Source organism: Manis javanica, chromosome 16 (genome assembly GCF_040802235.1).
Source record: "Manis javanica isolate MJ-LG chromosome 16, MJ_LKY, whole genome shotgun sequence".
In the NCBI taxonomy this organism is placed as follows: domain Eukaryota; kingdom Metazoa; phylum Chordata; class Mammalia; order Pholidota; family Manidae; genus Manis; species Manis javanica.
Genome location: NC_133171.1, coordinates 56,537,244 through 56,652,785, shown reverse-complemented (window position 1 = coordinate 56,652,785; position 115,542 = coordinate 56,537,244). Strand labels below are relative to the sequence as shown.

Genomic DNA, 115,542 nt, shown 5'->3' with positions numbered 1-115,542 from the left:
TCCTCTTTCAAACAGCCCTTCTCCTGTCTGTCTCCCGCACTGGGCTGGGAGTCCACAGAGATGGGCTCTGCGTGGCATCCTTGGACTCCAGTGCAGTGCCTGGCAAACAGCTGTGCATGGCATCAAAGGCTGGCTGGCCAGATGGATGGAATGAATTTGTTGGGGCTGGGGGTGCCAGTCAGGAAGTGGCGCTGAGGTAGGTCTGGAATATCCCTGGGGAGGGCAGAAGGTACAGGGAGTGTGGAGGGCTCAGTGCCCTCCTCCTGGTTTCTATGTGAGACCTGATTGCCCTGGACAACAATGGCCACAGGCGTGTGGGAAGGAGGGTCAGGGGAGGGTGATGGAAAATAGGATTTGCTTCCTGGTCTGGGGTTTCCAGCCGTTCTCACCCCACCCTGGGGCTGCAGTCAGAGACACCCTTTGCCTGAAGTGACTCAGGCTCTGCCAAGGGGGGAGGGCTGCAGGAGAAGCTGGTAAGAGACCACCTGTGTCGGGCCCCTGTGTGGGGACTTGAGCTCTTACCTCCCTGGGCTGTGACCTCTGTGTCACCAGCTCCACGAGGGGCTGAGACATTGCTTGCCCTGTGTTCAGATTCTCAGATAGCTTCAGAGAGCTTCAGAGAGAATAAGGGGGCTGTGTGAGGTCACATGTCAGGGCTTGACTCTTGACCTCTGCTGTCTTTATTTCAGGCACAGCCTGCCCAGCTCTGTCAAGCCACTCAAGGGGCTCCTAGAAAGGTCCTCCCTCCTAAGGGAGGGGGCAAGCCAGGCCTGCCTTTTAGGGCCCCACCTTGGTCACAGATGAGCAGGGTCCTGGCCCAGCTGCACATCCCTGGGAAACCAGTGGGAACAGCACAGAGGGCTGGTGGTAAGGGCTCCGTTCCAACCCTGTGGCTGCCTCCCCGCCTCCTTCACCACTAAGGCTGCTCCTCTCCTTTGGCTGCCTTACCGGAGGTGGGGAGAGAAAACAGAGGCTGGAGAGGGGTCCTGTCCTCAGGTACATGGGCACTGTAAGCCTGGAGGCTTATAAACTATGAATGAGCATGCCTTCTCTCTCCAGAACTAGGAATCTCAGAGCTGGAAGGAGCCTCCAGCTGAATTAGTTGAATGATTCATTTTACAGGGATGCAGTGGAGGCCCAGAGAGGAAAGAGACTTGTGTGGTCACACAGCACTACAAGTGTTGAGTTTATGGAGTTTATGGAGTTTATGGAGTGTTTTCTCTGATACAAGGCGCTCTTCCATGTGTTTTACACAATTAATTCCTGAATCCTTCCAGCAGCCTTATGAGGCAGGTGCACTATTATAATCCCAATCTTACAGATGGAGAAACTGAGGTAGAGAGGATTAGAAGTTCCTGAGGTCATATAGTTTGTGAGTGGCAGAGCTGATCTGTGAGTCCAAGCACCTGGCTCCAGGGCCTCTTGCTACAATTACCAAGTAGAAGTCTTGATCTCCTTGGCTTCTGCCTGCTGTGTAACTTCAGTTCAGTTTCTCATGGTCTCTGTGCCTTTATACTAAAAAATATAATAATATTATTATTATTTGCATTTATTGAACCCCTTCTATGGCATAGGCATTGTGAACAAATGCCTTTCTACATAATGTCATTTAGTTCTCATAATAACTCTATGATGTAGGTATCATAACTTCCCTTTGCAGATGAGGAAATTGAGCCCCAGAGAGGTTAATTAACTTGCCCAAGGACACACAGCTAGTAAGAAACAGCCAGGATACAATGCCAGGCAAGCCCAAGCTCTGATCACAACTCTGTCCTGCCTGTACATGGGCTGGGCTGGACAAGGGGCCAGGGTCAGTCAGTCCCAGGAAGGTCATTTGGTCTCGCCCTCCCCTCCAGCTTTGAAGATCTTTTGCTTCCACTGGACCCAGCAGGCTGGTGGCCCCCAGAGGCTGCCCTTCCTTCTGCTGATGACCCTTGCCCCCTTCTGCCACCTGATGCTGCTCCTGTGTCACATCAGGGAAGCGAGGATCTCCACGCCCAACCTGGGACGCAGTTGGCAGTGACTGCAGGAAGCAGGTCTGCCAAGTGTCCCAGGTGTCACTCAGAAACCTTCATCTTGCTGTCCTCGCTTGGGCACCCCATCACACAGTCATTCACCACTTCTTCCTTCAGCCCACTTGTGTGCCCAGCCAGTGTCCTGCCCGACGGGAGCTTGTGGTCCGGCTGAGGAGCTGAGACCAGCTGCCTGACGTGACCAGGACAGGGGTGCACAGGAAGGCCTCCAGGAGCAGGAAGAGGGGGATCTTCAGAGTCTGACAGGCTGGGATGGCATCATGGCCGAGGCAGCTGGAAGCCAGGCCGTGAGGGGCCAGCTGGGACTTGCAAAGGGGAAAGGAAGGGGAGGCAAGGGACAAGTGTGGAGCTTCCTGAGGTGACACTATGCTTGGGACTTCTCACATGTGAGGCACATGCATGAGAGCGGGGAGGGAGCAGACAGCTCACATGACCTTGGATGGGTCTCTTCACCTTCCTGGGCCCCGACGTGGACCTCTGGGGTTGGGGTGAGGGTTAACCTTGCTGACACAGTAAAGGGAGAACATGGGTCAAGTGCTGAAAGCAGAGCCCTGGGTCACCTGCTGGGTCCTCACGACAATCTTGTGGGGGGGTTCTATTCTTATCCCCATTTCAGAGGTAAACAAGCTGAGGCAGGACAGGGGTGAGGTGACTGCCTGTAGCTGGCAGAGTGAGGGCCTACCCAGGCATCCCAGAGAATTTGGGGCAGGAGTGGGTGGGAAGTCTGGAGCCGGGGAGGGGAGCGAGTTGGAGACTCTTTCTTCATAGCTCTCACGGTGGGTAGGCCAAGGGCTTGGACAAGGGGCCTCAAGACGCAGCTCCAGTCCCAGAACTGCCTCTGACCAGCTGGGCAACCTCCACAAATTCCTTTCCCTCTCTGGGCCTCAGCCTGGTTTTCTGAAAGGTGAGAGGTTGGATTAGACAGCCTGTTAGGAGGTTTCCTGTGTGCCCCCCCCAAGTACATGCCCACAGGCCCTCTCATTGTGGGGAGGGACCTCCATCTACTCAGCACTCTCCATCACCACCCCAATAGCACCATCACATTGGCTGGGCATGCTCTTTACATATGTTTCCTCACTTCATCTCCACACACCCTTGCGAGGAAGCTCTCATTCCAGTTTACAGATAAAGAAACTGGGACCCAGGCAGCATAAGGGGACAGCCAGGGCCCCACTAGTGTAGGTGGGTGGGAAGAACGAGAAGCCTTAATCCATGTTCCTGCCTCTCCTCCCAGTGTAGATGGTCACATGGCACAGTAGAGACCACAACTGACTTGTCCTGTAGCTTAATAGACTCGAGGGAAGGAAGTTTCAGGACAGGATGCCTCTCGTCATGGCCTGCCTGGTGGCCACACATCACCCAGGGGCTCAGGCTGCAGCCAGGATCCCGGGGGCTGCTCCAGCACCATCTTCCCATGGTCCAGCCTTTGCACGTGCAGGGGCTTGTGCTCCTCTGCAGCGCGCCATCAGCAAGCTTCCCTGGTGACCCAGGCAGCATGAGCTGTGTGCTTTGAGAGGTCCCGTTTGCACTAGGTAGATGAGAAGAGTAACCCTAAGACCCTGCAGAGACCCTCATGATTCTCAGCACTTGAGAGATTTTTAACTGTTTAAGCAGCACATCGGCCCTATGAAGTAGGCACTACTATTATCTATTTTACAGATGAGGACACTGAAGTAAAGGAGAGGTTACATTACCTCCCAGGTAACACAAGTGCGGAATGAGGACCTAAATCCTGGCAGCTTGGCCTGAGAGCCAGCGCGGGGCTCTACTCCCTCCCAACATACATAAAACAAAGGGAAACAATAGCAGACAGGCAATCTGTAAATAAGAATTGAACTGTACAGGACAGACTCTCCATGCTCGGGGAAGCTAAGCAGGGAGGGAGATCAAAGTTTCAGACAAGAAAGCCTGAGTGAGTCCTGGCAACCGAGGTATTGGAAGAAGTGGGTGGGGGCTGAAGCACAGATCTCCTGGTAAAGGGGTTAGATCCATTTGAGAAACTGGGCCCCACCCCATGGGTGCCAGGCACTTTACCCAGCTCACCTCCCTACCCCCACACCACCCTGCCACTCTGATTGCACAGCTGGGAAAACTAGGGCTCCAGCTGCGTCCTGCAGGCAAGAAGGGTGGGGGGTATTGAGCTGAAGGGATGAGTTTTGTGGGGGATGGGGGGACCAGGAAGGGCAGATGTGGGCCCTGCCTCCTTGGCCTGGGACCTCATCCTCAGCTCTCCAGGCTTCCTGTCCCTGTCCACCCAGAGAAGGACGGCCCCTCTCCTCCTTTCCCTTCTCCCCACCTCACTGCCAACAGCAGGCTGCCTTTCACCTGACGCTCTCCAAAGCATCCTTCAGCCCTCACAGCCAGCCCACGAAGGGGGGCCATTTCACAGAGGGAGAAACTAGAGCTCAGTCTTGGTGACTTGCCTGAGGTCAAACAGCTGATTGGCAGTGCCAGTTTGCCTCTCTCAAGTAGCGGAAGGGCAGAGAACAGAGAAGGGAGAAGAAGGGGCTGAGGGAGGGGCAGCTGAGGGGGTGTCCTGAGCCTAGTTCTCACAGCTCCCTTTCCTGGCTGGCTTCTCCTCCTGCTTCCCTGAAGGAACAGACCCCAGCTCTGGCCCCGACCTGTGGCCCCTCACACCTGGCCCCAGGCACAAGGCTCCCTGCAAGGGGAAAGTGCTGGTGAGGGCTCCAGTGGGGTGTGGCCTCCTGGGAGGGGCAGGGGAAGGGCTTTATGATGCCATCTGGAAGATGTGCCATGGGTGGGCCTAGCTGGCCCAGGGAGGGGAAGGGGGCACTGGGGCACAGTGAGGAGCTGCCCCCCAGCTGTTGCCTGGCCTCAAGAGGAGGGTGGGGCCTCAGGTGAACATGAGCCCAGTGCAGTCTGACAAAGATTCTGTGAATATGGAACTAGCCCCACTTCACAGGTGGGGACACTGAGGCCCAGTGGATCAGTGAACTGCCCAAGGTCACTAGCCAGGTAGGAGTGACATTGGAGCTCATGTCTACTGCCTGCCCGCTTCTTACCACTGCTACACGGGTGCTGGACACCAAAGGCAGGCCTAGAACCAGAGGACCTGGTCCAGATGCCCCAAAACCTTGGGCAAGCATCTCCACTTCCTTAGGGCCACTCACCTCAGTTTCCTGTCCTGTAAAACGGGGATGATATACACCCTCTGGGTCAGTTGATAGGAGAAATAGCTGAGATAGTATTTGTGAACACTGTCAGAAGTAAGCGGGCAGGGGTCCCGTGGATGGATGTGGGTGTGCATTTCTATATGTGATTTAGAGCTGATGACCCCACAGAGCTCACGGCCACTACAGGATGAAGTCCTAGCCTGGCACCCAAGACTGTTGACTGCAGGGTCCAGTCACCCCAGCCACTGTCCCTTCCCTTGCGGGAGCTTGAGCACATTTACCTCCTTTCTGAGCCTTGGTCTTCCCATGTGTCAGGTTGAGGGACAGACAGTGCTCTCTACAGAGGGTCCATGGAGGCTCCAGGGAGCCCCGAATGAGAAAATGCATCACCCAAACATGTGAGGTGTCGTTATTGGGTGACAGCGGACCGCATGGACACCTTGGTGGCAGCTCATTTTCAGCGCCTCAGGGGGAGGGAGTTGATTTGATCTTCCTGTGGGCCTCAGGCATTATGGTGAGAGACAAGGACTGGGGCTGCAGGACTTGCAGAGAGGGACAATGTGGGGAGCCAGCCCATTTTCCCCTTTCCTCAGCACCTTGAGGCCACTCCCTCCATGAAGAAGGGTGCTCAGGACTTGGCGTCTCTGCTCCCGGTGGTGAAAGTCATTTTTCACATGGCTGGTTTTGTGGTGGGGCTGACTCTCCTCTAAGCCCTGTGAGCTGCCAGTAGGGTCTCTGTGGGGGTGTGAGGGCCTGGGGGAGGGGAGGCCTGTCTTCTTCATCAGGCCTGCATCCACCATTCACTTGTACACCTGGGACCCAACCCTCTAGGGAGGACCACTCAGGGGACCCGCCAGGACCATGGTCTTGGACCTCCAGCCTTTGCTAGGTGTCTGGACCCAGAAGCTCTGCTGAACAGTCTCAGTACTGGCACAGGTCTCCCTATACATCCCCCTGTGATTTTTTTGTCCATTCTCTAGGCTTGGGTCAGCCCTAGCTGGGGGCCCCTGCACCTGACACCTGCCCTGGGGCCTTGCATCTGGAGCTGGGTTCTACCACCTGTCCCTCAAGTGTCCACAGTCTTTGGATTCTGGGCCACTTTCCTGAGTGCCACATGTATTGTGTCCAACTTTGTCCTGGTGTTCTCTCATCATCTGGTTAATCTCTATCTACTACCTTTCCCTGATTTATCTTTTTGGCACAGAGAGGAGCCTGAAATGATCTGTGTGGTATTGTTCTGTGCGACGGCTGTCTCTCCCTATTAGAATGTCAGCTCCTTGGAGGCAGGGACTGGACCTGGCTTTTCCACTGCTGTGTCTCCATCTCTGGTGCCTGCTGAGCAGGGGAGGGAGGAGGCCTTGCCCCTCCCCTCTGATGGACACCAATGACTGCTGTCCTATGTTCTTACATTTAACTCCACTATCCCTCTTTCACTTGAGCAACTCTAGGAGGTTTCTGTTGCTGGCAACACCAACAGGTTTAGAAAAGTGTGCTGTGGGCTCCTTACCAGAGACTAGATGGGTGGGGATTAAGGCAGAGGACCTCACTGCTGGGGGGTCTGCATGACTTTTTTAAGGCACAGAGATGGAAGAGCACAGGACATCTACAGGGAAGAAACCTAGTGCTGGTTGCCTCCCCAATATCCATTCTCTCCTTCTTTCTTACTAATGGAATCCCAGTTTTCTTGGAGGAAATGCCAGCATTCCTTTGTGATAGAAGGAATAGTTAACAAAGTTCTGGCCAGTGGGATATACACGAAGTTGTTGGGTAGAGATTCCAAGACAGTTCCTTAAAAAGGGGAGTAGTTCAGTCATTCCTTTCTGCCTGGAACTGGGATGTGATGGCTGGAGCTGTGGTGGCTACACTGTGGCTATATGAGGCAGCCTTGTGGCTGGAGGCCAGCCCTGTAATTACCCTTAGATTTTACATTTAATGCGAGAAAAATAAATCCCTATCTTCTTAAAGCCACTGTCTTTTAGGGCTATGTTACTTGTAGCTGAATGAAATTCCTACATGACTCAAGAGGGTTTGTCAGTATTTCCTTTTTTCGACATTACCTTCTTTGTCTATATGGCTTTGGGTAGCCATTTCCCATAAGAAGGACATTAAAAAGCAAAGGGAATGAAGGCGAAGGGAATAGGGTCCCAACCCTGGGAAGAGGTCAGGGGTGTTCAGGAGAGAGGTCCTCAGAGACGAGCCAGGCCTGGGAGTGCCCAGGGAAGGTGGGTCTCAGGAGGCTTGGACTCAGCTTTCACCCACTGTTTCCCTCAACAATAAATGTGCAGGTGAACGTATGAAATCCAAGCCACATACAAATTTCCAGTAATACCACCCATTCTTCCAAATACACATTGCTATATTTGAAAATGCTCTAGTATCCAGGAACTATGCCAGGGGCTCCCCTCCTGCCACCCCTGGCCACTGCATCTAGAGCAGTTAGGGCCCTGGACTGAGGCTGTGGCCACCCCGGGAGTGAGGGCAGCTGGGCCAGAGGCATTGCTGTGGAACTCACTCTGACAGGCCTGGGGGTGACCACAGATGCTCCTCTGCTGGTTAAGGCAGGCTCTTGAGGACATGGAGAGTGCTTGAGTGGACAGGGCATCCCACTATCTAAGCCTCACATCATGTGGGTTAAAACAGAGCCCAGAGAGGGGGAGTGGCTTTGCCAAAGTCACACAGCATTTAGGGTGGGGCAGATGCCAGAACCTGCATTTGGCAAAATTCACAAGGGACATCAAAATACAACAGGCACCCATCTTTTGACTTTGTTTTGGCTGTTCTCCTTGCCTGGAATGCTCTTCTGCCAGATACCCACGATGATCACTCCCTTGGCTGCTTCACTTCTTTCCTCAAACATCACCTTCTCAGTGGGCACCTCCCTGACCTCCTATTTGGAGCTGCACTTCCTCTTCACTTCCCGATGCTCTCCTATTTCTCCATATCCCTTTGCATCACATGATACACCATGTATCTCACCATACGAGTTCCGCAATGCACAGACATTTGTGGTCTGTTTCATGCCTGCTTGCTCAAGACCTAGGACAGGGCCGGGCACACGGCAGCTATGTGCTTGGTGCAGCTTTACATATTTATTAACAGAATGAATACATGAATGAATATCAAGCTTGGCCCACAGCACCTGTGCAGGTGGAGAGGATGATGAAAGTGTTTGAATGGGTTCTTCTGGTGCAGAAGTGTCCTTGAACGCATCCCCGGCCCCTGCTGGAACTGCTTTACGCCCCAGGGTGGGAGCTGCAGCCACCGCCTGAAGCCATAGAGCCAAGATGTGCCCTTTTAAGGGTAGGTGGAAGATAAAGCTTAAATTGTCTCTGCTGCTTTTCTCATGGAAAAAACAAAATAAGCCCTTCCATCCCTTTGGTGATGATGGCTTTCTGTTAATGGGAGAGGGTGCCTGTGTACATTACGGATATTTATGTAGTGCATGAGTCTGAAGTCGGAGCTTCTAGTCTGGCCACTCCTTAGTATGTGACTGTGGGACTGAGCCTCATTTCTGTCACCCCATTAAATGGGAAGATTAATGGCACTTGACAAAATATTGACTCCTCTAGCGTGGGCTGTTGATTGGGAAGGCACATGGGGAGCCTAGGTGAGCTCAGGGCCTGGCCTAGATCTTGACCTGGGTGATGGTTATGCATAGGAAAGTTTGTATTCCTTATGCTGAATGCATAAGTTTGTGTTCTTTACTGTGTAAGAAGTATACATCCATAACAAAGAAAAAAATAGCACTTACTTCAGAAGGTTGTTGTGAGGCTGGAACAGAATTTCAAATATGCCTCCTTTGTAGATGCAACGAGTAAAAAACATAAACTATTATTAAGTATGAACATGTGCATATGGGTCAGAACTTCCTTGTGGGCACACACTGGTGTGAGATTACGTGACCTTAAGGTAGTGGTGACGTGTCTGTTTGTGAATTAGGGTCATGAGTGGGCACCTGTGTCAGTATATGGATGCGTGTGTATTGCGTGGCAATGTTCTTGCATGTGAATGGTGCACAGAACTGCACGTGTACGCTGAGGAAATGGCACTGGGACTCAGCTGTGCTCCTCACACTGGGTGGGGGGCGTTGGCAGGCACAGGGCCCACTGCCGCCCGCACCCACCCTTTCCAGGAAGAGGCAAGACACTGAAGGCCTGGCCATGACTCCCAGGGCTCTGTCCCTTCCCACAGCTGTTAACTTCTCAAAGATGCAAATTCCTCTCTGCTCCATGTAAACGAGTACTGAGAGCCAAGGCTGTTGCCCCTTGGGCCCAACCACCACCCTTATGATCGATGATGGGACAAACCCTGCCCCTGAGGCTGCTGTTCTTGGGGATCCGAGCCAGCTAGTCAGTTCCTGGTTACCAACCACTGATTCTCTTTGCTGGGGGACCTCTCCCTGGCTGCTCGGGTGTCCTGGAGAGCCTGGGCTGGGAGGGGCCCACAGTGGCTGTGAGACTTTGGGGAAGGCAGTGCCCTCTCTGGCTAGGCTCTAAGGCCATTTCTGGTCTCATGTTTGGGGGTGCTCTGAATGCTCAGTTTCCAACCTATGGCACTGGAAAAAGGCCTGGCTCTCCCAGACCCTCCTGCACGGCGTATTTACTGCAGGCCCCACTTAGGCCCTCAGTCCCCCAATTCCCACCAGTGCTTGCTTTCTCTGTCTCCTGGGTCCTGTCTCCTCATCAGAGACGTGTGTCTTCATCAGCCCTGGATGACTCACATCAGGGAGTCAGGCAGGGGCTTAACTGCCCTCCTGTCTCAGTAGCAACTACCTCAAAACTCCTGATGTAGGCATCCCAACACAAAGACCAAGACCTCACCTCCATGCCTCCTGGTTATACGTGCGCTCAGCTACCAGGAAGCCAGGGTGGGTGGGAGCAGAGAGGTAAGTGAAGAAAACAGCATGAAAGCCAGAGCGGGATATACTCAGAGGATTTGGGTGTTGTTTGACACCAGGAAATGCATGATGGGGAGCAGATGCCACCTTGGTGCCCACCTGTGGCCTAGCCTCCCTCCCTGTCCCTGGTACTGATATGGGTCTTTGTGGACACCTGGAACCAAATGTGTCAACCCCAGTGCTCCACCCTCGGAAGTGGTAAACCACAGCGGCCAAACCAGTTCCAGGGCATAGGTTTCTGGCTGTCATTCTCAGCCTCAGGCACACCCATGATCCCTGACTCTACCAGGAGTCCCCGCACACTGGGGGCTGAGCTGGCCTGGGCAGTGTCTGCCTCCAGAAATCAGAAATTTGTTCATTTCTTCACTCAGCAAATGTGTATTGAGAGTCTACGGCATGCAGCTGCAGAGTACAACCTCCTCCCCTCAGAGCCTCTTCTTAGAGGAAATTAGGATCTCCTAGACTCTTCCAGATGGTCCTTTCCTGCATTCCTACTCCCACTCCAGACCAAGAAATACCCAGAAGGCAAGGATTTGATGAGGATATGGGCTCTGGTCCAGGGAGAGACTCCCAAGCAGGTTACAGATCTTTGGGACACTGCCTCCCAAATGCCCAGTGTCCTAGTCCCTTCTCAGGAGCCCAGACCTCCCACATCTGACAGGTCACAAAATATAACAATGGTCACCATATACCAGACACTCACCATGTGCCAGGTTTATGATGCTAAACTTTCATGATGGGTTTTAATTCTCATGATGCCTCTGGAGAAAGGACTGTCCTCATTTGCAGATAAGGAAGGACACTGAAGTTCTGAATACTTAGATAAACTGACCAGTCACACAGTAGACAAGCAGCAGAGCTCAGATTCAAACCCAAGCTCACCTACCTGGAGTGGAGAGCAGAGGCAACACCTGCCCTGAAGAAGTGGGGATTTGGAAAACCTACTTGAACGGGGAGTCAGGCCAGGGCAGTGTCCATCCTTTCCAGATGAGGCCTGGACCACGTGGCGCCCTCTGCTGTCTTGGGCCCACCCTACACTAGCTCCCAGGTAGCCACATTACCCAGCACCCCCAAGGCACCACCCCTGCTTTCCACACATTCTCCATCCTGTGGCTCAGGGCAGCCATACTGCGAAAAGGCATTTCTCCCAGCCCAGCGCAGTCCCTCCATGGCCCTTGCTATCCCACTACCCTCTAATTCTGTGGGGGTCTCGGCTGCTCAGAGGCCCTGAGCAGTGACAATCCAGCCTTTTAACGATCTTGGGTGTCTTGGTTGCTGACCTCGGCTGGAGGCTGGGTGCAGGCAAGCATGACCCCCACAGGGTCTCCTGGGGCCCTGGCTTCACTCTTCCATATCCTTGCCAATTGGCCCCTAGGTGGGGGCCTCTCCTGGCTTTACACTGGCTCTCCCTGCTTCTACCTTGTTCCCCTATAGTTTATTCTCAACATGGCAGAGGGACCTTGTAAAGGATGTCAGATGTGTCCCTGTGCTCACAGCCCTTCAATGGCTCCTGTCTCACCCAGAGTGAAAGCCGAACTCATTTCAGTAACCTCGAGGCCTCACCCTCCCCTGGCCCTTAGGTCCTACTAATCTTCTCGCTTGTGCGGGAACAGCCATGCTTCCACCTCAGGGCCTTTGTATTTGCTGTTCTCACTGCCTGGAATGTTCATAATCCACTATTTGTGCATATTAGTGAAGGCTTCTCTGGCTGTCGTACTAAAATAGCATTCCTGTCTCCCTCACCAGCATTCTCTGCCCGTCTTTATTTCTCTCCAGAGCACCTGTCACCTCTGACATATTACATCTCTGTTAATTGTCCATCCTGACTAGAATATCTCCAGCACCTGGGATAGTGCCTGGCACAGAAGTAACGTTCAACAAGTGGACGAGGAAATGAACTGCAAAGGGGCAAGGGCAGCAGAGCTCTCCCAAGCTGCAACTGGGCTCGGGCAGTTGACTGAGAAGCCTATATTCTCACACCTCTTCCCCCTCCACACAGATAGAAACAGGGCCATCTGGAATATTCCCCATAGTGGCACTGATTTCCTTTCAGTGTTTCAAGTACACCTCCCTCTCCCATCTTTCCTCAGACTGTTCCCTCTATTACCTTTCCATCTCCCCATCCTTCAGGTTTCAGCTGAGATGTTGCTTCCTCAGAGGCCCCCCAGATAGTCCTGGGAGTGAAGGATGATTACTCCACACTCCCTAGCACTGACTTCCATGTTCACAGGAGTTGTGACGCTTAGGAGTTTCCTGTTCAAAAACTGAGCACCAGGCTGGCCTAACCTTGGGCCTCGTCTGGATGGTTGTGAGGAGTAAATGAGGGAAATTCATTGTTGTTTGTGACAGAAAAGCAGCACACTGGAAATAATGTTTAATCCAGAAATCACAGCCTCAGACAAACCCTGGGAAATGCCGGGCAACTATGGCTCATATTTTGAATGTCACCTTTCTAGATGTTTTCAGATACCTGAGACTCTAGTGGGGGTGGCCGACAACCCTGGCTCAGCTTCACAGACCAGCAGGTGGTGTTGGGGGGTCCTGCAGCCCTTCAGGCCATCCCCTACAATCCTCACACCATGTGCGGTCCCAGGACCAACAGTGTCCACTACCTGGGAGTTTGTAGAAATGCAGAATATTGCCCTCTTCTCCATGATCTACTAAATCAGGATTTGCATTTTAACACATTTAAGTTTGAAATGCACAGCCCCAGATCACAGCATTTCAGAACTAAGGGTTAAAAAGGGTATATATTACATATATACGTATATAAATAAAATCCACTGAGTTCTATCCAAGTCCTGGTTTCTAAGCCAGTACGTCCCCGTTTTACAGAAGAACCTATGAGCCATTAGTCAGAAACGCTAGCCTGTCAGAATCCATTCTCTGGACATCCTGAACCCTTAACTCACACATATTGCCCCATCTCAAAGCAGTCTTGTCTGCTCCCTGTTCCATTCCCATTTTTGAAATGAAGGGCTACCATGAGCGCCCTCGGTGATTGCTCTCTTGGCTGCCAGACAGGGCTGGACACCAGGTGGTGCCTGGGAAAGTGGCTGGATCCCAGCAAGCATGTGAGGGAGGTGCCTTCTCAAGAACAGTGTGGGAGGCCCTCAGGTACAACCTGAGCTGGGGCAGGGAGGTGGCTTGAGAGGACCTGTTCGCTCTGCCAGGAGGGCTGGGCCTGGACCACTGCAACTGCCTCTCCCACCCACTAGACAAAAGATCAGCTAAGAGTCCCATCCCTGTTACCTAGCCCCCGTGGGAATAGCTCACGCCAGGAACTACCATCAAACCAGCTCCCTTCTCCCAGGGCCTGGTGACTTCTTGACAGGTTACAGCCCCAAAGACAAACAGATTCTGCCAAGCAAATAACTGTCCAGCAGTGGGGGTGTTGGGAAAGTCCTGGGAGTGGGTCTGAGCTGCCAGAAGACCCAGGTCACAGGGTGGGGGCCCCTCTCCTGCAGAGAACAAACAGCCGTGGGCACCTGGAAGGAAGCAGGATGCAGGTGTGCTGTCCTGGCACTAAGGGCAGGGGCAAGGGTGTTCACCCCAGGGGTCTGTGGGCCCATGCTCTCTTGCCCTGGGCTCAGACTCATGAGTTTTGCATTCAGGCCCTTGGAGCAGGGACCAGTTCCCTCGTGGTGCCTCCATTCCTCTCATGCAATCTGTGGCCACTGATTTCCTCACTGGGCTGCCCCCAGGGAGGTGGCCAGGGAATACCCTCCCCATCAACTCCTGCACCCTAGGTCTTGGGGCTCACATCCAGGGCCATCATCATTTAGAACACACACACCTTTGCCAGCGAGGGTGAAGGCCTAACCTGGGGGTCTGCAACTGAGTGAAAGTAATGCCAGTGCCTGGGAGCCAAGACAAAGGGGTCTGAACCTCTAAGACAATCAACTCCCTTCCCTTTCTGATCTCACCTTCTCTTCAACACAGAGGGGTGATGATGTGACTTACAAAGCCGAGTTTTGAGTTCTCTGGAGTGCTTACAGACAAAAGGATGGTTCCAGGCAACCCATGATTTGCCATCGTATCTGCCAATTAAGTTTCTTTCATGCTGACCACAATTAACTTGCCTCCCCATCTCCTGGCCAAGGTCATAGGCCTGTCTCACCTAAGTAACAGACTGCAAGTTTGTTTGCCAATTGCCTGGAGTGGGGTCCCTACCTGATTATCAGACTTCCAGGCTAGTCCACAAAAGCTTACCCAACCAATGTATACGCAAGGAGTGCCTAGAGCACTCATGAACTAATGTCCAACCGCCATGGGAAGCATGCAAGGAAGATTCATTCCATCTTCTAAATCTAGGATGCCCGGTGCCCAGCTGAGACTGAGGAGGAGACTCTCCAACTCAGCCTTGTCTGCTTTCCCAGTAGGAAAGGTGCCTGTGACAGTCTGCAGTCTTCCTGTACTACCCTGGTTTCTGTGCAATGTGTTTGACACACAGGAAATCTGCCCCAACAGTGCTTGCTAGCTCATCAACACTAACTTGGTGGTACTTATGTGCTGGAGAAGTGCTCAATAGATTCACGGTACTCTGGGGGCCTAAAGGCCACTGGAAGCAGTTTTCTTATGTTTCTAGTCACTGGGAGGTAGGAGGGCAGCAGATTTAATCATAACCCCAGGACTGATTTCCCAGACATATAATGAACCTCAGGGTCTCAGTTTTCCCATTTGAAAAAGGTAGACCCATAGAGCAAAAAGTATACATCACAGAGCCACTATTGGGCCAACCAGGGACACAGGGGACTTGAGCGCACAATAAAACTCACTGACACATACAAAAATAGTTTTGTGTGTTAATTTAATCATACAAATATTCATTTATACAGTAAGGAAAAACCTCCTCATCTTCATCTCCTCCCAGGCACCATGACGCCCCAGCACAAACACCCACTCAGTGTGCTTGCTACACACCCCTGTCCAGGTGGAAGGGCAGCCACTGCTGTTCCAGCACTCACCCAAGGAGACTAAGGAAAGGTAAGGCCGGGTGCACTGAGGACCCAGCTTGCAGCTCTGAGCCCTGGCAGCCCCGCCATCCTCTCCTGCTGGGGATCAGACTGAATTTGGGGAGGTGTTAATTCTCATGCCCATTTCCCACCTGACCACTCTCAGGCTACACCAGCTGTCTTGGTGTGGTTCTCTCCAGGCTAGAAGTGCCTCTGATGGGCTTAATGTGACAGACAGTCTTTACTAGGGAAGAGAAGGCTGCCTTTTATAGAAAAATGCCCCAAATTCAACTGTCCCCATGACAAAAAGAAAAAAAGGCATGCACGCGTGCACACGTCCACACATACCTCACTCCATGCACACAGATTCTTCCCAAGCCTCAGCCCCTCTGCCTCCCCTGCGGAGCTCAGGCCCCCCAAGGACAGTGCCTGCTTCACCTGACTGCTGCCAGACACTGGTGGTCCTGTCCAGAGGTAGCCTGCCATGTGGTGACAAGACCAAGAGCAAGGGAGACTACTGGGGATGAGAGGTTAGCATCTACCACCCTACTGGGCAGGGGAGTAGAGGGGCTCTGGGCGTTGCTCAAAGCCAAAACAGCGAGAGGAGGCAGAATGGTATTGATGCCCTCCTGGTCCTGGAGGAGCCATGGACTTCCTCCACCCCTAAACCACGGCTTGTGCTTACTCTGGGCCTCTGCAAGAAGTTCAGCTCTCCAAAGATGTGTACAGAAATGGTTTATTCTTAGGAGGGAAGCCAACATGCTTAGTCACCTTATAGGTGAGGTTACCTACAGGGAAGAGGAGGAGCAGGGTGCCTCTGGCAGGGCCAGACCTACTGGTGGTGGCCTATGAAGCCCCTGCTGAATAATGGCAGGTAGCCCCTCTGAGAAACAGGAAAGGGACACCTGTGTCGGGGAGATGAGGAAGCCAGGATACCAGGGGATGTAGTTTCCCATAATCCTGCCAGGAGAAGCTGGAGATGCACTGCTGTGAAGGTGAGCAAGCCAGGAGAATGGCTGGACTATGTGTGGGTTCCTGGCGGTATCCCAGGAGGTTGGCACCAACAGTAGCCGCAGGCTGGGCCTGATAGGGCCCTCAGACAAAAAGCCACTGTGAGCCCCTGGCTTGGGCCACTGGTGGCCTGGGCACCGGCAGGGACTCCCCTCTGTTCTGTTCCGGAATGGGGCATTTTTCATGTGCATAGAGAGTGGGTGCTCCAGTGTGAGCCCTAGTCCAACCCCAGCGCCAGCTGTACCGCCCTTCTCAGCAGCATGGCTCCACCCTCCCCCCGGGGCTTCTCCAGCGGACCAAAGTTTATTCCCCCTTTTACTTGTTGGGAAGTGGGGAGGTGAAGGAATTTTATACAAGCTTTTCTCCCACAATCAAGCTTTAAAAAACAACTGTGTCAGAAGAGGATGAGGAGGAACAAATATCACGCATTTGTGGAACTCAGACACACAGAGACAGGCAGGCAGACCCTCACCCATACCCAGGCTATAATGACCCCTTGCAGCCGTTCATCACCTGGTCTCTCTGCTCGTCTCACACCTCTGGGGCATGACAGGCAGGTGACCCTGCATCCACACCCTAGATCCATATCCCTGGCTATCAAACCAACCAAGACTCGAGGGAAGGAGGGGGTTGGAAGAGAAGAGGGACTTTGCATATTCTTGTATCTTTGGCAGATAGCTGTTCTCGCCTGGTTCAAGCTTCCCATGGAGATACCCACGTCTCAACCTGCTCAGATCCACAGGATGCCAGTGGGACCACCTACCCAAGTGGGCAGCCAGCCAGTCAGCCTTTGTTCCTTGCCCACCACCTCCCAAAAACCAAGCATCCTACTCAGGGTGGGGGTCCTCTGGTTTCCATTAAAATGTGGTCTCCAAGATCATGTTGTCAGTAACTATGGCCTTTCCCCACGGCAAATTCCCCATTTGGGGTTGTATTTTCATACCTTAACAGCTCAGCCTCCACTAATGGGCTGTGAAAACATCACAGTGGGACAACCGGACAGAAACACAGGGAAGGGAGTTGTGAGCCAAAAGAGAAGCATGGGACACCTTCACACTCACTGATGAGCTGCATCAACACCCATGTGTGTGTGCCTGTGGCACATCCATATACGTAGCATGGAGGAACTATTCCCAGAGCAAATGGAAAAACCCCGTGGACAAAGAATCCAAAAGAGCAGTAAGCATAATGGCATCTCTCTCCACCAAGAGAAACATGGAAGAAGAGCAATTTGAATTGTTACAAGTGTGTGCAGGACACCTCTCTGCCTCAGAAACTCCCACACCACCCGAGATCTGTCCTCAAGGCTTCCTCTGCTGGCCACACAGGGAAGTTTGGTCTTCAGAGAGTTTCAGATGGTAACAAGCCACAGGGTTGACAAATACAAATGTCAAAGGTGTAAATCAACAGAAGATTAAAGAGAAAAGAAGAGGAAAAGGGCGATAATTGATTGGTTGATGCCATTAAAAACAGATGGAGTCAGAGACTTCTGGAGTCATGTGGCATGGCAGATGTCTTCCTGTAAGACTGACCCAGAGAGTCCCCAAACATGCCACACCAGCTTTTAACCTGAATCGCTTCCAGAGCAAGCAGCTATTCTATAGAGTATGTTATCCCTTATCCAAAAAAATAAAAGTGGGGAAAGAGGGAAAAAATTAACATGTGCTCAAAACTACAACCTGTCCGTAGGCAAAATAATTTTTGTTGAAAAAGATGGCTTTTTCCCCCCATTTAAACTTTTTTTCCCTTCCCGAGTGACCTAATGATTTGTTAGACTGATGCCTACTAAACAAAACCAAGGCGGCTGCACGGATTTCTTCTTGGTAGCTCAACACCACTCCTGCAATTCAGCATTCACACATGCATACTGAGTTTACTCAAAACTAGTCTGTTCTGCTTCTTCCTCTTCTTCCAGGATTGGGGGTCAGAGCCAGAGGTCCATGTGACGCGGTCTGCCATCCAGAGGGAACCCCTTGCCCGCCCCCCAAAAAAGTCAAGCCTTCGGTCTTATTTTTCTTCTTGCTGACACCCGTTTAAGACTGGCCGAAGGGGTAAGGCCCGTGGAGCCCCTGGAAGAGAGTGAAGACAGTCAGTGGTGGCAGACACAGCACATACACTTTAACAACCAAACCCAGTAAAATAATCTGTGGTTCCCAGTGAGCCAGAAGGAAGCCCCAAGGCACGACAAGGCCTGAGGGTTGTCCTTGCTATGCAAAGCCCAGAATGCCAAGTATCAGCATTTCAAGGTGCTAAGTGCTCTCACTCAGTCACACCATCATCAAAAGGGAAGCTGGAGGAAAGACTCTTCTCATCTTTCAACTTCTAGCTCTAGATTGGTGCCAACTTTCCTCCACCTAGGCCACAAGGCCTTCCTTCCTTCCTTGACAACGGTGTCTCAATCTTTCTGCTAAAGATCCTTGTACACCACTTTCTGCACCTTTACTTCAGATGTAGGCTACTGTGGCTATCAACACTGCAGCAGAGACAGCAACTTTCTACAGGCACCTAATACCAGGCATACTACTAGGAACACTGTGTACATTGTCTTTACTCCTCATTCCAAAAGCCAGTTAAGTATTATTACATGCATATGACTGATGCCCACCAGACTGCAGAAACTAAGAGACTTGTTAAAAGTCACTTGGTACTAAAAGGCAGAGCTAAGATTCAAACCCAAGTCTGATCTGTTCTTCCCACATTGCCTCTCCTTTGCCACGTGATGGTACGCTTACCTCCAAATTCGCAAAGGCATTTTCTATGCTGCCTGGCTGGGTGGAAAAGTATTCACAGTCTCACTTTTCTCTTACGTTAAGAATGAGACACCAAGATGTACCAAAAGCAGCTGCATGAACTCACTGGAGGATGACCTGTGTCTCTCCCACCCCCTTCCCAGCCTCCTCCTAGAGTGTGCTCATTGACGCCAAGACCCAGAAGGGCAAAGGTCTAACTGGTGACCAACCTAGTCACTAGGATCATATACCCCAAAATGCCGAGAAGCAGCAGGGCCTCTGGACCAAAGGGGCACGGAGTACAGAGAGCAGGTCCCTCAGCCATAACCATGACAGATGACCAGAGGGAGTTTCCCAATGCTTGACAACTATATTAAGAATACTGAATCTAGGCACAATTCAGGGTGGTGAGGGGTTCACCTGAATGACTGAGATGACATTTTTAATTAGCTTGATGGGATGCGGGCAGTCAGAATTTGACTACCTTGAAAAAACATGACACATTAAAAAAACAAATAAATAAAACTGCTTGGTGGTAGAGTTGCCAGTTATTAGAATCCCTTTTCAGGGATGACACTTGTTTGCTACCACCTTCCCAGCACCTAGCATAGCACCTGGCCCTTGGCAGGTACCTAGTATTTATTGAGTAACTGGAAGACGACAGGTATTTCTCATACTACTACCTGGAGCATCAGACCCCTCTATATCACAGGAATATTAGCCCTTCCAAAATCAAGTTTTAAACAGTTGCTTAGGCCTGGCAACACAAGTGTCAGGGTCATGCCAACCATCTTGGTCAAAGCCCCCCAAGGCCCAGGAGGGGTAGGGCTCTGGAGATGGTGAGCTGGAGAATCACAGCCCTCAATAGGATGTAGGTTGTGTGGCACTGGGAGAAGGAGATCTGGGTTGTGCTCCTGGCTTTGTACCAGCTCACCAAGTGACCTTGGGTAAGGTCCCTCCCCTCACAGGATCTCAGGTTTCTCCTTCAGTCTTGCCAGATTTAAGGTTCTAGGGGTTGACATAAAGTGCCTGGCTCAGGAGGCTGAAAAACTTAGTATTCTAAGAAAAAATGCCCTCTGGTCAGGCTTAGGCCAGAGGTCAAAGCTGCCAAGACTAGCATAGTTTTGCAGTGGAAAGCACTGAAACTGTTTTTTGCTTTTTCCTCTCAATATAAAGCCTCAAAAGACCAGTATTATGTCTCTAGCTGCTTGCTGGTCTCACTGAACCAAACAACCCTGGAGGTGGATCAGGTGAATCCAGGTGAATGTGCAGGTGCTGCTGCAAGCACTTCAGCATGTTCTCTTTAATTCTCACAAAGATCCACTCAGACAATAGTCTCCAAGCTCAGAGAGGCGAGGTAACCTGATCACAGGCACGAAGCTAAGTGGAGCAGTGGTGTTTAAAATGCCAAAATGCCACGTGTCACACCCCAAGCCAACTATGCCTCCAGCAGGCAGGCTAAGGCTATAACGCACATGGTAGCCGTGACACCTGCCCCCTCAATCAAGTGTGGATGGGGCAGCAAAAGCAACTGGCTCCCAGACTCCAGATTGCGGGGCCTGGTCAGAGGGACACACACACCAGAGGTGGGAAGTGAAGAAGCTTAAAACAAGCTATTCTCAGTACTTCTCAACAATATTCACACACCTGGAATAACCCAAGGAAAGCAGTAAAGGCTTAGATTCCAGTAAGATTTAGAATCAACAATGTTCAAAGATCTCTGGGCAGGAAAAAAAACAGAGAGAAGAAAACCTGAAAAACAAACAGCATTCGTTTTCTATAAATATTTCCCCCTCTACCCTAAATTTAATTGCTTTCCACACCAAAGTTCCACACACTTAACATGGGCCTTTATGCAAGTACTAGTCTTGTGACTTCTCTGGAATGCTTGGGGAAGTAAGTTCATTGACTTTGCCAAGAACTGTTGGTCATGCACTCCCATTTTACAGATAAATAAAATGGGTCCAATGAAATTAGCAGAGGAATAAAGCATGGCATTTTCAGATTTCCACTTGAGTGCCCCAGCTCTTAGACCATTCAGTGTGGTATAACTAGCTTAGATTATGGTATTACTATTGATCCTCTGTTTACTGACTGAGATTTTGTGCCTTTTGGAAAGAAAAATGCTACTTAATTCCCTTTTACCCAGAGACTGGCATTTTAGAGTTGCTGATGTTTAACTGGTACAGAAAGGTGATTTGAGCTCCATTCTCCCCCTCCCCACCAATTAATTACCATCACTTCAAGGAAGGGAGAAGGAGCCAATTCTATTTCAAAATCACTTTATCATCTAGACTCCCCACATGCAGGATTATAGGTGTCACAAGTGGATCACAGAACACAGGCAATGCAAAACCAGTAGCAGAAGCAAAGCCTGGCAGAGATTCTAAGAACAGCTTGTCCAGGGTGTCCAATGGCAGAGGGCCAAGCAGGAAATGCCTGTCTTAATAGTGGGATGGAGGTATATTCGAAACGGGAGGCCCATCTATATTTCAGGTTCCATTGGAGTTCCAAGACCTGGTGTAACAGGTTCTGGTAGCTAATGTCTCCAACCCCAGCCTAAAAGTAGGGTTTGGTAACATAGATGATGTTCATTCTCTTCTGGGGCCTAGCAACCCTTTAACTTTTATCTGTAGGAAAAGCAAATGCCAAATATTTGAATTAAGCTGGTATCACTGACATCTCTTCCTTAACAATTGTGACACTACCTATAAATAAAACAGATCAAGGAATATATGCATCAGATGGTACTAGAGCCCTGAATTAAACTCTGACTCAAGGAAAATTTGAGACATCAGTAGGATTATCAAACTCACTGAGTTTGATACAGAAGGCCACCCTCCTTTCTCACCCTATATGGACTAGCAGCAAGGCTGGATTTATCCATGCTCACAGAGGGTATGAATAATCAAACCTAGAAAATAATTCCTGTATCTGACTCCAGCTCCAAAGGTCAGTTCCCTAGGGCCTACTCACCTTGCAAAGAAGTGGGTTTCCGAAGGCTCCATTTCTCAGAGCATCCCCACATGTACTTGGGGACAAGAAAGTGTCCTGGCAAAGGGAGACAGCCTTTAGGTATATTGCCTGTTCAACTTCCCCCTTACTCACCAGCTAATGAGACAGAGGTACTGCTCTCTTCTGCTGGTGTCTCGGGAAGAGACCTCAGGCCAGCTGAACGATTATCGTAGTTAGGCCAAGTCCTGAACTGCACTCCCATGACAGAGTTAACTGCTGTGAGCCATAATTTGGCTGATTTTCTAAAATATTTTTAAAAGAGAACATTTATAGACATACAGCAGAAGCTCAGTCTCCTTCATCATAATCCCCTTAATGGACAATTTAAGATCCAGTACTTGTGATCTTGTTCTCAAAGCAACCTAAAAATAACAACTCTCTGATTTGTTTTTCACAATAGCTTATAGCTGAGTCACTCCCAGCCAGTGATTTTGGTTGTCATTGATCTTATGTGTGTGCACCTGCAATATCTTAAAGTTCTTCCTAATATTACACAAATAACATTTCCAAAAAGGAATACTCAAAGTTGTCACTGAGCGGAAACATTAACTGTATGCTAAAGTAGTAAAAAACAGGAAACTAGTTTTGTTTCAGCTAGAATATTTTTTAAAAGATTACCTATCAACTTTCAGCACTAGGAGAGCAACTGCTCTTTTAAGAAGGTGGGGCCTGTTTCTGCCAATTATTTGTGCCTTGCACATAGTAAGACTCAATTATCAGTAAAATGAGTGAACTCCGAAATACTCTGCAATGGTAAAAGCCATCTCTTTGTTTTTTAACCTTTCAGGAAAAAAAAGAAGGCTCAAATTCCTAATGAAATGAGGATGTCTCACAAGAGTTTTTTTGGGTACACTTTTTCTATATTAAAGTTAGTTGTTCAGATAAAACACTACAACATGGAAACTTTCATACACCTGTCTTTGTTTTGATCTTATTTACGATTTGACTTAAATAAATAGAAGGTTCACACAGGTTAATAAAAGACAGAAGCGTCTGTTGCAAGGCTGTGAAGTAACACGCTCTCTCCTGGTGTACACTGACGGCAGCGTAAGATACCACCACGAGGGCTTTCCTACTCTGCGTTAGCCGGGCTAGTCCTGGTCAGAGCTTCACCCGTCTTGTGCTCCTTTTGTATCACTTCGGTACACTGAATGCACACACAGAATACAGGGTTTAATACCAGTTTTGCCCCGATCCTGTACTGCAAACATGGTGTGGTGAGACCCTGCTCACCAGGTTGGTTTGGCTGGCAAGGGCTGGAGACCAACCAAGCCCCCAATCAACCTGTTAGGCTCTCAATCCTTCAGAAATGAAATAGTCTGTATTGGACTAACAGGCAGAGCAAGGAAGACTTTCTCAGGCATACTCAAACTCTTCTCTTGATGGCTGCGGACTGCTCAAGGAGGCTTGCTTCTGGTGCAGCAGGGCCAGATCAGCATGACGGGGACCTCTGTAGATGTTTTCACTCTGGTGTTCAAGCCACTTTTATGTGACAGTCCTCAAAATTTCAAAGACATATTTGATATACTGGCTGAGAACGAGTGTGAGAACTAGCCAAAGAAAAGAAAATAAACCTACTTTAATGCACAAAGGCTCCGTTCAAAGACTTCTGGCTGTGCCAAATCTGTGCTTAAAAGCTTGACTCAGTTATAAGCATGCTGAATTGATTTTTTAAAGCCCTGTAAAACCATTTATACTTATACCTCTGTAGCAGTTTTTCTGTTGCTTTTAATGAACTTCTACTGTCCTGTTGGAGACCTTCTTATCTATCCATCCAATCTTCCATCATGAATCCCTTATTCTTCCTCCCTCCATCACCCACCCTCCTATCACCTCTCCACTCTTCCTGTCCATTCATCCTCCCATCCATCCAAGGCTCCCCATAGCCAAAGGCGACTCCCACAGCCTTCACCTTCCCCTGACAAATCAAGAAAATCACCATGAAGAATAAAACTCCAACATAATTGTGAAAGAAAACATTATTTAAAGTTCTACAAGGAGATAAAAGCTGAGTTCAACTTCTCCTTCTGTAAAGACTCTGGAAAAAGTGATTTGTTACTTGTAATTCTAGCCCCCCAGATCTCATGTAACAGCAGGCATGCTAGAATCCAGGTGGCATGCTAGCAGACAGAGCTCTCTCATAGCCCTCTCCTAGGGTAGAGAAGACTCCTGAAAAGGAAGAAAAAACTGTAAGAGTTTCACTGGGTTGGACACCCAAAAGGAGAGAAGCTCCCAGCCACAGTCGCCACTGCTGCTGCACTGTGGGAGGCCTGCAGATGCACAGGGGGAGGCTGCTGGTCCCATTTCCTCTCAGAATTTCTATTTTAGCTCCTGTAACTTTCTGTCCATTACCCTTATCTTCTATACCATCATCTCCCATCTCTCTTACAATTAGTTCACAGCATCATCTCGCAACAGCTGCCTGGCTGAGGGAGACGAACTCTCTCTCCTTGGTCCCATTAGGCCACACTTGGTTTCATCTTGCCACTCCCACTCAAAAGCACTGTTGTCACTGTGTTTCCTTTCACATTAAACAGGAACTCTCCTTTGCTCAGCTTTCAAAGATCTTCTTCCCAAATTTACCCCACCCTCCCTGAGCACACCTAACTCACCATAGTCAGGCTGGCCAGTGTCCCGTGAACATGCCTTGCCTGTAGTTGCCTCTTGCCCTTCCTGAATGTGGTTCATCTTCCCTTCAATTCAACTTGATCTCTCATCTACCAAGATATCACTTTCTTGGCTACTCCAAACCTCTACATTCTCCCTCCTCCAAACTCAAGCAAGCACTTGAGTGAACTAGAATTCAGTATAGTCTATTGTGGATAAAATGAGAGTTCCTGTGGCCAAGATTCTCACCTGGCCCTGGCTGACTAGCTCACTGCACACCTGTGGGCAATACATGGCTGTTGACTCTATAAAAAGAGCTCTACCCAGTGCTCTGGGCACGACATGGTGGCAGGACTGCAAGGCTGTAGGGCAGCAGAGCAGAGGCTGGAGTGGTGGCAGTGCCGAGGACAGAGGCCCAGAGGAACGGCTGTGCGGGACGACTGTGCAGAGACCCAGAGGATGGCTGTGCGGGATGACTGTGCAGAGAGACCCAGAGGACGGCTGTGCAGGATGGATGTGCAGAGAGGCCCAGAGGACAACTGTGCAGGATGGCTGTGTGGACAGAGGGGCCCAGAGGCAGAGACCGGCTTGCTGCATGCAGACTCGTTCTGAGTGAATGGGATTTTAGTGACTGATCTGCCACCTGGAAATAAAGTTGGGTATAACCCTTTCACCCCAAGAACGCTTTGCTGTCAATTTCTTTGGTCACACTGAATCCATAGAGAACTTGCTCGGGGCTGAAACCCATTGGCAAGACATCTTTCCTGGTTCTCATTCTTTCCTATGAGCCAGTCACATCTATGAAAATTCTTTGAAGAGAAGGATTAGTATAGGCTGAGCACCTAGGAGGCCCCACTTACTGACTAAATAGTATCAAAGTATCTCTGGTAAAGCAGTCTTAACTGGTCCTTGGGCAATGAAATCAGAGCAAAAAGCCCAAGCCCCTCAAGCCTTTGCAGGTGAATGTCCACAGCTTTGGAAAGGGTCTCACTTTCAGTTGAGCTCCCCCTGACATACAACAGCTCTTAATCTTACAGTTTGCACCTGGTCCTGCTAAAATATAATTACAGCAAACTTAGCTGAAAATGAGTCATTCAAAACCTGAACATCCATACACAGTTCTCACACTTTTGAATTACACTTATCTGTTTGAACCTATGTAATTTCACTGGTCCTACTTTAAGAACTTTCATCAGAAATTAAAATGCTGAATTCAGGGTACAGGGAAGAGAATACATCCTTATAACCAAAATAAAATATTCTGGCAATTTTGGGAACACTAGCTCTGTTTCAACTATAGGACTGTCCAGCATCAGATCAGTGTAAAACAATGCTCAGAGCCCCAAAGCAAATAAAATGGAGCTTAACAGCTTTGAAGCTGTTGAGGTACAAAAGGGGGAGTTCCTGGAGATACCTTTTATTCTCAGTCAGATAGTAATGTTACAAACAACAAAAGACACTTTCTAAGGCTCACAGTGTTTGCTTAATTAATTTTAAAAATGCACACATGACCCATGCCAATGAAAACACCAGCAAGGCTGGGACGACTTCACTGGCTTCCCTGGGTTTCAAACAGAGTCATCTTAATATCATTACACCAGAGCCTTCTGTCAAACCCCTTCTGGTACAGAATGTGCTAATCTGCCACTGAATGAGGGGGTGTGGGGGGGAAGCAGGTTCCTCGATGCTCTGCATTGCTTCCTCCCAGGCCAAATTCTTTTGTAGTTCCTCAAGATGAACAAGGAGGCCTCTACAACTTGACACTAAGTGTAAAAACCACCTCCAGAGAACAGCCAACAAACTTTGCTTCTGCCAGCAAATTTAATCACAGTGTGGCCTAGAAGAACATTAAGACTCAAACTGGGCAACTGGGTTCCAGCCCATGACCCTCACACCCCAATTTGCTGTTTGTGAACAAGTCTCAACTTCCTTATTATTTAGACAAATGAAGAGTATAACCACGAAAGTCACAAGACTGTTGCTGCTGTTCAATGAAGAATAAGAATAAAGTAAAGGTAATATGGATAACACGGGGTGGTCTCTTTACAGGTTAGAGAGTATTAAGCTCAGTCCTTGGCCATCTTTATTATCTATACCAGTGGTTTGCAAGTGGTTTGCAAGCCTACTACTTGCATCTAGTGGGTGAAGGGCAGGAATGCAGCGAACATCTTACAATTCATTACACTCCCACTCCCCTAAAAAGGACTTAGCTCGCCTAAAATGTCAACAGTCTTAGTCCATTGGCTGAGAGAAACCCTACTAGACACTCAGAACATGTGGATTGCAGCCAGTCTCACAGTGTTAGATACCATCCATATGCCACAATTCTCAAACTTGTATCTCCACCCAGACATCTCGCCTAGACGCTATATAACCTGGATTCACACAGCCCACATGGCATCTCTGTTTTGATGTTTATAGAAATTTCCAGTGTACCCAAAATAGAATTCTGATCTCTCCCCATGTCTACCACAGCTATTCCCTTTTCCACTGATTGCAATTTATCCTTTTAGTTGCTTAGGCCAAAAACCCTGGTGTTGTCCTTTACTTTATTCTTCCTTACACCTCCCTTCCAACCATTAGCAATGCTGTCAGCTTTAGCTACAAACTAGACCCAAACTCAGACAACTCCTACCTCCACTGGAACTGCTCTGGCCCAAGGCCCAAAGTACTCCAGTACTCCCTCTCTTCACGTCCACGACCACATTAACTCTCCACTGGCTCCCTGATTCCGTCGTCCTTGCCCTGTATTCTTCACACAAGAGCCAGAAATGATCCTTTCATAACATTAAGTCAGATCACATCACCCCTCTGCTCCAAACCCTTTAATGGGTCCCTCTGCCCTCAGACCAAAGACCAAAGCTTTATAAGGGCCTGCAAAGCCCTCCATGATTTGGTTTCTGTCTTTTGATTTCATCTCCCTCTACTGTCCGCCCTCCCTCACTCTGTTCCTTGTACAAACCAAGTAAACTTCCACCTCAGGGCTTGTACTGGCTGTCTCTTTGCCCAAAATATTCTTCTCCAGATACTCTTTGCAGGAAGAAAAAAATCTGACTTTAAAGGGAGGGAATAAGATAGTTTCTAAGTATGCCATAGTTCTAAAATACTAAGTATTTTCAAAGGGAGATTTTAAATTCACTCCAGAAAAGTTAAACTTCAGAGACTGTATCTTTTGGCCACAGTCAAGGAATCCTACAGGTTTTGAGAACTCAAGAGGTATAGGTGTTGCTCTCTCAAGAGTGAGTTAATGGAAATTTCAATGTCAACATAAATCTAAACCCAAGAAACTATGGAGGTTGTAGGGAATCTTTTCCCTTCCTGGAGGCTACAGAGAAAGGCTGATTTCTGTAGCTTCCATGGTAGCATAAGGGGAGAAGGGGTTTAATAGTAAAGTCATATAATAATTTGGTCAATAACTGGCTTGATCCTCATTTGAAATGTAGCAGTATATTATAGAAAGCATGTTCTCCCTAGCCTACAGCTATTAGTGCAGCTGACAAAAATGTGTACTTGAACACTATTTGTAATTGGAAAGCAATGTAGCATAGCACACTGTTAAGAAAGCAGGCTCAGGAGTCAAAAACAACTACTTTTGTTCACCTTCTGGTTTTACCACTTTCTAGCTGCATGACCTTGGGCAAGTCATGGAACCTGTGTACCCCAAGTCTCAGCAACTGAAAAGTAGGAATAACAACAGTACCTGTATCATGGTGCTGCTGTGCGGCCTAGGTGAAGTAATACATGTCAAACACTGAGCTTGCTGCTTCTCAGGAATCAATACAGGTAGATGGCAGGACTGGTATTTTTTTATAATAAGCTTTGCAGAACTACTTGGCCCCTTAAACTATGTACATTTATAATTTTAACAATAAAAATTAAATTTAAAAAGTCTTCATTCAGCACAGTGCCTGGCACATAGTAAGTGCTCCATGAATGGTAGTTTTACAGCTCTGATTGTTGCAGCCTGATGGGTCTCCCTGGGGAGAAGCAAGTTTTTGCTAGTGCCCCTTGCCAGAGGAGAGCACACACTGGATAAAGTGTCAAGCAGCCCAAGTTTTCCTTCCAGCTTCTCTCTGAGTCATCTTTAAACCTTTCATGGAAAGGGTCTGCATCTGAGAACAAAACTCAGGCTTCATGGCACGGGAAGGTTACACTGCTCTCTACTGCCTCACATAACCACTAGTCCTGCTAAGCACATCAAGTACCTGCCTTCTGGTCAAATTCAGTACGCTCTGAACTGGGTATATGTTGGGCCCAATTCCACTGCATCACCCCAAACCCTTTTCTTATTATTATGTTAAACTGATTGGCTACTTCAAAGTAGATAATAAGACCCACAAGCCATTACATCCTCAGGTCCAAATAGCCAAAGATTTGCCTTTTCCAAACCTCCCCCTGTAACCTCTATTACAATTTCTAAACCCTCACCTAAACTGAGGTAAGTAACTCTCCTATGCTTTTGTCAACACAGATAGCAGCAAGTTAGGAGAGAGTTGGTTTCCAATGTAATAAAAGCAGACTGACTCCATCTCTAGCTCTAGATCTGAAACATACTGAAGGGTGGTGGCTGTCAGAGAGAGAAAGGGGAAGCAGAGCAGGTGTGAATGTGGGCAGGCAGGGCAGCTGGCACGCGGCCGCGGCTGACGCTAGAGGAGTGCAGTGAACGTCCCCACAAAGATAACAAGTTTCTCCTTTTGAACTAGCACTTGGCAGAATAACAGTGGCTCAGACTATGATCCAGTTTAAAGGAGGAGTCAGGACATGTACCAGCTCCAAACATTTTTTTAAAGTAAGAACAAACACAAAATAAGAGCCACTGTCTAAGTAACAAAATTAATGAATCTGGGATTCTTTTCAGCTCCCCAAGTGTAAGGAAGTGAAGTATTTGGCTATCTTGAAGAACGGCCCCTTGGGTTTTGCCAGCCACACTCTTATTCCCAGCTGTCCTGAATCACCATTTGGTTGGTGTCTTATTCTCTGCAAGGCAAGGCCTTTTTTAGAAAAAATTTAGAGATTTAAAAAATTACTGGCAAATAAGAAAAAGTATCTAATTTTAATGAATGTATTTTCTCCTTCCACACCTCTATAAGCTATTCTTCACTGCTCTCACACTGCCCAAACAGTAGTTATCCTGGCCTCAGAGATGAGTTAGCTAGAATTCAGGGCAAGACTAGCCTTGGGTTAACAGGATAAGCACCTATCCTACCATGACTGTCCTCAGAGGCTCCTAAGCTAATCACATAAAAAGGGTTCATTAAAACAGCGTCTAACCTTTACCAGTACTCAATCTGACTATTCACCTGGGACAAGCTGGCCACAAATGAGTTGACAATGAGGTCAATCAATACCTAACAAAAGTGAGGAGTCAGATTTATGAATCTTTGGAGGTCAGCATCTAGTTGCTTTTCTGACTGACTATGACAACACTCACACAGAGAGGGGCCAGGCCCTGTGGGTTATGGGTTGGTGCTAGGGCAGGCGTTCCCACGCAGATCCCCCCTCGGAGAATGGAGCCCTGAATCCAGAGAACTTATGGTTATTCAAGGGCAGCTGGGGAAGGGCTCCAGGGGTGTCCAGTTCCTAGCACTGACAGATGTGCGATTATGTTGACACATTCACACAGTCTTCATAGAGCAGGTGCATGAAGCAATCTTTTAATTTCATCCTACCAACTTTAGCAAGTTAAACTGTAACTATGGAGGCAGCAGGAAACTATACCTGCCTACTAAAACTGTGGTCATGGGCTTCCAAGAGCATCATGTTCTTTCCAGGCCTTAATGGCAGGCATGGAATTCCTTAGAGTAAGTCAAATCTATTGTTAATGCAGTGATCCCTGACACCAGGGCACCAGCCAGCCTCCCACCCATCCAAATAAAGATGGCACTTGGGTGAAGTGAAAGCACTGGTCCCAAGTCGAGAGAGCCCCAGGAGCCTTTTCCATCCTTTCCACTCATTCACAAGTAAATAAGTAAAATTCTTAAGTAGTAAATAGAAGGGTGCTATTTATTATTAATACCACACTGTTTATACACCCCAGGAAAGAAGTCTCTACTCTTTAAGACCAAACAAATAGGGGATCTCATCAAAAAGATGTCACAGGCAATCCTCAGTTTACATTAGAGCCACTTGCCTTTTTCAGCTCTGCTTTTCTCATTTCTTGATTACACTGATCATTAGCTCAGTTAATGCTTTTGCTCAACACAGCCTCCAGACCAACAGAAAGATCTAAGGAAAGTCCAGTTCACCTACTAATATGTTTCAGTAATGTGGCATCTGGATTTGAATTCCAGCTGCCTCTTGCCAGCTGTTTGATACTGTATGTACAGTCACTTAGCCCCTCAGAGCTTTTCTTTTCTTATCAAAAGTGAGACGATATATGTAAAGTTCTTGGCAGCACAACTGGCACATAAGAAGTTAAAAAAAATCTGGAGGACATGTAATCTCATCACTTTGTCTAGTATAGCCTTTGGAACCTCAAGCACGCCTGCTTTAAAAATAAGTCTATATTCTTAAGACATAGTTCTTAAGAATTACATTAAAATGTTCAGAATTATGAATTAACTCTGCTTTAAGATATCCATTTACATATAGCCCCAGTTCTTTCCAAAGCCATCTGTAAGTACTTCATCCACTGCACCTCAAAGGAACACACTGCAACCAAATGAACCTATTTCCCATCGTCTGTCACCCACATCTCCTAACCACATGTCTCTTAGTCCTTCTGCCCTCAACACTTCAACTGTTCTCCACACCACTGGCCTTCCTGCCTTTCCAAATCTGTCCATCCTTTGGAAAGCCCTTTCCATCAGCTCCATCTCTACTTTATCTCTTCTTTCTCCAATCCCTCCCAGCCATACATACAGACTGTATGTGTTGACTGTGTTGTTCTATATTGACCAAGTCCATACTTCAACCAGACTGAATTGCTAACTGCTCTATGCATGTTTCATCTCCCCTACTGTGCTGTAGCTAACAGCTAGGATGGATAACTTATTTTTCCAGTCTCTTACTGAACAAAGCACACTGCTCCCAACAGTGCACAGGTGTGTTAAATACTTACTGATGACTGTCTACATCCTACCCCATTCCTACCCCATTCCTAAGGAGTCCTAAGAAGTGGAGGTGACTCAACTTTGGCCAGAAATGCTTTCAGAGAACTTGTTGGATACCTATGTAAGTGCTTTCTGAATAAGATCCTGCTTAAGAAAAAAGGGAAGCTCCAAGTTCTCTTTGGGATCTAAGTGCCACATTCTCAATGCATTAATAGCCAATTGTCTCCTTAGATATCATCTCCTTAGAATCTTTTCTCTGTGGTTCTTGCAAATGCTACTTCTAAATGATTCTCCAGAGTTCATGAAAAACTCAGGTAACATATCATGAAGTCATTAACCTCAAGAAGTATCTCATGGCTTCACGATACTCCAGCCTTCCCCACAAAAAAGCAGCATGGTAGGACCTCAAGGCTGGCAGGTGATCCATTTTGACACCCCCACCCCTGCCCTCAGCCAGGACAGCCATCACAGAATTGGTTAAAAGGCATCAGACTCCAAAGTCCTAAATGACTAACAGGTGGACTACACAAGAAGATGAGTGCAGTGTCCTGGCTAGGAACACCAACCCTCTTCTAAGGCCACAGCAATGGCTAAGCCAGGGAGCACAGTTGAGTGAAGAGGCTTCCATTATAGAAAGCATTGGAGCAACTGGCTTTTGCCCCCTCCAACTCTCATCTTCCCATTAAAATCAACTGCCTCAAGTTCCTGTTCTAAGAGGGCATGCTCACCTTAGGGCCTGACTCACTTAGCACCAGGAACAGTCATACTCTGGAAGGTTAAATTTAAAGAAGAAAAATCTAGAGAAATATGAGCTTAGATAATCTTTTATCACAGTGTTAAGAGTCTTCCTCAAATATAGGCAATTTACTGTCTTGTCAATTACTTTCTCTTATAGCCTTTACAACTAACATGAATCCACAGAATCCTTTATAATGACCATCCAATTGACCAATGAGTCAATCTTTTGTTACACTACTACTGATTGAAGTTCCTCTTACTAGACTGGAGAAAAAGGACTGATTCACATCACCAGGTTTCTTTTCCCAATTTGCCTCCTGACCTAGACCACAGATGAAGCATTGATCAGAAAAATCCCATTCTTAACAATAGAACAATTTATCCCTCAAAGAAACATCAATTTTATTTAAAAATTTTTGAGGGTAAATGCTAACACAAAGCAAGGGAAGACTTAACAGTTATATGATTTATATAGGTGGGATGCTGGGCCTAATACATAGCATTATTAATCAGAGAAGAATGCATAGGAATGCTCACAAACTCCACATGAACCGCCCACAACAGTGAGCTTTCAGCATCAGAGCTTTATTCAACCAACTAAAATCAACAACCAGGAACCATCGCCACCTTAGCAGAGTGTGGAAGATGCTGTTTCATCAGCTAGCATAGAGAGAAACAGACCAAGAAATCAAACACCTGGAATAGGGTCTCAGACCAATTAGAATATTTAAAACCATGGTTAACACAACAATTCTCTCACTTGTTTCCCACATGTAAAAAGTCAAAATATCACTTGGGCCAAATAAAATATCATTTGGGTTGTGGATGGGCCATAAGAGAATGAAAAGACATCAACAAGAAGATATGCTAACCAGGCAAAGAAAGTGAAGGCTCAACAATATTCAGGATGAAGAGCTGTGAAAAAAATGGAAAACCTCACCCAAAACAACAACAAAAACAAAATCAAAACAATAAAGAAAAAGTAGGAACAAATTCCAAAGATGTGGTTGTTGCTAAGTTTAGTATACATTAACACTGGAAGTACGGTAATATTTTGACTTCTTTTTTTAATACTAAAAAGTAAAAAAAAATTTGTTCTTTCAATACTCAAACCAGAGCAGAGAGACAGTAGTCAACTATAAATGTGGATGAGGTAACATCCACAGGACATGAGATGCGGGGAGGGGAGAAGGGGTAGGTTTCTGTGTCATTGCTGTTGGCAGGAGAGCTAAGCAGTCTTAAAGAACATTCTAGGCTTCTAATTTGCCAGGAAGGGGTGTCACAAATCCCAAGGCCCACCATCTACCCCTTCTCCTCTTCTCCAAGGGCACCTACCTTACTGTAAGTCACTACTGATAAGTTGTTTGCGTGACTGCTGGGGGACAGATTTACAGAGTTCTGAGAGAGTCTATTCTCATCTTGCTCGGTTTGGTCAGGAGCAGGTGCCCATGTGTTTTTGCTGATCGAGTCGAACCCGGAACCCCCAGGGTCTTTTAAGTTGTTTTCATCTGATTGTCGGTTCTTTTGGGGAGAGGCAAACGGGTTGAAGTTTCCTTCTACCTTGCGATGTGGTTGTGTGTTGAACTCCGTTTCAAAAGATGACAGCTGCTGCGTTACTCCTAACAGTCCACCCACCTCCACACTGAGAATCACCCAGATGACATCTGAAACAAAAAGGCAACTCATGTCAATGCCAGGTATATCCTCAAGGCCCAAGGCAGCCACCATAAGAACACAGAACAGCACCCAAACCATAGAAATACTTGTCTACATGCTAGTTTAAACAGCTTGCTGACAAAGTAGCTGAGTACATTTGAATTGAATTCATTTCTACTTTTTGGTAATGTCAAGTTCAAACTCTGGTACAAATTCAATAGAGGTCTGTGATGAGACCCATGAAACTACCTAGTTGATTCTGATGCACAGCATATGTAGAAATCATTATTCCAGAGAACAATGACCAATAGAAAGAAACCTAAAAGCTATGTTCCCAGAGCTGCAAGTTCTTTGTGATTTTTGCTTTATTTTGCATGTGTTTAACTCAGAAAACTCAGATCAGGCATAATTTGAGTACAAAAAATGCTTATAATTACTAGAGTTGCAATTTATAAGCCATCACCTCTCTCCCTTTGGGGGCAATTTTGAGCAACCATATATTGTTCAAACAAGGACAACAGAGAGTAAAAGAAGGAGCTAATTTACAGCAGGACACAAGCATAAACTAGCACCAAGACTGAAATATTAAGATGAATTTCACTCAAAGTTTTTTTACAATCTATGTGATCAAAACCAAAAATTTAGTATGCCTCAGACTTTCTAAAATAATCCGATTTAACACCAACTTTGTCTTTCTGTCTTGTAAGGAAACCCTATTATCTATACTGAAATCATAAGAGATGCTTTTTGCCTTTCTTGTTTTTTATATTTATTTTTTTATTAAGGTATCATTGATATACACTCTTATGAAGGTTTCACATGAAAAACATTGTGGTCACTACATTCATCCACCCATATTATCAAGTCCCCCGCCATACCCCACTGAAGTCACAGTCCATCAATGTAGTAAGATGCCACAAATCACTACTTCTTTGTGCTACACTGTCTTCCCTGTGACGCCCCCCCAACACCATGTGTACCAATCATAATACTCCTCAATCCCCTTCTCCCTTCCTCCCCACCTGCCCTCCCCTACCCCTCCCCTTTGGTAACCACTAGTCCCTTCTTGGAGTCTGTGAGTCTGCTGCTGTTTTGTTCCTTCAGTTTTGCTTGGTTGTTACACTCCACAAATGAGAAAAATCATTTGGTGCTTGCATAAGAGATGTTTTTAAAAGATGCATCACAGGACTTTTAGTCATAATTCAGTTCTTTATTTCCTCAATGCCCAAGCTAAGGGTTCATTCAAATGGAAGAATAAACAGAGTGGCAGTTTCCTTTGATGTTCAGCACCTCAATTCAGAGAACAGTGACATCAACTTTTCTGCTGGAAGGTTTTAAAAAATTGAGCTTCAGAAAGGCCAAGATGCTTCTTTAAGTGTGAACCTTGCTGAAAACAAGTATGCAAATTTGTCCAGGCTCCTAAATAAGTACTGAAAAGGTTGACAGGAAAAGGCAAATTCCATCAGTTAGCTACACAGAAATATAGATAATATTTAAGTCTAGAAAAAATATATGCAAAGGCCTAGTGAAGGAAATTGAAGAAAATCCTCTAGTGCAGTGTTTATTCTCAAATTCCAATTTGGATTCTGTATCTGAAGAAGGGGATAGTGTCAGACAGCCACAAATACTCAATTTACATTTAGTGGTTTGGTAGCTGTATTAAGTAAGAACTTGGTTGCATCCAAATAGCTGATCCAGAACTCTACTAAGTGGAGGTACAGTGACATCTGCTGTTCACTTATGGAATTACACTTCTTTTCATCTCGGGACGACAACATGAAAGCCCCTAGCAACACTAGCGTGACCCAAAGGATTGGGCACCCATCCATTCCAGACACACTTATTCTTAAAGCAAATGTAAATCCCATTTAACTAGTACCATAGAAGTTCAACCTGCTGATTTAATATTGTAAGCCAGGATATGCAGCAGCATGTCCCTTAACTTAAAACCTGAGACACAGTGCCGGGAATAGTGGGTCAGAGGACTTTCATTCAAGGCTGTAAGTCAATCTCATAAGCCAATATTGATGTTGGCCTTCAAGAGCAATTCAATGACAGGCAGCCTGAGGGGGATTCACTCCAAGGTCTCCTATCCTAACTTTCTAACCAAAGGTAACATTCACTCTACTGTTCATTCTTCCCCAGTGGATATGCCCTGTCTTGCAGTACATTAATCCCTATTTCTTGTCCTCCACCTATCTTGTTTTCCAAAGTCCTTTTGAAAGTCCATGATATGTTTGGCATATTCAGTTACAGGTCATATGTTTCATTCTCTTAGTTTAGGTGACTATGTTTATGAGAAAGGAGTCTTCTGAAGGCTGTTATCAATATATGAGACTAATGTCATTTCCTTCTGGCTTTGAGAACTAAAGCTTCTTTAATGTAACTCACTGGGCCTTATATTTAAGCCACTGCACTCTCTTCACCTTGGCTATTTTTAGGTACTCTTCACAGATTCTACATAGTGGCTGCAAAAGAAAGGTCATTTAAGAAACCACTAATTTATAAACACCAACAATAAACACTCCAGTTCTGATCCTCTTAAGTTATTACTATAATGAGTCATTATAAACATCAAAACATGCCTTCTACATAGTATAATCTGAGCTATCTAGGTACTACCTCTAGACCTCACATTCAGAATGTGCTCATCCCATGTATAGTGTATGTATGTCCTAAGCAAACAAAAAAGATACTAAAGATGGGTCCAATAAGCTTGTTTCAGGGAGGTGACCATTTCCAGCTCTTGCCAGAATGCTTTGATTACTGAGATAAGAACTGCCAGCCAGTTATTTCACTATCTGCGGTGACAAAATCATAAATGCAAGCAATCTTAGAGGTCATCTACTAGAACTAATTTTGCTTTCTAGATAAAGGATCTGAGGTCTAGATGTAGAATAGGCTCACATCAGACTTCAAGTAAGAAGTCAACTTACATGATGCCTAAGAAGTCACAGCTCTAAGTATAGCTTTTTAAACTTACACTTGTGTTTCTCTAACAGTAACTTGGGAACCCAAATACTTAGAGAACTAAAACAATAGTAAGTCAGTCCATTTCCCAGGATATAGTATCTTTTCCCACAGACATAGGATCTTCAGCACCAAAATCAAGAATAGGCCAATAGGATATCCTAGAAAAGGAGTCAAGAAAGTAGAACCAAGTGCCAAGCCTACACAGAGTTTATGTAATCGAATGGAGAAATTAACTTTAGAATGTCTTGCTTTCGGGTGATTTTTTTAAAAGCACCGGAGCTAGAACTTTGGAGGTAAAAGGTACTATAAATATTATTTCCTTCAACTTGTCCCTTCTACTTGTAATGCCTTTAATAATAAGTATAAACTTCTTTTTATAAAAAAGTATAATCAATTACTAAAGAGAGAATGTAACCTTTTTATTTCTTAAGTTTAGACTATCAGAAGTGTAGAGTAAAATGAAAATATTTTATTTGGAACATTAATGAACCATCCAGAAACACAAAGACATCTCAGATTATGTAAGAATGTTAAAACATTTGCATATATCTAAAAGCTAAGATCAAATCACACCATAATAAACATAAACTGCCAGCATCCACGATTTGTCCACTAAACCAGAATTGTTAAGAATCAGTATAATACTCGAACAAACTTTGTTCTTTCAGTACCAAACCAGGGGATATGGAATACAATACATATACAGCATGGGTACATACATACTGAGTTGAATAAGTAAATGGGTGGTGGGAACAAGGTTTCTCATTGCCAAAGAATAATATTACAAATAAGAAAGAATGGAAGACATTCTAAAATGAGTTCCTGTGGTAGTGCTTTAAAGTCAAAAGCATCAATATAAACTCATGTTTATCTTATATAAATACAGATGAAGCAACACAGAAGTAATTACAGATGTTTGTATGCAAAAGTTAGTAAGCATATACCTAGTTTTGTCTGCTTAAAGGGCCTAAAAGTAATGACACCCCAGTAATAATGAACATTCCCAGTGCTCAGTGGTTTCTAAATACCATTCTCTAGGCCATGGCAGGCTGTGCGGCAGGAAGGGCACCCAGGGGAGAGGAGGATGCAGGGCGCTGCAGCAGGGAAAAGTGACGAGCTGCCCTTTGTTGTCTGCCAGGAGTGCAGGCCACCTACCACTGGGTCCTCGATAAGGTGGAGCTGCCTGAGAAATTGAGGCCATTGTACAACCACTCGGCAGGTCTCAAAACAGATTTTTTCTGGGCTCCAATTATGAAATGGGGGTTTGGTGTGTGCTGGCTTGGTGGGTATGGCCAGACCTGTGGAAAAGTTCAGCATGGCTCAGTCCACTGTGTTAATGGCTACAGGGTTTATCTGGTCAAGATACTCGCTTGTATTATTCCCCCAAACTGGAGTCTGCTGTTAATTTCTTTGTTGGGGGAGCAGGAGCCTCTCAGCTCTTCCATATTTGGAGATACAACCAAGAGCTAAAGGCTAAAGCAAACATATAAAGAGTTCTGACCACTGAACAGACTAGATGTGGACACAGCCACTGTGACCTGGTTTGATTTATTATTTGATTCTGATAAGGTGATACTAACAGCTAATGCTTGGAAGGCATATGAAAACTCTAACTGTACCTAAGGAGCTGGTATTTGATTCAATAGAAAATAAAGCAAACTTTTAATAGTGTCTCTTTACATATGACGGAAGGAACTTATCTACAGACACTAGTCACATTTTTCTACTGCTTGCCCATAATAAATCACACTTGCTCATAAAAAAAAATACCATTCTCTAAAAGAACAAGGGGTCCTTAGAGAAATGGCTGATTCTAGGGCTACAGCATGGAAAACACCAGATGAGCCTGGAACATCTTGTAATACCAGAAGGTAAAGAAGTCATCAAAAAAAACAACAGGATAGGGTATGTCACAGGGATACAGAAGCCACCTGCAAGAGTAACCTCTGGCTGAAGCTGGAATAATAAATAAAATAACAAAATAAATTATGTGGTACTAGATTATAACTCAAAGTATAAAATAAATATATATGAGGCCTTTGTGATATAAATAAATGACTGAATAAATGGGGGAGAAGAGACAAACTTACTTAAAGAAGAATTACAAATAATATATGTAGATACTCCCCCTTCCAAGAGGTAGAGCTTAATTCTACTTATCTCCCAACCCACCTTGAGGGTGAGCTAAACTTAGTGATTTGCTTCCAAAGAACAGAGAGTAAGGAAAGAGAAAAACAGTAACTTTAGAGTGGAGAAAATGACAACCAAACTCATTAATCAAGCAATCAAGGTTAACATCACCAGTGATGTTACGTGAAGATCTGTTACCCCTGAATGGGCACTTCACCTCTGTAGTGTTCTTCCCCAAACCCGTAACTTCACTCTAATCATAAGGAAAACATCAGACAAGCTCAGATTGGGGGACATTATAAAGGATACTTGCTGGTATTCCTTCCTAAAAACTCTCAGGGGTCATGAAAAACATGGAAGACTGAAAAACTGTCACAGACCAGAGAAGACTGAAGACATGACAACTAAGTATAATGTGGAACCTTAAACTGGATTATGGAACAGAAAGAGATCATGAGTAGAAAAACTGACAAAATCTAAATAGTCTGGAGCTTAGTTATAGTAATTTACCTATGTTGATATCTTTGTTCTAACAAGTGAGCCATGGTTATATAAGTTGATGAAAATGGGGAAAATTGGGTATATGGGAACTCTACCATCTTTGAAACTTTACTGTAAATCTAAAATCATTCCAAAGTCTACTAAGAGAAATTCACATAGCATTAGAAAATTGTTTCAGACATTATGAAGTAAAGTTGCAACAGAGCCAATATAAACCATTCTCTCTGCAGTGAACTGATACAAAGGAGACTGCTTTGATCCAGGAGCCGGGAGCTTGGAACTACCAAGGCAAGGTAGGGAGGAGGGGCCCATCATATGATTAACTTCTTTACAGGCTTCAAAAAGACCACCTTATCAACTGGACACAGGAGTAACTCCTATATGCAGAGATCTATGTGTAAGAGGGATCTCTCTCTTGTCCAGTGCAACCCCTTCTCAGTAGAGCAGTAAAGGTCAGTTAATAGTCTTCAAATTGGGGGAAAGTAATGACTGCACAAATGGCCAATCATCTTGATGTGGATGTTGGGATGAGACTGCCTAACTAATTCCTGAGCCTGCCTTGGGCCTGCACAGGATGCAAACAGAAACCACTCAAAAGCAAGCAAAAACTGCCACAGCAATAGGTTCCATTTGGTCTGGAACTTGACAAGGGAAAAGGCCAGTGGGTTAGGGAAAGCACCACTTTAAAAAATTCAGTTTATAAGGATACCTCAAAGTGGTTCACACTGTGGCCAGGACTGAAATCTTGTAGGCTTCTGATCTTCACAGCCACACTGGGCTCATCCCCAAAAGTTGTTAAGACAGGAATGCCATAGCACCAGGAGACAGTCTGGCTTCAGTCAGCACATACATGGAAGACTGCCATGGAGGTCACTTCTAGGTTTTGAGGTTGTGGATTCAAATCCTTCCTGAACTCAATTCATCTTCAAAGCAAACAGGAACCTCAAATTTCCCCTGAGGATTAAGAAACAACTTGGGTCTAAAGAGGTAAACAGGCTACAAGCTCTGGTCTCACATTTCATCTCTGTGGAAAAGCTGGGTATGCACTGCCTAGGTTCAGTAAGAAAGGCTTGAAAGGACAGAGTTTGAGCATAGACAGTCTAGTGACTGAAACATGCCCTGACAGTAAGAGGTGCAAAGGTCAGTATTGAGCAGGTCCTGATGTACCTGTATCTATCTCTTGGAACTACCAAGGCAGCAGCATTTGTGTACCACTGTGGAAAGAAGGCACTTCAAATTGTCCTTGCACTAATCTGTCTAGACTCAACTTCCAGTCCATATTTCCACATTATATATTCAACACAGTAGCTTTGCTCCCATGATACATGCCTGGGCACTCAGATACTTCCACTATGTCTATCAACGTACCACCTACCTCAGCACCTAAGTGGGAACAAAGTAGAGCCAGACTCTAGTTCATCAGCTCCTCAGAGGACAACTCCTGATTTCTGGGGCCTGGGCCCTATCTACAGCAGCATGATTGCTGAAGCACTGCCTCTACTCAAACTCTACTTCCCTACCATTCTTACTCCTCAGCACATCTTGCCACAAATATGCATTAGAAACTTGTTCTTAGTTTCAGGATTATTCTCAGGTTATTTCCTTTGAAAATGCAAACGCATTCAAAGGACTGTATTATGCTACCTTAACCTCATTATCAAATCAACCAACAGGCACAAGTGCACATAGGGAGAAGAAAAAAACCTAAAAAAGAGCTCTGAAAGCCTGGGTGAGAAGAGACAGTGAAAGGTCCTCAGTGCCCAGAACAGGGAGAGGGGCTCAGAAAGAGAAGGTAAAATGACAACGCCAATGAGACTATTGCTACTTCACAATTTTCTCAAATCATGCCCTGTTTAAAAATTTGTGGCTTTTACCTTAAATTGGAAGAGAGAGAGATCGGTGGGGAAGTATAGTGACCATTTTTAAAATCACTTATTTTCCTTCAAGACTTAGGAAACAAGAATCCTTACTTCTGAAATACAGTAAATCAGTGTCACGGAACTTTTGAAAGAGTAAAACCTTGTCTGAGACAAAAGCTGGAAGTCACGTATGGAAAAAAAACTCTGCCATTAATTGGACTGGGAGGATAGACAGAGATTAAGGCAGGTGTAAAGTAAATAAGAAACATATTTCCCAAGGTCATGTAGCAGCTGTAAAATGCTCTCACAGACCCCAATATGCTTTGCTGTCGTCATCTATTACTAAGGACACCCAACTGCTAAACTAACCTTGCCTCACGACAGCACCCAAACATTAATAAACCCTCCATTCTAATCCTGCCTCAGAAACAGCAGCCAATCCAAAACTGAACCCACACACCTTACCGCCTCCTCAGAACCCTTCAGCAGGAACCCAAACCTAACAAAAGGTGCTTCCCTCCTCCCTCTTCTTGTGAGGCATTCCAGTTTCCCAGGAGTGCCTTTCCTCACTGTATTATGTCAATAAACCTTATTTTGTCAGACTCCAGGCTTGTTTTGGATGATCTCTGAAGCCGGGTGCCTTCCTCTCTTCTTCCTCTGAGCCTCAACTCCTAGGTGGAGATTCCACCCTTTCCTGCCAGTCTTCCCTTCCTGTACAGACTACCCTCCCTTGAAGGGGGCTCAGCTGGCCCAGCCATCAACTGACAATATAAGGAAAGAAGAATGCATTATTTGAACGATAAGGAGGTCAAGAGAAGGAGAAAAAGAGCATCCTCAAGAATAAAGGAAAACCAGACAATCGTTTCAAGGAAAACTGCCATCAGTTGGGTCCTGTGCAGCTAAGGCATGAGGTAAGTTGAGAACTGAGAGAAGAAAGCACTGGCTGTAGCATCATAAAGGTCACTGGTGTTTTAAAAAGAGCAGTTGCAGTGGAGTGGTAGGGACAAAGACCAGAAAGCCAAATTTTATACTACTAATTGATTTACCTAATTCAACTTAAGCACCTTGTTTAAAAAAAAAGCCATTCCTCTTGGAACACATGCTTCTGAAGTGAAGCTTAATTTAGAACTCTCATACCTTTCCACAGAGTTACCATGTATGTTTTGAATATTTAAAAGTATGACAGTAAGACATAAGCCCCATTTGTCTTTTTTTGCAAACTCAAACCTATCTTTGACATAATCATGGGCAAAAGGTATAAAATAGCATTACTGATGGTAGTTATCCTTGGTAAAAGCTTTCCCATTCTAGAGATCTCTGATAATACACTACATTAACTCTGTTCTCCCTTCCCCCTCCTCCTAAAAGAGGATGGGCTTTGTTTCTGGCTTCAGGAAGCCACTTCCAGTCAACATCACATTCCAGTTGGACCAATGCAAGAACTAGTGAAACAAAACAGTAACCCCTCCCCACAACATTCTCTCCACAGAGAATTACATTACAGACATCATAGTGACATGTCAGAGTCACAAAGAGCAGCAAAACAGAACTTCCTAAATGTTTCTTCATTCTCTCCCCACCCTCCCCCTCCCACTGCCCTTTTCACTTTCTTCTTAATTTCTTTAATCTTACAGACCTTTCCCAAGCACCTTTTCACCTTCATTTCCACTGAAGGCTCTTAACAGGCCAAAGTATTTTCCTGACTCAAATCTGGGCACAGAACTTTGGAGAAATGAATGATTATTCATCCCTAGACTAAAGTAAATGTAGCAACATACATACACAGGGAATTTTAGGGCTCACTCATGGCCATATGGACTTCTCAATCCTACAAAACGCAGTCAACCACTATACTCACATCTGAGGGACAGAGCATCTAGAGATGCCCTCCTGGGTCTCTCAGTCTGGGCCATGAGAGTCTGCTACCTATTACTCTTCCAGAGGATGAGTGGGTGCAGATATTCCTAAAAGTACTTTCAACTCCAATCCATCCTCCACTCTTTCTTACACAGAACCCTTATTCACGCCAAACTGCGTAAGTAAGACTCAACCAGAGTTCATGCTTATTTGCTGCAATCTGGAAATGCAGTACCATCTCCCTGTCATCAATCTGAATCTATATTTAGTTAAAATACTATATATTTAGGAAAGCCCTTCCAGGCCATTTGACACAGAAAGCTAATATTTCCTAATTTTTATTATTGAAGAGAAACATTTTAATAACCATTTTTAAGACTTCATTTTTAGAGCAGTTTTAGGTTCATAGCAAAACTGAGAAGATACATATACCCTCTGCCTCTATATATGACAACCTCCTCCACTATCAACATCCCACACCAAAGTGGTGTATTTGTTATAATCAATGAGCCTACACAGACACATCATTATGACCCACACTGCTAGTTTACATTAGGTTCACTCTTGGTGTTTATATTCTATGGGTTTTGATAAATGTATAATGACACATATCCACCACTATAGTATTATACAGAATGGTTTCACTGATCTAAAAATCCTCTGTGTGCAACCTATTCATCCTTCCCTCCCCTCAGCCTCTGGCAACCACTGATCTTTTCTGTCACAACAGTTTTGCCTTTTCCAGAAAGTTAGAGTTGGAATCATACAGTATGTAGCCTTTCAGATTGGCTTCTTTCACTTAGTAATATGCATTTAAGATTTATCCCTCTGTCTTTTCTTGGCTTGATGGCTCATTTCTTTTTAGTGCTGGATAGTATTCCATTGTCTGGATGTACCACAATTTATTTATCCATTGACCTACTATGGTCACAGACTATGCCTTTGGTGTTGCATGTAAACAGTCATTGTTATACCCAAGGTCATCTAGATTTTCTCCTATTGCATCTTACATTTAGGCTTATGATCCATTTTGAACTAATTTTTGTGAAGGATGTAAGGGCTACATATAGACTCCTTTTTCTGCATAGAGATGTCTAGCTACTTAAGCACCATGTGTTGAAAAGACTATCTTTTCTCCAGGGTATTGTCTTTTCTCTTTTGTCAAAGACAAGCTGACAATATTTGTGTCAAGTCTACTTCTGGGCTCTCTATCATTCCATTGATCTATTTGTTTATTCTTTCACAAGTACCAAACAGTCTGGGTTACTGCAGCTTTATATTAAGTCTTGAATTTGGGAAGTGCCAGTTCTCCTGATACTTTGTTCTCCTACACTAAGGTGGCTATTCTGGGTCTTTTGCCTCTCTACATAAAATTTAGAATCCATTTGTTGATATCCACATAAAGACTTGCTGGGATTCTGACCGGGATTGTGCTGAATCTATAAATGAAGCTGGGAAGAACTAGTATCTTGACAATATTGAGCCTTCCTATCCATGAATATGGAGTATCTCTTTACTTATTATATAGTTCTTTGATTTCTTTCATAGAGGTTGTTTTTCCTCATATAGATCTTTTTAATATTTTTATAATTTGTACTTACATATTTTTTAGGGGCATGCTAACATAAACAGTAATGTGTTTTTAATTTCAAATTCAACTTGTTCATTGCTGGTATATAGGAAGGTGATTGACTTCTGTATATTAACTTTGTATTCTGCAACCTTGTTATAATTGCTTATTAGTTCCAAGAGTTTTTGTCAATTTTTTCAGATTTTCTACATAGATAATCACTGCATCTGCAAAAAAGCAGTTTTATTTCTTCCTTCCCAATCTGTATACATTCTGTTTCCCTTAATTGTCTTAACTGCATTAGCCAATACAATGTTGAAAAGCAGTAGCCTTTTCCTTGCCTTATTTCTAATCTTAGCAGGAAAGTTTCTAATTTTTCACCATTAAGTATGATATTAGCAGAAGGGTTTTTGTAGATGTCCTTGATCATGTACAGAAAGTTCCCCTCTATTCCTAGTGTGCTGAGAATTTAATCATGAATGGATGCTGGATTTTGACAAATGGTTTTTCTGAATCCCTTGATTTATCTTCTTAGCCTGATGATATGTTAGATTACATCAACTGATTAAAGAATGTTAAATCAGCTGTGCATATCTGGTAAAAATTGTTCCTGGTGATGGTGTCTGCATTCTTTTTATATAGGATTTGATTTGCTAATAATTTGTTGAAGATTCTTGCATCTATATTCATGAGAGATAATGATCTACAGTCTTCTTTTCTTGCAATGTCTCTGTCTGGTTTATGTATTATGGTAATGCTGACCTCATAGAAGGAGTTATTAAGTATTCCCTCTGCTTCTACCTTCCAGAGGAGATTCTAAAGAAGTGGTATAATTTCTTCCTTAAATATTTAGTAGAATTCAGTGACCTCATCTGAGCCTGGTGCTTTCTGCTTTGTAAGGTTATTAACTATTGATTCAATTTCTTTAACAGGCAGCAGTCTACTTATATTGTCTATTTCTTTTTGTGCAATCACTGGCAAATTATATATTTCAAGGAACTGGTCCATTATATATAAGTTATCAAATTTGTGGGCACAGAGTTGGTCATAATGTTCCTTTATGATCTTTTTAATGTCCATGGAATCTGGAGTGGAGTCCCACTTACTTTTCTGATGTTAGTAATTTGTGTCTTCTCCCTTTTTCTTAGTCTGGCTAGAGGCTTACTGATTTAATTATCTTTTCAAAGAATCAGTTTTTGGTTTCCCCTACTGATTTTGGCTACAATTTCATTGATTCCTGCTCTAATTTTTACTATTCCTTTCCTATTGCTTACCTTGATTTAATTTACTCCTTTTTCTAGTTTCCTAAGGTAGAAGCTTAGATTACGGATTTTAGGTCTTTTATCTTTTCTAATATATGCATCCAATGCTCTAAATTTCCCTCTAAGCGCTGCTTTTGCTGCATTTCACAATTCTGAAACATGCTGTTTTCATTTAGTTTATTTAAAAATATCTCCTGAGATTTCCTCTTTGACCCATGTGTTAATTAGAAGTGTGTTATTTAATCTCCAAGTATTTGCAGAGTACTATCTTTCTGTTGTTGACTTCTAGTTTAATTCCACTGTGGTCTAAAAGGATGCATTGTATTAGTTCTACTCTTTCAAATTTGTTAAGGTGGTTTATGGCTCAGAATGTGGTCTACCCCAGTGAATGTTGCATCTGAGCTTGAGAAAAATGCAAATTCTGTAGTTTGTAGATGTCAGTTATATCTAGTAGATTAATATTGGTGTTGGGAGTTCAACTATATCCTTAATGGTTTTCTGCATGCTGAAGCAGTCCATTTCTGATGGAGGGGTGTTGAAGTCTCCAATTATAAGAGTAGATTCATCTTGCTCTCCTTACAGTTCTATCAATTTTTGACTCACATAGTTTGATGTTAGGTGCATGCACATTACAGATTGTTTTATCTTCTTGGAGTAAATAACCCCTTTATCTTTATGTAATACCCTTCTTTATCCCTGATAACCTTCTTTGGTCTGGAGCCTGATGTCTGAAATTAATACAGCTACTCCTCCTTTCTTTGGATTGGTGTTAGCATGGTTTATCTTTCTCCATCTCTTAATTCTTAATGAGTATGTATCTTTATATTAGAAGATTTCTTGTAAACAACATACAGTTGTTTTAATTAGTGTGTTTAGACCACTGTACTTCTCAAATTTATTGGTCTCTTTCTTTTAATTGGTATATTTAGACTACTGAGCTTTAAAATTATTGATATAGCGGATTAATATCTACCATGCTTATTACTGTTTTCTATTTGTTGCCTTTGTTGCTTGTTCCTATTTTTGTCTTCCACTATTTTTCTGCCTTTTGTGGTTTTAACTGAGCATCTTATGATTCCATTTTCTCTCCTTAGCATATCAATCATGCCTATTTATTTTTAGTGTAGTCAGTTTGCATTGTACATTTACATTTAATCCAAGTTAACTTTGAAATGACACTATAACACTTATAATAGCAAAATATTCCTAATTTCTCCTTCCTGTCCCTTGTATCACTGCTGTCATACATTTCACTTATACATAAGCATATGTATTTATACACACACACACTGAACACACTGTTTCTTTATTTTTAACAAATTGTCTGTTAGCTCAGTTAAGAAAAATAACAATTTTAACTTTACCTTCAATTAATTCACTATTATGCTTCCTTTCTTTATACAGATCCAAGTTTCTGACCTATAGCATTTTCCTTCTCTCTAAAGAAATGCCTTTAATATTACTTTCGAGCAAAGAGGTACAAACTTCCAATTATAAAGTCAGTCAGTCACAGGGAGAACAAGTACAGCATGAGGAATATAGTAATAGTTTTGTATGGGACAGATGGTAACTACACTTACCATAGTAAGTATTTTGTAATGTATATAAATTGTCAAATCACTATGTTGTACACCTGAAATTAATATAATATTGTATGTCAACCACAATTCAATTTTTTAAAATTTAGTTTAAAAGTATTACTTCCAAGAAGGTCTACTGGCAACAAGTTCTCTGAATTCTGGGTTTGTCTGAGAAAGTATTTCTCGTCAACTTTTGAAGGATAACTTTGCAGGGTACAGAATCCTAAGTTGGTGGGGTTTTTTTCTCTCAACATTAAAAATATTTCACTTCACTTTTTTCTAGTTTGCATGGTTTTGATAAGTCATATATAATTCTTATCTTTAACTCCTCTACTGGTATGCTGGTTTATTTCCTCTGGCTTCTTTCAAGATATTTTATGTTTTGACTTTCCACAGCATGGAAATGATATGCTTGTGGTTTGGGGGGCATTTTATCCTGCTTGGTGTTCTCTTAGTTTCCTAGATCTGTGGTTTGACATCTGACATTAATTTGGGGAAATCCCTATCATTATTGTTTCAAATATTACTTCTGTTTCTTTCTTTCATTTCCTTCTGGTAGTCCAAGCATGTGTATGATATGCCTTTTATACCTGTCCCACAGTTCTTGGATATTCTGTTACACTTATTATTCTCACTCTTTTTTCTCTTTGTTTTTCAGTTGTGAAAGTTTTTTCTGGACATATACTCAAGCTCAGAAATTCTTTCTTCATCTGTGTCCAGTCTACTAAGGAGCCCACTAACGGCATTCTTCATTTGTTAGACTTTTTGTTCTTTCTTAGAATTTGAATCTCTGCTGATATTGCTCAATTATTCTTACATGTTGTCTATTTTTCCATTAAAGCTCTTAGTATATTAATCACAGATTTAAAAAAGTCCTGGTATGATAATTTTAGCACTCCTGCCATGTCTAATTCTGGTTCTGATGATGTTAGTGTCTTTAAACTGTGTTTTTTGCTTTTAGTATGTATGCCTTGTAAATTTTTATTGAAGTTTTTTATTGTACATGATATACTATATAAGGGGAACTGCAGAAAAGAGCCCTTAGTAATGTAGTGGGAAGGTGTAGAGGGACATGAAGCATTTCAAATGTCCTATGATTAGGTCTTAGTCTTTTGGTAAGATTGTGCCCCTGGATTGTGAACTTCACCAGTGCTTTTCAGGTTTCCCTCCCTTTTGATGGGATTAGGTTGGCTAAGGGGGCTGGAGCTGAGTGTTTCCCTTCCCCCACAAGGTAGGCTAGAGCCTGCTAAAGTTGGTTACATTCCTTCCCCCTGGTAAGTCAGTCTCTGATAAGACCACAGCAGGTTAGAGTGTGGTAAAAAAATTTCCCAGGGGCAGGCCTTATTAAGAACAGAATGTTCTGGCTTATTTCAAAGCAGTTATTCTTTCCTTTCTACCAGAAGCATTAGAGGATTTTCCCTCAGTATGCACTGTGAGAACTTGGGAGAGATCCTTGAGGTAAAGCTCACAAGTCTGTGGGCACTCCTAGAGTTTTTATCTCTTAGACTTATCCACACTGAGTCTCCAGCAACTTGTCAATTATAGTTGCAGTTTTCTACCCCAGTACTGGTTCCTACACAGATTTCTACTCTGGTAAATTGTGATTCTCTGTATAATTTTCAGTGTCCATTAAGCTGCAAATTTTTCTGCCACACAAATCTTCAATACCTTTCTGGTTTTATGATCTATAATCTGATTCCACCCTCAAGATCCCATCAGGACTCCAAAGAAACAGATCACTGGGATATCTGAGGTAGGAAAACCTTTACTCACTTTATATTTTCTTAGTAAAGGCTGCTTAACAGGTGAGGAGGGATTACTGAACAAGGTCTCACAAAATAGTCAGACCTTTTAATAATAGCAACAATAAGAATGTTAATAGTAATAATGATAGCATCAAACACTTATTCAGTGCTTTCCATGCCAGATGCAGCTCCAGAAACTTTTACATGTATTAACTACTATAATTCGCTCAAATCCTATGAGGTAGGTACTTAAAAAATTTACTCATGAATAAACTGAGTCATTATAAGATAAAATAATTTCCTGAAGATTATTACACTGTTAATCATAACATTGACTAGAAGTCAAACTTAAGAGCTCATAATGCTACGCTATTGTTCTTCTTTAATAGAAAAGAATATTTAAGAATTTAACTATAAGTGACCCAAGTAAGTTATGGTTCATTCATTCTTAGCTAGCAGCCCAGATTCTGTTTTTGAGATATCTACCCAATATATTTTATTATTTGACCACTATTTACATACATACCTTGCCTCATCTCAGCAAAAACAATTATAGTCCCACAGAGACAGAAAGCACATTACTGGTTAGTAGCGGTTATAAGACTAGGGAATGACTGGTTAATGAGTATGGAGTTTCCTTTTGGGATGATAAAGATGTGTTAGAATTAAACAAATGACAGTTACACAATACTGTGAATGTACTAAATGCCACTGAGTTGTACACTTTAAAATGGTTGATTATGTGAATTTTACTTCAATTAAAAAAAAGAATGATCTACAATATGTTCGTTAATAGTAATCATGGAGCAGTATACAACTACTAAAAAGTATTTTTGAAATATTTTAGAAGTATTTAATGACAAGAAGAAAAGAGTCTAAAATAGTATAAAGTAGAAAAAGTAGGTTATACAACTTATGTAGCACACCAAATCTGAAAAACAAATTTTTTTGCTTTTAATATTTGGACTCATGCACTAACAGTTTTTATCTGGATAGTAAAATAAATGGTTTCTTTTTATATTTTCTGTATTTACTATGTTATGTATTTCTTTTATTATGAAAACAAATACATTTTTAAAAAAATTTAGTCACAAATAGCTAATAAATTTAACAATGTAATTGATTTAAAAGTCCTCAAATACAAAAACAGAAAAACAAATATAAAGATCAAACTAAATTCAAAGCTATTAATTATATTAAACATGAGTAGTCTAAACACACCTATTGGAAGACAGAGATTGTCAGAATGGAGGAACATTTTGGCTAAATACATGCTAGAGTGTCTATATTAGTATCAAAGTAGACTTCAAAGAAAGAAAATTACCAGCGTAAAAAAGAGACATTACACAATACATATGCTCTTGAAATATACATGAAATATTCACCAAGACAGATAGTATCTCCTGGGTTATAAACACCTTAACAAATTGAAAAGAACTGAATTCATACAAACTGTTTTCTGACCATAATGGTATTACACTAGAAATGTTTAAACAGGGTAACAGGAAAACCACCAAACATTTAAAAATTTAACGACACAGTTCTATATGATCTAAGGATTAAGGAAGAAGTCTCAAGGGAAATTGGAAAATATTCTGAACTGAATGGAAATGAAAACACAGTCTTTTAAAATTCCTGGTATGCAGCTAAAAGTAGTGCTTAGAGGAAAATGTATAGTTGCTACAGTAAAAGTGTGTGTCCCCCACCAAAATTCTTACATTGAAATCTAATCCTCAGTGTGATTATATTGGAGATGGGCATTTAATGGGAGATGATTAGGTCATGATGATAGAGCCCTCATGAATGGGGTTACTGTTTTTATAAAGAAAGACCCCAGAATCAGCAAAATAAAAACACAACCTAAACTACGGAAGACTGTATTTGTAAATGATTTATCGGATAAGGGGTTAACATCTAAAATATATAAAGAACTCATATGCCTCAACACTAAAATTAACCCCCAAATAACCCAATAGAAAAATGGGCAGAGGACCTAAATAGACATTTTTCCAAAGAAGTACAGATGGCCAACAGGCACATGAAAAGATGTTCCACACTGCTAATCATCAAGGAAATGCAAAACAAAACCGCACTGAGATATCACCTCACACCAGTTAAAATGGCCACTATCCAAAAGACTTGAAGTAACAAGTGTTGGATAGGATAAGGAGAAATGGGAACTCTCCTACATTGTTGGCAGCAATGTAAATTGGTTGCAGCCACTAGGGAAAACAATATGGAGGTTACTCAAAAAACTAAAAACAGAAATATATGACCCAGTAACTCCACTCCTGGGAATTTATCTGAAGAAACCAAAAATTCTAATTCAAAAATATATAAGCACCCCTATGTTTATTGCTGCATCATTTATAACAGCCAAGTTATAGAAGCAACCTAAGTGCCCATCAACAGACTATCAGATAAAGAACATGTGGTAAATATACACAATGGAATATTATATATTCACCAAAAAAGAAACAAAAACAAATCCTGCCATTGTCACAACATGGATGGACATATAGGGTATTATGCTAAGTGAAATAACCCAGGCAGAGAAAGACAAATACCTTATGATTTCACTTACATGTGGAATCAAAATACAAAACAAAACAAAATAGGCAGTAGACTCATAGACACTGAGAAGTGACTGGTCATTTCCATGGGGAAGGAGTTGGGGTGGGTGGGTAAAATAGATGAAGGGGATAAAGAGGCACAAAAATCTAAATTATAATACAAATTAGTTATGGGGATGAAAGTACAACATACAGAATATAGCCAATAGTTCTGCAACATTTTTCTGTGTCAACAGATAATGACCCTAGTTGGGGTGAGGATTTAATAATGTGTTAGTAACTGTTGTCACTATGTTGTATACTTGAAACCAATATAATATTGCATATTAACTGCAGTTCAATTAAAAAAATAAGAAGGACACCACAGAACTCCCTTTCCCCTTCCCATATGTAAAGGCACAGTGAGAGGACAGCCATCTATGAAGTAGGAAGGAGGCCCTCACCAGACACCTAATCTGCTGGAAGTCTTGATCTTAGATTTTCCAAAACTGTGAGAAATAAATTTCTGTTGTTTATAGGTGACTTAATTTGTAACAGTTTGGGACTAAAAAAATAGTTATCAAACACCTACATTATAAAAGAAGAGCCTCAAATCCATCTCAGCTTCCATCTTAAGAAACTAGAAGAAGAATAAAACAAACCCAAGTAAAGCAGGATGGAAATAATAAAAGAGCAGAACGTAACTGGAAAAAGGAAAAAAAAATTCAGTGAAAGAAAAGTTGGTTCTCTGACAAGACCAGTAAAATTAAGAAATCAAGACCACTAAAGAAAAAAAAAAGAAATACAACATATCAAGAATAAAAGAGAGGATTAAAGATGGCAGTGTGAGAGGTGGGACAGAAACCTCTCAAAATCCCATATAATATGAAAATATAGCAAATACATCAAATCCTGAAAGACCAACAGGAAAGAAGGCTGCACCAGACTGTCTACACCTGGGAAAACCAGCAGACCTCAAAGAAAAGGGTGAAGAGCCAAAGCCATGACCCAGAAGGATCCAAGCCCTTTCCTCACCCCAGCTCACCAGAGGAAGAAAGAGAAATGGAGCAGGGAGAAGGTGGAAGCCTAGAACTGCTGAAGACCCAGCCCTGGAGATCTGTTCTGGGAGCATGAACCTACATTACATGGTGCTCTGGAGATTAGAGGGGTTGGGAAGCTAACACAGGCAGAATACTTGGAGAGACTTGAGATTCCAGCTGCTGGTGGAAAACAGGTATCCACATATGGCCACTCTGGAACAAAAGAAAGACGGGCAGTCTGAGAGACTTCCTAACAGAGAGAGGGCTGCTAAAGGGGCAAGGACTGCACAGAGCTTGCTGCTCAGGATAAAGGACAGGTGCACAAAATGGTCTGGGCACACAATGACCAGCAGGTTTGGAACTTTCAGGAGCTTCAGACACTCCAACCCCCTGGCTGGCTGGCTACACAGCAACCAGGCCCCATACCATGATATGCAGCATGCTGTGCCTTCCTTCTGGCCAGCACTGGCTTGCAAACTGGCTGCCCCCACCATTGCACCAGGCCAGCCAGAGGGCGGCCCACCTATGGCAGCTACAAGTGCAAAGCATCAAGACTTCTCCCTGCCCCCTTGCCCCTCTTCCCTGGCAGTGGAGACAGGCCCTGCAGCTGGGAAGCACGAAAGAGCTCTTTCCTCCTGAAAGGCACCAACACCGCTTGCCTGCAACCTCTGCCATCACTCCAGGGGATGAGCAGCTCCAAAGAGTAGAGCTTCTAGGCACTAAGGGGTGCCACCTACAAATATGAAACATCAAAGGAACCTGGTTCAAACCAAAATCCCACAAACACCAGAAAGAGGGCCAAGTGAAATTGAACTCATTAGTCTTCCTGAAAGAGAGTTGAAAATACAAATCACAGACATGCTCATGAGCTAAAGAAAAATATTTAAGAACTCAGGAATGAGATACAAGTGTTCAAGAGTACAGAATCTGAAATGAAACACACAATGGAGGAATTTAAAAGCAGATTAGAAGAAATACAGGAGACAGTAAATGAAACAAATTAGAGAAGAGGAATACAAAGAAGCTAAGGTACAGAGAGAAAAAAGGATCTCTAAGAATGAAAGAATATTGAGAGAACTGTGTGACCAATTCAAACGAAACAATATTCCCATTATAGGGAAACCAGAAAAAGAAGAAGAGAGAAAAGGGATAGAGAGTGTCTTTAAGGAGGTCACTGCTGAAAAATTCCCCAATTTGGGGAAGGAAATAGTCTCTCAGGCCATGGAGGTGCACAGATTACCCAACACAAGGGACCCAAGGGAGACAACACCAAGACATATATTAAAATGGCAAAGATCAAGGATAAGGACAGAGTATTACAAGCAGCCAGACAGAGAAAAAAGACCACATACAAAGGAAAACCCATTAGGCTATCATCAGATTTCTCAACAGAAACCTTACAGGCCAGAAGGGAGTGGCATGATATATATTTAATGCAATGAAGCAGAAAGGCCTCAACCAAGAATATTCTACCCAGCAAGATTATCAATTACATTTGAAGGAGGGATTAAATGATTTCCAGATAAGCAAAAACTAAGAGAATTTACCTCCCACAAACCATCTCTACAGTGTATTTTAGAGGAACTGTTACAGATGGAAGTGTTCCTAAGTTTAAATAGCTATCACCAGAAGAAACAGAAATTTTATTTCTATTTTGTTTTCCACTTCCCTGCAGCCAGGAAGCAGAACAGAGCTCTTAATAAATAATAAACCTAACCAAGAAAGTGAAAGACCTATACCTGGAAAACTACAAGACACTAATGAGAGAAATTAAAGAAGATACCAATAAATGGAAATACATTTTGTGCACAAGGACAGGAAGAATTAATATTGCCAAAATGGCCATCCAGGCTAAAGTAATCTATAGATTCAATGCAATCCCTATCAAAATACAAACAGCATTCTTCAACAACCTAGAGCAAATAGTTCTTAGACCACAAAGGTATGATACTAGAAATAAATTATGCAAAGAAAACAAAAAAACCAACAAACATATGGAGGCTTAACAACGTGCTCCTAAATAATCAATGGATCAATGACCAAATAAAAGCAGAGATCAAGCAATATATGGGGACAAATGACAACAATAACTCAACACTGCAAAATCTGTGGGACACAGCGAAGGTCATGCTAAGAGGAAAGTATATTGCAATACATGTTTCTCTAAGAAAAGAAGAAAAATCCCACACGAACAGTCTAAACTCAGAATTAATGCAACTAGAAAAAGAAGAACAAATGAGGCCCAAAGTCAGTAGACGTAGGGACATAATAAAGATCAGAGCATAAATAAATAAAATCAAGAAGAACAAAACAATAGAAAGAATCAATGAAAGCAACAGCTGGCTCTTGGAGAAAATTAACAAAATAGATAAACCTCTGGCCAGACTTAATAAGAAAAAAAGTCTACACACATAAACAGAATCAGGAATGAGAAAGGAAAAATCACTATGGACACCACAGAATTATAAAGAATTATGAGAGAATATTATGAAAATTTATATGCTAACAAACTGGATAACCTAGAAGAAATGAACAACTTTCTAGAAAAATACAACCTTCCAAGGCTGACCCAGGAAGAAAGAGAATATCTCAACAGACTGATTAGCAGCAACAAAATCGAACTGATAATCAAAAAGCTACCTAAGAACAAAACTCCTGTACCAGATGGCTTCACTGCTGAATTTTATCAAACATTTAGTGAAGACCTAATACCCATGCTCCTTAAAGTTTTCCAAAAAGTAGAAGAGGAGGGAATACTCCCAAACTCATTCTATGAGGCCAACATCACTCTAATACCAAAACCAGGCAAAGACACTACAAAAAAAGGAAATTACAGACCAATATCCCTGATGAACAAGATGCAAAAATACTCAACAAACCAAATTCAAAAATACATCAAAAAGGTCATCCATCATGATCAAGTAGGATTTATTTCAAGGATGCAAGGATGGATTTGAAAATCCATCAACATCATCCACCACATCAACAAAAAGGACAAAAACCACACAATCATCTCCATAGATGCTGTAAAAGCATTCGACAAAATTTAACATCCATTCATGATACAAACTCTCAACAAAATGGGTATAGAGGGCAAGTACCTCAACATAATAAAGGCCATATAAGACAAACCCACAGCCAACATCATACTTAACAGCGAGAAGCTAAAAGGTTTTCCTTTAAGAACGGGAACAAGACAAGGATGGCCACTCTCCCCACTTATTCAACATAGTTCTGGAGGTCCTAGCCACGGCAGTCAGACAACACAAAGAAATAAAAGGCATCCAGATTGGTAAAGAAGATTTAAACTGTCACTGTTTGCAGATGATGTGATATTGTATATAAAAAACCCTAAAAAATCCACTCCAAAACTACTAGATCTAATATCTGAATTCAGCAAAGTTGCAGGATACAAAATTAATACACAGAAATCTGTTGCATTCCTATACACTAACAATGAACTAGCAGAAAGAGAAATGGGGAAAACAATTCCATTCACAATTGCATCAGAAAGAATAAAACACCTAGGAATAAATCTAACCAAGGATGTGAAAGACCTATACTCTGAAAACTTCAAGACATTCATGAGAGAAATGTGTGGAAACATACACATCCTGTGCTCATGGAGAGGAAGAATTAATATTGTCAAAATGGTCATCCTGCCTAAAGCATCCACAGATTCAATGCAATCCCTACCAAAATACAAACAGCATTCTTCAACAAACTAGAGCAAAGAGTTTTAAAATTCATATGGAACCACAATACCCCAAACAGCCAAAGCAATCTTGAGAAGGAAGAATAAAGCTGGGGGGATTACGCTCCATGACTTCAAGCTCTACTACAAAGCCACAGTAATCAAAACAATTTGGTACTGGCACAAGAACAGACCCATAGACCAATGGAACAGACTAGAGAGCCCAGATATAAACCCAACCATATATGGTCAATTAATATATGATAAAGGAGCCATGACATACAATGGGGAAATGACAGCCTCTTCAATAACTGGTGTTGGCAAAACTGGACAGCTACATGCAAAAGAATGAAACTGGATTACTGTCTAGCCCCATACACAAAAGTAAACTTGAAATGGATCAAAGACCTGAATGTAAGTCATGAAACCATAAAACTCTTAGAAAAAAACACAGGCAAAAATCTCTTGAATATAAACATAAGCAACTTTTCCTGAATGCATCTCCTTCGGCAAGGGTAACAAAAGCAAAAATGAACAAATGGGACTACATCAAGCTAAAAATCTTCTGTACAGCAAAGGACACCATCAGCAGAACAAAAAGGCATCCTACAGTATGGGAGAATATATTTGTAAATGACATATCTGACAAGGGGTTAACATCCAAATATATAAAGAACTCACACATCTCCCCACCCAAAAGGCAAATAATCCTATTAAAAAAATGGGTGGAGGATATGAACAGACACTTCTCTAAAGAAGAAATTCAGATGTCCAACAGGCACATGAAAGGATGCTCCACATCACTTATTATCAGGGAAATACAAATTAAAACCACAATGAGATATCACCTCACACTAGTTAGGATGGCCAACATACAAAAGACTAGGAACAACAAATGCTGGTGAGGATGTGGAGAAAGGGGAACCCTCCTACACTGCTGGTGGGAATGTAAACTAATTCATGGAGTTTCCTCAAAAAACTAAAAACAGAAATACCATTTGACCTGGGAATTCCACTTATTGGAATTTATGCAGAGAGAACAAGTTCTCAGATTCAGAAGGACATATGCACCCCTATGTTCACTGCAGCACTATTTACAAGAGCGCAGATATGGAAGCAACCTGTGTCCATCAGTAGACGAATTGATAAAGAAGATGTGGCACATATACACAATGGAATATTATTCGGCCATAAGAAAGAAACAAATCCTACCATTTGCAACAACATGGATGGAGCCAGAAGGTATTATGCTTAGTGAAATTAGCCAGGTGGAGAAAGACAAGTACCAAATGATTTCTCTCAATTGTGAAGTGTAACAACGAAGCAAAACTGAAGGAACAAAACAGCAGCAGACTCACAGACTCCAAGAAGGAACTAGAGGTCACCAAAGGGGAGGGATGGGTGGGGAGTGAGGGAGAAGGTGATTGAGGGGTATTCTGATTAGTACACATGGTGTGGGGGTGGTAGTCACGGGGAAGACAGTGTAGCACAGAGAAGACAAGTAGTGGCATCTTACTATACTGATGGACAGTGACTTCAATGGGGTATGGGGGGGGACTTGATAATATAGGTAAATGGAGTAACCATGCTTTTCATGTGAAACCTTCGTAAGAATGTGTATCAACGATACCTTAATAAAAAATATATATATATAAAATAAAAAATAAAAGATAAACCATAAAACTGAAAGGAAAAGTGACTTTTAAGTGGCTACTAAGCCAAAGCCTAACCCATTCTAGAATTCAATTGCTTTCAAGACCCTTTCAAAACAAGCAGCAGCAAAACTCTTAGAAATCAAAAAAGACTACAAGAAGGACACTTATCACTGCAAAGCAAAATCCAGACGGTAAAACGCTTACAGCACCCTTATTTGAAACCAAATGTCCATTATTGACATTCTTTTTGTAAAGAAAGCATAAGCTAAGCTAAAAGGAAAAAAATATTAAAGCAAGCAAAAAAAAGTTTTTATTTTCAAAATAGAAATTAGTTCATTCTGTAATCTTTAGGTGATAAGTATCTTTGCCATTTCAAGGAAAAATCCATTAGAGCATTATGTGGCCAGTGTCAAAGCAGCATTACAGGAACAGAATGCAATTTGCTTTTCAGTAAGAAGATATCCTCTTTGAAGCTTCTCACCTTTAACTACAAGACTAATGGGAGGCTTCTAAAAATAAACTAATGGCTGCATTCTGAGCAGTCATTAAGGAATATAAACTACATCAGAAAAACTAAGATATCAGATAAAGCTTAAAAGACTGATGATACATTGATCATTTTATACACTGCTTAAAAATAATCACGTATGTTTCAGTAACTTCATAGCACATAATGATGAATTAGGTATTCACCATAATTTGAATGGAAAACAATTATATTTATTTCCTTATTTGTAAGAGACAGGCTCTGGTCTGATTCAGTGGCAAATGTACACAATGGCACTTACTAAAATTTCCATCATACAACAATTCAGTACACCTTAAGAATTTCTCATTTGAAACTTTCACCATACACATAAACACTTTTTGTTAACTACCTCTTCCATTTTAAGTCTTACTTTTTTCCTTGGTTTTACTATTTATGAAATCAAATGCATCATACAATCAAATGTGCTCATTTAGTATGGTAGTGGCTTTACCACCCAGCTTCATGAAAATAATCATTAAACTATGATGCGTATTAAAGTTACTGTCACATAAGAATCAAAGTGAAGTAAATTTTATGTGTAAATGTTTTACTATGATGGGACTATACTCTTAGCAACTAAACACTTTTTAACTAGATTCAGCCTCAGCAATAGTCCTTACCAATGCATATACACAAAAAAGTTAAGAATTATACATATATATATATTTAAAAAAGCAAATTATGCCTAAGTATTTAATCTTTAAAATGGTCAGTGGTTTTGCATCCATTTTCAACAATAAGTATATTAATATTTTAATAAAGAATTGTATTTGGTTAAAATTTTTTTTTAAAACTGCTAATCTCCAAATTTGGAATTCCTGGAACCAAAATTCCAGATCAAAGAAGTTTCTGGTAACAGAAGGGCTCTGGCTGCCATAAGAAAAAAAGATGCTGCTTTCAAATTGTATTTTTGCTCTTCTACCAAATCCTTATATGTATGTATTTGGTCTGAGAAATTAACAGTGTTAACACTGACAGCACACATTAAAGCTGTTTGCAGATGAATTCCAAAGTAGTCAAAACATTTGATGCTTCATACCTGTACATGCAAATATTTCATTTACTATGCTTTGTTGACAGATCAGTTTCATCTGATTTCTTGATTTTCTATGCTCCACAGAGGTTCAAGACCCACATATCTGCACTTTTAGAGATTAATCTGAACTGTACACTATTTCACATTGCCTTAGAATTATGTGGAACTACCCAGACACAACCACCAATTACCACCACCTTGTGGCACTACAATCGATGGCAGGCTTCATTCTGAAGCTGAAATAGCCCATCACCTTATAAATATAAAATTAATATAGAGCTTACAACATCAAGATATATTTAAGGATTTCAGATCTCATTTACATTTGGAAATGTCCCTTCTAAAAACATTCCCTATATAAGCCACAATCAGTTTAGGCTAGCATTTGTTTTATCAAAAAAGAAATGTGTTGCTTTCAAGGGCTACTCATTATTTCTGATATTGGAGAATTCGAGAGATTAGAACTGAAACAGAGAGCATCTCATTGAGAATGCTCTAGAAGCAAATGAGGCAGCCTTTCTTGAGTCCAATACAAAACAGAGATGTTCTAAAGGTGGAGTTAACTGAATAGACGTTTATTCAAAGCAGACAGAAGGCCAAAGGGCACAAGAAACGATGTTCAATAACACTAACCATCAGGGAAATGCAAATCAAAACCACACTGAGATAGCATCTCACGCATGTTAGAGTGGTTATTATCAAAAAGACAAGAAATAACAAGTGTTGAAGGGAACCCTGGTGCACTATTGGTGGGAATGTAAATTGGTATAGGTACTATGAAAAAAAGTAGAACAGTACACAGCTTCCTCAAAATTACCATATGACAATGGATCATATATACGATACCACTCCTAGGTATTTAACCAAAGAATCACAAAAACACTAATTTGAAAAAACATATGCATCCCTGTGTTCACTGCAGAATTATTTACAATAGCCAAGATATGGGTGCAATCTAAACGTTCACTGATGAATGGTTAAAGATGTAGTATGTGTGTACCATACACAGCAGAATATTACTCAGCCATAAAAAAGAATGAAACCATTCTATTTGTGTCAACATGGATGGACCTAAAGGTATTACGCTGTTAAATAAGTCAGAGAAAGAGAAATACCACATAGGCTTTCATTTATATGTGGAATTTAAAAAAACAAAAACAAATGAACAAATAAAACAAAACAGAAGTAGACTCATACAAAGAGAACAGATGGTTGCCAGAGGGGAGGAAGATGAGAGTATGGCAAAATAGGTGTCAAGGATTAAGAGGTACACTCTTCTAGTTATAAAGTAAGTAAGATATGGGGATGTAAAGTACAGCATGGGTAATATAGTAAATAATATGGTAACAACTTTGTAATGGTGACAGATGGTAACTAGACACTGCGGTGAGCATTTCATAATATTGTATGCCACTAATATTGTATGTCAATCATTCTTCAATTAAACAGAGAAAAAAAGAAAGAAAAGCTGTATCAATAGGCTAAAGGGCAAAAGAGCTGGCAGAAATGCCAAGTAGAACAGCATCTAAATAGAAGGCACAAGTGTGGGTATAAAAGAAGTCTGTATGAAACCAGAGCTTCTTTTGTAACATAATCAGTTAAAATATAGGTGAAGAATGAGGAGGCACAGTCCTGCAACACCTGGTGAGGGAGGACATTGCATAAAGTGGAGAAACTGGAAGAACTTCTACAAAGGTTTTAGGAAATGAACAGTGCTGTTTACACAGGGTACCCAATAAGTTTCCTAACATATGGGACATATTATAGTTTGGGAGCTTAATAAGGGGACGTTCCATTGCTAACCTGAGAGGCTAAATGAATAATGTATAAGTATTTAATCTACATGTGAAGTGCTCCTAGGGACCCATGTTGACATATTTAACAAAAAGAGCTACTTTAAGAGGGAGAATCAGCATGTGATGACCAGAGAATCACTGGATCCCAGCTTACTTCACTAAAACCAGTCTGATTTAGAAGGAACTGTCACAGTGCAGGGCTAAATCTCTCCTGTGGAATTTTAGAAGAGACGTTACTACTGATACAAAGGCTAAAATGGGGACAACCACTCATGTTGCTTACTCCTTCTCAATAGTCAAGTGTCCTATAGGAACTGTGTATCTCCTAGCAGTCAGGAACTCCTTGGGGAACACTGATACTCACTAAATTACCTAAGAGTTGCCTTGCAAATCTCAACCCCACCCTCATTCCCACTCACTTCCACTAAACCCTAACAAGTACCAACATCCTAGAGGCAAAGTTTCCTTGAGTCCCATACAGTAGTGAGGGCCAAATTAATGATAAACATCACAAAACTACTTTTGTTATTTTATAACTGTAAGTTATAGCTAATTTATAACTTTTACTGAATCTTGGATAAATTATTATCTCTGGTCTTTAGTTTCTTAATCCATAAAATGTAGCTGATATTTCTTCCATATAAGCCCAACTTATATGTAAAAAACTGGCAAACAGTAGATATTAGATAACAGGTTGCTTTTATCTAAGAAGTAAAAGTCCATAAAAAGAAGGTAATATAAAATATTTAAGCTTAAAAATAAATCTGCTAAGAGCAGACTCACAGACTCCAAGAAGGGACTAGTGGTTACCAAAGGGGAGGGGTGGATGGGGAGGGAGGGAAAAGGGGATTGTGGGGTATCATGGTGTGTGTGGGGTCATGGGGAAGACAGTGCAGCTTAGAGGAAAAAAACAAGGATTCTGTGGCATCTTACTACACTGATGGACAGTGACTGCAATGGGGTATGGGGGGGGACTTGATAATAAGGGTCAATGTAATAACCACATAGTTTTTCTTGTGAAACCTTCATAAGAGTGTATATCAATGATACCTTAATAAAAAAAATTAATCTGCTAAGAATCAGATACTCAGTGGAGTTAGAAATGAGCGTGGTGGGGAGGAGTGATAGCTATAAAGATGGACATTTAAAGCTACAGTATTTAGTGAGAGAGGGGCACCAAAGGTCTTATAAACAAACATGCCCCACATAATGAAGGACTGTCCATGCAATAGCACCTCTATTGAGGGAATCTGAGCAAGCACAACCAATCTAAAACGGACGAAGAGGACTTACTTCATAAATTATTAAATACAGCAAAAATTCCTTTTTAGGAAGAGAAATGAGCTTAAACAATGTAAATGTTATAAAAATAAGGAAAATGGATTCTCTCTAGAGAAGACCATTAATGATGACAGAAGAAACCACCCCACCAAAAACAAAACAAAAAACATGTTTTGTTGTTAAAACAGAAAGGGGAGGCACAGAGAAGTTACTAACTTGTCCAAGTTTGTGCCCAGGCAACTTAGTCCTGCATTCCAACTCTTAACACTACACTCTACTTGATGAACTAACAAGCTAAGAGTGAGCAGAAAAACTGGGAAGAGCCAATCATGGGAAACATGGCAGTTTTTTTTCCCCACATGTTCATAGTTGTACTTTTATGTATATTATATTTCACTTTCTGCCAGTTATTTGATATCTCTGCTAGTTGTTTTCATAATCAAAAGTAATCTGGAGTCAATGAGATACGGTAGTCTATGAAGAATTAAATTCTTTGCTAGATTAGATGAAGGGTTTGCAAACTACAAACTCCACTTAGCCCTGTAGTTCACCTCAGACAGAGAGCAGGGAAATACAGATCAAGGAGGCTTGCAATTCAACATACCAGTTTCATTTCTATCTTTTCCCTGCATTCATATAATCTTTCATCAAGAAAAGAGTTTTACTGATTAAGAAAAGAGCTTGAAAACCACGGAATCAGATGCATTATTAAGACCTCTTTAAGGTATTAAGTTTCATAAAGTCCTGAGAAACAACTTATAGACCATATGACCATGAAAGGCTTTAAATTCTTTACTGCCTCCAAAGCCAGTATATTTATAATCTACCTGCTTCTAGAATTTGACAAAGATTTTATAAGTATAATTTTTAATGTCCCACAGTTATAATTACTTTTAATTTAACCCTAAAACACACACACAAAAACAAGACTAAGCTCTCAAGCACATGGGAGAACACTAAGAAGCACTATCTTTGCATCAAATGGATTTTCTTGAAGTCGTATGTTTTCTTGCTCCTCCCTTAAGAACGCTGACATTCATTTTAAAAAAATCTACTGAATAGCCCCTCTCCACTCTGCACTGGGCTAAGCTTTTTGAAGAATTACAGATTAATAAAACATGAATCACCTTAAGTTTTAAAGATGATATGAGATATTCATCAAATTAATGGATAGAAGGAGGTCAAGTGCCAAAGGGAGACAAAGGAGTAAGAGGTAAAGACATAATGCAATGGGAGCTTAGCAGTGGGACTATTCCCACTGTGTGGGTAAGAAGATTCTTAGAAGAGGTGGCCTGAAAACAGAAGAGAAGGGACAAATAATCTCTCTGCATTCTGATACATGATTACACGTTCATATGTTATACAATAAATAGTTCATAGTCTAGTAGAATAGAATAAGTAAACACCTAAAATATAGTATGTTAATAGGTATAACAACAAGCATATACAGAATATTAATGAAAAAGGGAAGCAAAAATTTCTTTGAGGTAGTGGAAAGAGTAAACAAGACAGGGAGAGAAGGAGGAAAGATGACTTCATCAAGGCCCTGAAGATGAGCAGGAGTTTATTGGGAAGAAGAAAAAGATATTTCAGGTAACAGGAACAACATGAGCAAGGCCCCAGAGAAGTGAAAGCATACAGAGTCTTTGGGGACTGCAAGGTAACCAAAGATCAAAGTAAAAATGAGGCCAAATCATTAGGAACTTAAGCCCCATGCCAGGGAGTATGGCTTCACTAAGTAGGTGTGAAGATTTTAGGCAAAGAGTGATATTATATAAACACTATAAAATACCCTTTCTAACATTAAAAATTTTTGAGGCTGTAAAAATATTTAATTTCCACTGCTGCAAAAATATACATGAAAATGTTCATTCCAGGACCCCTTGAAATAACTCCAAAGGTTCCACTGCCCATGAATCCAGTTATGAGCTCCTCTAAAGGAGGAGCTGCTTACTATTTCCAGGACATGGGATATGAGTAGAACTAACAGGAATGAATTGGTTTATGACCAAGGACAGTAAGACAGAACAAAAGATGACTCCAAGGTTATTGGCCTCATCATCTCAGTGAGGTGCCAATGAGAAGAATGCAAGTTTTGCCTGGGAGATGTTAAAATTCAGAATATCCAGGTGTTCTTTCCATAAGCAATTAAAACATGTTTGGAGTTCTGAAAATGGTTTGCAGGCACAGATATGAATTTGAACATCACTGTGTATGCTGTACCAGTGACAGCTGAAGCCATGTGGGTGGATGAGGTCACTGAGCAAGTACAGGGCCTAGCTCAGAATACAGTAGTCCCAAAGCAAGGATAAGACTAGACAAGACAAGAAAATAACATTCAAAGGAGAAGAGAAACAAGACAGTTATCATGTGAGTCTAGGAAGTTATACCTTTCACATTTGGAGTATGATGCCAAATGACAGTCAGTTAGTAAGAGACTTTAAAAGTGGCTACTGGATCTGGAAACTGGATAGTCACTGATAAACATTTCACTGGAGTGGTTAAAGATTAGACTGGGTTAAGAATAAATGGGAAATGGGAAGAAGAGACAATGAGTATAGATCACTCTGTTCAACAAGTATGGCAATAAAGAGAAGAATGAGAGGTGTCAGCAGTTTGACAGGTTGTGAGGTTGGGAGAAGTATGCACATTCTCTGCATTACCTTTTTTTATATGATTTGTATCTAGAGACCCTGAGAATAAGGATCTCATTCAGTATTCTTACAGCACCTACTAGATTATAAAATAAAAATGAATTTACTGTTTAGAATACAGGATATATCACATACACTTCACTAAATTTTAACTAAATTCCTAGTTTAAAAGGGAGAATGTTAGACTGAACCAATTAGATCATCATTAAATTCAAGATGTTTACTCACATGGGGTGACTGTTTAAAAGAGGCCACACCCTGTTATGAAATTTGACAGTCTCTGTGAGGAACACTGGGGGTGCTGTAAGATGATACCTTAATTCTTTCACCCTGGGCTGCACAAGGACATACTCACCTCCATAGTAGAGTCCCGTAGCAGTGCACATCCGCCATTGTCCCTGATACATTCCTGCTCTGCTGGGGCTGCACATCTGGACGCTGACATCTGCAATCTCTTGGGGCTCTAGCGATCTCACCATCACCATGTTCACATGTCCAAATTGGTCTCCCCCGACATATTTAAGACAAACCCCTGGAGGCCAGGCCTCTGCCCCTGAGTTCAAGCAAAAGAAAAAAATGTTAGGCAATCAGTGGTCCTATGCTGGGTGCAGTTCATTACAAAATTGGCCTCTTTCTGACTCTCACACATATGTAAATATATCCAAATACCCTTGGGCTATGTAACATCTTACATGACCAAACAGAAAGAATCATCAGTCAAAAACCTCTGACCAACAGTCTACCCCTAAGAAAAGGCACATCCAGTGAAAGCAAGGCAATTTCTCAAGATGTGTTTCAGGTGACCCCAGAGAAGACCACACCACACTGAAATCAGTAGAGTCTAAGATCAATGGCCGCAGAGAGTTGTGGAAAATGAAGCATAGGCCCCTGTTTTTGGAGGACTGCTTTCTCTACTAAAGACATTAACACATGCTCATTTTCACTTGAACTTTTTAAGGGGACATTCAAAGTAAAAATGGATCTGATTGTACCTACTTTTTCCATAAAGGGAAGAGGATGAAACACATGGAGTAATTTTTATATTATTTTCATTTAAAAACTGCTTTTTCCCTGATGTATGACCTTTCTTCTGGACTCCTTAACTATGAAAAGACCAAGGCTCAAGAGACTTTACAAATACATGAAAGATAAGACAAGTTAAAACTTTCATTTCCAGAGGCAGAGCCAAGATGGCGGCGTGAGTAGAGCAGCGGAAATCTCCTCCCAAAACCACATATATTTATGAAAATATAACAAAGACAACTCTTCCTAGAATAGAGACCAGAGGACACAGGACAACATCCAGACCACATCCACACCTGCGAGAACCCAGCGCCTTGTGAAGGGGGTAAGATACAAGCCCCGGCCCAGCGGGACCCGAGCGCTCCTCCCCCCAGCCCCCAGCGGGAGGAGAGGAGTCAGCAGGGAGCCGGAGGGAGCCCAGGACTGCTGAACACCCAGCCCCAGCCATCTGGACCAGAGTGCAGACACAGTGCATGCGTGGGGTCCTGGATACTAGGGAAACAGGGCAGCAAGACCGGTGAGCGGGTCACTGAGGCCGGCGCCTGAGGACAAAGAAAAGCAAGCGGCCTTTTTTTTTTTATCATTAATTTTTGTTGTTGTTGTTGTTGTTGTTTTGTTTTGGCGAGTGATTTTTGGAAGTCTTAAAGGGACAGGGCAGGACACTTAGTCCAGAGGCAGGGAATCTGGGTATCTCTGGGCACTCTAACACCCTGGACAGCAGGGAGCACAGAGGCCCCGCATGGAGACAAATAGCCTCCCAGCCGCTCCCCCTCCAACTCGGCTCCACCATTTTGGAGGAGCAGCCCGAGCCAGGTCAGACCCACAGCAACAGCGGAGATAAACTCCATAGCAGCCAGGCAGGAAGCAGAAGCCCTGTCTGCACGTAGCTGCCCAGCACAAGCCAGTAGAGGTCGCTGTTCTCCCAGGAGAGGAAGGACACAAACCAACAAGAAGGGAAGTTCTTCCAGCCATCACCCGTCCCAGCTCTGCAAACTATTTCTATCACCATGAAAAGGCAAAATTACAGGCAAACCAAGATCACAGAGACACCAGAGGAGACAGACCTAACCAGTCTTCCTGAAAAAGAATTCAAAATAAAAATCATAAACATGCTGACGGAGATGCAGAGAAATATGCAAGAGCAATGGGATGAAGTCCAGAGGGGGATCACAGATGCCAGGAAGGAGATTACAGAAGTGAAACAAACACTGGAAGGATTTATAAGCAGAATGGATAAGATGCAAGAGGCCATTGATGGAATAGAAACCAGAGAACAGGAACGCATAAAAGCTGACATAGAGAGAGATAAAAGGATCTCCAGGAATGAAACAATATTAAGAGAACTGTGTGACCAATCCAAAAGGAACAATATCCGTATTATAGGGGTACCAGAAGAAGAAGAGAGAGAAAAAGGGATAGAAAGTATCTTTGAAGAAATATTTGCTGAAAACTTCCTCAAACTGGTGGAGGAAATAATCAAACAGACCACAGAAATACACAGACCTCCGAACAGAAAGGACCCAAGGAGGATAACAACAAAACACATAATAATTAAAATGGCAAAGATCAAGGATAAGGAAAGAGTTTTAAAGGCAGCTAGAGAGAAAAAGGCCACCTATAAAGGAAAACCCCTCAGGCTATCATCAGACTTCTCGACAGAAACATTACAGGCCAGAAGAGAATGGCATGATATATTTAATGCAATGAAACAGAAGGGCCTTGAACCAAGGATACTGTATCCAGCACGACTATCATTTAAATATGATGGCGGGATTAAACAATTCCCAGACAAGCAAACGCGGAGGGAATTTGCCTCCCACAAACCACCTGTACAGGGCATCTTACAGGGAATGCTCTAGGTGGGAGAACTTCTAAAAAGAGCACAGAACAAAACACACAACATATGAAGAAGGGAGGAGGAGGAATAAGAAGGGAGAGAAGAAAAGAATCTCCAGACACTGTATATAACACCTCAATAAGCGAGCTAAGTTAGGCAGTAAGATACTAAAGAGGCTAACCTTGAACTTTTGGTAACCACGAATCTAAAGCCTGCAATGGCAATAAGTACATATCTCTCAATAGTCACCCTAAATATAAATGGACTTAATGCACCAATCAAAAGACAAAGAATAATAGAATGGATAAAAAAGCAAGACCCGTCTATATGCTGCTTACAAGAAACTCACCTCAAACCCAAAGACATGCACAGACTAAAAGCCAAGGGATGGAAAAACATATTTCAGCCAAACAACAGCGAGAAGAAAGCAGGGGTTGCAGTACTCATATCAGACAAAATAGACTTCAAAACAAAGAAAGTAACAAGAGATAAAGAAGGACAGACACTACATAATGATAAAGGGCTCAGTCCAACAAGAGGATATAACCATTCTAAATATATATGCACCCAACACAGGAGCACCAGCATATGTGAAACAAATACTAACAGAACTAAAGAGAGAAATAGACTGCAATGCATTCATTTTAGGAGACTTCAACACACCACTCACCCCAAAGGATAGATCCACCAGGCAGAAAATAAGTAAGGACACACAGGCACTGAACAACACAGTAGAACAGATGGACCTAACAGACATCTATAGAACTCTACACCCAAAAGCAACAGGATACACATTCTTCTCAAGTGCACATGGAACATTCTCCAGAATAGACCACATACTAGGTCACAAAAAGAGCCTCAATAAATTCAAAAAGATTGAAATTCTACCAACCAACTTTTCAGACCACAAAGGTATAAAACTAGAAATAAATTACACAAAGAAAGCAAAAAGGCTCACAAACACACAGAGGCTTAACAACATGCTTCTAAATAATCAATGGATCAATGACCAAATTAAAATGGAGATGCAGCAATATATGGAAACAAATAACAACAACAACACAAAGCCCCAACTTCTGTGGGACGCAGCGAAAGCCATCTTAAGAGGAAAGTATATAGCGATCCAGGCACACTTGAAGAAGGAAGAACAATCCCAAATGAATAGTCTAACATCACAATTATCGAAACTGGAAAAAGAAGAACAAATGAGGCCTACAGTCAGCAGGAGGAGGGACATAATAAAGATTAGAGAAGAAATAAACAAAATTGAGAAGAATAAAACAATAGCAAAAATCAACGAAACCAAGAGCTGGTTCTTTGAGAAAATAAACAAAATAGATAAGCCTCTAGCCAAACTTATTAAGAGAAAAAGAGAATCAACACAAATCAACATAATCAGAAATGAGAATGGAAAAATCACGACAGACTCCACAGAAATACAAACAATTATTAGAGACTACTATGAAAACCTATATGCCAACAAGTTGGAAAACCTACAAGAAATGGACAACTTCCTAGAAAAATACAACCTTCCAGGACTGACCAAGGAAGAAACACAAAAGTTAAACAAACCAATTACGAGCAAAGAAATTGAAATGGTAATCAAAGAACTACCCAAGAACAAAACCCCCAGGTTGGACGGATTTACCTCGGAATTTTATCAGACACACAGAGAAGACATAATACCCATTCTCCTTAAAGTTTTACAAAAAACAGAAGAGAAGGGAATATTCCCAAACTCATTCTATGAAGCCAACATCACCCTAATACCAAAACCAGGCAAAGACCCCACCAAAAAAGAAAATTACAGACCAATATCCCTGATGAATGTAGATGCAAAAATACTCAATAAAATATTAACAAAACGAATTCAAAAATATATCAAAAGGATCATACACCATGACCAAGTGGGATTCATCCCAGGGATGCAAGGATGGTACAACATTCAAAAATCCATCACAATCATCTACCACATAAACAAAAAGAAAGACAAAAACCACATGGTCATCTCCATAGATGCTGAAAAAGCATTTGACAAAATTCAACATCCATTCATGATAAAAACTCTCAGCAAAATGGGTATAGAGGGCAAGTACCTCAACATAATAAAGGCCATATATGATAAACCCACAGCCAACATTATACTGAACAGCGAGAAGCTGAAAGCATTTCCTCTGAGATCAGGAACAAGACAGGGATGCCCACTCTCCCCACTCTTATTTAACATAGTACTGGAGGTCCTACCCACAGCAATCAGACAAAACAAAGAAATACAAGGAATCCAGATTGGTAAAGAAGAAGCTAAACTGTCACTATTTGCAGATGACATGATATTGTACATAAAAAACCCTAAAGACTCCACTCCAAAACTACTAGAACTGATATCGGAATACAGCAAAGTTGCAGGATACAAAATTAACACACAGAAATCTGTGGCTTTCCTATATACTAACAATGAACCAATAGAAAGAGAAATCAGGAAAACAATTCCATTCACAATTGCATCAAAAAGAATGAAATACCTAGGAATAAACCTAACCAAGGAAGTGAACGACCTATACCCTGAAAACTACAAGTCACTCTTAGGAGAAATTAAAGGGGACACTAACAAATGGAAACTCATCCCATGCTCTTGGCTAGGAAGAATTAATATCGTCAAAATGGCCATCCTGCCCAATGCAATATACAGATTTGATGCAATCCCTATCAAATTACCAGAAACATTCTTCAACAAACTGGAAAAAATAGTTCAAAAATTCATATGGAAACACCAAAGACCCCGAATAGCCAGAGCAATCCTGAGAAAGAAGAATAAAGTGGGGGGGGGGGGAATCTCACTCCCCAACTTCAAGCTCTACTACAAAGCCATATTAATCAAGACAATTTGGTACTGGCACAAGAACAGAGCCACAGACCAGTGGAACAGATTAGAGACTCCAGAAATTAACCCAAACATATATGGTCAATTAAGATTTGATAAAGGAGCCATGGACATACAATGGGGAAATGACAGTCTCTTCAACAGATGGTGCTGGCAAAACTGGACAGCTACATGTACGAGAATGAAACTGGACCATTGTCTAACCACATACACAAAAGTCAATTTGAAATGGATCAAAGACCTGAATGTAAGTCATGAAACCATACAACTCTTAGAAAAAAACATAGGCAAAAACCTCTTAGACATAAACATGAGTGACCTCTTCTTGAACATATCTCCCTGGGCAAGGAAAACAACAGCAAAAATGAACAAGTGGGACTATATTAAGCTGAAAGGCTTCTGTACAGCAAAAGACACCATCAATAGAACAAAAAGGAACCCTACAGTATGGGAGAATATATTTGTAAATGACAGATCCTATAAAGGCTTAATGTCCAAAATATATAAAGAGCTCACACACCTCAACAAACAAAAAACAAATAATCCAATTAAAAAATAGGCGGAGGAACTGAACAGACAGTTCTCCAAAAAAGAAATACAGATGGCCAATAAACACATGAAAAGATGCTCCACATCGCTAATTATCAGAGAAATGCAAATTAAAACCACAATGAGGTATCACCTCACACCAGTAAGGATGGCTGCCATCCAAAAGACAAACAACAAAAATGTTGGTGAGGTTGTGGAGAAAGGGGAAGAACCCTCCTACACTGCTGGTGGGAATGTAAATCAGTTCAACCATTGTGGAAAGCAGTATGGAGATTCCTCAAAATGCTCAAAATAGACTTACTATTTGACCCAGGAATTTCACTCCTAGGAATCTGCCCTAAGAACGCAGCACTCAAGTTTGAAAAAGACAGATGCACCCCTATGTTTATCGCAGCACTATTTACAATAGCCAAGAATTGGAAGCAACCTAAGTGTCCATCAGTAGATGAATGGATAAAGAAGATGTGGTACATATACACAATGGAATATTACTCAGCCATAAGAAGAAAACAAATCCTACCATTTGCAACAACATGGATGGAGCTAGAGGGTATTATGCTCAGTGAAATAAGCCAAGCGGAGAAAGAGAAATACCAAATGATTTCACTCATCTGTGGAGTATAACAACAAAGGAAAAACTGAAGGAACAAAAGAGCAGCAGAATCACAGAACCCAAGAAGGGACTAACAGGTACCAAAGGGAAAGGGACTGGGGAGGATGGATGGGTAGGGAGGGATAAGGCGGGGGAGAAGAAAGGGGGTATTATGATTAGCATGCATAATGGGGGAGTGGGAGAAAGGCGAGGGCTGTATAACACAGAGAAGACAAGTAGTGATTCTACAACATTTTGCTATGCTGATGGACAGTGACTGTAAAGGGGTTTGTGGGGGGGGACCTAGTATAGGGGAGAGCCCAGTAAACATAATATTCTTCATGTAATTGTAGATTAATGATAACAAAAGAAAAAAAGGAAAGGAAAGGGCGATTACTCCCTGATAGGATAAAACTAACTAAATCAATGATTAAAGCATGCTTTAAATATCCTTAATTTTGATCATTTAAAGGGTGTCTGATGATCAGCTATGGAAGTACATTTTTCTGATAATATTCCTTTCTCTTAAAAAAAAAAAAAGAAGTTCCTGTGTGGTGATCTCCACTAAGTTCTTCACAATGATATAAAGGGCATATCAAAGTGTGGGCAAAGGGTTTGTTTGTATTTATACAGAGGATCAAAGCCTAATTTGGCTACCCAGAAAATGAATTAAGATACGATATGAAGAACTTCCAACATCAACATTCTCTGGAAGAGTCATTCCAGAAGATGAACATCAAAAAACTTCAACAAAGATCTTGGCCACTGTTGCAGTTGTAGCTGCATTCATCCCACTGGTTCCTGGACTTGCCATTGGAATGAAGAAGGAGATATCTAAGCTGGCCTGTGCATACAGTAAAACAACAAATTTGACTGGATCTATACTGTTGGAACTCAACCAAGAATCAGGAGAAGTGCAAGTTGCAGCGCTCCAAAATCTTGCAACTACAGACTATCTACTGTTAAAAGAACATATGGGATGTGAACAGTTCCCAGGAAAATGTGTTGTTTTAATTTGTCTGATTTTTCTCAAACTATTCAAATTCAGTTAGACAATATCCATCATATCATTGATAAGTTTTCGCAAATGCCTAGGGTGCCTAACTGGTTTTCTTGGTTTCACTGGATATGGTTGGTAATTGTAGGTCTGCTTTGGTTATGTAGCTGTATTCCTATTATCTTAATGTGTGTGCGCAATTTAATTAGTAGTTTAAAACCTATACATGCTTATGTTACTCTATAAGAAGATATGTCAAAGAAATAATCAATCTTCCCATGTTTTCTTCCGTCTGCTACTTCTATAGCTTTTCTTCTTCCTTCCTAATTACAACCCTTAAGTAGAATTCGTGCCTCACAACGAAATTACCGAGTATCATAATTCTTCCAAGTGGTAAAGATACCTCAAGACAAAAGCTGGGCATAAAAGCCACAGGGCATAAATCTGCAAAGAAGTAAAAAGCTAACCTTTTCAAACAATATTGCTTCTCTCTCACTTACCAACTTTACATTTCCCTGTATGGCCCCGGAAGATGACTGGATAGCCAGAGACGGGTAAGATTCCTCAAGGGAGGAACAACCTAAGACAGGCACAGTCGCAGGGGGGGCCATCAGGTGAGAATTGGGGATCAACAGAGGTGAGGCTTAGAACCCCACCCCCGCCCTGTTTTGAGAGAAATCTTCTGCATCCGTGAATGTTTTGTTGCCCTTGTCTAGCTTGGATTAATACTTAGACTATAGGCACACACCTGATCATCTACATTGGCCCTCTTAGCACTGAACTATGTTTTCTACCTTTATCTTGCATCTACCTACCACTTCAGCATTTTATTAAAAATAATAATAATAATAACAATAATAATAAGGGAGAAACGAGGGATTCATATATAAATCAAGTATAAAAATCAAACAAATATTCATATTTGACCTGATTGTTTATATAGTTCATAATGCGTGATCAAAACCGAAAGTTTCTGTGATGACTGCCCTTGCACTGTTCACCATGTAAGAACTTATTCACTATGTAAGAATTTGTTCACCATGTAAGAACTTGTTCATTATGCTTCAGAAGATTGGAGACTGTTGAGAACTAGGCTTGGGGTTGATTAATGATTGTGCATTGAGTCCCCTATACAAAATTTTATTGTTGTTAACAACCACTTGATCAATAAATACGAGAGATGCCCTCTCAAAAAAAAAAAGTTTCATTTCCAGGTTCAAACAGTAGTGGGGGGAAAAAATGAATAATTGAGTGAACTCCTTTGATAGTAACACAATGAACAGTTGTCTCAGGGGTTATAACACCAGCCAGAGGTGCTTGCAGAAAGGACAGAAATAGTAATACAGAGAAACGGCTTTGGCGGAATATCCTTCCTCCTTTGAAAGTAATAAAGATCTTATTTGGTACGTATTTCTGTGGTCGTTTTTCATGTAAACTAATTCAAAATGAGAAATCTATACACTGATTTTTTCTGACCAGTCACAGGTAGCCACATAGTGACCAGATGTGATCTTCCCCAAGAAGACTCTCCAATATACTCCTTTTTTACTATGGACAGAAACTGATATATATCTTTTTTGAGGATATATACATTATAAAAATAAATCCCTATGAAAAGTTAGACATGGCAGGACTCTTGGACATAGCATGCTTGAAATTTATCTCTTAATACTACTCTAGGATGCCTCAGTACCTCAATCTCAAAGTGCTGGGATGGTTTCAAAATACCCAATGGCTTACTACTGAAAAGGGAACAAGAGAGAAAAGCAACCTGTGCTCTATTGTTGAAATCTCAGCCCCATTATCAACAGCACCCTCTGTGGCTCTTTTATCTTAAGGGGTAGTGGATGAAGCAGTGGCCACTATGTTTTACCACATCCTCTTAAAAAGAACCTGCCAGCCAAGTATTCTCTTAAGTTAACACTATATACACTATATATGGCAGCTGATTTTGGTGGCAAGGTTTTGGATAATATCCTGGCAATACATGCAAATTCTGGTTTTCATTTCTGGGGCCTATGGCGTGGCAAAAGTATACTGTCTTAGGTTAAGAATACTAGTGGCTGATATGAAGCACCTTGGAAAATGTCAGTCTCTTTAAAGACGAAGTCCAAGAGGAAAAGTAAACGACTGTTACAGGGCTAAATCCATAATTATTCTTTAAAACACACACACACACACACACACACACACACACGGCTAAATCCACAATTATCCTTTAAAACACACACACACACACACACACACACACACACACTCCTGTAACAAGACAATGTCTGTTATATGAAAAAACAAGACTGTCTGGATATGTGAAATACTTGGCTGTCCTGGGCAGACAACCACAGCAGCTGAGATGGTCAGACCTCTCAACTATGCAAAAGAGGTGTTCTGCTGTATTCCAGGGACACTGAATTAATTGGTAAATGTAAAATGGTTAACAAATTATGCAGCTACAGTCCTATCTTTTTAGTACACCAGATCCCCCTATTTATGTGGAACTTGGAAAGCTTCTTGAAGAAAAAACTGGAAGTTATCTACCATTAATTTACTATAATAAGAACCAACCATCTGCCTGCTGAGAGTTACTGATAGTTCACTATGACATATAATTCTTATAGCCCCGTTGTTAGATAACTCTGAAAAGGTCAGAAGGAAGGGAAGTACTGGTGAGCTGCTTGGGCTACCAGGCTAAGCATGCCTGAAATCTAGATTTGAGATGGGCTTCAAATTAAATTTAAGTTGGCTTAATGGGGTATAGATGTATCTAGAAGAAAAGTAAAATTAATCTGTTTTATGACTTTCCAATTTAAGTACCACAAGCCTGTGATTCTTCAGTTATCATGGAATATAGTTTTAAAAAAATATAAAGTAGATGATTGTTTATAGTTCATGATGCGTGATCAAAACTGAAAGTTTCTGTGATATGACTGCCCTTGCACTGTTCACCATGTAAGAACTTACTCACTATGTAAGAACTTGTTCACCATGTAAGAACTTGTTTGTTATGCTTCAGGAGATTGGAGACTGTTGAGAATTAGGCTTGGGGTTGATTAATGATTGTGCATTGAGTCCCCTATACAGAATTTTATCATTGTTAACAACCATTTGATCAATAAATATGAGAAATGCCCTCTCAAAAAAAATAATAAATAAATAAAAATAAAAATAAGAAAACAAAAAATAAATAAAAGATTTGGGTTCCCTAAATTAAGGGTTTATTTAATTCAACCATTACATGCACATTCATCTGGGCTCATTGGCACCCAAGTGAGATTTGGTACAAGGAGAACTGATATAAATATGCTGATGCTCATGTTGCTTGTTATTCAGTGAGTAATAAAGTCCTTCGTCTCTAAAAAAAAAAGAATGAAAAAAATATATATAAAGTGGAAACAAAACAAAAAAACCTGTCATATGCAGTTTTGAGATGACAGCATGGCAAAAATGAAATAAAAGTCCATTAGTTCCAAAAAGCCTGGGGGTTACTAGATCTAAGTGATTACATACAGAAATAGTTTAGAGACAATAAGAAACATCTGAAGAGCAATCATAAGAAGACAAACCTTGATGAACAGCCCCTATTCTTTTTAATCCCTGTATGTTTGCAGACTGCATTTCAAATTAAGCTACATGTAAACAGGGACCTTCATTGATCTTGTCACCATTTTCTCCCTGTACCTGATAAAGTGACTGGAACATAATATAATTTGTTAAGTGAATGAAGCAGAATTATCTTCTCTATAGTCATACTGAAGAGAAAGGCAGAAAATTAACTATTTTAAAGAGCCAAAAGAAAGACAGAGGAAATAGTTACTCTTTTTCAAGTTCTTTTCCCAACTCTTGTTTTATATTCACTTCTAAAAAAATAAAGATGACCCTGAAGCCACTCTCTCATATGATAATCACAACTACTTCACCAAAATCAAAGAAACACCTGTTACAACATGCTCAGCTTAACATTCACTTACAGTTGGATAACAGAGCATGGATGTTAACAACTAAGAAGCTTTAAGTGTTAGTAAAGAGAATTGTCTACTTTCATCTTTAGAGGGACAGTTTAAAGTTTTCATTTTAAACTCTCACTGTAAGGCTTCCTGCTCAAATTTCCCAAGTTTCTGATACCTATATAAGTGCCAAAATTTCAGATATGAAGATTTTGCACCTATGTCACTAACTGTATCATTTCTGTTTTCCTATGGTCTGAATCTAAGGATTTAAACAATATTAGGAGTTTAATTTTAAACAATGTGTGACATTTATCTTCTTCGAAAAAGCTACTGGGACAGTTATATGCAGTTCCTATCAATCTCACCTATTGTATATTTGAATGACTGGTGTGCCAAAACAGGACAGCAGAGAGGTGCCATGAACATTATTTATAAAACTCTTTCTGTGAACACTTATCTTTTAGGGATGGTTATGAATCAGAGTAAGAGAGCCAGAGAAGAAACAGTCTGCCCTACTTCTGAGTTACTACTCTATTTCCAGAAAGAACTTAGACCAGATTAGGATGAGGCTGAAGACCAGTACACATGCATGCTTTCCCTCTCTCTAGTAACATAACTGTTAACTTAGTTATGGGAGGCCAGCTATTCCTTAATCAAATGGAAACAATTTAGTTTATACATACAAAACTATTTTACAACTGGCTGACCAGAAGAATAAAAAACCTATTTGTTCAAAGTACCTTAGGGTAAAATCTCTAGCAAATACTGTCCAACTTTTCAAAAGGTGTTCAGCAACAAGAATGCCCTTTTACAGGAAGAAAGGCTGCAGACCCAGAGGCATTTTACAACTGGAGTTATTATGCAAAAGCATCCAGGAGGAAAAAGCATCCAGCACCACCCATACAGGTTTCCTCCAAGTCAGGTGAAAGGCATGCTCTTTGGGATTTTGATTTGACATTCTAATCATTTTCTATCAATCCCCACCAATTTTCCATTAACCCAAGGAACTGTCTAGTGAGTAAACAGACATGTTAAGAGGCTTTCTGAAATATAAAATGGTTATTCTGCAACAAGACAGTAAAACTGTTCGAAGTATTCTAACAACTTTCAATATTTAAAAACACTATAAAGAACTCACAGGAAGACACACCACTTTCAGTGTTTTCACTATTAATAAATGAAGTCTTGGACTCATTTTTTTTAATAAAACTTTTGAGTAAGTCATATTTTCTAAGCAAATGTCACTCATTTTAAAAATTCATGTATAGGTTTCAAAAGCGTTTTTGATTAGTTAACACAGCAAGTTTTGGTAATTCAGAGAACAGGATGAATAGAAGCTGAATTAAAGAGATTGTTTTAGCATTGTTAAAAGCAGACATTAAGGTTGAGAAAGACATTAGACCAAAAAAAAAGAGAAAGAAATCAGACAAAGTAAAGATAAGCTTTGAAAAAGAAATTCTAAGGCTACTTTCCCATACTACCATGTGCCTCTCAAACTAACAATACACCACACTATTAGAACCAAAAGGGAAAAGAAGCTAATGAAAATTTTATAAAGCCACAGATGTCCCCAATCGTCTATAACACTGCATTGATCCAGACTGTATGTTTGTTCAGTGACACACCAAACCTTCATCCAAGAGAGAATTACTTCTAAATAAGCCAGAAAAATTAAGAATAACCTAGTGCATTAACTGTAACATATAAAATCCTTGTTTAGCCAGTCTTTCCCTATCATAAAAGAACTGAAGTATTAACAATTGAAAAGTGATCAATCAATAAAAGGTCATTTTTATATGTTTGAACTCCCAGAGTTTTCATCTTACATCAGATTACCTTGCTAAACAGCACCCCACACCACCCACAAATCTTTGGTTAAATAATCCTTTTGCCTAGTTTTCCATCTCTCAAACTTTCTCTGTAAGTCTTCACTAATAAGGAAATTAAAGCATCCTCATCCAGTCAGCATAAATTATTACTGGATGGAACAAACAATACTAAACCCACTCAAAAAACATTATTAGAAAAGAGTTTAGCAAGTGAAAGGTAATAATTAAGTTACCAGATACTATTTTCAAAGAACTATGGTTAATTTTAATTTTTCTTAGTTCAGCAGTACATCAAAATAATGTTTTAAAAATTTTTTAGAACAATATTTAAAAAAAAAACAATTATCAATCTTTCCCATTCTGAGCGCACCTCTTACCCTATTTTTCAAACTAGTATTAATGTCTCAGGTATTTCAATGACATTTCAGGTAGAATCACCTTTATGGTTGCAAAGAAATGAGCTTTCAAATGAGCACATACAGCTCTTTCTATCTACCTTGTTCTATTCAAGGATGTTACTTCCTCTAGCCCACTGGAAATAACTGGAGGATTAATTAGAGCAGAAGTAACATGATGGAGTAGAACTGTGCAGGTGGAGATAATAGCGCCACCACACATAGGCCTAGCTTCCTGATATCAAATGAATACTGAATTGTGTTTTGATGCCACCAAGACCTAAATCCTTCTTCCTAATCTGGGGCAGGGGGTATTTCATTGATGTTTGGTCATGATTCCAGTACAAGAAAATCCTACATCATGTAGAAGATAAAACTCAGTTATACAATCATATAACTTAAGCTAAAACATTTATTTCTTTTAACTACTAAGAAAAAGAGAACTGGTCAAGGAAGAATTGCCCATTATACATTTACCAGAATTCTGGATCCGCCACGTTTTTATAAACTGAGTATCAGGAGGTATTGACTCCCCTTCTCCTATAGTGACATCTTCAACAAAGGACATGGAGGGCACACTGATGTTTGGGCTCTCAAAGTCATAATAGGCGCCAATTGCTGCTTGTAGGTTCCTACAAATAAAGAGAAAAGGCAAAAGACTTCAGTCCTGTCCAAAGCATATTACCCTAATTGTCAAACAAAAGGAAAAAACCTATTTTTTAGAGTTTGACATAGAACCTAAGACTCCTGGTATGTAAATCTTTAGAGCCACTGATTCTGGCTAAGGAAGAACACTTAAAACACCAGGACCAACAAACTTGTACATCACTTTCTTCTTCCCAAGATACCCACATGAAAAGTAACAGACACTACAATAACAGGGAACTCTCCCTCTTAACCACAAGGATAGAAAGTATGCATAAGAAAGGCGATTAAAAGAAAGCTCCTCTGTTACTGTGACCAGAATTCAAAGAAGCTCCATCTTTTAAAACATTCTAATTATTTAAGTTTTTGAAAAAATAATACATGCACATGGTCCAAAAAGTTTCACACAGTGGAAAATACCCATCTTACCTCTTTCTTTCATACACACCACACACATACACACACACATGAGTAATCCTCTATATTATTTTCTTAAATATCCTTCCTAAACTTCCTTATGCATATACAAGCAAATAATGTATGCTCTTTATTTCCCCTTTTTACACAAATGGTAGTATATTATACATTGCTCTTTACTCCCTTAACACTATAATATGAAGACATTTCTATGTCAGTTCATAATGAGTATTCTCGTAGCTTTTTACAACAGTATCCACTGTACAGATATACACCATTGTTTTTGTAACCAGTCTATTTTTGAGTTTTTTTTCCGATCTTCAATTTTTCAATAAATAACCTTAAGTACACATTATTTTATATCTGTAAGATAAATTCTTGTAAGTGATACTGCAGGGTCAAAGAGTATATATATTTGTGATTTGACAGATGTATCTAAACTTCCCTCAATAAAGTTACATATTTAATGAATGCTCCCACCAAGAATGAGTGTCTATTTCCCCACTTGGTCATCAACAGTGTTTCTCCAATATTTTGGATTTTGGTCTATCTGACAGGTAAAAAGTTAGATCTTGGTGAGGTCTTAAAATGGTTTTCTCTTATCACAAGAGAGGTTAAGTATCTTGTACATGTTTATAAGACATTCGTGGTTTCTTTTTTAGAAGTACCATTTTGTAAATGTTGGAGTTCTTTTTAATTACTCAGAAGGAACTACCAAGCACACAAACCAGAGTCCCTAACTGAACAGAAGCACAAGATTGACAGCTTGGATCATCAATGCCAGAAACTAAGGCCACTAAGGGGTTTAAGTAAGCTGTGTTTATTAGAGAAATCAAAAAAATTCTTGGTAATTATATTAACTGCTTCTCTTTTGGTCTTACTCATACTAGGGACATCTTCAGTCCCCGCAACAGACAACACAAACTGCATTTTTCTAAACATAACCCAACCATAAGCCAATGGATCCAGTGGGTTGTTGTTTTTAATTATGCATAAACATAGCATGAAATAAGCCCTGAGAGTATATGTCTGTTCAACAGACATGCTATTAACAGCAAATACTTTTCTGTTGGGGGTCTGCCTGCTCCTCCAGGTGTTTGCAGCTGCCAAAAAGGAGGGTTATATTTAGAGCAGCTACGTCAGGTCAAGCCTCATGCAATGGTGGCCTGTCAGATAAGTCAGTAATGACTGGAATTACACCATCACCAACTGCCTGAGTGTTGTGTGTGTGCTAGCTTACATGGAGCAGGGCTGGGCCAGGGATCAAACTCTATTTGTTTGACCATCCAACAGGAAGGTTTGGACTTTAGTCTTCCTAGCAACTTCTTTATCTAGCTGACTATGATCCAAAGTGAAGAATATGTGATTGGCTGAACTTGGGGAAGCCCAGACCCTATCACCTACAAAGAGGCTTAGTAGTACATCTAAAATCAACCTTACTCTAACTTAGAGATCAGGGATAAGATGAGGGAAAAATAAGCCTCCCTTGCCATTTTGTTCTTCTGAAAACTTTTTGTAAAAGCTATGTGTTCACCTGTTTATAAAGATAATTTTTCTGCTACAGGACTCCAACAAGTAGCCTGTTGAATTGTTTTCTATTTACTTGGCTATAAAATAGGCCTGGGAGGGAAGAAACTATTTGTGTACTCAGGACAACTGCCAATTCTCATCCCTAGACCGTGTCATATTTCACCACTTGGCTCTCCCTGACACCAGATAGGACCACTGTAGTAGAAAGACTAACAAGTGAAAACATTAACTACTTAGGCAGATCCACTCACCTCCTTTCATCCATCCCAACTCATTCCACAGCTAAGTCAACAAAACTGTTTATTTGTACCTGTATTACACAGGTAATTCAGCCAGAGAAAGACTAAGAAACATTTGTAAAGCCCAAAGTGAAACTGAAAGTTGTGAAATGGACTCCTGGCAGGAAGCAGGAGTGGAAGATGACAAAGCAAATTCATGTCCCAAGGACAAGGCGGAGAGTGGATTTCAGCCCAGAGGTGCTCTAACCCATCAGGCAGATCCACTGTTCAAAATGTGGGTACACAGCTCTTCTGGCCTGACACCATTCGAATTGCTGCCTCGCTGTGCCAACAGGCAAAGGGACCAAACAGATCCAATTCAGTATGATAACAAGCAGACATGATAGCATGTATTCCTGTTCAAAACAACATACTATTATTAGCCAACCAGAAATTCTACATGAAATAAAGCTGGCTGAGGAGATGGAACAGAGAGAACACGGACTCAGTATTCAGCCCACCCTGAAAGTTTAGACTTTCGGGTTCCTTCAGTGTTTTCACTCAAAAAAAGTTTTTAATCTGATTTCAGATTAAACCAAAAGCACCCTGAAGAACAAAGGGAGGCAGTGTAACAGTGGGAAAAAAAGGCATAGGCTAAGATGGATGATGGTGATAGATGTACAACACTGTGCATACACTTAATGCTACAACTGACATGGTCACATTTAAAATGGCTTTGTTTGGAGGCAGCTCCTACCCCAAGCTATAAGGCTTTGAACAAGTTATTAGTTTACTCATCTGTAAAACTGAGTTTTTTACATTATAAGGTTGGCTTTTATTTTTATTACAAGGTTGGCATTTTAAGGTTGACTGTGAAGACTGTATGAGGCAATATATGTAAATAGGTTGGCAGTCACTCATTCACCTAATGATCATTTATCCACGTGCTAGGCCCTCAACCTGAGAGAAAGGATAGAACAGACAGCAAGATAGGCAAGGCCCTTATCTTTACAATGCTTATGGTCTAGCAGCAAACTGGGGACCCTCAAACAAGCACAGGGCACCAACTGCACCCTCACACCAAGGCTATCAGCCCAAGGCAGCTTTTCCTACTTTGGGTGAAAAATAGGTTTGGTGCACAATACAGTTTCAACTGCACTGATAATCAGGTAAGCCTGATTTGGGGTAGAAGAATTTGGTGATGCCAATGTGTTACCTGATGAAATGTAATTTTTGTAACTCAGAAGCAGTATTGTCCAACTTCCATTTAATAGATGAGGCCACACATGCAATGACAGGCAAACAACTTGTCCCAGGCAAGGCAATAATTAGTAGAATTTAGAGCCACATCTATTCCAAGGCATACAACTTTTGACTTACCCAGAATTTTCCAATTATCTAATAACACTCTGAACATCTGATTTTCTTAACATACTACCATCATAAACTCTTAGTTGTAACCCTTATTAATTTGAATTCTTGAAAGCGATCAAACATGTAATCTTACATAAATTCACAAACACAGAACATTTATTTTTGTATTGTGTACACACACCTAAATCAAATTACTGGTCTTATGGAGAAAAATCATCTATGCTATTTTTAAGAAAAATCATACTGGGTATGCAGTCAAGAACATCACCTAAAAATATGGGGTTAGAAAACAGAAAGATCAGAAAATCGGGATTAAAAGCAGAATGTCAGAAGTCTGAGTATTACGTTAGTTCGGATTTTCAGGGAAATAAAATTAGGTACCTTCTTTTTTCATTCTCTGAACAAGTAAGAAATTCAATAAGATCCAAATTATTTATGAGAAAAAGAAAACTACCCATCTTATCTGGACACAAAATGGGAAATCAGAATAATGAACATTCAGTTCAGCACAAACAAAAGCACATTTGGGCTGTTACTGATACTCAGCCTGAACTACAAGAATTTTCCTCACCTGTGGAGTGCCAATTATATGGTTACTAAGGCAACAAGCCCAGCAGGATGACTGAGTGATGAAAAACCTGACTAGAAAAAGGATCAACAAAACAGATGGCTGTTCTTACTAAACTTTCCAACATCAACTCAACAAGAGTCTAACATGGAAGACCAAAGAGAGGGGCCAAAAAATATGTACTTTTGACTATCATGAATTTTAAGGCCTGGGAAGAAATAATTAAAATAAAATGGTGACTGCAGGTAGTGAATGGAGTTGGCCTAAAGAAGACTCAGTATTTCCAAACCTAAAAATTAGCTCATGGACAATACTATTAAGTATGTACAAGACAGCAAGAACAAAGAACTTGTGGAATATTTCATTAAGAGGAGCAACAAAATTCACATCAATATTTACCCACTTCATAGAGCCCTAGCAAATTCAAGATTGTTTCTTATCTATTACTTTCCTGGCTATTTAAATATAGATCCATTAATTTTATTACTTTTTAGAATTGGTCCATCTAACTATCATCAGCAATTACACCTTTCCCGTATAGAAACTAAAAAACAAGCATTCCGCCATGAAAAGGCAAGGTGGTGGCACTGCTCTGGATTTAAAGAGATGTAACACCAAACACAATACACAGTCCTTGAGGTCCTGACTGGATTCTGATTCTTTAAAAAAAAAAAAAAGGATATAGAAGAAACAGCCAGGGACAGCTGAGAAAATTTAAATATGGACTGGATATTTTTTATTAGCAAAGAATTTTTGTAAATTATGTGTGTATCTTAGTATGTGGTTAAGTAAGAGAATGTCCTTACTTCTATGAGAAGCATGCTGAAATATTTAAGGATGAAGGGTCATGATGTCTACAAGTTTCAAATGATTTTTAAAAATTTATATGGAAGAAACAGGTTATGGTAAAAATGTTAACCACTCTTGAATCTAGATGGTGTAAGAGTATACACTCTACAATTCTTTAAAATTTTCTGTAAGTTTGTGAAGTTTATAGTAAAAAGGTAAATGGAAAAAAAAGAAGACACAAGAAAGATACCTTTGTATTCTTTTTCCTGCCACTGGAAGATACAGAAAAATTCAGTATTAGAATTACTGCAAGCATCTTGGGAACATGTAAGGACCTACTGGGGAACCTCAGGAGCTGATATGCTGAGGATGATAGATTAAAAAGTGGGAAATAACTGCTGTGTTCCTATGCTACAGTTGAACTACTAAATTAGGTAATCCAATAGCCATCTTACATTGGCTTATCATCTGAGACAATAAAACGGAGTCAATATTAAAAAAAAAATTCTAAGGGCACATAGCAAATTCAACACTGGCATTATAAGAACTTACTGTCCAACTACGTTTGGTTAATGTTTGGATCAAACTATTTTTCCTTATTTTAAAAATACTGAGATGAATTCACACAACATACTATTAACCATTCTAAGTATGTAAGTCAGTGGCATTTAATGTGTTCACAATGTTATGCTACCATCAACTCTATAATTTCAAAGCTTTTTCATTAACCCATACCCATTAAGAACACTGCACACCCATGAAGTAATCACTCCTAATCACTCCTTCCCCCCCATCCCCTGGCAACCACTAAACTGCTTTCACTCTATGTATTTGCTACTCTGGATAATTTATATAAAAGGAATCATACAATATATGACTTTTGTGTCTGTGTGGCTTCTTTTACTTAGCTAGATTTCAAGATTCATTCCAAATTGTACATGCTGATCAGTATTTAAGTCCTTTCCAAGTCTGAATAATAATCCATTATGTGTACATACTACATTTTGTTTATCCACTCATCTGTTGATAGGCATTTGAGTTGTCTCTACCCTAGACTATTATGAGTAATGCTACATTACTGTCTGTGTAGGCATATGGGTTTGTTTCTTTGGATATGTACCTAGGAGCAGAACTGCTGGGTCATACAGTAATTCTATGCTTAACTTTCTGAAAAGTCACCAAAACTGTTTTCCATGGCAGTGGAACCATATCACATTCCTACCAACAACATCCAAGTGTTATTTCTCCTCACAACACTTCTTTTCTTTTTTTCTCATATTTATCCTAGTGGGTAGGAGGTGGTTTGTGACTGTGCTTTTGATTTACATTTCCTTAGTGACCAATGATCTTAAACATCTTTTCATGTACTTGTTGGCCATTTGTATATCCTCATTGGATAAATGTCTATTCAAAACCTTTGTTCATTTTTTGACTAGGCTGTTTGTCTTCCTGTTGTTCAGTTCCAAGAGTTCTTTACATAGTCTGGACACCAGACCCTTATCATATATATGATGTACAAACATTTTCTCCATTACGCAGGCTGCCTTTTAAATTTCTTGATAATGCCCTTCAGTGCACTAAAGTTTAATTCTGTTGCAGTCTAACTTATTTAGTTTTTCTTCCGTTGCTTGTGCTTTTAATGCCAGATCTAAGAGCTGACTGCCAAATCCAAAGTCATAAAGATTTATCCCTATGTTTCTTCTAATAGTTTTATTGTTCTAGCTTTTGTATTTAGGTCACTGATCCATTTTTGGTTAATTGTTGTGTAAGGATTGAGGTAGGAGTCTAACTTCATTCTTTTGCCTGTGGTTATCCAGTTATCGCAGCACCAAATGTTAAATAAAATCAAACATTTTTAAAGAGAAAAATATAGTTGCACAAACTCTTGGGTATGGGTGGGAATCTACCCTATTTATTACCCTAGCCCTTGGTGACACTTATATGACAAGTGCAACAAATTTCAAAGTGCAGACCTGGGAAACTGAGTGAGATAACAAGTTAAGACATGCACAGCACTTCACTGTAATTCAAATGTGGTATGCTTATGCTCATATCACCCTAAATGGTATTTCTGATTCCCACCAAACAATTTCTAGGACTGAAGGAACCAGTAACATTTATCTAAGAATCAGTCAAACTAAATTTTTAAGCACAAAAAGTTTTTTCATATCTGCCAATCAATATGTATATAATATTTATTTCTTTCATATTTTACTTCAGTGTTCACTCTTACATGACTCTAGGTACTAAGAATGTAATGACAAATGAGACAAAGTTTTCGGTTCCAAGGAACACTAAGTGTGTTAAGAAAGATTTGACCAAACCAATTACTGGTGATGAAATTGAATTGGTAATCACAAAACTCCAAACAAACAAAAGTCCAGGACCAAAACAGTTTCACAGATGAATTCTACCAAACATTAAAAGAATTAATACCTATCCTTCTCAAACAACACCAAAAAATGCAAGAGAAAGGAATGCTTCAAAATTCATTTTGAGGCCAACATTACCAACACCAAAACCAGACAAAGACACCACAAGAAAATTATAGACCAATAACCAAGATGAACATAGACAGAAAAATCCTCAACAAAATATTAGCAAATTCAAAAATACATTAAAAAGAATCATTCACCACACCCAAGTGGGATTTATTCCAGGGGATGCAAGGATGGCTCAATATCTGCAAATCAGCCAATATGATACACTATATTAACAAAAGGAAGGATAAAAACTATATGATCATCTCAATAGATGCAGAAAAACCATCTGATAAAATTCAACATCCGTTCATTATAAAACTTTCAACAAAGCACGTATACAAAGAACATACCTCAATAAAATAAAAGCCATATATTATCAACCCACAGTTAACATCATAAAGTGAAAAGCTGAAAGATTTTCCTCTAAGATCAGGAAAAAGACAAGGATGCTCACTCTTGCCACTTTTATTCAACATAGTACTGGCAGTCCTAGCTACAACAATCAGGCAAGAAAAAGAAATAAAAGGCATCTGAATTGTTAAGAAGTAAACCTGTCACTATGTGCAGATGACATGATACTATATATAGAAAACCCTTAAGACTCCACCAAAAAACAATTAGAATACATGAATTCAATAAGCTTGCAGGATATAAAATCAATATACAGAAATCTGTTGGAGTTGTATATTTAATAATGAACTAGCAGAAGGAGAAATTAAAACAACCCCATTTACAACTGCACCAAAAAGAATGAAATCCGTAGGGATAAATTTAACCAAGGAGGTGAAAGCCCTGTGCTCTGAAAAATATGGGACACTGATGTAAGAAATTGAAGATGACACTAATAAATGGAAAGATATGCCATGCTTATGGAATGAAAGAATTAATATTGTTAAAATGTCCATACTAACCAAAGAAATCTAAGATCAATACATCCCTATTAAAATACTAATGGCATTTTCCAACAACTAGAATAATTCTAGAATTTTTATGGAACCACAAAAGACCCCAAATGGCCACCGCAACCTTGAGAAAAAGGAACAAAGCTGGAAATATCATGCGTCCTGATTTCAAACAATGCTGTAAAACTATAATATTCAAAATAGTAAGGTACTGGCACAAAAAGACACATAGATCAATGCAACACAAATAAACCCACACCTTTATAGTCAACTAATCTATGACAAAGGAGGCAAAAATATACAATGGGGAAAAGAGTCTCTTTAGTAAATGGTGTTGGGGAAACTAGATAGCTACATGGAAAAGAAACTGGTCCACTAACAAAGACTCAAAAGAGATTTAAAGACCTAAAAGAAACTACGGAATACATAAAAGTAAACTCTTGAGCATCAGTCTTAGCAATTTTTTGTTGGGGTTGTCTCCACAGGCAAGGGAAACAAAAGCAAAAATTAATGAGTGGGACTACATCAAGCTAAGTATCTTCTGTATAGTAAAACAAGCCATCAACAAAATGAAAAGGCAACCTATTGAATGTAAGAATACATATGCAAATGATACTCCATAGAGGGTTGATGTCCAAAATACATAAGGAACTCATACAACAACACCAAAAAATCCACAAATAATCAAATTAAGAAAACGCTGCAGCTCAAGATGGCAGCATGAGTAGGGTGGCAGAAATCTCCTCCCAAAAACATATGTATTTTTGAAAATACAACAAATACAACTATTCCTAAAAGAGAGACCAGAAGATAAAATACAACAGCCAGGCTACATCTACATCTGCGAGAACTCAGCATGACACGAAAAGGGTAAGACACAAAGCCGTGACCTGGCTGGACCCAAGCACTTCCCCCGCCCCAGCTCACTGGTGGGAGGAAAAGAATCAGAGTGGGGAGGGAGTAGAAGCACATGACTACTAAATAACCAGCCCTAGTAACCTGCACCAGGAGCACAGACACATATTGCATGGGGTACTGGATATCAGAGATACAGTGAAGTAAAATCTGAGACGGAGACTGCGAGCGGTTCTCCACAGCAGGCTCCATTGGGACAAAAGAAAAGCAGATGCTTCTTAAAAGTCTTAAAGGGATAAGGGCTCAACACCTGGACAAAACTGTCCCAGCACACTCAGCCCAGCAGGCTGGGAATCTTGAGAAACTTCAGGCACCCTAACATCTTGGGGAATAAAGCAGCCTGAAGCCCCTCACGGTGATAAGCAGCCTGCTACTCATTCTCCCCCACCCCCCGGCTGGTGCTGCAAGCACAAACTGGCTGACCCACCACAACTGTGCAGCAGTCGAAGAACAGCCCCACCTACAGCAACCACACAGTCTACTCCCAGCACACAGCTAACCAGGACAGACAGAGGAAGCCAGAGCAAGGTTCAGAAGGCACGAAGGGGTGCCATTCTCGCAGCAGAACACATCCAGTGCAGCTGCCACCCTCTGCAGTGCTCTAGGCTAGCCCAGGGTCGCCCTCCCCACAGCAGCTCAGGAGATTATCCCAGAGGCTGCTCCGGGTGTGCAGGTAGATGGCACAGGCAGCAGAGAAGGGCAAAGAGACTAACAAGTACGAAGGGACTTTGCTCTCCCAGCTGACACACACACCACATGCCTGCGACCATTTCTATCGTCATGAAAAGGCAGACGAATCTGGTTCAGTCAAAAATCACTCAGACAGCCCCAGAGACAGGGCCTGTGAGATAGATATAACTATTCTTCCTGAAAAATAATTCAAAATTAAAGTCATAACCATGCTGATGGACCTGCAGGGAAATATGCAAGAGCTAAGGGAGGAAGTCCGAAGGGAGATAACAGAAATGAAACAATCGATAGAAGGTCTTAAGAGCAGACTGGACATGGTGCAAGAGACTGTTAATGGAATAGAAATAAGAGAACAGGAATACAGAGAGACGGAGGCAGAGAGAGAGATAAAAGGGTCTCTAGGAATGAAAGAATATTAAGAAAACTGTGTAACCAATCCAAACGGAACAATATTCTTATTACAGGGGTACAAAGAAGAAGAGAGAAAAACAGACAGGAAGTATCTTTGAAGAAATAATTGTTGAAAACTTATCCAAGCTGGGGAAGGAAATAATCTCTCAGAACATGGAAACCCACAGATCTCCCAACACAAGGGACCCAAGGAAGACAACACCAAGACATGTAATAATTAAAATGGCAAAGATCAAAGACAAGGACAGACTATGAAAGACATCCAGAGAGACAAAAAAGATCACCTACAAAGGAAAACCCATCTGGCTATCATCAGACTTCTCAATAGAAACCTTACAGGCCAGAAGAGAATGGCATGATATATTAAATGTAATGAAACAGAAAGGCCTTGAACCAAGAATACTGTATCCAGCACGATTATCATTTAAATTTGAAGGAGGGATTAAACAATTTCCACACAAGCAAAAGTTGAGGAAATTTGTCTCCAACAAACCACCTCTACAGGGTATTTTAAAGGGACTGCTCTAGATGGAAGCACTGCTAAGGCTAAATAGATGTCACTAGAGAAAACCAAATCACAGCAAAGAAAGCAGACCAAACAAATACTAACTAAAGGCAAAAAATAAAATCAACTATCCATGAAGGCACTCAAAGGAAACACAAAAGAGTACAGAATAAAACACCTAACATATAAAGAACGGAGAAGGAAGAATAAGAAGGGAGAGAAACAAAGAATCATCAGGCTGTGTTTATAATAGCTTAGTAAGAGAGTTAAGTAAGATGGTTAGAGAGTAAAGAAGCTACCCTTGAACATAACCACGAATCCAAAGCCAGCAATGGCAATAAGTATGTATCTATTGATAATCACCCTAAATATAAAGGACTGAATGAACCAATCAAAAGGCACAGAGTAACAGAATAGATAAAAAAGCAAGACCTATCAATATGCTGCCTACAAGAGACTCACCTCAAACCCAAAGGCATACACAGACTAAAAGTCAAGGGATGGAAAAAGATATTTTTTGCAAACAACAGGGGGAAAAAAAGCAGGTGTTACAGTACTAGTATCAGACAAAATAGACTTAAAAAAAAAAGAAAGTAACAAGAGACAAAGAAGGACATCACATAATGATAAAGGGGGCAGACCAACAATATATAACCATTATAAATATACATGCACCCAACACAGGAGCACCAACATATCTGAAACAAATACTAACAGAATTAAAGGAGGAAATAGAATGCAATGCATTCATTCTAGGAGATTTCAACACACTACTCACCCCAAAGGACAGATCCACCAGACAGAAAATAAGGACACAGAGGCACTGAACAACACACTAGAACAAATGGACCTAACAGACATCTACAGAACTCTACACCCAAAAGCAGCAGGATACATATTCTTCTCAAGTTAACATGGAACATTTTCAAGAATAGACCACATACTAGGCCACAAAAAGAACCTCAGTAAATTCAGAAAGACTGAAATTCTACCAACCAACTTCTCAGATCACAAAGGTATTAAACTAAATTGTACAAAGAAAACAAAAAGGCTCACAAACACATGGAGGCTTAACAACATGTTCCTAAATAACAATGGATCAATGACCAGATTAAAACAGAGATCAAGCAATATATGGAGACAAATGACAACAACAGCACAAAGCCCCTTCTGCGGGATGCAGCGAAGGCAGTTCTAAGAGGAAAGTTTATAGCAATCCAGGCCTATTTAAAGAAGGAAGAACAATCCCAAATGAATAGTCTAAAGTCACAATTATCAAAATTGGAAAAAGAACAAATGAGGCCAAAGTCAGCAGAAGGAGGGACATAGTAAAGATCAGAGAAGAAATAAATAAAATTGAGAAGAATAAAACAGTAGAAAAAGTCAATGAAACCAAGAGCTGGTCCTTTGAGAAAATAAACAAAATAGATAAGCCCTAAGCCACACTTATTAAGAGAAAAAGAGAATCTACACACATAAGCAGAATTAGAAATCATTATGGAAAAATCACAACGGACCCCACAGAAATACAAAGAATTATTAGAGAATACTATGAAAATCTATATGCTAACAAGCTGCAAAACCTAGAAGAAATGGACAACTTCCTAGAAAAATACAACCTTCCAAGACTGACCAAGGAAGAAACAGAAAAATCTAAACAGACCAACTACCAGCAAAGTAATTGAATCGGTAATCAAAAAACTACCCAAGAACAAAACGTCTGGATTCACTGCTGAATTTTATCAGATGTACAGAGAAGACATAATACCCATTCTCCTTAAAGTTTTCCAAAAAACAGAAGAGGAGGGAATACTTCCAAACTCATTCTATGAAGCCAGCATTACTCTAATACCAAAACCAGGCAAAGACACCACAAAAAAAGAAAATTACAGACCAATATCCCTGATGAACATAGATGCAAAAATACTCAACAAAATATTAGCAAACCAAATTCAAAAATACGTCAAGAGGATCATACACCATGATCAAGTGGGATTCATCTCAGGGATGCAAGGATGGTACAACATTAGAGAACCCATCAACGTCATCCACCACATAAACAAAAAGAAGGACAAAAATCACATGATTATCTCCACAGATGCTGAAAAAGCATTCGACAAAATTCAACATCCATTGATGATAAAAACTCTCAACAAAATGTGTATGGAGGGCAAGTACCTCAACATAATAAAGGCCATATATGATAAACCCACAGCCAATATCATACTTAAGAGTGAGAGACTGAAAGCATTTCCTTTAAGATCGGGAACAAGACAGGGATGCCCACTCTCCCCACTGTTATTCAACATAGTACTGGAGGTCCTAGCCATGGCAATCAGACAAAACAAAGAAATACAAGGCTCCAGATTGGTAAAGAAGAAGTCAAACTGTCACTATATGCAGATGACATGACATTGTACATAAAAAACCCTAAAGATTCCACTCCAAAACTACTAGAACTAATATCAGAATTCAGCAAAACTGCAGGACACAAAATTAATACACATAAATCTGTGGCTTTCCTATACACTAATGATGAACTAACAAAGAGAAATCAGGAAACAATTCCATTCACAATTGCATCAAAAAGAATAAAATACCTAGGAATAAACCTAACCAAGGAAGTGAAAGACCTATACCCCGAAAACTACAAGACACTCTTAAGAGAAATTAAAGAGGACAGTAACAAATGGAAACTCATCCCATGCTCTTGGCTAGGAAGAATTAATATTGTCAAAATAGCCATCCTGTCCAAAGCAATCTACAGATTCAATGCAATCCCTATCAAATAACCAACAGCATTCTTCAACAAACTGAAATAGTTAAAAAATTCATATGGAACCACAAAAGACCCCAAACAGCCAAAGCAATCCTGAGAAAGAAGAATAAAGTGGGGGGGATCTTGCTCTCCAACTTCAAGCTGTACTACAAAGCCACAGTAATCAAGACAGTTCGGTACTGGCACAAGAACAGACCCACAGACCAGTGAGACAGAATAGAGACTCCAGACATTAACCCAAACATTTATGGTCAATTAAAATACGATAAAGGAGCCATGGACATACAATGGGGAAATGACAGCCTCTTCAACAGTTGGTGTTGGCAAAACTGGACAGCTACATGCAAGAGACTGAAACTGGATCATTGTCTAACCCCATACACAAAAGTAAATTTGAAATGGATCAAAGACCTGAATGTAAGTCAAGAAACCATACAACTCTTAGAAAAAAACACAGGCAAAAATCTCTTGGACATAAACACGAGTGACTTCTTCAAGAACATATCTCCCTGGGAAAGGGAAACAAAAGCAAAAATGAACAAGTGGGACTATATCAAGCTGAAAAGCTTCTGTACAGCAAAGGATACCATCAATAGAACAAAAAGGCATCCTACAGTATGGGAGAACATATTAATAAATGACAGATCTGATAAAGGGTTGACATTCAAAATATGTAAAGAGCTCACACACCTCAACAAACAAAAAGCAAATAATCCAATTAAAAAATGGGCAGAGGAACTGAACAGGCACTTCTCCAAAGAAGAAATTCAGATGGCCAACAGACACATGAAAAGATGCTCCACATCACTAGTCATCAGAGAAATGCAAATTAAAACCACAATGAGATATCACCTCACACCAGTAAGGATGGCCACCATCCAAAAGACAAACAACAAATGTTGACAAGGTTGTGGAATAACGGGACCCCTCCTACACTGCTGGTGGGAATGTAAATTAGTTCAGCCATTGTGGAAAGCAGTATGGAGGTTCCTCAAAACACTCAAAATAGAAATACCATTTGACCCAGGAATTCCACTTCTAGGAATTTACCCTAGAATACAGCAGCCCAGTTTGAAAAAGACATATGCACCCCTATGTTTATTGCAGCACTATTTACAATAGCCAAGAAATGGAAGCAACCTAACGGTCCATCAGTAGATGAATGGATAAAGAAGATGCAGTACAACAATGGAATATTATTCAGCCATAAGAAGAAAACAAATCCTACCATTTGCAACATGCATGGAGCTAGAGGGTATCATGCTCAGTGAAATAAGCCAGGTGGAGAAAGACAAGCACCAAATGATTTCACTCACATGTGGAGTATAAGAACAAAGAAAAAAACTGAAGGAACAAAACAGCAGCAGAATCACAGAACCCAAGAATGGACTAACAGTTACCAAAGGGATAGGGACTGGGAAGGATGGGTGGGAAAGGAGGGATAAGGAGGGAGGGAAAGAACACGGGCATTACGATTAGCAAGTATAATGAGGGAGGGGCACGGGGAGGGCTGTGCAACACAGAGAAGTTGTGATACTACAGCATCTTACTATGCTGATGGAGAGTGACTGTAATGGGCATTGTCAGGGGGACTTGGTGAAGGGGGTACCTAGTAAACATAATGTTCCTCATGTAATTGTAGATTAATGATACCAAGAAAAATAAAAGCTACATACTTATAGCTAGCTGACTAAATTAAGTGGAACTTGAAGAAGGAATATGTAAAGGCAGATTTTATGACAGCTCATAAACCTAACAGGACCAGGCCCCTTTTTCCTTGTGCAAACTAATAAAATGACAGCATAAATATGTCAGAGATAGCTGTCATTTTTAGTACTAACTAATCACTGGGAACAAACAAGGAATATAGCATTTAAAGACTATTTCCTCTAAAAATCCTGTGACACTTGCAAACAATCTCACAAACTTTGTTAACATTTTCATGTTTTATGCAATCAGCTACCAATGACAAGCAGTAAGGTTTAGACAGCTCATCCAACTATAGCATTTATGGAGAAAGGAATGGTTCCTCTGGCGGGGATTCTCACCTGGCCCTGGTCAGCTTGCTCACTACACATGTGTGGGCAATATGTGACTCTATATGAAAGAGTTCGACTCAGTGCTCTGGGCAACAGGGCAGCACAGTGGCAAGGCTGCACGGCTGCAGGAGAGCAGAGGCTGGAGTGGTGGCAGCGCCGAGGACAGAGACTGGGACGGCTGTGGGGGCAGAGAGGCCCAGAGGCAGAGACCAGCTTGCTGCATGCAAACTCGCTCTGAGTGGATGGGATTCTAGTGACAGAGACAAGCTTGCTGCATGCAAGACTCGCTCTGAGTGGACATAATTCTAGTGACTGACCTGCCACCGTGGGAATAAAGTTGGGTATAACCCTTTCACCCCAAGAAAGTTCCACTGTCATTTCTGTGGTCACATTGAATCCACAGTGAACTTGCCTGAGGCTGAAACCCATTGGCAAGACTGTCCCACGGTGGCAGGTCAGTCACTAGAATCCCATCCACTCAGAGCAAGTCTGCATGCAGCAAGCAGGTCTCTGCCTCTGGCCCTCTCTGCCCCGGCAGCCGTCTCAGTCTCTGTCCTCAGCGCTGCCACCACTCCAGCCTCTGCTCTGCTCTTCTGCAGCCTTCCAGTGCCACTGTGTCATCCAGAGCACTGAGTGGAGCTCTTTATATAGTCAGTAACAATGTATTGCCCACACATGTGTAGTGAGCAGCCGACCAGAGCCAGTTGAGAATCCTGGCCACAGGAACTTTCATTTTATCCACTTATAGATTATAAAAGAAAAGGATTATTTAAAATAGCTACTTTGTATGACACTGCAATAATTACCACCAGTTAAATTACCACCAACCCCCTCCCCACAAAACCATCCGAAGAAATAATTGTTAAGTAGAAAAAATCCTATCCAATTTGGTTTAAAGAAAAACTAATGAAAATCGAGGAAAAAAAATTTTCTGTAGTTTTGGATTCTTTCTATAAAAGAGTGGTCTCTCAAAGAGAGAAAGGCAGCAAAAAAAAAAAAAGAAATACCAGAAGCACAGTGAAGGAGTTTATGTATTTCAAGCTTCACAAAGGTCAAGGAGATCTCTGTCTTGAGTACCTTTTCTTTGGACAGTCTGTGGTTAAGGGTAAAGCAAATATACTTAGTTCCACACTACTAAAATATACTAAAAAATAAACAAAAATGTTCTTCGTTTTCCATAAAATCCTTCATGACTCTAATTTGGTAAGTTCCATTTAAAAATCAGCCATGTCTTTACAAAAGACTGCCAACTAATAAAGAAAGCACAAGAGAGTTAGAAAATTACCTTTTTGCAGCCACTTATGCAATAAACGACTCAGGTAAGATCATCAATACTAAAACACCTGGCAGAAAGACTGCTGCACAAAAACATTTGCACCATCTCTCACAGATTACTTATTAAAGGAAAAAACAGGTGGACACTATTCAAATACTCAAATTTAGCATAATAATAGGAAACTGACATCATATGCCTCCTAATGTAATACAATAGAAGAAACAGAATCATCTATTACTTCTAACAATGATAAGATGTTTAACCTGAATCTACTTGTGAGGAAACAATCAGGCTAATCAACAATATAGGACACACCAGAGGACAACCGGCCTGGACTTTTAAAAAATGTCAATGTCATAAAAACACCCAAATGACAAAGGAGAGGGAACTGTTCTGGAATAAAAATAACTAAGGAGGTAAGACAACCAAATGTAACATGAGATGTCTGAGAAAATCCTAGATTTTTTAAAAGAAAGTTATAAAGGGCATACGGGGAACAAAAAGGAAAATCTAGGTATGCACTGCACATTGGATACTACTACTGTTTCCATGCTAAATTCCTTGGGAGTGACAAGGATATTGCAGTTATACAGGATGATGCCCTTGTTCTAAGGAGATAATTGCTCAAGTGTCTTAATGTCTGCAGTTCATCTCCAATGGTTCAGGAAAACTGTATAATATCCACAGAACTCTCATACAATGCTGGGGGACATGCATGTAAAATGGTAGTTACTTTGGAAAAGAGTTTGACAATTTCTTAAAAAGTTAAATACAAAATAGCAATCCATTCCTAATTATCTACCAAAAGAAATTAAAACACATCTACACAAAATCTTCCAAGTCAATGTTCACAGCAGCTTTATGCCTAAAAGCCAAAAAGCAGAAATAACCCAAATGTCCATCAACTGGTAAACAGGTAACCAAACTATGCTATAGCCATATAATGGAATACTACTTCACCATAAAAAAGGAAATACTGATGCATGCTAAAACATGGATAAGCTTCATAAATATGCTAAGTAAAAGAAGCCAGATATAAAATACCATATAGTTTAATGATTCCAATGATAGACCAATAGAGAAAAGTCAACCATGTAGAGCCAGAAAAGAGATTAGTGGTTGCCTTAGGTTGGGGGTGGGAATAGGGATTAACTGTCAACAGGCAGAAGAAATCTTACTGATGAAAATATTAACAACTGGCTTGCAGTGATGGCTGCTCAACTCTCTAAATACTAAAAGTCATACAATTATCTATTTTAAATGGGTTAATTGATGATATGTAAATTTACTTCAATAAAGGTATTTAAAAAGCAAATTTGATAAAATGGCAATTGTATAGATATTCATTGTATTAATCTTTCAACACTTTTATAGTTTTGAAATTCTTCAAAACAAAAAGGTGGGGTAGAGATCAGAATGAACTCTGCAAAACACACAAACTGCAAAATTAGTGTTTCTGACTGCCCACACCTAAAGGAGGTAAAGGACATAGCACAACTAAGAGAAATTAAGATTAAATAAAATAGCACACTGGAGTATAGGGCCAATTTTTAAACCAAGTATTAGATTAACAATTTTTCTCCACTTAGGTAATTTTTTCCTAAGGACACATGTAATGTATATTCATTGTAGAGAATTTAAGAATTAAAACAAAAAGGAAAGACTTAAAGTATCAAAAAGAAAATTAAAAGCAACTAGTCTAACAGCCAGAGAGAACTGTTTATAATTTGTTCCTTTATCCTTCAGGTAAAAGCAGATACACTTCAGTGAAGGAAAGTCATCTGTATATAGTAACATCATCACTTGATCAATTATTCAACTGGCACACTGAAATTTTACATTATATCCAAACGATCACACAAATCATAGGAAGAAAAGCCAGAATAAAAAATTTTAGATACAAATTCAATGCTTTCTTTCAGCTTCCAATTAAAATTTCCAAGCATCAGCCTCAGCTTTCTCCCCAGACCCTCCTAAAACACAAGTATGATGATACAGACTGAACAAATGTTTTGTTTCTCCAAAATCCGTGAAATCTTGATCCCAATATGATGGTATTAGGAGGTGGGGCTTTGGAGAGGTGATTAGGTCATGACAGTAGTGGCTTTATGAATGGGATTAATGTCCTTCCAAAAAGACATCCCAGAGAGCTCCCTTGCTCCTTTCACCACATGGGGGTTACAGGAAGAAGTAGTAATCTCTGAACTAGTAATCAGGTCCTCCCCAGACATCAAATAAGCTGACACCTTGATTTTGGACTTCCCAACCTCCAAATCTTTGAGAAATTTCTGGTGTTTATAAGCCACACAGTCTATGATTTTTTTCCTGTTATAGTAGCCTGAATGAACTAAGACAAATGGAGGAAAAGAGCTATAGATTCACAAAGACAAAGTGAACAAGTGAAGAAGCAACATATGGAGTGTTGGAAAGTAAGCAGACAACTGGTAAATGACTTGGTCGACCTGAGAAAGCTGAATCCTCCAGTCAGCAGTGGGGAAAAGTAGAGAAGTAACCCGACTTAAAAATGAGGATCCCCAAAAGGTTCAGGGATTAACAGCACCAGGTATCCTACAAGTGAAGGTGAAGATATGGATAAAAACAGCAGAGGTTATGTATTTGCCTAAACCCAACAGTTATACCTCAGATCCTTACAGTCCATAAATGCTGCATAACCTCGTGACTGCCCCACCCTGAAGGAAATGGGTGGGGCTTTTTAAACCCTCAGTTAACAAACCCTACAGTCAGGCCCACCACTTCCAAGGCACTTTTTTGTGTCCTATTTTAAATAGGAGTAGCTAGCCAGCAAACCACCAAATACTTAAGGTAAAGCATCTAATATGAAAGAAAAACGCTAATGCAAGCAAACTGAAATGGCAACTTGAAGAAAACAACACTAAGACCTCCCAGAAAATGGAGCAAAATTTTGTCTGTCAAAAGGTGAAAAAAGAAAAGGTAAGATAGAGGACCAAGGAAAAGGTCCAGTATAAAAAAAAATAGGAGACCTAAGAAAAGAGAAAGAGAAAATGAAGGGGAAAACATCAAAGGATTAATTCAAGAAATTTTCCAAGAACAAGAGGATGGTTTCCAGACTGAAAGGGCTCCCCGAAGCTGAGCACAATGTATGAAAATACAGAATGAAATGTATCACTGTCAAATTTCAGGACAATGGGATCAGAGCAAAGTTACCAAAAGCTTCCAGAGAGGGGGAAAGACAAAACTCATTCAAAGAACAAAGAATCAGAACAGTATCATATTTCAACATTTCCACTGAAAAACAGAAGACAAAAGGAGCAGTGCCTTCAAAATTCTGAGAAAAATATATCCAAGCTTAAAATTGCTATCTATCCAAATTTGGGATTATCAACTAAGCATCAGAGTAAAACACGGTTTCAAAATACACAAGTATCAAGTTTTACCTCCTCTACACTCTCAGGAAGTTTAAAAAAATGGGGTCCAGGAAACAAGGGTTCCAACAAAGAAGGGATAGCGTGAAAGAAACCCCCAGGGTACCCAGGGTGAGAGACCTGTGCAGCAGACCTTGAGCTCAAGCAGTCCAGATCAGAGTAGGTCAAAGGGTCTGAAAGAGACTTCTTCAAAAAGATAAAACCGACAGAACACCAAAAATATCTGAAACTACTAAGAGATTCATAGGTGGTAAGGAGTTTAAGGGTAACTTAGTAAAACAATGCCAAAGAGATTGAACAAACCAAAAATCAAGACAATTATTACCCTTGCAACAGCAAAAGATTGCACAGAAAAGGAAAATGAATTCAAGCACACTAATGACTAAAGTGTCAGTATTTAAAGTTTAAACAGCAAAAACACTGAAAACTGATTTAACCAAATTACAAATGATTAAAATGGGAGAATGATAGGGCAAGTGAAACTAAAAATTACCATGTGCCAGGCACAGCTCTCAATCTTCACACATATTAATCTATCTAATATTCAGACAAAAATTGATATTTTCCTTATATATGAGGCACAGAGAAGGTAAATAACTTGCCAGAGATCACACAGATAGTAAGCAGCAGGAGGTTTGAACTCTGCTCTTCACCATATTGGCTCTCACAGAATGAAGTCCCCCATCTTCCTGTGGGGTCAACACATAATAGTCAAAACTGAAAAAAAAAATCAAGAGAGGTAAAGACACAAAAATCAGTTGAAAGAATTGAAAAGATTGCCTCTGGGGAACAAGGAAAAAGGGGTCTAGAATCCCTGTTCCTTTTAACAAAGTTGTAGACTACTTCACTCTTTAAACTATGTGCTTTTTTAATTTGGATAAAATGAAAATTAGGAAAAAAAGTACTTCCCCTTAAAAAAATTTTTTAAGTAAACATTAAAAATCTATTAAACTCTAGAAAACTGGATATATATGGCAATAAAACAAAGGAAAACACGCAAAACAAGCCCAAATATGTTTATAAGCTTTTGATACATGATAAAGATAGCATTTCAAATCATTGGAGGACATGTGAATTTCTCAATAAATGGGAAAACTGACTAATCTTCTGGAAAGCATGTTAGATATCGACCTTCCATCACACTGCCAAATATATTTCAGCTATATAAAAGATTTATATCTAAATTAAGCAATCAGAAAGAACAGGTGAATGATTAACAATTTGGTGGGGGAAGGATTTCTAAGCATGAAACCCAAACCAGAAATCATAAAGGATAAGATGTGCTGGATTCAAGTTCATACATATTAACAAAAAACTGCCACATAATTAAAACCATTATGTCAACTTTTTAAAAAACTGGAGGAAAGGCAATCATTTCCTTAACATGCAAACAGCTCATACATTTTAATGAGAAACAGAATAACAATCCAGTAAAGATAAGAGAGGAAAACATAAATAAGTCACAGAAAAATACAAATGACCTCAACAAAGCTGGTGGGGGGGCAGGGGGGTGGCTGCAGAATACAAATGGCCAAAAAAGATATGGGAAATGTCCTATCTCATTCATAATTAAAACAATACAAATTAAAATAAATACATTTTAACCCATTAGACCAGCAACAATGTAAAGACAAAGATCACTCTTGGATTGATGAGTATGGTCAAACAAGCACTTCTATACACGGACAGTAAAAATGAAAATTGGTACAATACTTCTGGAGTCAATTTGCTATTACCTATCAAAATATATATTGTCCACATACCCAAGCCCAGCAATTCAACTGCTAGGACTATATCCACAAGTGTTTAAAGATACCTGTACTAGAGCAGTTTTGAAAAAGCAAATCCCTGAATACTGTCTATCGATAAGGAAGTGGTTAAATAGTGTCATCCATAATGGAAAACCATACATCCACTTTAAAAAAATGATAATATCCAAAGCATATTGTGAAGTTAACCTGAGAACAGTATTATAATAGCATGATCACTGGTGTGTATGTGTATGTGTGTGCATGTTTTAAAGTATGGGGAGTGGGGTGGATAAGACCTCTATACATGAGATGGTACACAGACAGATCATGCTCTCCTTGTTAGGAAAAATTTGACAACTGAAGTGGATGATGGCCTGCCCTAAAGTTCATACTTAACAACCTATCAAAGTCTATCTTAAAAGTATTGTGGAGGAGACAATTTCCCAACAAGGCCTAACAGTGAAAACCTAAAGACATCAAGGACTACCTTCATGACTTTTAACTGTCTGTATAGAAGATAGTTCTGTTTCAGAAACCAGTAGGAGGAATTTAAATAATGGGCATTAGAGTGAGGACTAATCACAAGCTGGCATAAATATTCCTGGGCTGACAGAAAAGTTCTGAAGCTAGATTGTGATGATGGTTGTACAAACCTATAAATTTATAAAAATCAGAACTATCTCTTAAAATAGGTTTATTTTGTGATATACATATTATATCTCAATAAAGTTGCTGCATTTTAAAAACCAAAACAAGTAGCCACCACAGCTGGAATTTGCTTTAGAATTCTGGTGGGGGAAAAAAGAAAAAGATGAGAAAGAAAAGACAAACAATTATTGTGAAATCAAAATGATGGGTACATAGAGTTCATTATATTTTTTTCCTCAAAACAAAGACAGGCCAACACATACACACACGAAACATAAGGCTTCACTAGCAATCAAAGAATTGCAAACTGCATTTTCAGATTAGATCAATCTGCCCAGCAAAAATGAAAAATTTTAACACCCAGAAAGCAGGCTTTCTAATGCCTATCTATTAAGATTATTTGTTGGTACATCCTTTGTGGAAGCAACCTGGTCGTGTTTATGAAGAACATGCAAAAGGACATACTTTGACCTACCAATTCCACTTCTAAGAACTTGACCTAAATAAACACATGGGTTATATGTCACAATTTTTTAAAGTTAAAAAACAGAAGAAATTAGGCAAGTGAACAGATAGTTGTAATAGCAAAAACAAACAAAACAATCAGTAAATGGCTGCCTAAACAAGTTACAGCATATGCACATAATGGAGTGTAGCAGCCATGAAAGACAGACACGGAAAGATAGCTATAATATGTTTAGTGAGAAAGTAGGCTATAAATATTATATTTTATAATGTTATATTTTAACTTAAAATATATAATATACATATGAATATCTATATATGCACATATATGAACACAAACTGGCATCAATGCTTAGCTCTTAGTATCACAAGTGGCTTTATTATCTTCCTTCAAACCTTTCTCAATTTGTTGGTTTTTTTATATTCAGTATTACTACTTTATAGTCAGGGGGAAAAGATATTTGCATTTCCCAAAAAGGCTAACTCCTCTGTAGAAAAATGGACAAAGGGCACATTCAGTTAATTCATAAAAGAAGTAACAATGGACATCCAGCATATAAAAGTTTCATTAGAAATGACAAAATACATATCAAAACAAGATCACATTTTTCACCTACTAAACTGGAAAAAAATTTTTAATTGTAATATGCTGCATCAGTAAGGTAAAGGAATAGTAGTACATACACTAGTGATAGAAATACAAATTAGTCTGACCTTTATAGGAGGGAGAGAATATGGTGACTATTAAGAGCATTAAAAGTCATGTTATCTTTAGCCTGTAAATCTAATTCTAGGAATAAATTCTAAGGAAAAAGCTAAGGATGGAAGCAAAGACTTAGCTACAAGGATATTCAACACAACGTTTTTCCATTGTTAAAAATTCAAAATAACCTTGTTCTCTAACAAAAAGGAATTATTATTCTATATCCACGTAATACTGTGAAGCCTCTAAAAGTAAAAATGTAGAATCACATTTAGTAAGAGTTGAGAAATGGTCACAAGAGATTGTTAAGTGAAAAGAGATTACAAATTGTGTGTGTACTGGATGAAGTATCCCTCAGAACATGACCTGATTTGGAAATGGAGTCTTTGCAAATGTAATTAGTACAGATGGAGTTGGGCCCTAAATCCTCCTGACTGGTATCTTTCTAAGGTAGGAGAGAGACATACACACACAAGGAAGACAACCTGATGATTCTGGAGTGATGCAGCTGCAAGCCGTGCAACACCACGAGCTGCCAGCAGCCATCAGAAGCCAAGGAAGGAAGGATTCTTCCCTGGAACCTTCAAAAGGAACATGGCCCTGACCATGCCTTGATTTTGGACCTCTAGCTTCAAGACCTGTAAGGGAATAAATTTGTTTTGTGGTAATTTGTTATGGCAGCCTCAGAAACTCAGCAATCAGAAGCACAGATTCCCATTTGAATCCTATTTCTACCACTTACTGCCTATGTAATTTCAGGTAAATTACTTAATTTCACTGTGCCTCTTTTCCTTTTCTGTAAAAGGAGGGTACCTATTTCCTAGAATTATTGTAAGAGTTAAAATATGTATTAAATGTAATCACTTAAAACAGTACCTGGAATACGGTAAGTACTCCACTTTTTTTTTAAAGCAAATACAGCTACACACACATATACACTATAGTATTAGAAAGAGCTAGACCAAAAGGTTAAAATTGTTTATTCCTGGGCTCTGTGATATTTTTGCTTATTGCCAGTGATTTACACTCTCTCAAAGTATTACCAAAGTAATAAAAAAAATTAAAAAGTAAAATTTACTTTAGAAAATAAATGCTGATCAGAAAGACTTTAGCAGCAAATCATGTATCATTCAATCGAGTAGTAGGCTGTTGCTCCATAAAAGGCTGACCTCAAACACAATAGTTCAAGTGTCAAACTTTGGGAACACTTTATAGACCTAAGACTTAAACAGAACTGTTCATTCTTAAAAGTGAGTTTTTTAAAAACCCTATACATAGATAATTCAGTGAGGCTGAGTTCCACATTTGAAATAAACTGTTCCCCCTCCCAAGACATACATTAGCTTTGGCAAATCATTAGAAAACCACTTACAATACCAATTATCCTTACAAGTAAAAAATATTTTAGTTTTATCTGCACAAGGTGATTTAATAAGAGTTAAACCTCTTCAATGAGTTTCAGTCTTCCTGTGTTTTGGATCCCTAAAAAGTTCAACTTATAAAATGTGTTCTCTGACATCTTATAAGTAAATTCAGATGAGCTCACTACTAAGTAGTTTACTTATTAACATATTTTGTCCTTCATAGTGAAACAAAGTTTTAATAATTATATGTAATTACTGAATGAGAGTCTTCTTGTTCAATGTAGTGAAGGAATTCTACAGTATTTGAAGAGACCAAATCCACCACTGCATTGTTCTAAAAAAAATCTATTTGATCTGCCTATCCAAGTACCTTGACAACTAATTCAGATTCCAATGAAGCAAAAGAGGGACAAGGGCCATGGTACCCACTATTCTGAAGAACAATTATTTAAATTGAAATACCACTGCTGTCAAAAAAAATCATATATATAGACATATACATATAATTTTATATATATACAGATGCATATAGAAAATTCTCTATGTGTATGTGTGTATACATGCAAATTTCCATAGGCAAAGACATTTTCTAAAAAGTAAAGAAATAGTAGTGGCTATATCTGGAAAGCAGAGGATTTTTGCTTTTTACTTTTAGTCCAGAGGTTGCAAATTACTGGACCAAGGACCACATCCTCTCTACAGATGTGCTTTACTTGGCCTACACAGTATTTAAAAATATTTTAATTAGTTGCCAAATATTTTAATTATTATTTCCAAAATAATTGGAAAATAGGGAAATTTCCAATAAAAAGTCAATTTTGGGCTTCTCTTGAAAAAATGGAAAAATCTGATTTTTTAAATTGGCCCCTTTCCAGCATGGCGATACTTGACTTAAGGCAAGTATCAGACCTCCTTTATATAAAAGGCTAGTATTTTCCAGCACACACACACTTCAGTTGTTCATGTTCCCCACCTGGCACTAACAGGCATTTTAATTTGGAACCCCTGTTTAAACCCTTCCGAACTATGTGACCTTAAATAAAGAGTTTATATTACTTTTCAAAGTTTTTCCTCAATGAAACACTGGCAAAGACTCAAAAGAACTTTAGAGGGCTTACAAAATATTTTTCACCATTCATATCTAAATAACTGTTACCTAATTTTTCTGAATAGTAAATTCTCTCATTCATCAACTAATTACAAAGGATATTCAAGTATGAGGAAGTATGCCTAGAAAGGTAGGTATACAAGATTGGTTTCCAATCTTTGGAGGGCTCATATTGCTTCCAGAAACAATATGCTTGTTGTTACTTAAATTTTAGTTTGCTTTCATGTCATGTATGGAACTACTAACACATTTAAATCTTATGTCCAAATTAAATCTGTGAAAAAAAGACTGAAAAGGAGCTTAGTTTATATAATTTGCTTCTTCTAACAGCATTAGACTTCAAGATTTCCATAAAAGTCTTTACTCCAATCTACCTTCATGCGTTACTTCAGCAGATATTTACTGGGCACCTACTATGTACAAAGTATTGCATCAGATGCTCAGGGAGAAACAAAGGCTGTTAGGGTGTATTTTCCTCTCAAGAGTGTGTATCATGTGATTAATTTTAAAAAGGCAAGAGTGAAGTTCAGAGAAGATGGCACTAGTATGAACAGATACTAGTGTCCTAATTTCAAAAGAAAAAGTATTTCATGAGGCATAAAAGAAGAAAGAACAGCATTCTGGGTAGAAGAAAAAAGTTTAAAACTGGGAAAGCAAAAGTATGTGTTGGACATGAGCAGTAGACCACTTTGAATGGAGGAGAGAGAAACAATATCCAGCACAAAGATATGCCAGAGAGGCAGAGAGGCAGACCCACAAAGTCGGGGTCAATCTTTGGAGGGCCCTGAATGTCAGACTCAAGCTCTCTGCTCTTTTTCTGGTATACAACAAGGCACTGTTAAAGGTTTCTGCAAGAAGGGCTTTGTCAAAGCTGTAATTTACAAAGATGGATCTAGTAGCAGTATGTCCACAACATGGCCTGAAAGGAAGAGTCAGTTGTAGAAAACCAATCTGGAGACTATTGCTGTTACCCTGTTAAAGTGGCAACATAATCTACAAACTAAGATGGTAGCAGGAGAAATGGAAAAAAGATACAGTTGGGAGGTGCACTGCAGAGTGGATATGAACTGAGTTTGGCAAATAATCTGGGGTGTCCAAGAAAGAGAGGGTGTTGGATATAACTCAGGTCAAGTCTAACATCTGGGAGACAACTGGGGCTATTAACAGGACAGGGAAAAGTCAGAAAGAAAACCTGGTTGGGGGTGGGCAAAAGGATAAATTGACCTTTTAAATACACATTTAGTTTTCGGAGCCAATAGAACATCCGTAAGATGTTCACCCATCACAAAACCTTGCACGCTTTTTGGCCCAGTTTTTAGCGATGGCCAAAGAGAGTAAAGTATATATTCAATAGAAGTAATACTGCTTACTGGGTGTGGGGTTTCCTTTTGAGTGATGAAAATGTTTTGGCTAGACAGATATGGTGGTTACACACACTGTGAATATGCTAAATGTCACTGAATTGTTCACTTTACCATGTTTTAATTTTATGCTGTCGATTTCACCTCAATTTCTTAAAAAATCAGCAATATTCCAAGCCGAAAATCAAAATAAACTCCATGTCTTATCACTCCTGATCCCATGAACCACATTTTAGCCAAGTCGAGCTAAGCTTCTAGAGGCTCTGCTCCACTCGCTGCTCCTTTATTTCACCCAGAAATATCCGCTACCTACAACTCACTGCTTTTCCATCAGCTCAAATCTCCCAACCATTTCAAAACATCTACAAATGTAACTTTCCCACAGCAAGCATTCAGTCTTTGTGAATCACTGGTTCTATGTAATTCAGTCCATTTCTACCTGTTCTGAAATTTTACTCAGTTAATTCAGTATTAACATGTTTCCTCCTTATTATCCTGAAACTTTTGATAGTTTCAGACATGTTCTGCTTTTGTATTACACTATCCACTAGGGGTCTATCCAAAATCCATTTATTTGTATGTATTTGGTTAATAGTTTTTGTTATGTGTTAGACAAATTTTGTGTGAGGAGAGTAGGAAGATAAGAGGTGCTAAAGAAACCTCCACCTGCTCTAGCTATATAACAGAGATTAGTTCTGACTGGATCTTTGATCAGATATGCAAGTCCCATAGCAACAGGACAGTAAAAAGACTTCCTACAGCACAAAGTACTTTTTACCATGTTCCTTTTTAAACTAAAATGAATCTGGATGCTCTATTTGTGAAGTATTTTACATTTTACATTATACCCAGAGTCTCAACTTGTGTGTGCAACTCAAAAAAGACTGAGAAATGTGGGAAAGAATATCCAAAGCAAGGCCTCCCAACCTTCTTAAAAATGCAAGAGTGCATGACACTCTATCACTGAGGGTTATGCAACCCTTCCCTATCTTCATGCTGAAAATTGCTGCTTGGCACATACTTTTTTTTTAAAGAAACCAGTATTAATACATGTTTTATCTGTTATAAAGGGATTTCCCTAGACCCATATATATAAGTCGGAGAGTAGATCAGAAATTCATTTAGCATGCAGGTGATTGAGAAATATATTAAGACCAGGCAGGAGAGGCAATGTGAGATGAGATAAGGGGTATGACTGATTTTCACATCTAGATTCTGATTTCAGTTCACTGAGTTGTAGTTATACCTTTACTTTATCAAGTAGGGTGCCTCTGACAATGTTGAGAAAGTCAGTTAAGACGTTTTATTACAAAAATGTTTTTCCCAAGTTACTTTTCTAGAAAACATCTGTTCTATCCATGATGGATACATGTGGAGTTCCAAAAAATGCACACTACTTCCTGAAGATATCTGGAGGCAACCTAGGATGTTGCAACACCAAAAGTGCAAAGCACTAGCCTAATGAATAGCAAGGGGAGAAACTGCCAATGTTGTCTATATTCTAGTCAGGTATTTAACTTATACCTATGCTGAGAAACAAGGCCAGTACCAATTCCTAAGTTAAGGCCCACTAAAAACTCAGAAGTGTTATTTGCCTCTTGTCACAAATGCTAAATACCTCACTTTGACACAAATGACTGAGCGCCAGAAGCGAATTCAAAGTCTTATAAACAGAGAACTGTACACTTAAAAGTGGCTAAAACGGAAACTTTGTTATGTATATTTTACTACGACTTTTTAAAAAATTGTATGGAAGTTCTCTTCAGAATCGTGTTGGTTTCCCCTAAATATATATATATATATATAAATCTCTAAGACTTTAGAGAATGAGAAGATATTACATTGAATGTATTTAAATTAAAAATGGTTGAAAAATTTTAGTAATTAGAATTAATAGATTTCTGACCTCTTAAGGAAGGTGTTTATTAGATGATCTCCATTTCCAAGGAGGACATAAGCAAATGAAAAGCTTAAATAATAAAAGATTTAGTTTTGACATAATTCTAACTTAGAAAAGTAATTAAACATAATAATAAGGTATCATGCAAATCTCTGCCCTAAGGGACATAAGAATAATCTGTCTTACAAGAGTTACATGCAATTCGGCAGTAAAAATTGGAATGAACTAGTGTATCTCTTCAGCCAGCTTCCAGTTTTAGAATTCCAAGTTCTATATTCACAGCCCTATAGTATCTCTGCAAGACATTCCAGCTATAGAAAGTTATACTAATCTACAAGTCATTTCAGTTTGGCCTCGGATATTATTTTTTTTCACCACACCATTTATTCACTTTATGTAGGAACTAAATATTGATTACTATTGTTAAGTGGCAATTCCACCAATCTCTTAGCAGTGTGGCTACCAGCTCAGGTATAAACAAACACTACAAAATGCTTAAACTGAAACAATACTTGGTTCCTAAATTAAACAAATAGAAATATCTACATAATGTATACCCAAACTAAGGCTGAAAAAAATCTTGTCTTTATAGGGCAGATTATTTACAAGGCCAAAATATTCAATTTAATCTGTTTTTCAGTGACTTCTTAAAAAATGTTAACAACAAAAAATAATATCTTACTTCTGAAACCATAGACATAGTCCAGAACTTCCAACTCAGTTTGCATTTTAGAAGTCAGTGCCTTCATTTTAAAATAATGATTTTTAATTACTGTATTATTTTTTAACAGTCATCAGACAATTGAATGGTGGTTATTTATTACAACCCAAAGCAAGCACTTATGAAGTCACAAGAAGGTTAATCATTTCAAATTCAACAGCTTTTAACTACAGCAGTTTTAGAGATTTTTTTTGCCAACCTGCGTTAGGACTATCTCAAGTTCCAAAGTTAGACATTAAATGACATTAAAAAACAGTACATTTCTAGACTCTATTTTCTTAAAACAATTGCACAAATATTTTGACCAAGTATGTATGCATGTGTTTACTTTAACTAGACTTTATTACTTATGGTAAGTATTTGCTAAGTCAATTTAGCCAGGTCAACCCAGGAATCAAATACAATATTGGATTATCGAGCTGTTTTCATTAGAAAGAAAAGAATGGCAAGCCTTACTTTCTTCAGTTCACGATTGACTTTTCATTTTATAATCAAACAAAACAAACATGACTTCTACAGCCAAAAAATAATATAATGTGGCTTAAAGCTAAATTATCATTTAATTGCCCAGATTCCTAAGAAGCTACTTGCTGACTTGAAAACCAGAATACGTTTTTGAATAGCTCACTTCTTTGCTCAGGTATGTATCATACCTTGTTTTATACATATATAACATCTCATCAGAATACATGCTACTCCATTTCTTTGAGCCTAATAATCTTCATAAAATTCAAATAAAATGTTTACAATGCAAGTGTAATTTTTAGGTTATTTTTTTCTTATCCACACTGAGCCTCACCTTTCACACCTAAGAACGAATAATCTCAGATGTTACACACATCTCAAGCATATAAATTCATTACACTGGTTTTGTAGCTGTAATAATTATACTAATAAATACTGACTCTAAAGAACTAAAAACTTATTAAGGCAGGGTTTAAATGGTACGACTCACAAGGGGGTGGGGAGAAATAATGATCCACCCCTAGCAAACTGGGCAACAACATGCCAAGTTTCCTATGCTGAACTAGCGTAAACAAGGAAGAAAAAGAGCCGGGGTGGGAAGCAGACAAGTGAGAGGAACAATCCTCCTTAAGATATAATTTTACTTCTAAATCTCACCAATGTAATCCCTCTAGTGTTTTCAATAACCTGCCACTCTCACCAATACATAGGTTGGTGTTCAGAAAACTACTATAGGCTGTAGTCCCTCTCTGAGACCATCCCAGACATAAAAGGCCAACTGGGAATCACAGATGCTTTTTTAGACTATTTCCTGCTTCCAATGCCTCAGAGTTTTCTAAACATTAGAAATTCAATCTCACTATTACTGTAACAATCAAGTTTAAAGATAAAAAATAGGACCCACCAATGATGCTGAGCAGAAAAAAAATTCACAGGAGGTGCAGCCAGTGCTACAAGGCTCCCATTAGTAAGATGAGCATCATTTGGGATACGACTAGATGAGGAACAGGATAGAGACTAAGCTTACAGCCTCTTTTTCTGGCATTGTCTGAGGCATTCAGTGGACTTGGAAAGGAGGAGAAGCTGGTTGTGTAAATGATGCCAAAAGAAAGAAGAATACATATATCAGTAGACTGAATGTCCACACGGAGAGCAAAGGGTACTCATCTCATAGCTTTTTGACCAAAGAAAGGTGAGTTGTTTCATTTGAAATCCTGTCAAAGGAATTTTACTCTCCACTCTATCACTCACCCTGAGTGAACTCAACTCCTCCTCAGAGAACAAGGGGAAGTAAGCCTTGCTTATCAAAAATAGCAAGTACTGCATCCAAAGCCAAGAAACACTCCCTTAGTCTAAGTGCCATGGTCTTCTGCCCCGATTCAGTCTTCTACAAGGAGACTCCAAGCCAAAAAACTTGCTCCCAGCCTAAGTTAGTCATTTTCCCAAACATCTACCAATCCAACTTTCTTTCAGATAACCCCCTCTCCATTCTGGCATTCTGGAGCCCAAGGCTCAGTTGCTGCACACTACTCTCTCTCCCTAAATAACCTTCTTTCCTTCACTTTTCCTAAGGTTTTCCTCAGACTCTGCCCCAGGTCTAGCATTCCCCGGTCCTCCATTAGTACATCTAGTACTAGATCCCACTTCTCCCTGGCACAACTCTTTGGGAAGTCATCTCTATTACCGTACTCACTTATCCCTCCCCATAATATTCTTCCTTTTTCCTTATCTGTCCTCGAAAGGAAAAGAAACACAAATTATATGTTCTCAGATCCTAACTCCCGAGTCTCTACCGGGCCCCAGGTTCTTCCATAGCACCTAATTCTCTGCCGGAGTTTCCCCTCATCCGTGTCATGCTCTGCCCCTAACTCCATACTTCAAGCTTTTTTTCCACTCCCAAATTCTGATTTCCTGTGCTTTTTTACTCTTAGCTAACATGACAGCCTTCTTCTTCCAGGTCTACCCCTATGCCTCAATGATCAAGTCTTTTCCCCCTCTTCCCACATTCTTGGGCCCCTAATTCTCTGCAGAACCTCAAGAACCCCTCCCCAATCTCCCTCCTGCTCCTTCTGCCCTCCGTGGCCCCCAACTCTACTCGTACGTTCTATCCCGGCTCAGTCCCCCTGTGCCCTAGGGCTCCCCTCACACTCCCTACCTGCCCCAGAAGGGGGTGCCCCTCAGTGCCCGCCGGGCCCGCTCTGCCGCCGGGCTCGGGTGTCCCTTCCTTTCCCTTCGGGGCCCCGAGGCCGCCGCCAGCGCTGGCGCGGCGGGGCCGGCTCACCAGTTGGTCATGTCCAGGAAGAAGGCGCAGCCGGCCGGGTTTAGCTGGAAGCCGAGCAACCGCTGGAACTCGGAGATGAGCACGTCCTTGTCGGTGGTGCCCAGGCAACTGAACTTCTGCATCAGCTCGGGGTCTAGGTCCACGTCCATGCCCTCCATGACTGGGGCCGGACACCCGCTTCCCCGCCTCCTCACAACCGAGTCGCCGCCGCCGCCGCCACCGGGCCCGGGGACCAGGAGGGGGCCCGCTGCTAGCTGGCACCGCGACCCCTCTCCTTTGAGGTAGGCCCCGGGCCTCTCACTGCTTCACAGGGGTAAACTCAGCCACTCACTCACTCTCGCGCCCCACCCCCCACCCCCTCTTGCGCCGTCGCCGCCGCCTCCGCCTTCGTCGCCGCCGCCTCTCGCTTCTCCACCGCCTCCGCCTCCTCCCGCGCCGCGCCCACTGCGCAAGCGTCGCCCGCCTAGGCCCGCCCCTTCCTCTCCAGGAGCCCCGCCCATTGGTGGCGTCACAAACCCGTGACGTCTCCCGCGTGACCTCACCGCGGCGGAGCTAGAGGGCTCAAGGTGGGAAGGAGGAAAGGGACGGCGCAGCACCTAGAGTCATCACCCTATGACTCTAGGCCTGATCTTACCCTCTTAACGCACCCACCCTCAAGAGGACAAATTAAAGCCTAGGGTTTGGGAAGAGGCTTAGGGACCTTGTCTGACAATTCTGCCATTTGCATATGAGACTGAGGTTGGGGAGGTGTGGAGACCATGGCAAGGTCAAATGCCGAAGTGCACGCAGGACACTGACCTCCCAGCCAGGGGTTTGCCTAAGATTCCATAGCTGTTTTCCAGGAGGATACTGCAGTAAATCCTTGGTTCCTGGCCACCCTCGGTGATGATTGCTGCAGTTTATCAACGCTGTTATGCAACCGTAGTATGGAGTCTCGGGAAGTAAAGGTTTCCATACAAATGTTTGTAACAGGTGGAGACGAACGCCAAACAGAATATTCCATCCACTTCATCAAGACCAACCTTATCAAAGATTAAATCACAAGAATTACGCATGCCTTGTTCTGCTTTTAAAATAGAAAGCAACTGTATTCATTGTATACCTACCTGGTGAAGGCCCCATTTCAAGATCAAAGGGTGATAAAGGAAGCATAGGAGCCATTTTGTCTACGACCCCTTGGAGTCTTTTCAGCGAGTGCTTTTAAAACACCACTATTTGCCCAACACTGCTATATCCAAAGGGAAAAGATGGGTAAGAAATGGCCTTCTGCCTTCAAGTAGCTCTCTGTCTTTTACAAATAAGGAAAATTAGATCCAGAAAGCTTCTGTGCTTTGTCTAAAATTCAGAATAGCAGAAGTAGAATCCAGCTTTCACATTCCAAATGGAGTATGTTTTCCATAACAACTTAAACAGCAGACAGAACTAGAATAAGTGATCAGTAGTGTTTGAGTTGTTAGGAGGTTTTGGAAAGGGAAAGCATTTTGCCTCCTTCTGTCCCAGTACTAAATAAGTGTCAGTAAAACATAATGGCTTTAAAAGCCTGGGTTCTGGGGTCACACACATTTGGGGTTCAAATTCTCATTCTGCCAATTACTGTTAATCATAGCACCTACCCAGATAGGATTGTTGTGAAAATTAAATAACAATATGTAAGCTCAGTATAGTTCCTACTCCATAAAAGCACTCAAATGATTACTAGTATTGTGGCCATGAACATGAGGAGATGGCTGTAGGTTAGACAGTGAAACAAGCAGGTGGGATTACTCCTTCACCTAGCCCCTCTTCTTCACTTTCCTTTCTGATCCTCTGTTAAAGTCTGAAATATGTGCTCTTTTTCTTTTCCTAATAAGGGAGTGCCTTTTCTCTCTCCAGTGATTTTTTTTAACTCCAACATGAATTTCTTATGAGACAAATGCCTCTTAACAGTATATAGCAATAATACTCACAAACTCATACTATATAATAGTTATAAACATTTTATAAGAAACTGTTCTTGAGCTTCTAAGACCTGTGTGGAAGCTTGGATCATTCCTGGGGCCTAATTTTTGGGTGGCCGCAATGCCAGAATATTTCACTAATATTAAGGAAAATTCTGTCTCCCCTGAAGGTGAGCACATAATGTCCCAATATTACAAATAATGGAATGGGCACACAGAAAGATGGTAAAAATCCCAATATTAAGAGCTGAAAGAACTGACACTGAGTCCAACCTCCCTCTTTTGCAGTGGAAGAAACTGAA

At 40.7% G+C, this 115,542-nt stretch overlaps 1 protein-coding gene and 1 long non-coding RNA gene across 5 annotated transcripts; one reads left to right on the top strand and one right to left on the bottom strand.

Annotated features, from left to right (window-relative positions):
* Positions 1-4,994: 4,994 nt before the first annotated feature.
* LOC140846832 (uncharacterized) lies at positions 4,995-16,905 on the top strand. The gene is made up of 4 exons (XR_012126280.1): positions 4,995-5,009; positions 8,267-8,467; positions 14,938-15,050; positions 16,705-16,905. It is a non-coding gene; the product is annotated as an uncharacterized lncRNA (long non-coding RNA).
* ILRUN (inflammation and lipid regulator with UBA-like and NBR1-like domains) lies at positions 14,858-113,703 on the bottom strand. 4 transcript variants are annotated; one of them, XM_037000719.2, is made up of 6 exons: positions 113,304-113,703; positions 80,069-80,223; positions 65,897-66,094; positions 33,507-33,835; positions 21,736-21,810; positions 14,858-18,099 (listed from the first exon to the last, which is right to left on the bottom strand). In XM_037000719.2, the coding sequence occupies exons 1-6, from the start codon at positions 113,459-113,461 to the stop codon at positions 18,064-18,066; spliced, it is 951 nt and encodes a 316-aa protein (XP_036856614.1). In that variant the 5' UTR covers positions 113,462-113,703; the 3' UTR covers positions 14,858-18,063. The 4 variants fall into 4 exon arrangements, with proteins under 4 accessions (XP_036856614.1, XP_036856615.1, XP_017518585.1 ...); XM_037000720.2 differs by having other exon boundaries at positions 33,732-33,835; positions 113,304-113,700; XM_017663096.3 differs by lacking the exon at positions 21,736-21,810 and having other exon boundaries at positions 113,304-113,698.
* Between the last annotated feature and the right edge of the window lie 1,839 nt (positions 113,704-115,542).

Excerpts from the sequence above, each read along its gene's own strand:
- ILRUN (XM_037000719.2), bottom strand. The coding sequence starts at position 113,461 with ATGGAGGGCATGGACGTGGACCTAGACCCCGAGCTGATGCAGAAGTTC. Across the intron at positions 66,095-80,068 it reads GTGGCGGATCCAGAATTCTG|GGGCAGAGGCCTGGCCTCCA; the intron begins GTAAATGTATAA and ends GCTTGAACTCAG. Across the intron at positions 33,836-65,896 it reads TACGGGACTCTACTATGGAG|ATGTCATCTGGGTGATTCTC; the intron begins GTGAGTATGTCC and ends TTTTTGTTTCAG.